The sequence below is a fragment of the Equus quagga genome, chromosome 6 (assembly GCF_021613505.1).
Source record: "Equus quagga isolate Etosha38 chromosome 6, UCLA_HA_Equagga_1.0, whole genome shotgun sequence".
Classification (NCBI taxonomy): Eukaryota; Metazoa; Chordata; class Mammalia; order Perissodactyla; family Equidae; genus Equus; species Equus quagga.
This window is the reverse complement of record NC_060272.1, coordinates 36,477,432-36,621,610: the sequence shown is the minus strand read 5'-3', so window position 1 is coordinate 36,621,610 and position 144,179 is coordinate 36,477,432.

The window sequence follows — 144,179 nt, the reverse complement described above, 5'->3', positions numbered from 1 at the left end:
TCCACAGAGGATGCAGTGCAACAACTTATTTTTCCAATTTAAAAAAATAATTTTTCAGCTTGTTCAGATGTCACATAAGGAGACTGATGATTGAGATGCTCTGACTGAGAGTGACCCGAGGACCCAAGGTGGATGTCAGCAAGAAGCCTGGAGAGAGTGGCTAGTTTCCATCATTCCCATTTTGAGGTTGTTTGCATTACTTCTTCTCTAACCTTAGGCTCGAAGCAACAATCATGGTCGATTGCCTCATTCTGTTCCATTAAGAGCTGAAGCATGTAATAAATCAAATTCCATAGTGACATATCTTGTTTTGGTGGCATGATAAGTTGCTTCTTGGCTGGAATTCAGATGAAGAATATCTGGATTTTGTAAATATACTTCCTCATATTCTCTTGAAACTTAAAATTTAAGTATTACATGGTGCTTGGAAAAATGAATGAAAAGAGAGAAGAGAGAGAGAATGCAGCAGTCAGAAATACCAAGAGATCTCAGTGGGCAAATACCATAGTGTGAATTTTGAATAATTTTTCCTATGTATGTAGTTCTGCCCATGAGGAGAGAAATAGTATAAATATATTAAGCCTTGCTCTTAAAAACCCTACATATTAAATGTAAATGTCCAACACCATTACATAATAACATATCACACAAAATGCATACTCTCTCATGTAGAAAAATTTAATTTTACAAAGACAGGGTCACTCAAAAAAAATTATCCTAGTTTTGTTTTATTAAACCCGGGGGGAAATCTATGCTAACAAATATAATCTATTAGAGAACTTGTAACTAAATGTTAAAATTTCTAGCTACAGAAAGGAATCTAGTCACAAGCTAATGAGATTCCCATTTTGAAAGGTATTGTATTAAAATATTTAGTCATTAAAGAGATATTTTTCAATATTTCCTACACATGATTGCCATTTTGATGCATTGAGGGGTGCAACAAAATGCAGAATTTCATTTCTGCTCCTAGGGTTTCAGTCTCCCATGGGCAGGATAAAGACACGTGTGCATGCAGCTAGAATACAAGGCAGGCTAAGAGGAGTGCATTATGAGATGAATAAAACATGCTTTAGTAATTCAGAGCATAACATTTAGTTTTAATAATCTTACAAATTTCACAATAGATAAAGCATCTGACCCTGGCCTTGAAAAGGAGTGGTAATTCGATGTGCAGAAACTTGGAGATGTGTCAGGTAGTAATAGCAGGAACAAAGTCACAGGGACAGCAGTAATAAGAGTAATCTCTGCTATTTAATGAGCACTTACTGTTTTCGACGATCCACTCTATACATTAAGAGTTTTTATGTTTTTGTATTTTTGTGTGTGAAGAAGATTGACCCTGAGCTAACATCTATGAAAATATTCCTCTATTTTATGTGGGATGCCTCCACAGCGTAGCTTGACAAGTAATGGCTTGACAAGGTTCATGCTTGGGATCCACACCTGCAAACTCCGGGCTGCAGAAGCAGAGTGTACAAACTTAACCACTATGCCACTGGGCCAACCCCATACATGTTTTAACTCATTTCGTTCTCACAAAAGCCCTAAAAGGTGGGTACTATTTTTGTCATCCCCATTCAGCAGATGAGGAACTTAGACACAGAGCATGTAAGACACTTGCCTAAGCAACTGGTACTCAAACTCAGTCTAGTTCACACCCATGCTATTTTCAGCAAGGTTGAGTGGACCAGTTGGATTTTGAGAGTATGCTGGGCTAAAACTGAACATGTATTGTGGAGGATTTTGGACAATGAGGAGCCACTGATTGTTTTGAGTGGAGAAATGACTAAAGTACTTTAGAGAGACATCTGATATCAGCATATATATTAGATTTGGGAGATAAGGCTTATAATCAAAGGGACTGGTTAGGAAGCTATTGCAGTAATCTAAGATATTGGAGGAATGAGAAAATGCAATTGTGAAGAAAAATGGGTAAGTGTTAGTATGCGATCCAATCTTCCTCTCTCAATTAAAGAAGATATTTACCTCCCACCCCACCACTGGGTTATCTAAACTTGACAGGTTGACAAGATAATCCATCAAACAGTGCACTTCATCTTACTTTCTTAGTGAGTTAAGTTGCTTCCTTAGGGTAAATTATATACCTATGGAGATTATTACTTAATTGCACAAAGGCAATAATAACTACAGCTGTGCATGTCTAGTGACCTGAAAGAATTAACACACCTTTGAAGAATTAAATAATATGTATGCAAAAAAATCAAAACTTATCATTAACACACAAACAAGCTGGGTAAATATTTTCCAATGTCTTGAGAAATACCCACATTTAAAAAGTTTACATTTACAGGGACAACTTGTTACTGATACCCAGTAAATACCACATTTTAATAGCAATAGATATTTTACATCTTTTCTTCATTTTTTAAAACTAAAGTCTCAATGAACTTTGTGAAATTCTTACTTAAGCATTATATTTAAAAAGAGTTCTTCTCTAACTTCAGAGTTTTTACATAAATTTTCATTTGACTTTTTTCCTGCACTTCAAAAAAAAGCAGGATTTCACTGGTTTGTTTTCAGTGCCATCTGTGTTATTAGCAAAGAAAAGCTAGCATAAGCTTAAAACAATGCAGGAAAAAGCTATGTAAAATTAAGCTAAAACTGTCACAATGGAACTGCTAAATTTCGCAGAGATCAAATTCCAGGACACTGAAAATGTTTCTTGGGGCTGCCTAGAATTTCTCACCTCATTAGGTGTGAAAAACATAAATTGAGCACTGATTTTTTTTCAAAATTTCATCCATGATGCGAACAGTTGGGGAAACAAAGCTCTCCAGAGCCCCTCGAGCTGGTATTTGGAAAAGTGAAGGAAGTGATGGAAGGCTGTACCTTTTATAGATTCTGGGCACTTGCTCAGTGATTGTTTTTGAATCTTCCAGTTGCTTATGAAATAATTAATTCATCCCCACATTTCCATTTCTTTCAAGAACACAAAATTAGCACTCTATAAAAAAAAATGACAAGAGATGGAGAGTCAAAATATCTACTCAAATATAATATTCCAAGACCAGTTTCCAGGTTCAGAACTCATATTTTCTGAGTCAAACTATTCAACTCTAGATACTGAACTTCTTGAACAGTCCCCATCTTTAAATTTCAGTAATACTTCTCTGCTTGCCAGACATCTAGGTGAGATTTAGCTCAACGTGCATATTAATACATCCAATTTATAAAGGTTGAAAACTCTGACTCATTGCCCATCAAGTTAAAGCACAAATTCAAGATTTTTAAGTACTTAATCTGTACCATGTAATGAGATTTATATTACAAGTTGAAAAAAGAAGCACACATAGGATACAGTCCAAAATAAAACTACCTAACATAAGTGTGAATGTGTGCTTCCAAACGGTTTCTTTATTTTCCACACATTTTTTTCCCCAATGTCTATAAATGGAACATCTTTTATTCCCCTAATGCTGTACCACAAAATCCTGCTGTCCTGCAGGGAGTATCGAATGCAACATCATACCACCCAAAACTGCGCATTCTTTGTATAATAACGTTTAAGGGCATTTTGCATTTTCTATACTCAAACATTTCTCCTTAAAAGAATGATAGAGACCACTGAGTGTACACCCACATTTGATACGTATAACCATCATACATTTCCATGACAACTTGTACTTTTTGCTGCAAAGCGAAATATGGTTCAAAAGTGAGTAATACAAAAGGTCATTTCATCTTCCAAAACCCAAAATATTTCTACAGTGCACCTCCCACACACTCCCACCCTCAAAAGCAAAGGCCTTTGAAGATTGAAATAATAAAGGGTAATTAGAATGTGGTTTAATGAAGTTGGGAACTAAGGTATTTTGTATTAGTGAGTGTGTTATAATTAACTCTGGTAAATGATACCAAAATGAGTATTTTAGCTTTCACTATTCCAGGCAAAAACCTGAAGGGAGAAATCAGTGTAATCATGCTTTCTTCCATAAAATAAAGAGGAAGAATAAATCTCTGTTGTTTCTCTAAAGTACAGTTTCTAATATATTTTGTTAAACAACAACAAAAAAAATCCTGCCAAAGAAGAGCTATGTCAACGACAGTATTTGTAGAGAAATGGTAGCTTCCAGCCAATGAGGTTAATGTTGATAGATAATGTCCTATGGATATTTCAGGAGACACAGTATTGATCCATTGTCTGCTTACTTAACTAGAAGATAATAGTTTGGCTTCACAGGGAGGATGTAACGCTTAGAATTTGTAACTTTTCTCTAAATAAAAGCAATCTACTTTTATCAACTGGAGAACAATACAAGAGGAAAAGGGGGAGGGCGACACACATTTATGGCCAACAGGGTAACAAACAATGAGAACTGAAAATGTATTACATAATCAATAACACGCTAGAATCTGTGAGAGAGCACAAAAGGAATTATTGTTCTCAGTGAGCTTGTACGATATGGAAGCAAGCACAAACCCAAGTCTATGAACACTTACAGTGTATCCTATCAGCATGAGTAGGGGCCTTTTCCCAACCACAGTTAAGCAAGCGCTCCTGCCTCAGTCAGGATTCTTAGGTGAAAGGGTATTCACTAAGACTGGGATCCTGGTGAAAGGGCAAGTTAGGCACTACAACAATTTATTTTCATTTCAAATATCTACTAGTAGAATGTAACATTGAGGCCAGAAATCTAAATAGAAACACACCATGTCATATTTTTGCTGCTCTAAAGTTATGCATATATAATGGACAATATGTCCTTCATCAGAAACGTGTCTTCTTCTTGCTATTTAAATATAACTGAATCCCCATGGTTTGGGGCAGAAGCAAGGCATAGAGCCATTTGTTCAAACTCTCAAATCTCCGAAATCTCAGGTACATTCTATTCAAGCAATAGCTCTCATTTTGGAGTTCTTCCTCCCCTCAGGTCTTTTTGTATAGGGGAAACGGTCACTGAAACATGGAATGTAGAACTTTTCTCTTTAGGCACACAGATAGAATTCAAGGACATTTCTCCAATGCATCTCAGCAAATGTTGACTGACAGAGTACCTCCCAAAGTAAGGAGACCTTGCCTCAATCCTTTTGGTTTGACCAATACAGTATACAAACCCTGTTAAAATGTATTCAATTTCCATACTTGTCACCTAATTTATAGCTTGCTAGGCCTCTCCACTCAATTCTCTCTGCAGTTTAAGAAGAAAACGTCCCTGTGTTTTGAGAAGGACAGAGTGAATAAGCCACAGTTGGTCCTGTAGCAACAGACATAGGACTCCTCTCTTGGGTATATAACATATGTATCTGAGTTTGAATGATCAACCACTTATGAAGGCCCCTCTGATAATCCAGTCACCATCTTCCCATTTTACCCACAACAGTTTCGTGACAAATTGTCAAATATACTCTGTAACACTTGCTTCATCTCCCCATCCAGCAACACTATTTGAAAGGAAATGGAATTAGCATGGTTTTTGAATCCATGCTGACTTCAAATGTCACTTTTTCTGTTCACTAGTTATTCTAGAATGCTAGTAGGGAAAAATAGTAGGATTACCAGTTAAACATTTAAAAGTATATTTTTTTTCTAAAATTAGGTCAATTTCCTACGTATAATCTTCTAGCTTCTTATTTTCTTAAAAACTATGGACAGTAACATTGAGAACACTCCTACAAATTCTTTAGATCTCAGAGAATAATGGTGCTTATCTGCCACCAGAGCAGATGAGACATGATGCAGAAATGCAGAAGCCTTTCATGCCAAAAGTGGTGTCACTGGAAGCCCTGCCAGACATATTGTATGGCAAGGCTTTCCCTCAAGCCCATCTAAAAGTTTACGACTTAAAACCTACTCCAGGAAATACACGTCCTCATTGCTCTCCCGAGCTCACCTTTCTGCCAGCTTCTCCCCTTTCTCTCTCCTCACTCTATCTGTAGAGAGGTGGTCAGAATGGGATATGTTAGGACACCCTGCAGGAGGCATGTCTCGTCACTCTAAGATTAATTTTCAGATACAGAGACAGAATTGCTCCCAGGTGTGTGAGCTTAGATGATACCTGGTTGAGTATGTTAACACGTCTTAAGAAAAAAAATATAATACTCAAAAGTGGAAGTAAGTTGGTCAGCCTCAGATGTCGAGAAAAGGGAGAGTGACAGGGATGGGTGTCAGCATCTCCCTTGTTGGAACTGCCCAGGACATAGAAAACTTTCACCACTTGGACTTAATCTCCTTGGTTTCTTTGGTATTATCACCATTACAGGCCTCTCGGCTAAGAAAATTCAAGACCAATTCAACCTTTTTTTTTTACATGCTCATCAAAAAAACTTCTGATGATTTTGCTTCCCAAATTGTTTCTCTACTGAGAGAAGTGCATTCTGGTAAATATGTATATGTATATATATATTCCAGGATGAGCCACTTCACCAAATCAAGTTCTCAACTTATACCATGGTTCTAAGTGCTAAGTATGGATTTGTGTAGTTTTCACAACAGTCTTATGAAGTAGTTATAGCTACAACTCTTCTTCTCATCTTGTTAATCTTTGAAAAATCACACATCATTCTTTTAAGCAGGAAGTTCAGTCTCTTTTTGTGGCTTCCTTGGTCTCTGACTGTCCAATCACCCTGATCCACAACTGGGGCTAATGCAGGCCAATCCACTTTCTAAACTCTTCAACAAGAATCAGCTGGAGGATCTGTTCAGTTCACTCCTGCTGCTGTCTCTCGCACACATCATTGTCAAGAACTGATCGTTTAACAGATACTTTTCCATTATTGCTGTGGGCCTCAGGCTGTGCTGAGTTTACGTTCATATTTGCAGTCCTTTTTTCGGAAGTGCAATACAGTGCCAGGAGTTCTCAGTCCTAAGGGGCCCTAACCTCAGCCACACATGGTGCCAGGTCTGCCTTCTCTCTTAACACTTATGTCCTTGGATTACAGCCAGGTCACTGGATTCAAGTTCCCTTTTGGTGCCATTAATGTCTTCTCCTCCCTGCAGCTTGGATCTTAGCCACACTGGTCCACTCCAATGGGTTTCCCTAACTGTTACCCTCAAAGATTGGGAATTTTAGATCTCATTTTCATTCCCAGACTGTTCCTGGACTCCACTCGCAAATTGGTTTATTCTTTCCCATATTTGCATATCAAGTAGTATCATGTAGGACTTACCTTTGTCAGGATACAGAAGATTCTATTACACTTTTCTCCAAGTATAATGGGTGAAATAGGACATTTGCTTAACCAGAAGGCCACAAATTTCACTTCTATGAAAAAGATAGATGATTTGCTAAGTCCTTCTTGACCAAAAATGTTAAGAGTTATTTCTTTTGGGGCCAGCCCCATGGCCAAGTGGTCAAGTCATATGATCCACTTTGGTGGCCTGGGATTTCACAGGTTTGGATCCTGGGTGCAGAGCTAGCACTGCTCATCAGGCCATGCTGAGGCAGCATCTCACATAACACAACTGGAAGGACTTACAACTAGAATATACAGCTATGCACTGGAGGGCTTTGGGGAGAAGAAGAAGAAAAAAGATTGGCAACAGATGTTAGCTCAGGGTCAATCTTCCTCACAAAGAAAAAAATGATAGCAATCAGATTCCCCCAAGTGACCCCAGTTGTGTCTACCCCATATAAAACCATCTCATCTTCCTCAAAACCAGTTATCTCTCCACACTTCCCTATCAAGAGACACAATATTATTCCTGTCATGGGATCAAAACCTTCTAATCACCTTTGGCATATGACTCCCCTTCATCTCCTATTCCAGTTACTTAAAAAGTCTGATTCTTTCTTTATAATGTCTTTTGGGTTCTACCTTACTCCATTCTGATTATGCCATTATGCCCTTTCGATCTAATGTACGAATTATTGCAATCATCTCTGAAATGGTCACCCAGGTTTCAGACTCAACCAACATTCCAAATGATCCTAAACATCACTGCTAGACTCATTTTCCTCAAATGCCACTTTCATTATGTCACTCACTTGTTTACTAAATCAGGAAAAAAATGTCCATATCTTTTTTAAGGCCTTCATAATTGCACCTAGGCTAACCCTCCAAATTATTTTCCATTTACCTCCTCTGCTCTAGTCAAAGAAAATTGCTCACTGTCTCAACAGAGTATCCAGTCTCACTTCTTCCCCATATTGTAATACAGGGTAAAATACTACGTATTTACCCTATATTGTAATATGTATAACGGTTACCCCGTATTGAAATATGTACAATGTATGATACATCATCCAAGGCTAAGCTCAAGTACCAGTGCCTACATGAAGACATCTATCACTAAATCATGTGAATCTCTTGGTTATCTCAACATCTCTATCAAAAAAATCATTTTCTTGGGGCTGGCCCAGTGTCATAGTGGTTAAGTTCACACACTCCGCTTCGGTGGCCCGGGGTTCATGAGTTTGGATCCTGTGCAGAGCTATATACTGCTCATCAAGCCATGCTGTGGTGGTGTCCCACATACAAAATAGAAGAAGATAGGCACAGATGTTAGCTCAGTGACAACACTCCTCAGCAAAAACAGGAAGACTGTCAACATATGTTAGCTCAGGGCCAATCTTCCTCCAAAAAAAAAATAATAATAATTTTCTGCAGCAATTTTTCTGAATTTCATTATAGATTGTTGTCTATGCTATTCTGATTATTACATGCAATGTAGTCATTGCTTCTTGATATCAGTGAGCATCTTTAATCCTTAGTGTGATTGTGTTCCACAGATTCTTGGAACTGTGTTCGTTAATTAAGTATTCTTTGAGTAATCACTATATAACAGGCACTGAGAATACAGCAGAAAAGAAAATGGAGCTTATGTTCTGATGGTGGATATTGGAAACACAGAAGGAAACAAATAAAAAACATTTCAGGGATTGGTAAGTGTGTGGATTGCATATTAATAATATATTTACATTAAATCACACTGCCTCGCAAGTACAAATAGAAATCTCTTGGACTCATGTGTTGTACTTGACAGTTTTTTCCTCCTCTTACCACTACCCCAAAACCAGCCTCTACTTTCACTGCTTTTTAGGCGTGGATTCATTCCTTATTTGTGCAAATAAACTTTGGTGAGACTTAACGTCTTCAAACCAGAATGCAACTGCAATATTGTTTTTGAGAATTAATTATAATTGAACATATGCCAAAAGTACATAAAGAAAAAAAACTCTGGCATGCTACTCTGCCAGAATAGAAATAGATTTTGGACCCAGTTCAGTTTCTAGTAAATTAATGTCCAAAAGCACACAAGAGCAAATGTGCACATGTTTGTAATCTTGGCAAAGAGGCCGGGGTGCACATGGACCCTAGAACTTCATCTTTCCATCTCCTCCAGGTTATCTCCTCTGTGGTCTCTATATAATGTTTACCAGTCATGATCTCTCTGATGCTTCCTAAATTCAGTTCTTTTCAATAACTCTGCGTACCTGAATTAGGAGTGAATAGTTTTGTTGTTTTTCCTGATAAGGGACATATTTTACCCCTTTCTACACAGTGAAAGAGAGGCACAATGTGTTCCACTGGTTTGCGTCCATAAGGACCTGCAGTGTGATATTCACTGAAGTATTGGCATCTATCAGAAGAATCGCAGTTGCATATATATATACGTATATTTATCATGTATTATCAGGTCACGACTATGTGCCAGGCATTGTGCTCAGCTCTAAGGATGCTGACATTAAATGTCACAATTCTTGCTCAGGAGGGGTTCACAGTCTAGTGAGGATGACAAAACCCACAAATAATTGACTATGGTCTTGGCTCATATGTGTTGTCCTAGAAATATAATTGCTTCACTTTCAAGGAATTTTAGAGCTGAAAGAAATCTCAATGTCACTAACTCCAATCCAATTGAGAGAAAGGATGTCCACATATCCTGTTTGTTCCTAAAGGACAACTGGAACCCCGGTCTCCTGGGACCAGGAAGATAGATGCTCACTCTGCTCCTGCTTTCTCATTCAGCCATTTGCAGAATGGTAGATTTGTTTTCTAAGACCGAGAGGTGAGCACAATCAACAAATTAGTGTACATATATAAAATGAGCTTTAAAGTGTATTAAAATAGTAACACAAATTATTTTTAGTAGATATCTCCCAAAGCTTGATGATAAATATTGTTGCTTGATATGTGAGATGCATTATACTATCTCTTATTCCTGTCTAATTTCCTGGTTCCTTCCACTGTTGTGGATTACGCAATTTATTAAATTAACTTCAAGGTTTTGTTCATACTGAACCACTGCCAAATTCTGTGACAGAGGGAAAGCTATAGGTGTGGCCGTATATAAAATTACTCTTTGTTAAAACAAATGATTCTTCCTTGAACATAAAAAAAAAATACACACTCTTCTGGTGAATGGTCTCATCCAAATATACAAGATTTTTATCATATGAGTTTTATGTTCTCAACCTATTTCTGAATATATATTGAATATGTTTGTTTTTTTTCTTTTATAATTGCCTGAATTACCCAAAACCTTGTTTGTATACAAGTAGCTCTGATATAAGTGCACACGCACATTGTATGTGTTTTCAAGATCCAACTTTACAAGCTCTACAGGACTTTGTGTTATGTTTTATGAGAAAGCCAAGACTAAATTGGACCATTTTTTATAAGATAACTATTGTAATGTTGCCTTAGATTTATTAAAGCAATTTTGCTAATGCTTCTTTTCAGAAAATATTGATGTTTTCTGATACCTTCTATGCTTACCTTTTAATGAAGAATAGTTTAAGCTAATTGTTCCAGATTTTAGCCACTTAGCCTCTTATGCATTTTTAGGGTATATATAACACTTCCAAAACAGCCATACAGAAATCAATGTACGTGTAGCAGCAATCATCAGAAAGAACAGAAAGCCATTTTAAAGCAAAGGAGGAATGTCACTTGTTCAGGAAATATGAAATATTTCTTAACCAATGGTGGAGATTTTTGTATTTACAAAGAAATGGCACTTTAAAAAATAATTATGCATTCCAAAAACTGTTTATAAGAACATAAACTAGAACTACAGAAATTAGTTTGATATTGTATTAATTCAAATCAAGTGTCTTTTCTTCTTACAAAATATCCAGATAACTAGGGTAATTTAAAGGAACTTTTTTAATTACCTGGGAAATTGCCTCAATCTTCCACCTCAATCTTCTCTGGCACTTTGCAGATTAAATAGTCTTTAAAAAAAAAAATAGAACTATTTTCTCCTATCACTCCTTTTGGGTCACTGTCAGTTCCCTGTGGAGTTGTAAGATTAAAGGTGTCTAGGATGTACAAGGAGATCCCAATTTTTAAATAAATCTGATTTCCAGATGATTTCCTGTTTTAATCAGGTAATTACCATATAAAACCTTCTTGAATTCGGTTTCCCCAAGCCATGGGAAAAAAGAGTCCAGAATAGTTTCCATGGTAACTTCTACAAGTCATCTTTATATTGTTTCAGTAAACTAAGTTTCCCCTTAAACACTATCAGCAAGAGTATTGGTAAAATATATATTTTAGCTCTTATCAATTCTAGGTTAAAATGCTTTAATTTATAAAACCCTTAAAACACTTGCTCCCAACATTTACTTTCTGTTCACTGGGACAGAATAGCAGTCATTTCGAAGCCACAGGCACATCTGTAACTATATAAGCCATATGATTGTATCTATTCTTCAGAAAGTAATATTTGAAGAGTAACAAAAATCATAGTTTATCTGACCTGCATATAAAACCATTCAAGTATACTACATTTATGATATTAAAAATGCATCATTAAAATTTAAAAGCAGGTGCAGTTGCTCAATAAGCTAATGGTATAGTCTGAAGACTCCAGTCAAGATTGTATTGTTGAATTCCCAGTTGGATAAAGGAGAAAGACAAAGAGGGAGGGAATTTGAATGACCTTGTGCCAAGGTGGTAGGGCCCTAAGTTACTGTGCTGTCAGCTGTGGTTGAGCTCCACTCGGAGGATCTTTACTGCACTGCATTCTGAGGGCAGAGAAGGAATGCATTCCTCTTAACAGATGAGCTTGAAATCATTTCGCCTCAGAGCCGAAACCTCTGTGAGTCTCCACAGGCGTGTGAGTGTGAGCGTGTATTTGTATTTATGGGGTGAATTTATGGGCTGTTTGCCTGTGTGCACCAATGACTCGATGCTTGTCAGACAACATGTTGTAGAAAATGGCATAAAGAAATTTAACAAGAAAAAACCTAGTGGAAGAAAATTTAACCTTCATAAGAGTCATGTCAATCTATAAACTATTAAATGATCACCTTTATTACTGGTTGGTTTATTCACCTCACATCATCTTGGGAAGAGCTAGACAAGATTCCTGAAATCTATTAATTAGTTTCCTCTAGCAAATATTAACTTAGCAAAATCCTATTCTTTCATCAAATATTTTAGAATTTTAAGTTGAAATATATAAATCTTCATACTTGTTCCCTGATTAGATAGCTCTAACTTGTAAAATCTCTTTTTAAAAAATATAGTTTAATGGCAAACTTACTTGATTGTTTTCTACAATTCTTTTTAAGTAAATTGTGTGCATCTAAACTTACTAGAGTTAACATTAGTAACAAGAACAACACAACATGATAATAAACATAATTTTCACCTAAAATCTTTTACAGGCGAGATGGCCACAGAGTAGAAATTAAAAAGAGAAAGATAAAAGAAAAACAGTCAGCAAATGCCTTCTCTCTCCTTGGGACATTCTTTTCACAGCAGTGGCTGTGATATAAAATAGCCAATATATCTTTTGGAGTCTTTTGGGATGACACTTTCCTTGACAGAAATATTTTAAATATTTTATGAAAAAATGCTTCCTTTTCCCATCCCTAACATAAATACCATGGTATATAATTCCAATCTGTGAACTAGAAAGAAAAAGATCTACTTACATATTTTTGCATATAGGAGAACCCCTTTGGCTCTTAAAGGCTATCCTCAATTGTTAAAAATAAAGAAACCATATCAAGATATTTGTTAAATTATTATGTTAACCATACTGTCAGAAATGTTATTTCACACTTTTGGGTATATCGGCGTGTGTTTAGGATCCAGAATACTACCATAGTCTTTCAGGAGCAAAAGCCTTAGAAATCTAAGGTCTTTTAACATTATTTAAAGTAAGCCTTCAACTTTTCCAGGTAGCCTAACACTGTTTCCTTGATTTGCTGTTTTAGTTGTTAGTGGTTTAGGAACTCTACCTCTCCCTTCTCATCTGTCATATCTTCTTAATCTTTTTCACATTCTTCTCTTACTTTCTCTCTGTAAGTATTCATTTGCCTTTATAAGCTGATCAATAACCTACTGTGAGATAATTTGCAAGTCTTGTGAAATATCTATCCATGTGTATACTTTTTAATGTAATAGATTTAAGAGATACGCAGCTTGAAAGATAATCTTCAGTAAATGAATTTTATATGAAACATCAGCATTGCTTGCTTTCTTACGCTGGATACCCCAACATCGACCATAACACCATTTTCTCTTCCCCTAACTTTGTATCCACCTGTACATGCATCACAAATAGCAAGATCTTCTCCCATTTATGCTCTCAAAAAAATCATGTAGGTTTCATAAAGTTTGCAATATTTTTGAAAAGACAAATGTACAACTGAATGTGGAAAGTTAGAAAGAGATTGATTGTCTGTTCCAATGACATATTCTTACTGGTTATTGTACTTTGTTAGGAGGGATTAAGTTCTCAAAGACTCATAATAATTGGTGACTACTAATCTCACCCACATAGGCAGATTATTTAACCAAGATAAAATAAGATTTTCACAAAAGGAGGATGGGCTGAAGGAACTAAGCATCCATCCATTCACCTAACTTTATTTGTTTAATAAACTCTCATTTCGCATTTCCTACGTGCTTGGTACTACAAGGTACTTATTGTCACATGTAATCCCAGCAGGTAACAGAACCTGGAAATTCTCAGCTGGGATTTTGAAGTAAATTTTTAAAAGGGACTATTTACAGAGGTGTTGGCCAAGGTAAGAGAAACCAAGAATGGATTTTTAAGGTCTCCGAGATTGGAAACAGTGGGAATTCAGAAAACCATTAATCTCACCATTAGGCTTGGAAGAACAAGAGGAAAAAAATAGTATAACCGGGGTCTGGTTAGAACTGTAGCCATGAGCGCATGAGGAAGGAGTACCTCCACCCTGCTGTTGTGGCCTACAGCCCCAGCAGCAAGGAAGCTGGGAAGCACTGCAACTTCCTCTTCCTGGAAACCGTCCTCTTCCTGGAAGCACCTCTGCTTCCCATCAGCTGGACTCAAGGGGAGCCGAAGAGAAGGGAGCCCAGGTGATACAGTCCAGAGCGGTCAGCCTTTAGGGGCAAAAAGGCAGAGAATGGAGGGAGGAAGTTGGCAACTAAGACTAGCCAGCATGGTGCTGAAGATAGGACATGAATAATAAAAGGGCCTCACAGATTAACCAGGTAGGTGGGTATGTAAATAAATATAAGCAAATAATTTCAACACTATGTGAAAGTGCTCTACTGGAAGAAATTTCTTCATAGTGATGCAAAGCAGGCAGGAATTCATTTCCATTGGTTGAGTCCATGTAAGCTTTACAGTGAATCAGAGCAATGAGAACTTGGGGCACACTGATCTGAGTTCTTTTAACAGGCACAGCAGGTGAATGAGCTGCAGTGTTCTATCATGAGGGTGAAATCACAAATAGCCAAATTGAACGATGAAAAAATAATGTAGACCAATATAAAAGCCGACACTCTAAACCCTTGAAAAGTGCATCTTTATTCCTTCATTCAAAAGTATTTAAACATTTCTATATGCCAGGAACTGTGCTACATTTTTACAATGCTTAAAATCTAGTTAAAGATATCAGGAGATTGAAGATGTGAAAGATGCTTTGGGAGCATATAGTAGTGACACTGCATCTATTATTCAGGTATCAGAGATGCCATCTGTCAAGAAGTGATGATAAGTTGAGACACAAAGGATAACTAGAAATTATTCGGTTAGAGAAGGAGGGAAGGATTTCCAGGGAGAAGCATCTGAGAAGATACAGAGGTGAGAGAGATCACCGTGTGTTCAGAAAACTGAAAGGAGTTCAGTTTGAAGGAACATTGGGCATCCCTAACAAGTGGGCACATTTTTTGAGCACTTAATATGTGCCAGGTACTTCTCCTGATTTGTCTATTGCTTTTTAAAACAATGCCCTGAGGGGGTCCTACTCTTGTTTGCATTTTGCAGTGGAGGAAACTGAAGAACCGAGAGGTTGAACCACACCTATAGTAAGACTCCTGGAAGTAACATGATCAATTTTGAATCTTAGAAAAATTCCCCTAACAGCAAGAGAGGGAGTGGATCACAGGAGTGTAAGACTGGATGCTGGGAGGCAAATTAGAAGATAATTGGATTAGAGCAGACAATATTTGGCGAGGACTTAAGCTAAGGCAGTGTGGCTTATGCAATGTAGAGAAAAGCGATGTGAGACATATCACAAAGATAGAGAACCACAGGATATAGTCGTGTAAGAAGAAGAGGACGCGGAAAACTAGAACTCAGGGGACAGCCTGAGTCTCTGGCTTGGTTAACAGAGAGCAAAACAATATCATTAACAGTACATAAAATAAAGAAGGAACAAGTTTGTAAGGAAAGAAAATTGGGTCCCTTTAGAACTTGACAGGGGGCACTTGTGGGAGATGAAGTTTAAAATGTCCAGGAACAGGGGGATAAATGTAAGAATAAGCAGCAGGAAAGCGAGGCTGAAGCTCCAGATGAGGAAGTTACGGGCAGAGGGGAAGCTCTTGTTTGAGGAGAGACGATGAGATCCCTGAAGGAGAGTGTATCACATCACAAGTCAAGAGAATCGAGGATAGAAGCCTGGAGAACACCAGCATTCAACAAGTAGACAGAGGAAGCAAGACAAAAAGCAAGACAGAAAAGTGATGATCAGAGACAGGAGGAGAGGCAGGAGGAATTATTCTTACTGATGCTAGGCAAGAACAGAGTTTCAAATAAGGATGAAGAGACATCATCAAGTATCATAGATGGGTTCCGAAAAGAATCTTTAAGTTATGAGGATTTGGAAGTCGTTGATAAACTTTAGTTTCCCATATAGGGCCATATTCCACCAATGTAGGGGTAAATCCCTGCTCCTTACCTGTAAAAACAAGTTCCAAAGTCATGGACAAGCTTCAGGGGTCTCCTGAATCTGGTTCTACACCACAGATCAGCAAGAGACACCTAGGCTGAAGGAAATTTATGAAATCATGAGCCAGTAGAGTGTGATCAAGGCAAGGCGATGAAGGGGGGAAGCGGCAATGAGCTTTGCAACTGCTGATCACATTTAACTGAAGATTAATAATCAACCTGCAAACATCGTAGGCCACACAGAGCTGTGCATACCCAGGTTAGAGCGCAAAGCAGATTTGGGGAAAAAGAATTCAGACATTGGTCCTCAGTTGAAGCTGCGGCTCAAATCAAGTTGTAACCCTTTACTCAAAATTCTGCAAAAGCCCAGGTTTAAAAGAGGTTTTCTCACGCAAAGATGAGTACCACCATAGAAGTACGAGCATGGAATTATGCAAAAATAATTCACTTAAAAAAAAAGGAAATTTTTATTACAAATAAAAGTCACAGGGAGATTACATACCAACCAAGACAATGAGCCAGGGAGCAAAAGGACATTTTAAACAACTCTTCTTCTTCATGAGTTGAAAAAGTTAAATAGGCAATGAGTGAGAGTGTTTAACACCTAGATTTTCATCCAGACTCTGTGGGGTCAGCCCTGGTGGTGCAGTTTATATCAGCTGATAAGCTGATTGCTTATCATTTATGTGTTTCAATTTCTTTGTTGGCACAATGAAGAAGACAATAATATCACCTACCACCCCCCCGCCCCCCCCAGGTTGAAAAGAAGGAAATGATTTGATAGAAGTTCACAGGATAGTACTGGGTAAATACTAAGTACAATGTTAAGTGGAAGCACTATTGTTCTTATATGCTTTGAAATGACAAATAAAAATAAAAGTAAAGACTAAAAGATCATATGACAACAAAAAAATGAAAATAAGGTAACAGAATTTAGAAAAGAAATAGTGAAAAAAAGCAAACAAATCATTTCAGAAATTATAAGCTGGCATGGCAAACACATACGTGTTGGAAATACGTAAAATTCTTTTTAGCACTAGAAATTATTTAAAAAAATCAAATAGATGTTTTGAATTTATTCAATGTAAAATGCATTTAAGGTTTGTTCTCATATTATGTATGTGCAGTTATGGAAAAATCATGTGCATCAGATCTTTGTACATTTGTGCGAAGCATTACTTTAAATGCACACTTTGAAGCTTTTCTTTTCGATGTTAATAAGCTCTTTTCCTGAACGTCCGTCAGTAAAATGAAGGAAGAGGAGAGCCAAGTCGTAATCAATCAGTAAAGACACTAAATCATCATATTTTTAGGGCAAAGCTTTCTCCTTTCCATCAATGGCACCTTATTAATATATTTAATTCTAACTTTATCTTTTCAATATAGATTTAGGAAATAAATGAAATTTGTAGTTCTCATCTTAACACAATGTTTCTGGTTACTAAAAGGCATTTCTAAGCTGAAGAAAGCACCTTCTGTCTGGAGGGACATGACTCCCTTGAATGAAATTTGTTTATTATTTTTAAAACATCTTATGTGATATCATGTTTTATTGATAATATCTTATTTTGAGTTTTACTTGAAAGGATTATCTGTTAATTAGTAAAGTGGGATAATAAAAATAGGAAAAATTGTTATTTTTTTGTCTAGTCTATCTCATTCTTTTACATCTGCTTTTTAACATGCATATTTTAATTTTTAGAGCATTGCTTTATTTGTACTTTTTATGACACTGCATAGTCAATCTTAGATTCTTATCTGAGTTTAACTAAGAATTTTAAAAGTCTGTTAAGCTAGTTTCAATTTATTATAAAAATGTGATGCTCCATTTTTTAAGCATTCTTAAAATGTGAATAATAGAGGAGCTGGCCCAGTGGTGCAGCGGTTCAGTGCGCACGTTCCACTTCAGAGGCCCGGAGTTTGCCAGTTCGGATCCCAGGTACGGATGTGGCACTGCTTGGCAAGCCATGCTGTGGTAGGCATCCCACATATAAAGTAGAGGAGGAAGGGCATGGATGTTAGCTCAGGGCCAGTCTTCCTCAGCAAAAAGAGGAGGATTGGCAGCAGATGTTAGCTCAGGGCTAACCTTCCTCAAAAAAAACCAAAATGTGAATAATAGAAAACCATATATAACAAAAATATGCCAATTTTGCAAATAGACCATAACTGTTCTTTTTCAATAACGTGACATACTCTGCTTCTTAATGTGTGCGCACGTGCACTTGAAATTTTAAAAGAACTGAAACACTGACATGACATTTGTCAAAAATATCTTTGAAAAACTTTGGAGATTTTTTTAGCACCCAGGAGAGAATTCATTGCTTTCCTATAAATCATACTAAGTACCACATAAATTAAGTTAAATGTTACCTGATTTTCAATATAATTAAGAAAAAATAAGGATACTAAACACATAAAACTCCTGAACATCAAGTGAATAGTAAACAGCATTGAGTGTAAATAATGTTTATGGAGTCAATATACTTCGGCTGCAAATGAAGAGAAGTTATATATTTAAACAGGGTCAACCATCAGTGAAGACTTTCTAGAAGAGACGGGTTTGCTGGAGATGTAAATAAAAGACAAGGAAGACATTCCTGGATTCTTTTTTCTTTCTAAGTAGTATTTGAATCAATGTGAGGAGGTGGGACCACCCAGGCAGAGTGTGAATTGAGGGCAAATTGGGAAGTGTCAATGGGGAGGCAAAAGGGGCCATGAAACAATCAGGAGAGAGACATGTTTTAGAAAGGGACATCGGAGACACCAAAGAAACTAAGGAGGAGTAACTAGTGAAACGGGGCAAAATTTAAGAGAAAGCAGTATCTTGGAAGAAAAATACTGGGACACAAAAGCATTGGAGTAAAGGAAAAACAGATATTTGAAAAGGAGCAAGTGTTTAACCTATCAATGCTCCAGAAAGGTCAAGGCTAGAAATGTGCCTACTGTTGAATAATGTGGAGGACACTGTTGATCTTTCCCAGAAGAAACAGCAGTTGGTGGTATTAGAAGCCATATTTCAGGGTGATCAGCATTGATTTATTGGTGAGTAAAGTGGGGAAATAGAGACAGCTATTATAGACTACTCTCCCTAGAAATTTGGCTCTGAATGGAAGGGGATAATTAGGTTTGGGAATAGGTCATGTAATCTTGGAATAAACACAGGGTCACAATAATGGTAATAACATCAAAGTCTTTTCAACATTTTAAGAAGTCCCTGAGAATGCGTCATTTGCAATCAAAACCCTAGCCCCTCTCTCGCTTCATGCGTGTGTTAGCACAGTTCTCTGAGCTTTGGTGGCACCTGTTTTCTCTCCTACTTTGGCTGCTTTTGCTATTGCTGCTGTGTGACATCACTAGTTTCTTTTCTTTTAAATGGATTACATAACTTAGGTCACTGAGTCCTCTCCCTCCTCCCTTCTGATATCTGTCATCGTCTTCCATGTCTTTAATATCTGCTTTAACAGCATCTCTCCTAAGTGGGAAACCATCTTTTACCCTGTATTTTTCTGTCTCTATTGCACGCACAGAGTAGCTAGGATTTTTTCCTGACAGTGTTATATTGTTTTTAACATCTTCTCTTCTCAGACTTTGAGCACAAGATGTTGGAGTAAATAATAGAGACACAAAACTGTCTGAGCAGCACATGCTCAATCTGTATGGAGCAGAGACATTTGGGTAAACAAATTAGAAGTAATCCCATGGCCTTCTCCTTCGGAGAAGAGGATGAGAAGCAGATTGGAAATGGCTGGGGTAGATGGATTGGGAACACCTAGGCATTTCTTGGATTTTGTTTTAAAAAGTACATGCTGAGGGGCTGGCCCCGTGGCCGAGTGGTTAAGTTCGTGCGCTCCGCTGAAGGCGGCCCAGTGTTTCGACGGTTCGAATCCTGGGCGCGGACATGGCACTGCTCGTCAGACCACGCTGAGGCAGCGTCCCACATGCCACAACTAGAGGAATCCACAACGAAGAATACACAACTATGTACCGGGGGGCTTTGGGGAGAAAAAGGAAAAAATAAAATCTTTAAAAAAAAAAAAAAGTACATGCTGAGTGTCTATTGCTTTGGGAGGTGAATTGGGAAGATTTTCTCAATAAATCCTTGCATCACCTAACACACTGTAGTGAGTAGGAGCTCAACAAATGTTTGGACACTAATTTACCCTAAAAGACCCAAATGTTATATTGACTAGATGAGTAAATTAAAGTACAATATTTAAATATCCAGCCAATAAAATTACACCAAGTAAACCAAAGTTTACAAGTCCCAAACACTTCAGAAGAATTTCAGGATCACTGTTTGATAGGCAAAGACAATCTTAGTTCATTCTCATTAAAATCCCAAAATCAAATCTTGTTAGTTTTTTTAATCAACATGAAATTAAATGTTTACTTTTCAAAATTTGTTGTCATTATTCACTAAGGAAAATTAACTGTTCATCATTTATCATTAGTGGCCCATTTATGTAATGTGACTTGTTGACATGTTTTGTTTCTCATCTTTGAAAAATTAACAATGAATAAGATTTCTCTCAAGCACCAGACTTTTATATTTATATGTGAAATAGTCCACAGAATCTATTTTATGCTAAATCTTAAATGAACATTACTTAGCACTTTCTTCCTAAAACCTTTTTATACTGTTATAAAATTATTATCCAGATGATTTATTCTTTGCTGATTAAAAATGAAGACGGCCATAAGTTTATTAATTGTTAGATTTATATCTGCAACCTGAAAGTGAGTGAATCAAATGTAAATTCCATGTCATATATAAATGTACAATAGATTTATATAATCTAAAAAATTTACCAGGAAAATTTAATGGTATGCACTAAAAATTATTTTGTGGCACACATAGTATAAAATTTGCATTGTAAACCAAGGTACTGTCTGCAACTCACATATGCACAGGAAAATGCTTGCAGGCTCCAAGCCACTCTGATCACATAAAGAACTCTACAGTATGGAGAAGGCATTTCCTCAGATGGAAACTGTTCATTTTAAACCACAAAACCAAACCAAATCCCATCACACACAAGACCTAAAAATCTAGAATCCCTAATGTTCACCAACGTTAGCATCTTGTGCTGAATTCAAATCCTACAAGGATACATACTACTCTGGATTAGACAACGTGGTGGTCAGTCTAATATCATTATTAGATATCACATGAGGTCCACTGTTCTCAAAATTTTACTTGTAATTTTCACACTTCCCCTGTCCTTGCATTAGTTTTGGTCATGTTTACTTTAGGAGTAGACAGCAGTGATAATTACTTATTTCAGATGATACCTAGCTTTTTTAATGAAAATTAAAATATTGTGATTATAAGACTTTCAGTCAAAATCAAGATCTATCTGCTAAGAGACACTGAAATGTTGCTGTATAACTTCGCAGTCATCCAGCCAAAGGGCAGTTTGGTTTCATAGATAACGATGCTAAAGATCGTTTTTAATTTTCCTATTATTAGTATAACTTTATATTTAGAAGAGTTAGTGAATAAAATAATTATCCATCTTGAGTGCAGAGCTTGTCTTCCTAACTGTCCTACATAAAATCTCTATACAGAAAAAAAAATTGAAGCTTTGTAGAACAAATGAATTAATTGTGAAACTAATTGGGCCATGTTTCTACTTTTAAAATTCAAGTTACATTTTAGTGAGTCTATGAAAACTTTTACCAAAGCAATCCATAATCAGGCTAAAATACTACTAAAATTGGCTCACTAGGTTTTTGGGGAAATATTTTCTATATCTTACCAAGGATGATTAACATATATTATAAAGAGAAATCAAGATAAATTATTAATAAAATACTGGTGAAATTTTTATATGATTTTATATAGATTAGAAATATCACCACTTTGCTAATGATGCAAATGCTTTTTATATTAACTTTTATATTGGAAGGCTCAATTTCCAGAGATTTCACATTAAGAAATTATTTCACTTCCTACAGATACTAAATCCATAACAAAAGCATAAGAAAGTACGCTTTGTGTCCAAATGGGATGATATTCAATTCATCACTTTTTTGGCTGGTTTTTTAATCCTGCTTTACGATTCGCATCACAGCACTGGAGGAGTTAAGTGAGCCACTGTAAAGGAATTTTGCGACACTGTAAACTAGTTTTACAAGTTCGTTTCTTAAGAATGAATCAAAGTGTTATTCTTGTGCCCTTTAATTAAGTAAATACAGCACAGTTGTTTTGTAGTGAACTTCATAATACTGAGAATTAGAATGCTTACCCTAGGTATAAAGATCAAGGTTATGGCATACAAAGAACCAGAGCTTTTACGAAGAAATGAAGGAAGAGAAAGAGGAAAGATGGGAAGAAGAACTTACTTCTTGCCAAAATATCTTTTTTCTTATATGGCTACATATGGTATTTTAATTTTCCTCCCTCAGATTTTTTCTCTCACGCGATTTTTATAGGACATATCCTCAAAACAGCACCTTCCTAACAATTTCCTCCATTATCACGTGCCTTAAAAATGTGATGTCTGGAATACTGTAACGCTCCCAGATACACAAATACAGGAAATAAATAACTCACTATATTCACATAGTTAGAGTGCAATAATTCATAAATATTTATTGGGAGGGTAAATAAAGCTATGAAATGAGAGTGTGGCTTTGACATTGAACTCAATGGAAGTTGGGTCTGGCATCAGTATTTAATTGCTGGGTGGCTGCTACCAACTTCATGGTTCTCACTACTGCTGTATGGCAGCATCTCTACCGTCTTGATTTAATTCCTGTTTTAAGTACAGTATAAAGTCTGACTCTAAGTAATCATGTGCTGAATATATTAATGTATAAATATACCCCAAAATTATAATCTAAGTAAGAAAACAATAGGTGCCACAACAGATACAACTAAAATTGTATGATCGATGTTTCCAAATAGAAGAATCAGAGATTTCCAAGAGGTAATGGCATTTCACAGTTGATAGGACTGGATCATGAGGACACTGAATAGGAGTCCAGCTGCTTTCTTAGGCAAATTAATGCCACTTATTAGAATGCTGTGTTCCTTTCTACTTTCCTGTTACTTTATGAAGTGTGCAAACTCAAGGAACAGGAATACTGGACAAGTGAAATGAGGCAGGAGAGGAGAGAGGTCCAATATGAAGATGAACTTCTGGTCAGCTTAAACTGAAGAATTGCTCAATCTTGCAGGAACTTCCTCTGAGAACTAAATAGACTACAAATCAGGCCAGTTGTGTCTAAAGGAAGAAATAGGAAAAAGTAATCAACTTTTTCCCATGAGTCGAAGATATGTCCAAGGCTCATTAGTTCTCTTGAACATCCAAGTTTGGTTTGCAATCCTGAGCAGGACAAGCAATATCCTTCACCCCTACATAAACTGGGAAGCCCCAGAGCACCACATGAGGGATGTGCTTCCCCTACTTTGGAAATCATGCATGAGGTGTTGTGTTGAGATGGTGTAGCCATGAGGTTGATGCAGCCAGAATTGTTGCGTGGAGTGAGAGAGTCACCCTGGCTCTCATCTGAACTTTTCATGAGACGGATATTAAATTTGGGACATTCTGCTGCTGAGATTTAGGGGTTGTTTGCTATTGCAGCATAGCCTGACTTATCCTGACTAATGTAGAAATTGCACATGGAGCAGAGTGTTCCATTAACAAAAGAATTAAAATATGTGGCATTGCCCTAGCAATGAGGCCAGGGCAGTAAGGGAACAGATATTGGAATTTGGAAAGATGGTAATCCATATTTTGCAGAAACAAAATATTTGATAAAACCATTGTGTGCTCTGATCTGTGAAGTAGCACATGCATTTAATGAATTTGTAGCAACAGGGGAAGAGTTGGAGACCAGACTATTAGAAGTGTGCTTTTTATGCAAATGGCTGCCTTTGGAGTAATACGTATTAGAAGAAGGGTTCTTTCAGGAAAGAAACATCTATCAAAGCAGAAATGAAGGATAATCAAGAGATTCCAAAAATTGAGAAACTTATAATTTTAGAATTGGTGATTTATTTGAGAACAAAAATAGAAGGTTTTGCACAAAAAAACCTAATTAAAATCTGATTTGCGACAAAGATCAGACTAAGAAAATGGCTTTCACACCTACTACTATAACCCTTGACAGTTTAAATTGGCTCAAGGACAAGATCAGGTTAAGGTGTAAATTTCACTCAGAAGCTGGACTACTTCAGAGGAGCCTCTTTCAAATTGAGAGAGAAGTACAGAAGTGAGAGCAGAGAAATAAAACATGTCTGTGAACTACTTAAAGGAGAAATATCTGTGCATGTGGATATTGGCATATGGAACTAATTAGAATCAATTTTTTGAGAGAGTTATACTGCCAAAGAAACTCGGAGCCTGCACTAAAAATTCCTGTGGCTGTTAGAGATTTAGATGACTCCCGAACCTCCAACTTTTCTTGAACAGGAAGATGCCTGAGAAATCTGTTGAGCTATCAGGTAGAGCATGTTCCTCAATACCATTTCTGATGTGGTCCAAGAGGATAATAGAAAAGGAAGAACCTCCCACAAGGTGGAGCCAGGAGCCACAGAAAATTGGACAAGGCAGGTCGTCCCAAGAGAGTAGAATTGTGTCTCAATCTGCCCAAAGGTTTTTCGTATTCGCTGTAGACCAGAGACTGCTGTTTGTCTCCCATTCTTTACTTGTCCAAGCTGAAGGGTTTGCTACAGTTTTCCAGCCCCGTTTCATTGGATATTGTGTAAATGTGAGGGGGAGGCAGGCAAATAGTCATGTTGGTCCCCTCAGAAATATGTCACCCAGAGATCCCAGACTTCAATCTTGACAGCGTGACTAGATGGAGTTTGCAGGATGGAATGCTAAGTGAGAATTTAAACACGACAGATCAGCTCAAGAGCAGCTCCATAGCAGCACAGCCCTGGCCACTCCATGTCTGAAGCTTTCTAAGGTCACCAATGCCCTTCTACTTCCTAAATCTGATAAACTGTCTCTATGGCATCGTTCCAAAAAAATGTGTTCATTTCCTCTGGTGAGCTAAGTTCCCTTCTAGACAGTGTAGATGGCAAAAATAAAATAAAAATAGCCAAAGTCTCCAGTTTGCTGGAAGTAACATCCTTACGGGGGAGAGAGAACCTAAGGAATTTTTTAAATTTGTATAATAATAAAATTTGTAAAAATAATACACCTAAACATACACATGTATGGATGGATGAATGCAAGTATATAGAAGAATCATTAAGTACTGTGAAGACAAATTAAGTAGGACAGGAGGACAGGAGCAATAAGGGGGTCAGGGAAAGACTGTTTGAGGCTACGGTTTATCACCTTTAACACGTCATTGACATTTGAAGTTTATGACATTACACTTTCCTGTTGCTTTTACTTTTTTATGGAGATTCTTCTCGAGGGTCTCCACCTCTTCCTTTTTCCTTAGCACTGTCTGCCTCTGAAATATTGGTGAGCATTGGTGTTCTTGGCTTGTCTCCTTTTCTCTCTCCACCTGCCCTCTCTGAGCAATTGCATCATTCCTTCACTCATTCATTCATTTCACATATATTTTTGAACTGCTACCATATGCCAGGCACTGTACTAGTGTCTGGGAAAGCAACATTTGCTCTTATGATGTCTACAACAGAGTAGGAGATGTAGTTATTAAATAAATGATTATGCAAATGATTATTTAATTACAGTTGTCATAAATGGAGAAAAGGAAAAGTTCCGGCTGCTCTGAGAGTGTGCTAAGGACATCTGAAGAAGACAAGGTAGTGGGAGAGCTTTATAGACAGAGGGGAAAGTCTGTGCAAAGACCCTGTGGCAGAGAGGAGCCACTTCTGCACCAACCCTTTGAAGGTAAGGATGCCTCTAATTCCTGTTAATATCTCCAGCACTGGTACAGCATTTGGAGCACAGCAAACACCCAACAAATTTTTCTTAAGCAAATATCTTAAATAATTAGTGATAAGGAAAAATAAAGCCAGTGAGAAAACAATTGAAATAATTGAGAAATTACCAAGGATTATAAACAGTAAAATTTACATAACATAACTTGCTAATGAGATTCTATTAATTCTTTTTTCAGGGGCAAAATATATTTAAAGATGAGTGTTAACTTTATGAGTAACCCATGTGTTATATAGAACTAAACTAATTCTCAAATTCAAATTCAATTCTCATGGCTTATAAAAGAAATTATTTTTTCTTGCTATCTGAAGTGAATGTATGTTAAAAAAGAAATATGAGGTGGGTTTACTTATGTAGTACTTCTATTATAAAGTTGGGATTTACAGCCTACATTAATTACAGAAGCTATAAAACAATGGTTCTGTGCTCTGGTTTTAAAATTCACTTTCACTCCATAGAGCACAATGGTTTTTCATTCCTATTTTTTGAGAAAGCCACAGGAAGAAAGAATGAATTTGAGAGTTCTTTATTTTCCCAATCTGAGACCTGATTATCATTTTACACTGTTCGATAAAATTTAATTTCAAAATCCTTCTTCCTGTGTTACCTCAGTGAACCCTAACCTGGGAGGAGAATAGTATGTATACATCTTGTTTTATAGCTGAGTGTTTTATAGATTCACATGGGGTTACATGGTTGCCAAAGTCAGTTGATATTATAATTCTATGTTGTAAATATTTCCTCCAATTCTCTACCTCCAGCCATTCTCTCCCCATCCTTACAGATAACTGTCTTCTAGCTCCTACCTCTAGAAAAAGGTCCAAACTCCTTTTCCTGCAACTAATTTTGTTGCTTCAGAAGCTAGAGTGATTATTTTTTGCTACATACCTAAGAATGCTATTCCTCCTCTTAGAAATGTTCAATGGAAGCTGGGAACAATTCAGTCTGTACTGTATTGTAGAGAGACAGGAAGAGGAGTCTGATTGCAGTGAGTTAGGAATGAATGTAAAGAAAACAGAGGCAATGAGATTGAATTTTCTGTAAATTCGGCCAGGAAGGAAAGGAGGGAAAATGGGAAATTGAGGAAAAAAGGGAGCCAAAAGAAAGATGTGCTAATTATTAGAAGGTCTTCGAGGGTCTGAAGGAATGGGAGAGAAGGCATAAATGACGATGTTAGTCTCAGAGAAGAATGGATGGACAGATTGAATATTTATCTATCTCTCATTGAGGAGAGAAAGAAGAGAAGTGGAAGATATTGCAGAAATATTAGAAAATTGAAAAAGGTCAAAATGGGGAAGACTATTTTGGATGACCTTCATCATTCCATTTAACTAGGAGGCAAGATTATCTACAGAAAAAAATTCATGAAACTTATAAACAATCCCTAATATCACATGACCCCTAAAATCAAGCAGGTGTTAAAATTCCGCTGCTTTTATTTTATAAACTGGACAAAATGCTTTGTTATTTTGCTGAGACCAATACCTAACAACTTCTTCAGACATCTTTCCCAGTAAACCTAAGTGATAATGAGCGCAAACTATAAATATAATACAATTAGAGATGAATCACATACCCATGCCATTTCCATAGAAAAATAATCATTGCAGAAGCCAAGATTATGGTTAAAGAGAGTTGAATCTAAGTTGAAACTCTGCCCAGATCAAATGTGGGACACTCATAAAGTCATTTAAAATAATTTTTAATGATAATACTAATAGTTAACATGTTTTTAAATCTCATGTTAGAATAACGTACTTCCTTTGAAAAAGTAAAATTATTAACATTTATGTAATGCAAAAAAAACTTAACAACAAAGTCTGAATGGTAATGATGATAGGTGGTAATAATATCATTTAAATTAGCATAAATCATTGGGAAAATCTGATTATAAAAAGGCGAAGCAGTTTAGCACATGGTCATATTTCACATCATAAATGTGAAATATTATAATTCTATTGTCTATTCCTTTTATGAAAAGTTAGCTCCTTCAGGAATGTCTTAATGAATAATAAAACTGACTTGATTTTTCCCACTGCAGTCAACTTTTCTGTCATGTTATTAATGATTAATAATGACTGTATGCTCAATCGTTTTTTCTTCCCCAGATAAAAGCAGTATTCTAACACAAGATTTTTACTTTTTTAGTTGTGTAAGGGGTAAAAAGATACTCTGAACATCCAGAACAGCTGAAAAAGAAAGAAAAAATGTCAATCAATATCTCCATTCTACTCAAAATAGTTATAATACCTAGGCTTCAGTAAGTTATTTTATCACATTCTAGAAAAGATGGCATATTTTTTGCATGTATTACATTTTCATTGGTATTTTTACATTAGAATACAATGGATTTGAACTTAGAGCTAGACTTTTTTAAATAAGAAAGTACAGTACCAATTCAAGAATATCTTAGCTGAATAAAAAATGACAATCCATATTTTTTTAAACTGTAGGAGTTCATGCTTGTATAAATGTTTCTCTACATTTACGAAAACAGCATCCTTTGACAAAGGTCTAAAAATGCCTGTGAAAGCCAAACATAATAACATTGTTATTCTGCTACTTATTAACAGAGCAACGCATCCTATAACAATTAGACATGAATATTGCAAACTGAATTTAGTATTAAGCTGTCTTTGAAATGCCACTTTGTAGCAGGTTTTCAAATGCTTAAAGCACAGCAGGAGATTAACTCCGTCTTCAAATATTAAATCAAAACCTTTTTTTAACCTGATAAATCTTACTGAAAGCAAGGGCTCCTTTTCAAGAGAAAATTATTCAACTATAGAAGAGAAAACTAAACCTCCCAACTATTGTTGGCACAAGGTCTGTTTCCACAATGAAATACAAAGATAGAAAAATTAGATAGATAGATAAATAGATAGACAGATAGACAGATAGACAGACACAGATAGATAGATGGATAGATGCAACAATGACCACACTTCTGAATTGGCTTCAATGAACATGTGTTTGCATGCACTCTTTTATGATCACAGCACAATTTTTAAGTGTGATAATGATAAGTAAATGATAAGTAGTACTTTACATATAACCTCCCAGCTACATAAGCTCATTGAAGGTCTTGTATTTCTTTGTATTCATCAAGGTTGCCCAACATTTACTGGTTTGATAGTTCTTCATAAGATGTTACAAATATATCTATGCTCAATATAAAGATACCTACAAAGTAATTTTCTAACTACTTACCTACTTACTTATCTCCTGTCTATCCATCCATGTAGTTAACTAATTACTGCCTACCTACCTATCACAAATCTTCCCTTCTTTGCAAAGTGGAATTTCAGTCATGGTGACAGTATCCAATTCTCAAATTCATCACGTGAACTCTAAGGGTCAGCCGTCAATCATATTGCACATTGTCCTATTAATGCTGACTGGCAGCCTACTGTGGGTAGCGCCAGTGTTCCACGTTAGTTAACTCCCTGTGGAACTGGAATTCTCTTCCTGAACTGCTTCCACAGAACCAACCACCAGGAAGCTTGGAATAACTATTTCCCTTGCATAAAAGAAAAATGCAATAAAAATCCAGAATAAACACAGTGCCAAATATTGCTACATGGCTCACATCAAGAGTCATACCTAAGTCATTTGAGTTTAGGGAGAATTGCTGGTATAATGTTGCTCACCATCTAAATGACATTGTTTTTCTTTTCACTGGTTTTGCTAATCCTTACCTTTAATTTTTCTAGCAGAGAAACGCCAAGTGTGGGCCAACTAAAGAATTTATTTTTAAGTAGATGTTTATTTCTAAGAATTTATAATGAGATGATCAGTTTTATTTCTTAAAGCCAAACAGCTCAGTGATAGATAGTAACAACTCACCTCTAACTTATCAAATATAGAGGGCAGATTCACTCTCCACACACGGTTATTTGCTTTCTCTATTTTATGAGCATTGCCACTCTCTTTAAAATTGAGTCTATAAATAATATATAAGTGGAAATCTATCAGATGTTGCTTGTTTACTTGTATAATACTAATAATTCAGGATTTATATCTTGTATTTTAGCTGAGAGAATCTGATTAAATCATAGACCTACTGAATATAATTTTTCAATTCAATAAATTTGGCTAAAAAATTAAAGTTATGGAGACTGAACAGATTTACTGGTTGAAATAAAATGTCATAGTGGAAATGTGGAAGTGGTTTCAGAGAATGATAAACATGATTCCCAATCCTAGCAAAACCCATTAATGACCGTATGAGTCAGTTCCTTCACCTTCAAGAGACCCCAGTTTCCTTATCTCTAAAACTAGGGTACCAGTCAAACTTGATAATATGTTAACAGAATATGGAGTGGGATTTTTCACTTGTCCTGGATTTGGCCATTCCTGCCGAAAGCTCAGATGGGTAAGGCATTCAAAAGTCTACTTTCTTGACAAATCCACTAATGCTAACTAAGGAAGAGGCAGGACAGTTTCTGCCACAACCAGCAGCCTTCCAACCCCCCTTCTCTGCCTATATAAGAGCAGACTGGGGAGGAGGAGTTAGTCATATTTTGCATTGTAAAAAGTACAGTATTTGAGGTCAGAAGCTTTTATTCACCTTCTGGGGGAGAAGGGTGGGATGACCTCATTCTCCACCAAGTCACATGGGGGAGGACTTCAAGGAAATGGCTCACAGAGACCAGAGCTTTCTACAATAATGGGAGCTCTTTGTCCGATGTCACTAAGCTGACAAATCTGCTGATGCACTCCGGGGCTGCAATCGCTACAGACCTGGGGAGAGCTTGATGATGTCCCTCCAAATTTGGAGGGTATAACAATCACAGAAACTGGTGTCTGCTTAGTATCTGGATGTAAAAAAAAAATCAGGCCATGAAGTGAAAGGCACTGTAATGTAGCATGTGTGGGAAGAAAACCAGGCCCACTTCTACCCCATCTCAGTACTCTCAGAAAGCATAAAAAGAGAATTCCTTCGTTTCTCTTTCTCTACCTAAAAGGGCATGGAGAGCAGAAGAGGAGGGCAGGGTTATAAGGCTGCTCAGGAGGCTCCTAGTCCAGGTACAGCGACTGCCTACTCGTGTGGGGTGGGGTTCAGTCTTCTGAGGGCAAAAGGATAGACCTTCACGTGGGAGTGGGGAGGCTCAGCTGAACGCCACCCAAGAAAACAATGGGCTGTATCAGCAGAAGCTACCAGAAGAAATGAGAGGTATTCATATAAATAAAACCATAGGATTTAACAAAAACCATTCAAAACCTTCACTTGATTAGCAGTAATACATTGCATAATGTTAAGTGATAAGGACAGGAAATTGAGAGGAAAGAATAGTGTAGGGGGACCACCACTGAGGTTAGTCTAGGAACTTCCTGGTGGACACTCTTACTCCAACCTATATGACATCCATATGCCAGGCAAATCTATCTTAAATGTGCACGTGTTATGTGCATGTAATTTGACTATTCAGAGAACTAGATATCACTAGTGCCTCAATTCCACAAAAAAATTGTATGCTATTATTACTATTACTATTATTACTATTTGATGCTTACTATAAACCTAGCATTTTGCTAACTTTTTTTTTTCACTTACATTACTCATTCCATTTTTTTTTTTTTACCATCCCTATTTTTAAAGATAAGAAAAGTAACACTTGGGGAAGATAAGAAAGTTGTCCAAGATTACAGAGTCACTAAGTGTAGACCCAGGAACCAAACTCAATTTGACTCAAAAAATTCATGCCCTTAACCAATGTGTGTCCTGCCTCCCAATTTCTTTTCCTTAATCTCCAAAATAAATCCTCCTCAGAATCAGGCCAGCTTTGTCACGTGATGATCATCTCATTTTCGTTCATGCTGTTCCTTCTACTTAAAATGTCATTTCCTCTTCTCCTATACTGCACAAATCTTAGCCATTACTCAAAGGTCATCTTAAGACCCATTGGTCTTTTAAGAGGGTACAGGCAGTGCTCCTCATCTGGGAGTTTTGCACCCGTGGATTTAACCAATCATGGATCATATGGTTGGTTGAATTCACGGACGTGGAACCCAGGGAGGCAAAGGGCCAGCGGTACATAAAGCACAAAAATTATTTGTAGAGAATGAGGTGATGTATATTCACACACATAAATATATTTGGAGAATATATTTGATTCTATAAAAATAAAACATTTTTAATGTTTACTTTCACGTTATTACATTTTTCCATCATCCTAAGTCCTTTTCCTATTTCACCATTTTGTTCTGTGTATTTTCGAAATTTCTGATGTTTGCTAACAGGTTTCTGATTAACTGGCTTTATGGATGTATTCTTCTGTTTGGAGGAAGTTTCTTTTATAGGTTCTCCATTATTCAGAAAATTTTATAGACAAGGTTATAATTTATGGAACAGAGGATCATTCTGGAACAAGAGACCAAATAGATTTTTAACTACTTAATTAAAACAATCCATAAATAAAACAAAATACAATGCCAAGATAACCTTTGTAGTTAAGTTTCTAACAATTACTTTTCTCCCTGTAGTGGCAGTGATGTAATGTAAAGGAAATACTCCCCTTGTTTCTCTTTTTTGGAATTCTTTCCTCATGAATATGACTTATTATCCAAAGTTCCCAAATATGATTAAGTATATGTGTCATTGACTTTATTTCTTTTTTTTTTTAAAGATTTTACTTTTCCTTTTTCTCCCCAAAGGTCCCTGGTACATAGTTGTACATTTTTAGTTGTGGGTCCTTCTAGTTGTGGCATGTGGGATACCATCTCAGCATGGCTTGATGAGCAGTGCCATTTCTGCACCCAGGATCCAAACTGGTGAAACCCTGGGCCGCCACAGCAGAGCCCGCGAACTTAACCACTCGGCCATGGGGCCAGCCCCTGACTTTATTTTTATTTTATTTTTATTTTTTTCCTTTTTCTCCCCAAAGCCCCCTGGTACATAGCTGTATATTCTTCGTTGTGGGTCCTTGTAGTTGTGGTATGTGGGATGCTGCCTCAGCGTGGTTTGATGAGCAGTGAGATTCAAACCAACGAAACACTGGGCCGCCTGCAGCAGAGCACACGAACTTAACCACTCGGTCACGGGGCCAGCCCCCTCCTGACTTTATTTTTTAATATGTGTTTATTTTTCCTCTATTCTTAAAACAGACACAGCAATCAATGGTGGTAAACTCAGGAGTTAAAACAACTGTATTCAAAGTCCTGCCACATCCCTGTTGAACATTACGCACCGTGATCTCTAGCCAATTTCTCTTGTTTTTCTCATCTTAAAAACAGAGTTAATCTGGACTCAGCCCCATGGCCAAGTGGTTGAAGTTCTGCATGCTCTGCTTTGGTGGCCCAGGTTCACGAGTTCGGATCCCAGCCACAGACCTACTCCACTCACCAACCATGCTGTGGCAGTGTCCAATATACAAAAAAAATAGAGGAAGATTGGCACAGATGTCATCTCAGGGTTAATCCTCCTCAAGCAAAAAAAGAGGAAGCTTGGCAATGGATGTTAGCTCAGGGTGAATCTTCCTCAGCAAAAACAAAAGAAAAGAAAGTAATCTTACTTTACTTAACTCGTTTAAATTGTTGGGAGGTTTACTGAAGCAACATGAAGTGTCTAATAAATTGTTTAGTTTATGAGTAAGAGCTTACTGTTTATGGAATCCAAAATACTCTAATTTTCAGATATTTTCATCAATTTGCTCATTAAATATATACTTGCATTCATTAATCACCAGTCACTTTATCCTTCAATTCTTAAGCCTTAGATCATTTGAGTCACAACACAGACACGTAGCTCAGCTAACACTTTCTCAGGAGTGCCAATGTGCTAAGCATTGTACAAACACTTCTTATGGACAATCTCATTTAATCATCACAATAATCCTATGAAGCAAAAAATGGCAGAGACTGCTGATAAACACAAAAATCCATCTCCTCTTCTTTCCAAAATGTCTGCTCAAAAAGCTTTATTTTTCAGACTCCCTTGCAGTTAGATATAACCATGTGGTAAAGTTCTTGCAAAGGGACTCTGAGCAGAAGTGATGTATGCAATCTCGGACTTGGGCCTCCGGTTATAGAGCTTTCCTCCTTCACAATATCTTTTACTTTCATTCCCACAGGAACTCAGACATGGTAACTATTTAGCTTCCTCCATACATATGACAGCACCACTCTAGGGACTGGCAGAGTAACCTAATGGAAGAAGTCTAGGTCCCTGAATGGCCACATGGAGTATAGTTACCTTGATGCCTTAGATAATTCACCTCAGAACTGTGTAATAAACTGTATCTTTAAGCCATTGCATTTTGGTATCTTTTTTATTATAATAAGTTACCTTTTCCCTAATAATACAAATAGTATTTTCTCCATTTTGCAGATATAGAAACTGATGCTCATGAATTTATGTAAATTGCCTAAGGTTACAAAGCAGTAAGTGGTTGGCTTAAGACTTGAAATTCAGCTGACTTCTACGCTATTTTCCCTTAGTAGTCATAGTCACTGAGAACGACTACTCAATATTTGATTGTGTCAAGTCCTACACATTTGGGAGTGGTGGTCTTCTTGGTTTTTCTAAATTTTGTGCTTTAGCATTATCTTTGAAGTTTAGACATTTGGAAGAGGTAGGAGAAAAATCTCCAAATAGGGCACATAAAGTGAAAATTTAAAGCAGAATATATTTATTATGATATGAACATTAAAATTTACTTTTAGATAGAGTGCCACTACTGTCAGACAGAAGTTAAAGTGGTGAAGGCAAATTTTATTCAGGAACTATTGCAATAGGCGAAGAGAGCCTCAGTATAGAACTGGGCTCTGTTCCAAACACAACAAGGTAAGTGGAGGTTTATATCCAAGGAGCAGAGTGGGGTCAGTGGGTGGAAAACTACCAAGAGAAAACATCAGAGGTAGTGGGATTCTGGCTAAATGGACTTTGATAGGGTTCTTGCTGAAGGCAGGCTAAAATGATACGATTATCAAGGCATTTGATCCCATATCGAGGGTGGTAAATACCAAGGGTAGAAGGTGAGGAATTTGATTAGATATCGAGGAGAGGGAGGAATTTTTGCTAAACTGACCCAGCAAAATTCTTGCTAGAACTCTACTAAATGGGCCAAGGACAGAAACCGAAGATGAGACCTGGTTAAAAAGTATTCAGAGAAGCCTGACTAAAGTTTGGTTAGGGAGAGGGTATCACTACAAATCAAGTGCTTTACCCATATATTATTAATATCCCCAGTTTATAATAGAAAAAATAAGGCACAAAGAGATTATACATACTGTCATACTTACAGCAAGAGACTGAGAAGACTTTCCAATCAGGTCAATTTGATTCCAAAGCCTATGACTTTTCTACCATGAAAATGTGTCTCTCAAGAACCAAGAAGAAGTAGGCATTTGTATGTGTGTGTGTGTGCGTGTGTGTGCGCTACTAGTATGGATGTTACAAGAAGAGGAATATACTTCCAGTATAGATCCAAAGTTACCTTCATTCACCTTTATTTTCTCTTTTATCTTAGGAAGTCCTCTCAGTCCATGGGCTGGCTTGCATTATAACATGAAGGCAGAAATTATAGGAGAGATCTAAGCCTATAATTATGTATTCTATTCATGAAGTTATATATGTTAACTCTTGTGGCTAGTTGTATAATAAAAAAATTAGAAGATTGAAAATAAACATGGAAATGCATTTTTGCCACTTCTTGAGTAGCAAAATGAATAGATTATAGAGAAAGAGTAGAAGAAATAAAACAAACATCACAAGGTAGAGTTCTAGATAAATATGTGCAGCAATATGAGCTATTTTGTATGACTAGTACATAAATACGTATGTTTCTTTTTCCATAGTTCACGAAACATCTATGGAGCCTCCTTTTCTGGACTCTGTGGGGAATAAAAAGCAAATATAATATATACACCTGAATGGATTGTGTTTACACTACAGTTTAATGAAAGATGATGAAACTCAGGCATGAAACTAACAGGCAACATCCATAAGAGCAAAATAAAATCAGTGCAGCTCTTGATTAGCTGTACATGGAAGTCTTCCTTTTAAGTGCATGTTATTGAAGACAATTTCGTGTGTGTGTATGTGAGGAAGATTGGCCTTGAGCTAATATCCATGCCAATCTTCCTATTTTTTGTGGGATGCTGTGACAGTGTGGCTTGACGAGTGGTGCTAGGGTCACACCCAGGATCTGAACCTGCAAACACCGAGCCACCAAAGCAGAATACGCAAACTTAACCACTACACCACCAAGCCAGCCCCTGTTGAAGGCAATTTTACTAAGAGATTAAGAAAATAAGTCTAGAATCACCCTTTCTGACTTTGAATTCTGGTTCTGGCTCTCCAGAAGACCTTGGCAAGTTATTTAACCTTTCTTAATTTTTTTATTTGTAAAATGAAATCATTCTGAGAATCTAATAAGATAGTATTGATAAAGGACCTAGAACAGTGCCTGGTGCATATTGAACATAATAAATACTACTGGTTGCTGTTATTTATAGCATCACCTACTGTGCTCCATAAAAATCTTTCCTCATATATGGTCTCTCTATACCTTCTAATTCAACTTGGGTGGATATAAAGTCTTATTAACTAAAAACAATCCTATCTCTGGATTTTCTTTTATTATTTAAATTCCTCCCTTTTAAGCAAAGTAATGAGCTCTTGTAAACAATAAGCTTTTCCTCCCTTGAGGTATTATTTTCCATTTTTCTGAAAGGAGATGCTTTCTGTTCTAGTCATTTATGGTATCAGAAAAGACTTCGGAATAAAAAGTTGAAAAATTTCCTGGGCTGTGGTACATACTCTGATTAAATTTACTTTATGATTAGATTTTAAGTGATATGGACTGTTCATTTATAACAACAGGGAAAAATAAAATGCATTCTGTGGATATCACAAAAAGAGAGGCAGTTGGATAGCCTCCTGAACCTGTTAAGCCCTCCAGATCTAATTATCAGTGTACAAGAAGGACAGAGGACAGAGGAACACATCAAATGACACCATAGAGATGCAACTTGCAAAATCCAGAGAGAGGAGACTACAGGATGCATGACCTGATTTCTTCAAAACATAAATTACAAGACAAAAGAAAGACATGGGAGGAGATGTACAGATTAAAATGTACTTAAAACACATGTCAATCATTCATAATGTGTAGACTTTATTTGTATTCTGGTTAAAATAAACATGATACAAAAAAATGACATTTATGAGACAAATAGAAATTGAATAATACCTGGATATTTGATGATAGTAAGGTGTTATTAGATTTTTAAAGGTATGAAAATAGTGTTTATATTAAAGAATTCTTTTATCTTGGAGATATATACTGAAATATATATGGATAGATTTATATGAATGTGGCATTTGCTTAAACAGAGCATGTAGTAAGAGGAAAAATAACTGAGGAATAGATGAAACAAGATTGGCCACGGGTTAATAATTGTGGAAGCTTAGTGAGGAATACATAAGGGTTCATTATAATATTTTGTTTACTTTTGCATGTATTTGAAATTTTTCATAGTAAAAAGATTTTTTTAAAAAAAGAAATAACTTCTGATCTTATAACAACACAATCTAGTAAATATGCAAAAATTAGTGTTTTAAATTTACAAGATTCTCTAGTTTCCTCAATTATAGTTTCAAAACATGTTGGAGACTGAACAATCTAAAACATTTTATGCTGAATTTTTTGTAGGCTACAATTCTAATGTGTCATATTTTTCTGATTTTCTTCCAATATTTCTGGGTGGCGGTCATGGAATGGTGAGGGAAACACCATTTTTCTATGGCTCCCAGGAAGTTATTGATTCATATTTATCAATGGAAACCGTCAATGTACAGTAGAGTTGGGTGCATAACAACGTACATTTAGTGTGTTATTTTTCTACTTTATTGCAACTATATACTCAGCACAGTTGTTGAAAATGCATTCTAAAACCAAAAATAAATCATATGATAATTATTGATAATTTTGAATTATCTTCAAACACTAAAATTTTTGATGGAGAAACAGACTAGAGGTGAGATTTAATAGAACTAATCAAAAAATGTTTTCTGTAAAGGATGGATCTTGCAGCAGACTATGAAAAAACTGTTGTATAAATTAATGGAAAAGAAAAATTGAAGAATGCTGTATCTTGTTTAATTAGACAATAGCATCTGCTACACTTGCTGAATCTGCCTTGGTCTCTGAGCTGCTGATTCTGTGTAATCCCATGATGAGGGTGGCACTTGGATCAGGGGTATTTTAAGCAAAACACAAAGTTTTCTATAAAGTTAACATTAATCATTGTAATTTATGGAATATGTTAACTTTGTTTCTAATCAGTTAAAATTTGAGAGAATTCAGAAGTTTCCTTATTATTCAGACATCTAAATTTTATTTAAAAAACAGATGGAATTAGTTTCTTATTGCTACTCTAACAAATTACCACAAACAGTGGATTAAAACAACACATATGGATTATTTTGTAGTTCGGGAGGTCACATGTCCCAAATGGGTCTCACTGGGCTAAAATTAAGGTGTCAACAAGGCTGTGTTCCTTTCTAGAGCTCTAAGGGAGAATCTGCTTTCTTGCCTTTTCCAGCTTCCAGTGGCTGCCTGTTTTCTTTGGCTCATGGCTCCCTTACATTTTCAAAGCCAGCAATGGCCGATTGAGTCTTGTTCACATAGCATAACTCTTACACTAACTTTTCTGCTTCCCTCTTGCATATTTAAGGACTCTTGTAATTACGTTAGGCCCACCTGGATAATATAGGATAATCTTCCTATCTTAAGGTCACAGCTGATTAGAAGCCTTCATTCCATTGGCGACTTAATTCTTCTTTACCATATCATCCAACATATTCAGAGGTTCCAGCAATAAGGACATGGATGTGGACATCTTCAGGGAGCCATTATTCTGCAACCACGTAGCCCAAGCAAACGCCGTGATTTTTAAGGCTTTTTTCACAGATCCTTCTTTTCCACAAATGATTTACATTGCTGTTTTACTGGTAGGAAAATATGGCAGCTCAAAATTAGTAGTGATGCTGAGTTCTTTCAAGTGACTTAAGTAAAAAGATCTTTAAAAGCCATGTTGAATTCATATCCAAATCCTGAAGAAATGTTTACTGCTGTATTCAAGTGCCACCTCTATAGTTTCAAAACCCTGAACAAAGTACAGTGGACTGAGGAATACCCTTACCTCAGCAACATTTGTTTATGACTTAGGCATAATGTATGATGCAGTTTCTGTGTGATTTATCCAAACATCTAAAAGAAAGACATAATGTTGCCAGAAGCCTATTCTAGAGTGTCAAAGCAGATTCGGGTCTTTGCATCAATGGCTGACAATCCTGGATCTTTTGCTGAAGAGGCTGTCAGAGCTTTTCAGAACTTGCTCTTTTAACAAAATTCACTACGCACAATAAAATGTCTTAAAAGAACTGATGGAGAAATTCCCATTAGTCTTCAAGATAAAAAGACCGAAATTCTACACAACAGCATTCTTTAAAAATATTTTTTTTTCTAAGATAGCTGTATGCAAAATTATCAACTATGCCTTGGATTAACCTATCTTTCGAAAACTATTTTGATACTTGACCTAAGAAGGGTACACCTAGACTCCTGGCCAGTTTCTTGCTTAGACAGTTACAGTTTTCTATAACTCTTTCATGTTTAGATTCAGTAGTCATAATAACGGCTTTCTAAAATGTATTCCTTATGTAGGGGAGGAGGACATTTCCTCTCCCCAAATGGGGGTTCGTCTGGCCGGAGAACGAATTAAATTCACATGAGACAGAATAGCAAGAGAAAATTAAACAAAGCTTTATGAGGAACTATGGCCCGGGGCTTTTCTTCCCGAAGGAAGAAAAGGCACCGAAGAAGTGGGGTGCACAGAGTGGTTATATAACCCCCAAATGGGGTGTTTCACATGTGATTGAAAAGTCCCTTTTACAATAGTCACGAGGCTGCTCTGTCAGCACAGCGCTTGATGGAAACGACAGATAGGTCTGCTGTCCCAGTGAACACCGCAAGGTGGCAGGTGTGTTGCCTCAGGCTGGGAGGGGAGGGGGGTCACAGATGAGCGCCGCAATCGGTTCCCAGCCTAAAGAAAGATGCTTAATCTTTAAGGAGACGCCAATGTTGGGAGGGGGAGGGAAGTCAGTTACAGGAGGTTACCAGAGAAGCACAATAAAATGCAGATTTAAGTCCTTGCCTTTGGTATTGATTAAGAGTTTTTAGAGAGAAGGTCATCGCCTTTCTTCTTCCTGGTACAGAGGGGGAGGCACCTTTACAGATAGAGATTTACCTTACAAATGTAAATGTGTCCTAACGAAGGGCAAGTTCCATTCCTCCTTCCCTGTCCCAGTTTATCAAAAGCAATCAGCCTCAAATAATCCTGATGCCACAGAGACATATCTTGGGGTGGCCATTTCCAGGTCCCCACACTCACATGGGTCTAATGATCCGCTCCTGAAGTACTTGCATTTCCATGGTAAATCCTACAGGTCATTTGATGAAGTACAATATAGAAACACATTATGTGTTTAGCTAAACCTACATTAAACATTCAGGATATGAGTAAGATACAAAGTAGCCTAATGGACATTACTCTAAAATTAGAAGCCTGATTTAACAACAGAAGTCCTCTCCACCATTTAGTCTTGTCAACTGTTTCAGTGCTCCAGTGTCCATGCTGTTTATTTTTCCGGTTTTATTCCAAAGAAATCTATCAGATTCATATTCCAAATATAGTGTTTAATTGTGCATAGTTGTGCTAGTTATTGAATAAAGATAAATTAAGAAAACTATCATTTAATGTAATACATATATTTGAACTAGCTCAAACTTTTGCCTCAATAGTTCTTTCATTAGCACCACAATTCTGTCAGTTCTAGGGTGCAAGACATCATCCATCACCCATCTTCCCATCTCATATTCCCCATATAAAACAGTAATAAAAAATGAGAGTGATCACTGCCATGGATATTCTATATACAAAAGTTGCATATTCTCTCTACTGCTTACAGTATTATTCCCATAGAGGAGGAAAATGAGGACCAAGCAGGTTAAGTGACTTGCTGAAGGCAATATAACTAGTATGTATTGGACTTAAGATTCAAACCTACCAGGTCTATTTTGTTCAAAGTATAAGCCAGTTCCATTGAATCTAATCAGCCAAGTCATGTCAATTGTCTTTCTAAAATTGTCTGTATTGGTTCCTTCCTCTCCAGTCTGATTGCTTTGTTCCCTTGTCCAGACCTTTATCACCTCTTGTTTAGACTCTTGAGATAGCTTCTCAACCAGTTTTCACATTTCCAGTATTTCAACCCTTGAAAGTCAGATTAAACAACTTTGATCATGTCCATCCCCTGCTCAAAAACTTCCAGCGGTGCCACATTGCCTGGAGGTTGGTTTTCCAACAGGCTGATCACAGACCTTTGCCAGATGGATCATAAAACCACATTACCACATTCTTTGCTGGCTTCCTCCTTTCCAATGTTGTGACTCACACATTTGAAATGCACAGGGAGGGCTGCCACACCAGTCACCTACTTGCATTTCAAATGCCCCAGATTAAAGAGAATCTGAATGATTAGAAGCTTTCAGCATGTCCCTCTTCACTGCCACAGCCAGTTCATTTGGGGGAGTTGGCTAGAAACCACACAGACTGAAATACCAAAGACTGCCTGCAAACTTCTAATTCTTCCCTTGATCCTTGTGGTATTCTGACAGAATTTTCCTTTTATCAAAATGTCTGATACTTTCTCAGTTTTTTTCCTGAACAAATACTTAAAATAACAGACTGCCCAATTCAGAAACACATGCTCACAAAATTTCAGAGATGTCAGTCTATAGGGTGCAGTGGCCCCATCTCCCTCTTAGCACATTTCCACTGCTTTCCAACATTCACCTTGACTCTAGCGATCCCTGGTTACTCTCTCACCATCATCCACATGCGTTTATTCTACTACACGTTTGTTTGAAGTATCTCTGCTGTCTAATTTGTCATCTGCATTATTCAGTATTTACCCAAATGTTAAAGAATTTTCTCTGCTTAACTAAAGCTGTAAAATAGAGAACTAACTCCTCCAGTGAGGTGCTGGCCCAAATAACCTCTGTAGTTGAATTCTGGCAACACGAGTTTCTAAGTATGCCCTACTGCAGAGAGATTTCTAGATGATCGTTGTCCAGAATGATCACTCTCTACTGAGAAGAGCTACAGCTCTTCTTGTTCACACTCTCAGCGACTTGGTTCGAGGATTATAGAGTACGAAAAATTTTAGAGATAATCTCATCCAATCCTCTCACTTAACTGACTCATATATTATAGTTCTTTGAGTTGATAGTGCTAGTGTATATGTATGTGTGTGTTTGTGGGTGTGTGTGTTTTATGTCTTAAACTAGATTCCTCCGTTAAGGGAGGAAATGTGTCTTATACATCTTTGTATTTCCTAATGGCAGATATTTAATTATTTAATATATGATATATTGACTGAATGGCAAATTCAAGATAATAAACATTACCAGAATTTACGTAAAGTGTTAAATAAAATTTAAGAAGGAATTGTGGCCACAATGTGGAAATGGCCAAGGACGAAAACTGTGCAGAGAAGTAAATCTCTCATTTCCTCCAAAAAAATCTGGACACAAGAAATGTACAAAAGAAAGCATGTAAAGAAAGAGCTGGAAAACTAAAATTTTTCCATTAGGTTATTTTTTTCTGAGATATAACTTTAAGTAAAATCACAGAATAACATCAAAATAAAACCTCAGCAACAGAGTTTTAGAAAAATTCCAAGTATAGCACAGAACCTGAAAAAACAAAGTTTAAAAACTGAAGTTTCTTTATAAAGGTTGAAATTTTAACAAAGCCACACACTAAAAGTTCTAGAAACCATTATCTATAATTTTCACTAAACTGCTTATTTTAAACAAATAGTTGCTATTCTAAGGTGAATTAATTAGGAACTATATTTGTTTTCTTTGGATGTACAACTGCAATCAAGTCATGCGTGAAGTTTATTAAAGCTTGGTAATCTTTTTTCAACCGTGGTTCAGACTCTATGTTCAATCCAAATACACATCTACCAAAAATATCCTCTTCTACTTTAAGTTTGAAGTCTGTAAACAGGGTGTAATTGTACTTTAATTACTCAAGGGTTTGTTAAAACACTAAAAGTTTGATTTCCAAATTTATTATCTTAGAAAGAAAAAGAAACTGATATTTTAAAGACAGAGAGTTCTTAATATTGAAGGTTAATCAACATGTAACTATGCACCTTCCATCACTGAATCCTAAGTATGGGAAATAGGATAGGAATTTTTCTTCCTCTCAACTATACTATGAGAAACTCAGGAAAGTGCCTATTTGTTGCTTGGGAAGAAGAGCAAAGGAGAGACCAGGCCACCTCCCCTGAGACCAGATGGGCCATTGCTACGGGAGTCACCAGGAAAACAGGATGTGACTATTTGCTGGGCAGTCTTACAAGTTGAATTTCCATTTCCTCCATCTTGTTGACATAAATAATCCACAGTCAATCTATAAATCAAAATTGGGATGAGTTTATTATGATCCAAGTTTGAAGGCTATAGCCCCAGGGCTTTCCTTTCCCAAGGAAAGAAGGGCACTGAAGATGTGGCGTGTACAGAGTGGTTATATACTGTCTTGGCACAAAAAGCATATGTCGCATATGACAGGAATATCTCTTTTACTACTGTTAAGAGATGCTTAGTTAGCACAGCAGGTCAGTGGTCAGCAGGTCAGTGGTGACAAGGTGAGCACAGGGGGTCGGTAATTAATCGTTAGTTTCCAAGAACAGATGCTTATCCTTAAAGAAATACCGATATGGGGGAAGTTACATCCCTATCTTTAAGGGTATTGTTCTTGTCTTTGGGACATAGCAAATGTTTAAAACAGATGTACAATTCATGCTCAACAGGCCATGCCAGGCCCTTTTGGAAAAACAAGGTCAGGCCAAATTAGTTTTACACCAATGGCTTCCTCATATACTCCAATATATCCTATTGCTTTTCATTTATTTATCAGTCTGTACAATGGTTAGACTCTGATGATCAGCGTTCTTTTTGTTCAAACATTCCTGATTTCACAGAACAAGGTCAGGTACAGTGCTATTGCCTGACCTGAGAAGTTTTAATAGAGTGAGTCTAGGCATCCACATAAATATTCCGAGGACGCTTTCAACGGTTCTTTTTAAAGGTCAAATGTGATCATTAGTATGGCAAAAAGGAGATTAGTTGGTTTGTTTTTTAGCAGAGTGCCATATTTGAAAATTCCAATTCCTTTGCCTATATTTGTCATGCCTGGTATTGTGCTAGTGAGTACAGATGAAGTCATGTGCCACATAATGACAAGTCAGCCAATGACAGATCACGTATATGATGGTGGTCTCATAATATCAATACCCTATAGCCTAGGTGTGTAGTAGACTATACCATCCAGGTTTATGTGAGTACTGTAGAGGAGGAAGAAATTTTCCTCTACCACTCTAGGTTCTTCTGGCTGGTCTAAAAATTAAATTGAAATGAGACAGATTAACAGAATAAAAACAAACAAAAGTTTAATAACGTGTATACATGGAAGAAACCTAAAAACTGAGTTAACTCACCAAAATGGCCAAAGCCCTCATCTTAAATATCATCCTCAGCTAAAGACAAAAGAAGATGCTGGGTGTGGGGAGAGTCAGGTACTTCAAAGGGAAGGAAGGCTATTCACAGGTAGGTGAAAAGGAGCAAATGAGTGTTTGGCCACACAGAAACAGAAGAACACAGAGGGGAGCCCAAAAAACAGGCTTTTCTAGCTTCCTCCCTGTCTATCATCTAGTTCATGTTATGCTAAAGTGATAGCTTGCTTCCTGAGATAGGTTTTTTTGATCTGAATTCTTTTAGGCATTTCAGGAGGAGGTAACAAGAAAGACTTTCTGAATCTTTTGTTTCTTAAAAACAATCAGCCTCAAATAATCCTCATGTTAAAGAGACATTTTTAGGGGTGGCAAATTTTGTTCCCCTTCAGTGTACTCTATGATGTTCACACAATGACAAAATTGCCTAATGACACATTTCTCAGAACATATCACTACCGTTTAAACAACTCATGACTGTATATTAATGAATAAGGCATGGTTTCTTTAGATTTATAGTCTAATAGGAGAAAACAGATAAGAACAATAGAACGTGATACTAGAGGAACACTCAGGGTTCTGTGGGAACTCAGATTAGGCATGCATAATTGGACTTTGAGAAGACTTGCACGAGGCAAAGGATCTTTTGAATCAAATCTCAAGAGATGAACACAAAAAAAAGAGGTGGGAATAATGGGAAGGAAGGACATCTAAGAAACAGGCATCAATATGTGAAAAGTATTGGAAACATGATAGCATATGTTGCAACATGTGGGAATTTGCTCACCATAACTACCATACATGCATAAAAAATGTGACTCTTTGGATTTTCTTTAAGGAATTTCTTCCTGAAAAAATGTGACTCTTTGGATTTTCTTTAAGGAATTTCTTCCTGCTCTGGACACCCCTCCTCTCTCCTACTGCTTTCACTGATTAGTAGAAATAGTACTGAAACAGAATTACTCGAGGTTTTATACAAACCCCCCTGCCCTCTGATAAACTAGGTCTCTTGTGAGAAACTTGTTATATTTCAAAGTTTCTTCACTCTTCCCCTTCTTTGCTTCTCCTCTGGTGGCACAGGGAAAGCTCATGTTATCTCAATGTGGAAGGGAAGGGGTGTCTTATCTCTGTGTGGTCCTTCTCTGCAGGCTCTTACTGATCTCCACTTGAGATGTCATTTTCTTGACTGCTCTGTGGATGTCATCCAGCAGCTATAACTTGGGGGAACTCCCTCTGTAAGGACTAATGTGAGTGAATATGGCTTCTGGAGAACTCAGCTGTTCCCGTGTATTGAGACCCCTAAAACTCAACTCAGTCTTCATTTGGCCAGTGATTTTGGAGGGTACAACTCAGAGCATTTGCTGTAGGATTCACTCACCCTACATGATGACTTCTTCTTGGCTGATGTACTCTGATAGTCTCTGAGACTCCCACAGCATCCCATGACAACCATTGAATCTCTCCCATGACACTTGGAGGCCATGGGAAATAAAGGATGCTCTATGTTAGGCTCTCTCACGCTCTACCTCACCCTGCCACCATTTCTGCTCTGATTCAGCTTTACATATTGGTACAGGGCCTCTCAAATGACCTTGGAACTTTTTCATTCTATAGGAACTAGCCCTGAAATTATTCCAAACCATTCTTGTTGTTTGACAGACTTCACCTAAGTAGGTGAAGGGGCCCGAGACAAGGCTGATTGATTGATCGCCTCACTTTCCCACTCTCTCCCGCCTAGCTAACGAGAAGGGCCTCGATGCCCTTCCTGACAAGGAAGGATTTTCTTTGGACTATTTTTATTATTTCCTTTATTTTCTCCCACCTTTACCTTAAAGGGAGAAAACACTGCAGGAAAAGGTGTTAGATTTCTGAGAAGGGAAAATATATTAGGAAATATTTCAAAACTATTGCCTTCTTTAAATGTATTTGGGGAATTACAAGTAGTTTGTTGTAGTGGCCAATTAATTTCTAAAGCCACAGACACCTGAATCAGGAAATAATGTGCCTGGGCTATTTCAATTGATACTACAATCAGGAAAACAGCTTTGTAGTGACACATTTTCTTGATTTAGGGAGGTGGTTTAGTGGTTAAGAACAAGAACTCTGAAGTCATATTATCTGGGCTCATATTCTATCTCCACCACCTACCTACTGTGCACCCTTGGGAAATTGACATCACCACTTTTTATGCTTTAGTTTCCTCATCTATAAAAAAGCAAAAGTATCAGTATCTACTTTGGATTGGTTGTTATGATGAATTCATTGATTGTGCATAAAAAATTAAAAGAGTGGCTGACATGCAGAAAAAACTCAAAAAAGGTTAGATTTATTAACTTCGATATACTGAAAATAAGACCTGTTATATTCTTATCTGGTGAGAAAATCCATCATGACCCATAGAGAATGTGTGGTGTAATGAATCCTTGACAACTAAAGTTATCCCTTGAAATTTTAGCCATTTTTCTTTTAGCAGAATAAGAACAAATAAGCACTATGCTAAATCTCATTGATATTTGATCATGCAAACTGAAATGACAAGCCTTAGTCAAATCAATGTTAGATTTTAGATAATCAACATATGTGTTTATCTCCCTAAAAGCAGTAAGCACAATGCTTTCATTTTCTCTGTCTTTCATTTGGAAATAAGTTCTTCCCTCTGATGTGTGTTCACAACTTCCATTAGAGTTCATGGAAATCTTGAGGTCAAGCCAGAAGGCAAAATTTGGCCCCAAGGGACATTAATCAAGCTGCCATGACAATGGTTCACCCTTAATCACGTAGAATAACTTTAGCAAGTATTATTATCGAATACTTTGTTGCTTAGATGCTACCATAACTGGTGAGGCATCTTGAAGTTATCCTGCAAATTAGGTTTTAATGAAGACCTGAGTTAGACTTGACTTGTCCATGATTATACTTTAATTTCTCTTTACCACTCCATTTTCTACATGGATGTGACTTTGAAATTAGCCAATTTTTTGCACCAGCAAACTGCAAGAAATTGTTTGTGACAATTTTTTCAAGTATGTTGATCTCTGAAAAATCTAGAAACATTTAATGAAATGTCTATATGAAAGGAAATGAAAAAACTTAATGACCATTCAAAAGTGAACATGGGAAAAAGTGATAATAAACCCCTATTATGCTCATGGTTTTAAAGGAAGACAACCAAGTGACATAATTTACTTTAAATTATTTAATATAATAGTGATTAGAAAATTAAATGCCAGTGCAAAATGTTAAAAATAAATATTACGTACCAAAGATATTTTGAAGTTAGAAAAATAGACAAGTAAGATACCTTATTATCTGTAACAAAATTCAGCAAACTAGAGTAATCCAAATATAAACAGTGAAAGGCATTAAGATATGTGAAGCCAAACTTTAAACTTGTAATTGCTGTAAAAACCTACACTATATCTAGAGAATGGATGATTTGCTGAATAAAAGATTCGCTTGCAAGAAATAGCCTCATACACACTTAAAGATGTTTTAGCGTGATAAAGTCCTTTTATTCTCTCAGAGAGTAAGGAAATTCTTAGATCTGACACAGCAGGTTTAGAGTGGGCTGTGCCCAAAGTGAATTTCTTGTCTCTAAGTCAGTGTTTTCTTTCTTATCATATTTTGTAAGTGCCACTATAAGCCTTGAGGAAAGCTTTGTTTTCACATATATGAACACTGGAAATTGTTGCATATAAATGACATAAAGATAATTGCTTCAGTCCTTGAGCAGTAGATCAGACTCTTCCTCATTAACAAAATTGGTAATATATTGGAAGCTACAATATAGCTCTATGCTTAGTAGAAATAATCACATGGGAAGTGTTTTTGAATGACTGAATGAATGAGGAAAAATAATTATAGAGTTGTAAAATTTAATACCAAAATGCAGAAGTATCAAAATTAAAAGCCATATATTTACAAAATCTATAAGTAACCTTAAAACATTGGGACTCCAGGGACCTGCCCTGTGGCCTAGTGGTTAAGTTTGGAGCACTCCACTTCAGCAGCCCAGGTTCAGTTCCCAGGCATGAACCTACACCACTTATCACTGGCCACATTGTGGTGGTGACCCACATACAAAATAGAGGACGATTGGCACAAATGTTAGTTCACAGCAAATCTTCCTCAAGCACAAAGAGGAAGATTGGCAACAGATGTTAGCTCAGGGAAAATCTTCCTCAGGAAAAATAAAATTGGAAACTCTAGAAATCAGAAATATTTTTTGAATACTTACCGTTTCACCATTGAAACGTTACACACTAACCTACTTAATGAAACAGAATGGAACAATTGGGCACCTTGTTTTTATAATGACTTAAGACAAAATTTTGATTAGTTTCTCAGTGTCTAATAGACTGAGAATGTGCCTACAGCCTCGAAGTGGTCTGGGCACTCATCAAAATGTAAGACCATCAGAATTTACTAAACTAAAAACATCTACTTTTTTCTGCAGCTACTGTCCCACCATTTTCCTATTCCTACTCCCAAAAAAGTAACAAAAATGCATTACATAAAATTAATACTCAAATCAGACATTTTGTATAAGCTACAGTTTTTACTTCCAACTGTCCTTGTATTTACCTTGTTTGCTCTTCTGTAAATTTACATACTGTTTTCGAACCCCAACACATTGCGATTTATACGTCAGTCACATACTTTCTTCTAAAAGCACCCACTCTTGTACATCGTCTTTCTCATGTATCAACACCAGTTTCCAAAGAGAGTTAGGACAGGTGAAGATATAGCTATAAAAAGGGTCATACATCTAAATATGATGATGCCGATTAACATCACTTTAAAAGAAGTTTAGGAGCTGGAAAACATAGAAACCAAGACTTTTCTCAAAATCATTTCTCTTAATAACGTTCTTTTTAAGTAGAAATTATATAGAAATACTTTATAATCTGATACAATATCACACAAGATTTCAAATTTCCAACATGATATAATAATAGCAAATCTCATAGAGCAAAAAGTATTTACTACCAGTACAACTTTTCAAAAACAAGCTAATGGGCAGATGCAGATAAAGGTGTAGACAAAACAATGACATCATTTTGTTAGGCCATGTTTACCTCCATTCAAATCAGAAAAGCAGTAATTAAAAGAGTAATGAAATGTGAAGGAAAACACATTTCTAACAGAAACTACTTTTCTAGCATTTCTTTTAATCTGAAATAATTTCTCTACACTGTGTTCAATGTATATGGAAAAATCACTATATATTTTCTATGCACAAATATACTTGCCTGTTATCCTAAGGTTACCATTTTTTAAGCACGTAAAAATTAAGATTTTTAAAATGTTTTCTAATTTCATTTGATCAAAATGGTCAAAAGCACTCAGAATTATTTCATTGGCCAATCACTCTAACCTTACCCTATATATTATAGCTTGGACTAACCAATCAAAATGCAAAATATTAGCAAGGTCATAGTAGTATAACAAAACATACTACTATATTTCACAGATTACAAAAGACATTAAAATTCTGATACCCCATTCATAAGGAAAAGATTGTAATGAGAATAGAAAATGGCACAACATTAATTCATTGTGTGACAAAGAATATAATGAGAATGGGAAATAGTACAAACATAACTCATTCTTGTTACAGTTTTAAGATTGTAATGTCATGGTTCGTATCACATACTTAGCAAGAAGGTAGTAGTCAATGTGTTGCAATATTCAATGGCTAGTCTGAATTTAGTATGAGCATTAATTTAAACAGATAGATGCATATATACACATACAATATTTTAAAATTTTCATTTTCAGGAATGTATATGTTTAAAAATTAAACAATGTTGCCAAAAATTTGTATTTGAAATAGCATGTGTATGATCAAAATATGAAAAGAACTATCATAAATCCCCTAGACAAGTGAAAATATGAAACTAAAATGTGCTATTGGATACATTCAAGTTAATATTTTAAAATGGAATAAGATGTATTGGTAAGCTATTGCTTTAAATCATTTTATAAAGCAATGCATGATTTTATAAAACATTCAACTATCACATTGCAAAGTTAGGAATGTTTGCAGCGTGGTTGCAAGTCTTCGCCCGATGATCAGTTCTGCTCTCCGACTTTTCTGAGGAGAACAAATACGCTCTCTATCAGTACTGCAGGCAATATTCTAGTAATTGTGGAACAGTAGGAAAGCAAAGCTGACATTTTGCAATAAAAATAGAATCCTTAAAAGCAATATAAAAAGTCTAATGAGCACTTGTGGCCAGGAAGATGTTTCCAAAAATGTCCAAAAAGTTACTTTAAAATAATTATAAAGATAAAAAATGACAGCTCCTTTTCATCAGTTTTAAATTACCCACCCTGGTAGGAGGGCATATTGTGTATCATCACAAACTTTTTTCGTGTGTGTGTGTTTGTGTACTTGAAAACGCACTCCTATATTCCCCCTAGTTGATCCTACTTTTAAATTACATAAGCAGTGGTTAATATTTAGACTTAAACTTATTTGCATTTCTTAAATAAGTATCCAATAACACGCTGGGATGTGGGGTCAAATTTAATTAACCCAGGATTTAAAAATTGACATGAATTATCCCCAAAATAGATAACCCACACATTTTTAATTGAGTAGTTGGCATGGGAATATTCCACTTTTAAGCATCTTTAGTTTGTGGGGAAAGTTGAATGTAAAAAGAATTTTTGTAAAATGAATAATTACCTTTATTAAAAATGTGCTCAATGGGAAAAAAGTGCTATTTCCATTATTAAATCAAAATTCACACCTATGAACATGCTTAAAATCACGTTACTATTTTTGCAAAATATAGTTAATCTTTTCTAAAAAATATTTCATGAAATGTAAAGTTACGATAACTTTCAAGATTTCACTGATTATTTACTATGTTGAAATAATATTTAAAATAATCTCTTCATTCTATAAATTAGGTTTCCGTATGATATCTTAAAATGACATGGAAATATAGACAGAGATAGTTTTATTGGCTGTAAGTGTGGATATTACTCATTAGTTAGATAGGTTGTAAAACTGTGATTTGGTGAAATTAACAGTACTGGTCTAAGGGGAATAGAGCCTTAATAGATTTTTAAGGAGACTTTAGAAGTTAGGGATTATATTCTCCAAAACTAATTGTACATCTAATGGATGGTCAGAATCTCTTTCTTAACAAGTCACTCTATGGCACGGAAAATTCATATCTACATTGGTTGCCCCCAAATGATTCAGTTTTAGAGAAAATGAAGAAAACCTGTGGATTCTATGTTATAGGATCTTGTCATAATGATTTCAAAGTCCAAACAGATTCCAAAAAGTGAAATGATTCCAACATTTAATATATCCCTTGGAAAATAAATTATTCAGTCCAAATATTTTAGAGAAGAAAAATATATATATTGAGGTTAATTGTGACGTATTTAACCAACTATGACCAAGTCAGGGAATTCAAAGGACAATTTTGATGTATAATTACAATGCTTAAAAACAAAAATTTTTTTTATTACTAAGTATGTGTGTTTTGAACTCGCTATAGACAATTGCTCTGTATTGCAATATACACCTAAGATTTTTATTTTAGTTTTCTTCATTTTTCCAGATACCTGTTTCAATATAAGTTAATTTAATGCAGAAAATAATGTGATGCTTCCTTAACCATGGAATATTGTGCTATAGTTTATGCACATAAGCAGCTTTATGTATCTAACAAGACTTTGGCTCTTTAACTTTTAATGCACCAATTAAAATGTTCAAACCTCAGATTTAAATAGCTGTCTATGACTGCTGATGGTTGATTTATTTCCTGATAATCACTGGAGCTGCTAAGTGAAAAACCAGAGAAAGCATCTCTTTAAGAACACTGCTCTTCTGCGTAACACTTGCTGGGCTAGTGTGACATTTTAAAATTCTGAACACATTGCTCTCTTTCTTGAAGAATTGCTTTTCATTGTCTAACAAACATTTTGACCATTATTAATATACTAACCATTGCATAGCATTTGGAATTCAATACTCAACTTATGATAGTGAGACTGGAGATACACTATTAGTTTTTAAAATTTCAGATAGGGGATGAAGGTGGTAGTGTTGGCAAATCAACTTTTCACGTGTTAGCAAAACGTATTCATCCCTTGTGGTAGGCAGAATAATGACCCTTCGAAGATGTCTACATCCTGATCCCCAGAACCTATGACTATGTTACTTTACATGGCAAAAGAGACGTTACAGATGTGATTCAGGTAAAGATCCTGAGATGGGGAGATGATCCAGGCGGGCCCAATGTAATCACAAGGGAGGCACAAGAGTCTGAAGGGATTTGAAGATACTGCTGGCTTTGAAGATGGAAGAAGCGGCCAGGAGCCAAGGAATGCAGGCAGCCTCTAGAAGCTGGACAAGGGAAGGGAATAGATTCTCCTCTAGAGCTCCAGAAGGAACACAGCCTTGCTGATACCTTGACTTTAACCAAGTGAGACCCATTTTGGACTTTTGACCTCCGTAAGTCTAAGTTTGTCTTACTTTAAGCCACTAAGTTTGTGGTTATTTGTTATAGCAGAAATACAAACTAATGCTACTTCCAGTGCTTCTTAAAGAAGACCAAGTGTTTTTTAAAAGCCAGTTTCAACATGTGTCTTTTTAAAACCATGTACAGATAAAATTATTTTTTAACTACAATTGCACAATAGCTCTATTAAAACCTACCACAGCAAAAGATGTTTTGTGTTTTAGAGTCGAAAAACTCTTACTTCTTAGAGTTCAAAGAGCGATTTCAAATTAAGTGTATATTTAAATGTCTCTCTGCTGAAAACGGAATTGCAATTTTGCAATTCTTTCCATTTCTTCTTCAGCATAGTTAATGAAAGATAACAGATTAACAAAACAAACCAACTAAGAAACAGGAGTTATTTTTAATTCCTCTGTAGTTGGCAGGACCAAGTCTTGCTATCTTACTTGTTCGTTTGCTGCAATAATCCTTGGTGAATACATCTCATTGCCTGATTGTACCCTTGGTAAATTTCCTTATTTTGCAGTCTTTATAGAGGAAAGATACCCATCATCATAAATCTTAAATATCTTTGCCAGTGCAAGTGAAAATACAAGCCCATATATGTTAACAGCTGTACAACTGCCTCTTGGGATAAATGTATTATAGATGTAGAACAGTCATAATAGCACTGACAATCTCATTTTTCCCATTTCATAGGTTTTATACCTGTGCCATCTGGGCAATACACCTGGATGTACAAAAGGAGACTTACAAGGCATGGCTTTCTAAATGGCCTTTCCTGGCCTCTGATTTTTGTGGATTTCTTTTAATTTTTTGATTCACACTAAATCTAAGAGCCTTATATATATTGTGATGCATATAAATGTTAATATTACAGAGAAGCACATTTTATCATGATTTAAAAAAAAATATGAGATTTAGTTTATGAGACAAGGCATGAGATCAAGAATTTTTGTTCCTTCTTTTCATTAACCAGGAGACGTTGGCCAAGTTGTTTACCTAATCGGTGCTCATTTCCTCACCTTTCTGAAAACTGGAGAAACAGTTGAGGTTATTTTTAGGATTAAATGAGATAAATGCCCGGAAGATATTTTTTGAAGTGATGTTTACGTAATTTCTCGTATTATTTTATTGATGCTATTTCTTCAAATTAAATAAAACGTAGTTGAATAGGAAAAATACTTTTATTTCCTTTACCCGTTTCCAATTTTCCCTTTGTTCTTACTCCTCATTCATTGTATTTTTTTCCTTACCCTACAACTGTATCACTACTATGTCAGTTTTCTACATATTTTTGGTATAAAAATTAAAGTAGTTGAAATACAGGCTGAGACCCAAGTCAATATAAATCCACCATAAAACAGTTCTTTGTCGTCTATTCTTGCTTACCTCTTTTGAGAGAGGCGACTTTGGAAGCTTCAAAGGTAATCTGGTCTCAAGAAATCTGTAGCACATCTCAAGATGCTGTCATAATAGCAGCATCATTTCAATGACACTGTTCCTGGTAATGACAAAGTCATTCATTTTAATAAAATTTGTCTATAGTGTTCTTCTTTCTCTTATGTGTGTATTCCTACTCTTTTGTACAGTCTTTATATCTTCTGGTGCCAATGTCCTCCACTGTCCTCAAAGTCCAGGCCTACCATTTGACTGTCCACCCAAGGAACCTTCCTGGAAGCATTCTATTTTTACTCTTTTCCACAGAACAGCTCATTTACAAATTCTGTTGGAGGAGGTTGGTTCTTCAAAATGCTAATTGATTAACATGAAGCATGGCACGTGAGTTATGTCCAATCTCATTTCAAATCTTGGACTTGGCATGACCTAGTTTTTCCCTACTGGGAATGATTTTAATAAAAATGAATGTCCTTTAATTTCTAGAGACAAGAAATAATAATAAATGGTGAAAAGTAATGTTATTCTTTAAATAAATGATGTTATATTAAATAAATATTATGTGGTGGGGGGGTGAGCCAATGAAAAACTGAATCACCATCACTGTTTTATTGAAAAAATATTTATAGGTGTATATTTTAATCCAGCTTTTAGAAAAAGGTATTCACAGAAACACCATTATATAGCATTAAAAATGTTTATCTTCAGGGTATGATGCTTAGATGAGAGTCGTTCCCAACACTATGGTTCAATCTTTGTGCCCCGCTGGTTGAATGTGCTGTTGCTGGTCATCCTCTCAGCCATTTGGGCAATATAATGCTGCAAAAAACCCAGACAACTTTTCTCCTCATTACGTGCAGTTAAGTTCCTGTTTGCAAGTGTTATTTATAAGAAAGGCAGCAGGGCTGGGAAACAAACCAAAGAAAATAACGTTAGCATAAATGCTTCGAAGGAGACATGTGTCGCTAATGGCTTTTCAGAAACCATAGGGAGTGAGGGAGTAACACTTCCACTCCATTGAGCTGGCTTAATTTTTTAAGCCATGTGAACTCTTTGAAGAGCTTTATAGAATCTCACTTCTGAATCAGGACTTTGTTGCTTTAAAAGTGGCTGTTAACTATTCTAATAGTCAGCATGAATGGCAATAAGAAAATACAAAGAAAAAAAGAATTCAAGATGTAACTTCTGGAAATGCATCTGCCATTTTCATGGTGGTCAGGCACACATCCAGGGCAGCAAGCATTCTTCCATGGTGATAAATATAAAAGACGACTTTGAGGAAAACTATGCATGTAGATGAGGATCACACTAGGACAAAGTCATAATTTTACATATAGCTTAGGATGAAGGTAGTAGTTCAAACTTTCCTCGACACCTCTTTTTAAATGGATACACACCATCCAAATCAGTCCTACAAATCATATCTGGGGTGGGGGGGAAATTGTTTTCTTCAATCGTTAATATTATTATAGTTAACATATTTAACTTAGGTGAGGTCAGTTAATGAAACAGTAAATTTGAATCTTTTGTGTGTGGCACTTATACTTTTCATATATTACCTGACACTTCCCTGTCTATCAGCAAGGATGCTTGCACACATTTTATAAAATATTTACAAAAAGGCATGTGTGGTGGAACTGGCCTGGTGGCACAGCAGTTAAGTTTGCACATTCCGATTCAGCAGCCCAGGGTTCACCAGTTCGGATCCTGGGTGCGGACATGGCACTGCTTGGCATGCCATGCTGTGGCAGGCGTCCCACATATAAAGTAGAGGAAGATGGGTACAATATTAGCTCAGGGCCAGTCTTCCTCAGCAAAAAGAGAAGGATTGGCGGCAGATGTTAGCTCAGGGCTAATCTTCCTCAAAACAAAAAAGGCATATGTGGTGAAATGAAGGAGTCGGGAGACTTGGGTCCTAAAGAATTGCTGATTGACTGTGTGTGCCTCGAACCAGTGACGAGACTCTGAGCGAGTCATTTGATTCTCCTGTTCTGAGTATTTTCATCTGTGAGATAAACATTTTTAATTCAGTTATCTATAACCTCTCTTCTACCTCTGGAATTCTATAGCTTTTATGATAAAGTTACCATTTCAAATTAGTATAGAAGTTGAATTCAGGGCTTCAGAGAATAAGTTTAGGGAAAAAAAATTTCAAGCCCATCAGTAAGAGCAAAGAGGCTACAAATCTTTCCTTGGGTTGTTTGGTTGCTCCCAACTCTCTTCCGGTTCCCTGGCCTAGGAATCTGCATTAACACCTCACTCTGCCATCTCTGCTCTGCCATCACTGTCTGTGCTGTACACAACTCATCAGGTAGTTTTAAATAACAATTATTGTTGTTACTATCATTTTTGTTCCTGTGACTTCCCAGCACAAACTTTGAGACATACATTACTTCAGCAAAAGTTCCAATTTATTTCTAACACAGACAGTTAATTTTAGGAATTCTGAGCTGCTTGCCAGATTCCCCCCTCCCGCCCCAAACAACTTTACTTACAAAAAGGAAAAAGAAAAGAAGGAGAATTATGGAAAAGTCAGGTTACATTGTTTGTAAGTAACCACTGTCTTCTCACATTCATATGTAGTCAAAGTTTACAAATCCTCAATTCGTTTGAAAGCAAAAAATTGAGCTGAAAGCAATTTTACCTTTCAGAGGTGCAGATACATGGTGTATTAAGAGAATTGATACCAAGAAAGATCCGCAGCCCAAAAGTACAGATTTTTATCTCATCAGTTCCTGAAGAAATGCTTGTAACTTTGAAGTGGGTGATTGTTTGAATAATCGGATCACTAACTAGTAAGGCTCTTCTGAATATCCATTTTGACTTCCAGGTCATTAATTCTCAGCATTCTGTTCTCAGAAATAAAGTCAAATCTGGTAATGGTTATTTAAAAAAAAAAAAAAGTGGTCTATCTGAAGTTCAAGTGAATATGGACTTTCATGCTTTTATGGAGTGTCTGGAATTTCCTTTTAGTGCTATGCAATGACAATAATGGCATTCTGGGTTCTGTTAAATGGAAGATAACTGAAGAAATTAGAAGAGTATTTATCCTCTCTGGGTTGTGAAGGCTCGCCTTTCTAATGTGAGAAATGCTTTGATAGTTGGTGGAACACTGAGAGCACGATTTTATGATTTTAATTGAGCTTCCCAGGTCATGCCTACTGAATTTTCAATCTTCCCCCAGCCATTCATCTTTTGATCTTACGGCTTATATTGTTTCCAGAAACTTTCAAAAAAGTCAACACTGAATTGTTCACTTGGATAAGCTTATTCTTTCCTTTTAATAAAACAAAGGCATTTCCCTCAAATCAAATAGTTTAAAAATGTTGTGAACAATCAAAAAGTGAATTTAGTTTAAAAACTCACATATATGTTAGTGATTAACAAAAATTAAACACAAAATTGAATTATTTATTTTAGGAGTAAATATTCTTGGTTTTAAATTCTATATAAATGGGAAATTTAGAGATGAAATTCTATTTTAAAGCAGATACTATATGACAGTTATTGTTAAGTGGGAAGAGATGGAGAAAAGCGCATGCTTCCCAGAGAAGCAGACTGAAGGAGAGAGGCACTTTTCAGGTTTCACACACTCTCCCTTTTCCTGCGTAAGATTTTAACACGTCTTTCCTTGAGCACGTCCTCAGAACACTACTCTTGTCACTAGTGAGAGTCTGTGCTGACCTCAAGTGTGATGATGAAGCAGGAAAGTTGAGAAGCACTGCACTCTATAGTCCTTGCACGCTTGATCCCTGTGAGAACTAAACACATAATATAAATGAAGGATTTGGAGGTGGGAAAGAAAATTTTTTTTCTTGAAATGTGATTTTGTTTTCCTAATTTTGAGAGACCAATATTTCCATTTCCACTTAACTCTACTAATAGAAAAACAATAGTGAAGGAGTGAGGAAAAATGAGAATTACCCCTTGGTCTCAGCCTGTGGACTCAGTGGGTCCAAAGCGAACTGGAGGACCAAGGTCCTGTCTGAGGAGGGGCAGCTGCTGCTCATTTGCTACTCATGGTTACCATGAGGAAACATGGGCTCAGGATTGCCAGGTCTAGTTGTTTTTCAAAAGATGCTATTGATATGTATTTTTACATGAAATCTCACACATTTTAAATGTTGACTACTAATTTAGAAAATATTTTAATAGTTTGAGCCAGAGAAAGCTCAATCTCAGATTACCCATTGGAACTTCTGATCTGTAATCTTATTTTTGTCTTATTTTATCTTGTTATATTTTGTACAGATATATATGTAAGTTATAAATCCTCAAAATCAGGGATCAAGGACCAAAGAAGTATGGTGTAAGAGAGGAACAAAGTCAGAGATAAAAAAAAATGATCTGGGTTATGGGTTATCTTAGACAAGTAATTTTCTGTGCCTTGGTTTCTTCTCCTGTAAATGAAAGAATTGAATTAAGTGACTTTTAAGCTACTTTGCACCCACAAAGTTCTATAATTTTAACATCCCTAGGGCGTTCCTCACAATAGTTTAGAAATGCATAAATGTCTGGGTGAGTGTAAGTACAATAGGTCAGGATTTACAAGCATAGTTATAGTTAAAGATGTAATTAATAACAGCTAATGGCCCAAATTACTCTATTTTTTTTCTTTTGTAGTAGCCAACATTCTAAGTCATTTAGGCCCACGCTCATAACTACTACGTTTTATTGCATTGCCTGCTCAAGCATCTGTAGAAAGAATATAGAACTACTTTACAAAATACATCATTCCAGAAAACCAACAAACTTATTTCAGAAAAATTTTGCTCTTAGTTCTACATTCTACATTAAATAATTGCAATATTTAAAAAGTTATTTTGTGTATCACCATTTTCATTTATGATGTTTGTATGTTGTTTTAGAACAACTGCCCAGCAGTTCCACTGAAATCACTCTTGCAGCTAACATGGCTCTATTTCCTCTTTCAGAGCAAATTCTTCAGCAGAAAACCAGAGAAGTAGAATTATTATACCTCCAGAGAGCCATAAGAGATTAAAAGTGGATTACAGTTGTTTTGTTAAAAAATAGGGGCCAGCCTGGCAGCATAGTGATTGAATAAGCATGCTCCACTTTGGCAGCCTGGGCTCCGTGGGTTCAAATGCCAGATGCAGACCTACACATTGTTCATCAAGCTGTGCTGTGGTGGCTTCCCACATCCAAAACAGAGGAAGATTGGCACAGATGTTAGTTCAAAGACACTCTTCCTCAAGCAAAAAGAGGAAGATTGGTGAAAGATGTTATCTCAGGGCCAATTTTCCTTACCAAAAATAAATAAATAAATATGCATAATTAGTAATAGGTATATTTAGGTATCACTGTTTTGTCTAATCTAATGGCTCCCAAAGCTAAATGTACGTGTGAATCATCAGGGTGCTGTTAAAAATACAAATTCTTGGGCCTCATCCCTGGAGATTCCAATTTCTGGTTCAAGATAGGCGAACTTCTATTCTAATCTAATACCTTTACTTACAGATGAGGAATTGGTTATGCAGATACGTTCAATGGTTTGAAGATAAGAAACGATCATTGAACTTTTGACTTGAGCAGGTTGTAACTGTACAAACTGAAGGCAACATTTTTGGACCTGGCGAACTTCAAATTCAAATTTGATCTAGACCTCTTTCCAGTTGCTTTCTCTTTTAAATCCAAAAAAATTAATTCTTTCCCAATGCATAATTTTTAAATGTTAAATATAATCTGATAGTACTCAAAGGCTTACAGCCAATATTTAGTGACATACGAATTGACTAATAAATATAAAATGTATAAAGTATTTGTTATGGGCTGAAATGTGTCCTTCCAAAATTCATGTGTTGAGGCACTACCTAGGAATGTGACTGTATTTGAAGACAGGGCCTTTAAATAGGTGATGAAGTTAAAATGAGGCCTCTAGGGTAGATTCTAATCCAGTCTGATGGGTGTCCTTATAAGAAGAGGAAATTATAACACACAAAGAGACAGCAGGAATGCACACGCGCAGAGAAAGGACTATGTGAAGACACAGGGAGAAGGCTTTATCCCCAAGCCAAGGAGAGAGGACTCAGAAGAAACCAAACCCGCTGACACCTTGGTCTTGGACTTCCAGCCTCCAAACCCGTGAGAAATAAATTGCTGCTGTTTGAGCCATCCTGGCTGTGGCATTTTGTTACGGCAGCCCTAGCAAATTAATATAGCATTCCTAGATGAAATCAACAATAGACACATAGATAAATTGTCTTCCATAGTTATCACAATTTTCCTGGACCTCTGAAAGCATATTTTCCAAAGAAACAACGTTAAAATGAAAGTTGTATACTTAACAAAGGATTCAATATCAATTGAAATGTGAAACAGTATAACACAAAGGGATGATTATAAACACGGCTGAGACAGGGTAGGTGGGTGATGTGAACAAAATTCCTGCGCTAGAGATCCAGATGCCGCCAGGACTAACTCATGTGAAGATTTGTAGCCAATTTGTTTTTCCTGAGGGGTGTGATTTTTTTCCCCAACATGTATTCTCTGAATCTCTGAAATTAACTTTTATACTAATTTGAAATAATAACTTTATGACAAAGCCATAGAATCTGGAGGTGGACGAGAGGCTATGGGGAAAGGAATTAAAAATGTTTATCTCATATAAGAAAATATCCAGGACAAGAGAAATAAATGACTTAGAGTAACATCATTGGTTCACAGCAGATGCATTCATTCAGCAATTCTTGAGGACCCAAGTCTCCTAATTCCTCATTTAAATGTTCTCTTCATTTCACCACATATGCTTTCCTTATAAATATTTTGTAAAATGGATCCAAACACCCTTGCTGATAAACAGGGAACTTCTATGTCATTTACATGAAATGTAAGCACCCCACACAAAAAGTTCAGACTTTCTGTCCCATTAACTGACTTCCCCTAAGTTAAAGATACTAACTATAATAACATTAAAGACTGAATATGGATACAGAGAACAAACTGGTCGTTACCAGAGGAGAAGGGGTAGAGGGAGGGCAAAGCAGGGAAAGGGCACATGTGTACGGTGATGGATGGCAACTAAACTTTTGGTGGGGGACACGATGCAGTCTATATAGAAGTCAAAATATAATGATATATGTCTGAAATTTATATAATGTTATAAACCAATGTGACTTCAATAAAAAATAATTAAATTTTAAAAATAAATAATAAAAAAAGACTAAATAAAAATGATTTTCTTCCCCCCATAGAAATAGGAATAAGTTCCAGCCCACCTGAGATCACCTTGCTGAGAAGCAACCTGGATGAAAGACATCCTTGAATGTCCCCTGGGCCAGTCGGCCTGCTGATGGCTTCATCTTGATGAGCACAGGCATGATCAGCAAGAGAACCACCCAATCAGAGCATAGAATGGTGAGAAATAATGAATTGTTGTTGTTTCAAGCCTCTAAGTTTTGAGTTAGTTTATTACACAGCAAAGACTAGATGAAGCAAGACTTCTAAAAAATCGTATACTTAATACCCACATAGATAGAGTAGAAGATATTTTGACTATTAAATAATAAAAATGTGCTATAAAAAGGATGATCAGAAAATCATAAAAAGTTCTTAGAAATTATAAAATAACCAAAGTGAAATAATCAATGGAAATCTTGGAAGACAAAATTGTGAACTCATGGAACAGAAAAACAAACTTACAGAAAAGTAGAGAGAAAATGTAATAAATAAGAGAATTAATCTGGGAGGTCCTACAATTGATTTTTTTTAAAAAAGTGTTTCAGAAAGAGAAGTCAGGAAAGAAGCTACCAAAGAGAACAGAAAAATTCTCTCATATGGAAGGACCCACTTCTCCAGATTGAAAATGGCCACACAATGAATTTAAAAAAAAGAAAAAGACCTATGCCAAAGGTTATCACCACAACATCTCATAAAGCCTCCAGAGAGAAGAAAAACAGATCATATATGCAGGATTATTGATCATAATGGCTTCAGATTTCTCAATAGCTACTCCGGAAGCTGAAGACTTTGGAGCAATATGTTTAAAATTTGGCGGGTAAATTATTTTCAACATAAAATACTATATACATCAAAACTTTCAGTCAAATGTGAGAGTAGGATAAACACAGGTTTAGTAAGCATTGGCTAGAAAATACCCCTGTGTGCCCTTTGTTAAGCAGCTTTTGAAAAAGAGCATTTTTTAGCAAAAGAAATGAAAAACCCACCAAGGAGGACACCATGGGGTTCAGGAAACAGGAGCTTGGGTATGAGAGAGCCGCAAGGGAAGTCCCCAGCCCCCAGCATAAAGCTTGGAGCTAGACAGCAAAGAGGTGTGGGAGGGAGATGTCCAAGGGGAAAGGTGAAATGGTAGAAATCATTTGACTTGTCTGAGCATATGGAAAAAGTACCAAGACATCTTTAACAGATTTGTTGGAGCATTTAGAAAAAAATAGCAAAAGGTCTAGAGAAACCTAATCAAATTTTTAAAATGGTAATCTGCAAGAGAAAAAAATAATAAAAAGTGAAAAGAAAATTACTCATGGCTGTAGTTCTGCAAAGATTTTCCCAGGGGCCAGCCCCTTGGCCAAGTGGTTAAGTTTATGTGCTCCACCTCTGTGGCTCAGGGTTTCACTGGTTCAGATCCTGGGCGTGGACCAAGCACTGCTCATCAAGTCATGCTGAGGCAGCATCCCACATAGCAGAACTAAAAGAACCTACAACTAGAATATACAACTATGCACTGGGGGGCTTTGGGGGAAGGAAGAATAAAAAAAAAAAAAGAAAGATTGGCAACAGATGTTAGCTCAGGGCCAATCTTTGAAAAAAAAAATTTTTCCCAGTGTGAGCTTGAAATAATTATAGAGTAACAATTTGACTTTTCCTGCATCTTTGGGGAATAAGTGACTTTGGAGAGAATATACATTCCATGAGGACAAGATTCTTCTTTTTTACAGGTGCATCCACAATGCTTGGAACTGGCACTTAATGGTGCTCAATAAACATTCTGTGAACGGATGAATATCTGGGTTTCCAAATACAGAAGGCTACCTCTGCTGACCAGCAAACTTTTTCTAAATGCTTTCAAAATGAATTACACGGTTCTCTGCCTTATTTAACAGAGCTCCCCTGGGGCTCAGGAGAATCTGTGCAGCATGGATGACAGTACTCTCTATCTACAAGACCCGGAAGAGTGTGTTGTTAGGCAGATCCAGTTCGCTGTGCCTGTTGAGTACTTTGTCTGCCTTTTATACTTTACTTGCTTAGCAGTATTTACTGCATACTCACTGTATGTCAGGTACTATGCAAAGTCCTGGTATATAATATGGGGAACAAATATCCAAAAGATACTTTTCCTATCATCATGAAGTCAGCATTGATACTGAGACAGGCAGACATTAAACAAATACATGAAACTAGGATAAGTGTTATGAAAGGAACTACAGGATACAGTGACAGAATATAACAGGGGGCATCATGGTGATGAGTGGGTGCAGAGAAGATTTTAATCTGATAGTATATAGCAGTATAATAGCATTGTCCTTTAACATTATCCAGTGCTTACTATGGAGTCTTCTAAGTGTTTTACATGCAATCATTATAACAACTCTATGAGGAAGGTACTATCATAATCCCATTTTACAGATGAGGAAAAAGAAGCCTAGATGGTGCTTGCAAGTTTACACATCAGTAAGTAGCTGTGATACGAACCCAGTTAATCTGTCTCCAGAATCCACATTCAACTACTCTACTATATCACATTTCTAGAATAATCTGAATGAAGATAGTTAACATTTACAGTGTGTTTATTGCATTCAGGCATTATATGAAGTGCTTTATAGAGATATCTTATTTAATTCTCACAAAACCCTGTGAAAGAGACAGTATTGTCATAGGTTGAAACACATGGACACATTATTTTGCAGCTCCTCTCATCAAAATACGGAGTCAGTTTCACCACCCCTTAATCTGCGGCCATCTTATACCCTCCAGTCTGAGCCAATCCACCAGCTACCTGAGTGAGCCCAGGAAAAACCAGCAGAAGAATCACCCAACCAATCCACAGAATGGTAAGAAATAGTAAGTTATTTAAACTACTAAATTCTGAAGCAGGTTGTTACACAGCAATAGAGAGCGGTTACAATTATTGGTATCCCCAGTTAGAGAGCTTGAGTATCTTGTCAGAGTCACACAGCTAGTAGTTGATGTAGAATTCAAACCCACATTGCACTGCCAGAGTCCAAGTGTTCGATGCCTACACTGAACCACATTTAGGGTGAATGGGAGTTAACCAGGCTGGGAGATAGAGAAGTGGGGAAAGGAGAGATTGTGAAGACAGTTATAGCAAAGACAATATCACATGCAAATTCCCAAATATGAGAACTGAAAGAAGCAAGTGTGGCTGCAACTTAACAAAGGAAAACAACTGCGAGGCCAGCAGGGGTCAGACCACAGTCCTTGAGTCTTGCCTAGGGTGCTACAGTCAGGCACTTGCCTCCTCATTCTGACTATGGTGATTTTAAAATGTGTCTGCAAATTTTTTAACACATCCCTTCCTCCATCCCCTCCAAAAAAAGTAGAGTCTAATTCTTCTCCCCTTGAATATGGGCTGGTCTTAGAGACTTGCTTGTAATGAACAGGATATGACAAAAATGAATGTTACAGACTGAATATCTGTGTCCCCCCAAATTCATATGTTGAAGCCCTAGCCCCCAATGTTACGATATTAGGAGGTGGACCTTGGGAGGCAATTAAGTGTAGATGAGATCATGAGGATGAAGCGCCCATGATGGGCTAAGTGCCCTTATCAGAAGAGGAAGAGAGACCAGAGTTTCCTGTCTGCCATACGAGGATACATGTGAGCCAGCAAGAGGGCTGTCACAGAACCTGACCGTGCTGGCACCCTGATCTCAGACTTCCCAGCCTCCAGAACTGTGAGAAATAAACGTCTGTGTTTAAGCCTCTTGGGCCATGGTATTTTGTTATAGCAGTCAAAGCTGACTAAGAAAGTGAAGCCGTGGGACTTCAAAGGCTAGGTCAAAAATGCCATTCAGCTTCCTCCTGTCTCCCTGTGTCTCTCTCAGACGCATGCGATGGGATCCTGAAGCTAACGTGTAAGAAGTCTGGCTACCCTGAAGCCACCATGGTGGAGAGACCTTGTGGAGAGATACATTAAGGCAGAGAACAGGGCCTCAGAAGCTCCTGCTGTTTTTGCCCCAGCTGTTTGAGTCTCCCCAGCCCAAGCGCTGGACATGCAAGCGAGGCTTCAGGTGGTTCCAATCCCAGCCTTCAAGCCTCTTCTGATACCAAGTAGGGCAGAGATGACCCATCCCCACTGAGGTCTACGCAAATTTCAGACACATTAACAAAATAAATGTGGTTGATATTTTAAGCCACAAGTATTGGGGTGGTTTGTTACCCAGCAATAGGTAACTGGTACATGTGCATTTCATCTCAGCAGCTGTCCTCTTCCTGCTAATTTGCTATTTTTAATATGGTTTAGGAAGCAGATAAGAAGGCCTGTTGAAATTTTGCATAAAACAAGGATAAAAATACACTAATAATAGACCCAGAATGTTCTTCTACGAATAAAGTGTGTGACTTTTGTGTCTGAATTTTTCAGTATTGATTTAGATTTTCTGGAACCCTTTTGTGCTTGTATGCTAGGTTTTAGTTTGTTTTGCTTTTTCAGAGGCCTATAGCTGATTTCTAGACAATAAGATGGTACTATTTTGTAGCATTGCCTTTCCACAATACTCTATTTTTCACAGACTGTGCTTATGATGTTAACTAAAGAGGGGGAATAATTGTTAATACCAAGTCTTCTCTTTATTATGTAAAATCAATCTGATGATAGGAATAATTCCTTGGACTGTACAGCCCACGCAGATGATAATTCTAGCCACCTTTGATTTTTGGAGCAAAGATTCCACAATGAGGCTACAAATGCTGAGAGCACTGAGGTCCTCGCTTTTATTCAATTAAGCAGCTTTAAGGACCCAGTTAAAACATGAAAACAGACTAAGAAAAAATAACTTTCCTGTGGGACTCAGGCTCTCCACAGCAGAGTCATTCACTTTTTACGATCGTTATAATTATTACTAGTGATGGTGATAACAATATATCATTTATATAGCACTTTAGAATTGCACAGAGCTTTCCTACCATCATTTATTAGCTCATCTTCAGAACACTCTTCAGTAATAAGTCAATATTTCTGCCTCCATTTAACAGGTAGGAAATTGAGGCACAACGGGCTCGAGCCACTTGTAGTCAAAAGTCAGTTCGTGGCCTGAGTTGAACACTCAGTAATGCTACTAAATGCACCATCCTCCCAGACCAGCCTGGATCTCACTCAACAACTCCCACTTACTGTTTCTAACACAGGTGACTACAAGCTTGATCTTTAAAACAAATTCTCTGATATTTTAGGATGCAATCTTAAGAAGACTCCCCCAAAGTGAAAACTCTTCTCAACTGAAAAGATCATTTGAAGACAAAAATAAATGTGTAAGTTACACCACTATCTGCATAAGGTACATTACTTAATAAGTAAGCCTGTTCAAGGTTACTGCCAGAACTCTTTTGAAAATAGTGGGAGAGTTGAATTATGTACCTGAAATATATCAAGTATAACTTGGAGAGGTCATGGGATTATCCTCCTTGGTTAATTTTAGGAATGGCCTACCCTTCAAGGTCTTACCGGTGCATTGGGTTCTTGTTGTTCCCCAGGATAGAAATCAAGAGAGACAACAAACTGGAGTAGAAAAGTAAAAGTTTATTAGCTTGTGCACAGAAGAGGCACAAAGGAACTGGTGCGGAAAGGACAGGGGCAGGTGACCAGCTCATTAGAGAGCGGGATTTTGGGGCTTTTATTAGGCAAAGACTGGGGAGGAGTGCTTTATCATGGCATGTAAAGGTGGGGCTGTGCTTGCGCCTGCACTGTCATGCAACATGCTACTACATGCAACACGTGTATCATTAGCATGCTAGCTCTCCACCCCTGGGTGTGATTTTTAATATGGTAATGGGGCTAGGGTCACCTTCAGTGGACTCTTGAGTGCTAGGACTCGTGTGTAAGCCCAGGAAAGTCCTGAGGCTGTGGAATGTGGATCTTAGTGGTCTCTATCTGATTCTCCTAGCTTGTGGATTCATTAGGGATCTTATCTTGGTAGGCCTGGGGCCTTGCAGATGGCTCTGTCTTGTTAAGCTGGTTCCCGTCTCAAACAGGGATCTCATGTACAGCTAAAGAATACATAACATTGAATAACTGGAATAAATAGGAAATGTCAAATTCAGTAGGAAATGTTACTACAACTTTTCAGGTCCATAGCAAAGGCAAATTTTAAAATCTCTGTAGTTGCAGATACTGACGATGCTTAAATTTTGCTAATATGGTGCCGTGGCTCTCAGCCTAATTTTTCATTTCTCTATAGATCATGTCGGCATTGTGTATACTATCTTGGTATATATTTGTTTATAGAGAAGACACTACTCCTTTCTCTTCCTCTCTTCATGTCTTATCCCTGTACCCAATTAATGCAACACAATCAGTATCTAGCGAGAGTGGACCACCCAGGTTTTCCCCAATGCAAACTGCCATTTTGTTCTCAAACAGTAGAAAAAATAGGATATCTTAATATGCTCTTGCAAAACTCATTGAAACTTGGCATTTGTGCTTTTAGCACAAATATGACAAGTCAAGGACCCATTCTCCTGGCCTCCCCTTAGAGATGCCTATCACCCAGCATCCATTTCATGTCAGGTCCCACCAATTGTGCCCTGTGGCTGACACACTAGCCCACACACACACAACTGGGGTACAGTCTCTATGGAATCAGAAGACTTCTTTTCTTTTACTGGCTTCCTCATCCTCCAAGCAAGAATTTAAATGTCAATCACTTCTAGTTAGATTTCATGGAGCAGCATCATAAAAATGGTAACCAATCCAATTGCAAATCACTTGATGAATCTTCTTTGAAGAGTTGCCAATAATGCTAATCGTCAAATGGTTGAATCCAGCTTTGTAAAGATGCGTTTGTGAAGAACAGCAATCTCTGTGACTTTGACAAAGGAACTGCTGACTTGCATCACTGTTTGTCTTTTGATGTGAAAGAGCAAATCGATTTATAGAGCTTTTGCTTGCAGATGTAGGATATGATTAGTATGCAGAAAGACCTTTCCACAGTGTCATTTGTTTATTTAGCTGCCTCTGCACTCGGCTCTGATTGTGTATACCTAATTAATGTATACAACGCTAAAAGAAATAAAACCATGGAGCCACAATCACAGATACTGGATAGCGTGCCATTTTTCAGCATTGGGTGGGGGAAAACTCCAATTTTACTAGCTGCACACCAAATAAAGCATGTAGATTCATAAAATATAACAATAAAAATGCAAGAATTTTTCTCAGCAAAGTTCTTGTTAGCTATTTATAAACTCAGATAGGTGCAAATCAACCTGCTTAAATATTTAAATATGAAAAGGACGTACTTGTCTTTTCTGTCTTGGTATTTGAATTTTTATTCAAAGCAGTTGTTGGGTCTTTATGAAAAGTACTTGTGATTTCTTTCAGAGGTCAAAGTACTTTGTAAAACATCCTGTGAGACCTGAATCATCTAGTTCTTCAAGGCCCCACTGTTCAGATGCTTGGAAATTTTAGCTGAGAAAGAGTTTAAAGTGAAAAAGCAAAGACGCTAGAGACCTTCATGTCAATAATGAATGATCAATAGAAGTCACACACTCGAAAATTGACATTCAGTCAGCAGTTCCCTGTTATTCATGCACATTTCACATTGTTTATTCAGGTTGTGCAAGAGGCATCGGTAGCAAAATGGCAAAGCTGCTGAAATCTTTAGACTACCAAATAATGAAATCCAGAGTGACATCTAGTGACATCCTACATTAGAAGCACTTGCTTTGCATCTTATAAACCCAGCCACAACTAGTTAGACTTTCCAGAACAGGGACAGGACTTTTCTATCTAGTCATTAACTAAACTCTTCAATAATTTTCTTGAATACTAGTTGCTTCCAATGTTTATCTCGGCCTGATACAAACATCTCTTATTTTTAATCACCAAACTGTGAAAACGTCAATCTTTGACTTCAAGTTTAAAGAACTCTTTGAATTTCTCCACAGCTATTCGCCCCATGGCAAGTGAGCTTTTCAGTAGTCCCCACACTGCTCTCGTCTCTGCTTTAGTGTGAACGGCATGCCAGAATCACCGCCTTAAATCATGCCAGGGAACTGCCAGAATAGTTCAAACCTCTCCAAGAGAGAAGCCAAGGGAGCTGTTATCTTATTGCTGAAACTCAGAACATGCTATCCCATCTAAATCACTGGTGTCATGGTCTCATTTGCAATGAAATTTCTTTGATCTTTTTTTCTAGTGTATTGGGGTTTTTTTTCTGGTGGGGGGAGTGGGGTTATTCTGAATAATGTGGCCACTTTAGAAACCAAGAAAAGAAAATTTAAATAGAAGAGATGAAACTGACATAGGGTTAAAAATAAAAGATTCAACATATATGCTTTTCATGGACTTTAGGCATTTTACAATGACTCTTTAACCTGGTGTGAACCTCAATTGGAATGTAACAAAGGCATGTTCAATAAACTTCTCAATACAATGAACAGGTCTTTTTTTTTTTTTTTTTTTGCTGAAGAAGATTCACCCTGAGCTAACATCGGTGCCAATCTTCCTCTTTTTGTATGTGAGCTGCTGCGACAGGAGGCCAATGACAGACCAGTGGTGTAGATCTCCATCCCAGAACCCAACCCTGGCTACTGAAGTGGAGCACGCCGAACTTCACCATTAGGCCACCAAGGCTGGCCTGTCTTTTATGTTTTTTAAGTAAGTATTTTTTAACTAGAACTATTCTCTTTTCCCTAGACTCCTCTTCAAATGGGATATGAAGAGTGTATCACACATAAAATGAATAAACTCTCAAGTGGAAAGTGCAATGGTCTTTGGGCAAGAGATGTGTTTTCTGCCAGAGCCAAAATTAAGAACAGAATGATGTAAATCCATCCTGTGATTCCATAACAAAAAAAAGAATGAAGCAACACTCTCTCCTAAATCTTATAAAAATTGTTGGGTACAGAAGACAGTGATGGTGTTAAAAACAAAATTTCTCTAGGTTTTCAAGGATGAGATTCATGCACTGATTCATAGTGACATGCCATGTGGTAGGTGTCGAGGGTAAACGTTGGAATAAGACAGTCAAGTTCCTTGAAATCCTGTGTTTAAGCTTACCCCCAAACATACCAATTCCTGCCAGGACTCACACAAAGAAGGAACATCTGGGTTGATTAATGAGCCTCGATTATCTTTTTGTGAGCTCCTTATTTCTAATTTGAACATCCCAAGACTGCACTTTACTTCCATCATCCTAGTATTTTCCTTCAAGTTCATTTCATTCAACCGCTTTGTTTTGCAGATGAAGAAACAGAAACCTGAGAATTTAAACTCTTTCCCCCCAAGGTCACAGTTTTAGCATGTTGCAGATCTGGGTGAGAATTTTGGCTGCCTGATTTGCTATCAATCTTTTCCCCACTATGTCATTCGGTTTCATGTTGTCACCCTTTATGACTAGACAAAAAAACTTTATAATTATCGTCAGTAATATAATAATTTCACAATACTGTTAATCTGTTCATTTTTGGCTCTTCTTTGGATTTTTTTGGAATTAATTTGCAGATACATATTTGATGCAATTTATAGCTGCTCTAATTTGATGGAGGCAGTGTTTTATGAGGGAAAATACAACATGAGAGAAAAAGATATTTGGGTTTTTAATTCTTATCTATTTTAGTATATATTTGGGAGATTCTGAATATCTTTTTTAACAGTTAAAAAAAAAAGGAAATCCATGCCATGATCTCTGAAGTTTCTACTAGCTCTAAAAATTTTACTCAAGGTATAAACATTTACCATTTGTACCTAAACTATGTATTTTGGAATATAATTCTGTCATAAAATCATACAAGATTAATTTCTCATATAATTAGACAATAGATCTAAGTTCTATATATTTTTAAATATAGCAGCACAAATTTTTTTGGTGAATTTTCTCTCATATTTAAATAGAAACTGTTCATCAATTATTGGAAATCTTCCTATATTCAAAAACCGAGCAGCAATCCCATTTTTGCTAAACATAAATTCCAGGAACATGTCTTAGGCAGAAAGGATGTTTCTCCCTCATCTTGTATCTTGCCAGTTTATTCTACCTCCTTATTGGCAAAATAATCCACACAGATTCTTTTCTAATTTTCAGACATTTGTTTAGTATTTAGATATTTTATGCCATTCTCATTTTTCAATATCTTTTAAGATAAACTTATGGACTACTAGTATCACTAAACTCTCCTTTCATCTCTACATTTCCACAATTTATAAGAGTGTTGCTCTAATACATGGCAGATATTCAATAATGTGCTGTAATGATAAATGCACGAACAAAAATTCAAGCTAAAAGGAACCTTAGAGGTTACTAATCCAGCTGCCTCATTTTAAGGCCATAGAGTCACTAAGTCCCACAGATATTCCAATGTTACCTAATCAGTCAATAGAAGAACCTAGAGGCCTTCTGACTGATAATTCTGTGTTCTTTCTAATATTCCTTTCTCTTTTCAAAGATATCTTGGAAACATTCTTCTAACACATTTACTCTGTAAATGATGTTTGGTTAACTTTCCTCACAATCAGTTCCCACATGTATATCTCCCATATAAGCAACCCCAAATCATATGCTTTCCAATGTATGATTAACAGGCTCATCCATGTTACTTGATCAAGCTGGGAACATGGCACATGTGGTAGGCTGAATAATGGCCCCCAAAGATACCCAGGTGCTAATTTCCAGAACCTGTGAATGCTCATTTATGGCAAAAGAGACTTTGCAGATGTGACTAGCTATCTTGAGATGGGGAGATTATCCTGGATTATTTGGGTGAGTCCTAAATGTAATCAGAAGTGTCCTCATAAGAGTGAGGTAGAGGGAGATTTAACTACAGAGAAGAAGGCGATGTGAGGACTGAAGAAAGATGCTACACTGCTGGTTTTGAGGATGGAAGCAGGGGCCAGGATTTTTTTTAAGATGATATGGGACCAAAGCTAATTTTCTTTCTAAGTCCTCAATAAAGAGAAAGCAGTTTCCCATAAAATACATACATATATACTCTGAATGAAATGGTCTTGTGATATTGTGATTTATAAGAAGAAAATATTTATTTGGTCTGCATCCTGTATCTGGCAGAGAGCTCTTAAAACTCTTGGAATTTCCTAAGGGATGAGAACAATAAAGGTGATTTGTGTTATGTTAATGAGGTGACTTTTAGACCACACCTAAAGATGGAGCCAATGATGTGATCTGAGGGTTGAGACTCTCAATCTCAGCCCCTAACCTCCAGGGAGTGGAGAGGGATTGAGACTGAGTTCAATCACCAAGGGCCAATGACTTGATTTAATCCATCATGCCTATGTAATGAAGCCTCCATAATAATCCAAAAGAACTGGTTTTGGAGAGCTTCTGAGTTGGAGAACATGTGGAGATTCAGGGAGAGTGGCATGCCCAGAGAGAGAGCATGGAAGCTCCACACCCTACCCTCACAGCTTGCCCTATGCATCTCTTTACCTGTCTTCATACCTTTAGTACCCTTTGTAATAAACTGATAATCTAATGAGTAAACAGGTTTCCTGAGTTCTGTGAGCCACTCCAGTGAATTAATGGAACCCAAGGAGATGATCATGGGAACCTCTGATTTATAGCCGGTGGTCAGAAATACAAGTAATAACCTGGACTCGTGATTAGTAGTCCAGTCCATTAGAAGTGGAGGGCAGTCTTGTGGGTCTGAGCCCTTATCCTGTGGAATCTGATGCTGTCTCTGGGTAGATAGTGTCAGAATTGGGTTGAATTGTAGGGCACCCAGCGAGTATCAGAGAATTGGTGGTGGTGTGGGAAAAATTCTGCTCTCCCCCACACACACAGGTTGGAATGGGGTCCAGGACACTTTTTAGGTCCTAAAGAAAAGTGCTGGGAGAGAAAAAGATCTGCACTGGGAAGATGTCCATTTTGTCCAGAGAGGATATGAATATAAGGAATGCAGCTCCAGAAGCTAGAAAATGTAAGGAGATAGATTTTCCTAGAGCCTCTGGAAGAAGCACAACCCTATGGACACATTGATTTGGGCTCAGTGAAGCTAATTTTGAACTTCTGATCTCCAGAACTGTAAGGGAATAAATGTGTGCATTTTTAAATCACTGTTCATGGTAATTCGTTACAGCAGCAAAAAGAAACTAATACAGTAGACAGAGTGTAGGTCAGACAGTCAACAGTCCTGGCTTGAACTCCACTGACTCATTCCATCTCTAGATGTTACGTCTGCAAATGCTTCTCTGTGTCTCCCAGGAATGTCATGAAATTTCTCAGTACTGTATTTTCATTTAAGCTCAGTGAACCACCTCAAGACCAGACAACACTGCTCTGCTGGATCCCAGATGGAGTCATAGGTACAGCTGATGTTACTTTATAGGAATTTTGGTGTAAAATTTCCTCTGGGAAGATAAATTAGAAAATAATGAAGCCTTCAGAGGAAGAATAAAGCCCCTTCCTCCTTAGACAGCACAGAGCTGGAGCAGAGCCCAAGCCTAGACGAGTGGAACATCAACCAGATTCTACCACCACTTGATGCCTGAGCCTGTGTGCAGTGCACTCGCCTTGCTACCCTTCTCAGTGCCCTCATCCTAGGAGAGCAAAGAAGCTGAGCTCAACTCAGCTTCGTGTGGAAAGATACAACCTCTCCATCCCTCTACCTCTTCCACTAGGGACAGATACTCTTGAGAAGAGTTGTCAGTTTCTTGACACCAAATCACCAGAGGCCTTGAAGGCATAAAAACAATGTGCATCAGGGCAATGCCAATTACACCATGTATTCAAAGTCATTTTTTTACATAATTATTGGTTAAATCTAAATATGCTAGATTTTTACCAAGTTGTTTGCTCCCATATTTAAAGACCACAATTATAAAAACTCTAAGCTAGTTAAAAGAGACCATTTAAATTTTAAAATAAAGAAAAATGCTACAACAGTTAAGATAGAAATCTTATCCCAGACTTCTCACTGTTGTACTTAAGCTATCATACCAGTTAAACTCCTTTTTGTAGCAACTTTTTGAATGCTGGTTTTTTTCCTTAGGACTTGATAAGAAAGTTTTCTAAATTGCCTTCAACAAGAAATTAATATTGACAAGAAATTACTGTAGTCACCAAAATACTAATCACTGTATAATTGTACACATGGAGTAATCCTTGCCCCATAGTTAACGCTATTGTAAAAACCAGGGGGGTTATTTTAAAGTGATACCTCTTCATTGTAGAAAATCTATATCTACAAGTAAAGAATAAAACTAAGATAATCTGAAATCCTACAACCAAAGATCTCTGATAACAATTTTAAAATTTTTCCATAATGAAATATAGTATAGTCACATAATGTACATAAAGCTTATATGGATAGTTTAACAAATAGATACAAAGAGAATACTCATGTAACCATGTTAAGAAATCATACATCATTTTCACTCCAGAAAATATCTCTCCTTTATGTCTCTTTCTTGTCATAATCCTGTCCCATTTCCTCTAAGGTAACCACTATCTTGAGTTGTGTCACACTTATTCCTGGCTTTCCTTTAGTTTTACCATCCTTATATGTGTCCCCGAATGCTATGGTTTAGTTTTGCCTGCTTCTGAGGTGTGAATGAATGTATGTATTCTTGTGTTTCTTGATTGTCTTATTCAATATTGTTTTTATAAGATTTTTTCATGTTGTTCTGCGTAGCTACAGTTCATTTATTTTTATTGTATTATTATATTCCATTGTGGAATATACCAGAATTTATTTGTCCATTCTATTGATAACAAACACCTGTATATACCCCTCCAGTCTTATTTTATAAAAAGAACATTGCTCCATACATACTGTTTTGCAACTTTTTTTTTCCATTAAGATTATCATAAATATCATTTCATTTCTTTAAGCATCCTTCTACTCGATAAACTTGAATGGCTACTCAGGCCATTTGGACCACATTTTTAAATCAATCTTTAATTATACATATGGTTGCTTCCAATGCTATATAATTATCAACAATATTTTAATTGCCTTCCTTGTACATACACCATTGTGTATATCCATAATTATTTTCTTAGAATACTTTTTTATAGTTGGAATATTTTCCTTAGGATAAATTCCTAGAGTCAAAAAACATAAACATTTTAAAGAATTTTGATTTGTACTGCCAAATTTCCATCTAGAAAATTTATCTCTTTACTTTCTCAAAAGCAGAATACAAAGTATCTATTTTTTTCAACATTCTTGCCAGCAATTGATATTCTATATTTATATAAGCTTCACAAAATTAATAAAGGAAACTGGCATGTATTATTTGAATTTACATCCCATTGATTCTTGAAAGATTAACTATTTCTTCAACTTTAATAGCTGTTTGTTATCAAACATGGTCTTTTAATCTATGATGGGTCATCCTTTTACAAGACAATCATTTATACACTAATTAATGAATACCAGTTCTCAAAAGTTGTATTTTCCAGCAAATATTTATCATTTATATAATTTCAGGCCCTGATAAATCTTTCTATATTACACTATACTAAATACTGTAAAAGGGAGGCAGTCATCTTTAAAAGATTTACTGCTGACAAATCTGTTGTTCTCTGACAAGCCTGTTGTTCTCTGACAAGCTGGAAAGAAAACCTTCCCACTTGACCAATATGATGTCATACCAGTCATTTTTGTCATGAGCTTGTTGGATCAGACCCTGTGACCCTGTAGTGGTAGCAAACCCCTATGTCCTATTTAGTTCAAAGCAAAGTCCAGCTCTCATATTTAAGAAAAAGTGCAAACAGTATTTACACACAGAACACTACTCACGTTATACTTCATTTGAGAGTGTCACCTCGTTCTGTGGGAATGGAAGAAATTGATGTTGTGTTGAGCACTTCAGTGGTGATTCAGCAGGACTAAACTCTCCTCCATTACTGACATGTTGAATTAGGAGAAACCTGACAAACCTCAATGGCCAGTCTCAACCACATATTTGTTTTAGAACATCCCTCTACTATGGAATGTTATTTCAGAGTGATCTTTTTGAGATAATCAGATAAATTGGGGACAACCGTATGAAATCAATGTCTACAAATTCCATAAATGAAATTAAAGCAAGTAGAGACAATACCAGAAACAATAGGATATTATAAATAATAGACACAAAGCTGCAATTTGAAGACTTTTGGCATAGAACTAAGAATATGCCAAAAAATTTTAAGTAATAATTCTTCATTATCAAAAAAGTTTTCTTTAAAAAAATTTACATGACGTTTTGGGCAAGACTTCTTGGCTACAGTTCTTGGAAAAATTGATCCCTTTGACAGTGTAGGCTACATGATCTGCAATACACTGTTCTGGTGTATATTCGTTTCTCTATTACAACCAATTTTAGACCAACAGGTAATCCTTCTAAGAAAACAATTACTATGTGATGAGCACATTCTGAAATAAAAATATCTTTTTCTCCATAAAAAACATCACTAATTGACTGTTTATTCATTTCAATATTGTCAATACCATGGAGGAATTATTTTTAATTCACATTGAATAGCACATTAATATGGTTTCAATTCCTCTGACAATTTACAGGCACCCGCTCCACACCTAATTTAAGAAACAAAATCTCTTGCAGTTTTATATTCAGTTATCATTTAATTTTTGCAGTCTAAAGTAGTAGCTAAGGGAGTCTTCTAAAATCAAAATTTATGGAAGAGATGAAAAATATTTTCTGATTACCAGAGATCATTCCTACTGGGGGGGGGGGGGGGGGGGGGGGAAGAAGGTGCATATAATTTGTCATCCAAAGTCTCATGGAACCAAAGTCTAAAATTTTAACATTAGAAATTGCTACGATACATACACCATTTAAAAAGCAGCAATGTAGCTGAATGCTCTCACCCTCATTTCTTCTCACTGCCGTGTTCTGTTTTTGAGCTTGCTTTGGAAAAGAGAAGCATATAACTGAGACAAATGTGTGTAAAAATCAGAAATTTGAGCCTTTGTGTTGTGTATACTGATGGGTTTTTCTGTTCTGAATGCTCTCCTAGTTTTTATTTCCCACCACTGTCAGAGTCTGTATGCTGGTCCATATTCGGCTCAATTATCCCTATGTTAATGAAACGCCCTGCAAGATTTCAAATAATGACTTAATATCTAAAATATTGTACGAAACATAAAGTACTCATTAGTGATATTTTTAAATAAACCCCGTGAATAGATTAAAATATCACTGTGAAAATAAAAGCTGTGTAAAGGGGAGGCATTTAAATTGGTTGCTATCATTACTGAAAACTGTATCGTAGATAGCAGTAGAAATATTTAATTTGCGGGATAAGGTCAAAATTAAATTCTACCTGATCAGGCATTTTGGGGAAAACACTTTACAGAATGCACTAACTTTAATAAAAATTGGAGAAAAGTAGAATTAAGGAACACTTGTTAGTATGTGATGCACTGAGAACTCATCACCTTTTCTGGTCACGGCTCACGCTTCAGGAGCTAAGAAAAGACAAGGTGAGAGAAAGTGCGTGGAAAAACTGGGACGATGTCTTAACTTCGGTGTATTTTATCCTTCTTTATTGTCCTCTGCTTGCACCTTCATCTGTCTTCTCTTTTTCATGTACTTTTCAGAAAGGTGACAAGACAGAGCCTTAAGACAGGCCCCAGTAAAATTTAATATGATCCTGAAAAGTGGTGAAATTAAAGCAGGATGGCTGCACTCCTTGACTTATGTAAAGTTTATTCAAACCTGCCTTGCTCTCCTTTTGAACCTGATGGTGCATGGATTTCTTAATGATGTGCAAATTAAAGGGACTTTATCGAAGACCCAGTAAGTCTGTGGTTGACACAGAAAGGACTGAAAGAAATTCTATAATAATTTCAAGGAAATATAATATACTACATCATATGTATCTAGAACAAATATTCAAACAAACAAAAAATCCCAGGTGAATAAAGTGATAGCATTTCTCCTATATAATGACCCTGGAGGAATATCAAAATTAGATATTCCCAATTAATCTCCTCACTATTTAAACTCTATTCCTTAGATTAATAATTGGAATAAAGATCTTTAATCTCTACAGCATTAGATACCAAAATAGTTGCGTTTTCGGGAATATGCTAGTGGATAGCTCTCATTGTGGTTCTAGGTAATCATATAATTGAATTAGGCTTATTTGAATTATGATATTAAAAGAATGATTCCTAATTTCAATTATATTCCATAAAAATGTTCTGAGGGAGATTGACAGCATGGGAGAGGAACTGGGTACATTGATTTCAGAGACATTCGGGGTCATCAGCCATGTAGGTAAGGTTTCACCCAGAAACGTAGGTAGGCAAGAATCAAAATTAAGGTAGAGTACTCTGGGGACAACATCCTGAGGAAAGTAGCAAAGAGGATATAGAAAAGAACACAAAGAAAAATTGATCAGATATTTAGAGAACCTGAAAGTGCCGTTTCTTAGAAGCCAGGTGAGGTCGACACGTGTCCTTTTCTTTTTCACTGTGTTTTACCTGTTAGAATGTGAACCATCTCCCGCTCACTGTTGGGGAATGTGTCACTGTGTGGGTCCTGGTAGTTGGCAGGGTCCATTCTCAACATAGAAAATGGAAGAGCATATTTATTTCCTCTCTCAACCCTGGCAGCTAGGCCAGAAATGATGACTTATGCTTGGCAAACCAGAGATTCCCAACCAGGAGTTTGAATTGGGAGGGAGTGGCACAAAGAAGCAGATACAATTTAGACTCCTTCTCTGATGGCAGGAGCACCCTGTGTTGAGCAGTGGGGACAGCAGCACTGTCTAACTACCCTTTTCCAGTGGCAGGATCTGGACTGGGCTTCAAAGTGCCCAGTAGTTCCTAGCATTTTCCAAGATTGTTCCTTGAGGCTTGCCATTGACCACTGGCCACTAATATCCTTCCAAAAAATTCCTCCTCTGCTTAAGTTTGCATTGCAGAATGCTGACAGGTACAGAGCCCAATGCAAAATAAAAGTGCAAGACCTCCTGTTAAAAAATTTCTTAAAATTTTAAGACAGCTGAGCGTTAAAACAAGCATGAGGCCCTTCAAAGTGTGGGGTGCTGTGAAGTAGCACAGGTTGCACACCCTTGAAGGTGACCCTGCCTGTACATTACAGAAGGAAAAGCACTCGTCAATAATAGTAGGTCAAGAAAAAAATCCCTGGGAAAGTGAATCTTCAGTGCTTTTTTTTCTGCGCAGTTGGTAGCCAAAGAATGTTACAGTCAGAATCAAGCTACCAGTTAGAGCTCATTCAAACCTAACTGAATTGCAGGGTACTAGTAGGGTTTGGCGGTATCTGCTGTGTCTTCTGTGTACATATTTCATTTGAAAGTTCTTGGATGTTATTTATGAACTTTGAGATGGAAAAATGAAAAGTGAGTCAAAGGTGTTTTAAAAGGTCCAACTCTGACCCCACCAATAAGAAAGCCACAAGCAGTGGTGCCATTTATTCTGCCACTGAAAGACGGCCACGCATCCAGGGTATGCTCACACGGCCGCTGTTGACACACTGTTCATGGGGCCTCTCTAGGGATTCTGAGTCCCTTAGTGGCCAACACATTCAGCCAGGGCACAAGCCAGGTTCAACCACGGATTTGCTTTTTTAGGGAAAGCCACCTGTTTTGATCCCTATCCTAGTAAAACTGCCCAGCTTTGATAAGCACCCATAAATTTTGTGTCTGAGGTTAAAATTCCATGAGACTTTGTATTTAGTCAAAGAAAAATCTCACAAAATGGACAACTAAGTGAGAATATCCTGGTAACGATGCCCTGAGTCATCTGGTGGCAGCTGGTCGGTCGTGCCCTGGTGCTACGCTTTCACTTGGTATCTAGCATCATCTGACCTGGGCAGTCCTGGGAAATGGACGAATGTCTAACAGCACGCCAGTGGTCAAACTAGCTACAGTTATACATTCTATTGTCAAACAAAAGCCTTCTGTTTAGCCCCCAGATATTTTTAGACCAGGTCTCACAATTTTTATGTTAATGGAAAGGACAGTGAGAGGAAATCTGCAGGGATGTCAGTGGCATGTCACAGGCAGTGGCAGGTTAAACACGCTTGTAGTGACACGAAAAAACCTTTCCGCTACACACACAGTCTTTCAACACAGTAACATGGCTATAGCAGACACATCTGAAGAAACAAGCACTGCTCTGCAACCAGAATCATGGAAAGAATTACCACTCCTTGGCCCACTGACAGAGCTACAGAGATTTTCAACCCAGAATAGAAAGGCTCCTTATGCACTTACCTGGCCTTCCCTCTGTCTCATAGAACCTCCATGAGTTGATGTTAGTTTATTCAAATTAGTCTATAATTGAAAGCAGCTGCTATTTCATAGGTGACTGGAAGCCTTAATATTCTTTGGGAAACATGCAAAATTAACTGAGTTCACATAATTCAATATCCATTTTTTCACATTCATCTTTCTTAAATTGATTTTTGCTACATAAGTAACCATCCTTATGGAGCGTCTACTACAGGCTAGGCAGCACAGTATCAAATACCCAATCCTTTTTCTGTATTCATTATGTCCTCTCAAAATTTTATGAGCTAAATATCATGACATTCAAAACTGTGGAAACTTGAATATGGAGAATGTAACTCATCTAGTCACACTAATGGCTGGAAGTAGTAGGGTGCTCCTGGTGATCTTAAAGCTATTTTATGCCACCTCCAACATTTTTGGAGTATCTCTTATACATAAAATATATATAAAATCGTGTATTCAATGGGGAAAAGATAGTCTTCTCAACAAGCGTTTCTGGAACAATTGGACATTCACTTGCATAAATTTTTAAAACATGAACCTCAACCCATATTTAGAAACATACAGAAATTAACTCAAAATAGATCTTAGATCTAAATGTAAAACCTAAAAGTATAAAATTTCTAGAAGAAAAGGTAGGAAAAAAACCTTTGTAGCTTATGTTAGACAAAGATTACTTGACTACAACACCAAAAGCCCAATCCATAAAAGAAACAATTGATAAATTATACTTCATCAAAATTAAAAACTTCAGCTCTTCAAAGATAGTGTTAAGGAAATGAAAAGATAAGCCACAGATTGAAAGAAAATGCTTGCAAACTGCATATCTGACCAAGGGCTTGTATCCCAAATATGTTTATGAATATGTAAATTAAATAACAAGAAAAAAACAATAAAAATACATGGACACAATATTTGATGGGCACTTCACACAAAAAAAGATATATGGATGTGAACTAAGTATAAGAAACGATCATTAATCATCAGAAAATTCAAAGTAAAGCCACAATGCTATATCACTACACATCTTTTAAAATGGCTTTTTTTTTTTTTTTTTACTAATAACAATACTAAAGTGCTGGAAAACAGTTTGACATTTTCTTATGAAGCTAAAGATATCCTTACCATTGGACTCAACAATCCCACTGCTAGGTGATTACCTGAGAGAAATGAAAACATTTACACAAACACCTGTATATAAATGCTTGTAACAGATTTATTCATAATCTCCAAAAACTGGCAAGAAAAAGAACGTTAATGTCCATCAACTGGTAAATGGCTAAATAAATTTTGATACATCCACAGAATGTAATACTACTTATCAATAAAATTTACAAACCACAGATACTTGCAATAACTACCTAAATCTCAAGAGTATGTTAAGGATAAGAAGCTAGATTTTTAAAACTTGCATGCTGCATGATTCCATTTATATGACATTCTAGAAAATGAAAAACAATAGAGACAGAAAACAAGTGAGTAGTTTCCAGGGGTTGAGGGTGGGGAAATGTATTCACCTCAAAGGGACCGAAGGAACACTTTGGGGTAATGGAAACATTCTCCATCTCAATTGTGGTGGTGGTTCCATGAATGCTTACATTTGTCTGTCAAAATTCATAGAACTAACTGTATACCAAAAAAGGGTGAATTTTGCTGTATGTTAATTATATTTCAACAAACCCAACCCTAAATAGTGAGTATGTCTGAAACTGAGGCTGTTCTCTTTCTCCTTGAGGCTTGCTCCTTCTCCAGCTCAGAGAAGAGCAGCATTCCAGAACCACCCAGTCTTCAGTGGATGGCTCCTCCATCTCCCACTCCCAGCACGAGGTCAGCTTTGACGCCCAGGAAGTCCCATCCATTTATATTTCTCAGGAACATTTCTTCCTCTTCACTTCTGTTGTGCCTGTGGTGTTTATTCTTTCAACCTTTCTAGCCTGATTCCTGTCTTGGCCTCATGACAGGTTTCCCTCCCTCGAGTCCCATCCTGCTTCAGTCAGTCCCCCGCTACGCTCTGGCCTGAATGATCTTTATACAACATAATCCTCAGCGGGGATATCCTGTCCTCAAAATCTTGAAAAGTTTCCTGTAGGATAAAATCCAAGCTCCTTCAAACTGCATGGAAGCCCTCTCCGGTGTATCCTGTGCAGCTCCTACTTGCACATTTTATATCCAAGCAGAGCTGGAACACACCTCCCGGTTTCTTAATGTGCCATATTGTTTTTTAGTACCCTGTATCTTTGCAAATTCTACTCTTTTCCCTAAAATGCCTTTTTATAAATCTTGTCTCTAGTGACACTTACTCACCTTCAAGACTCTCTTGACTTATTCACTCAATGGAAATTTCTCTCCTACTGCCCCCATCAGGCCAAGATTTCGCTGCCCCAGCCCAATGCTCCAATAGCACATGCTCTCATCTTAATGAGGGCGCTCACCTCCCTGTCCTGCAACTGTGCATCGATCTGGCAGTCTAGTAAATTATGTGCTGCTTAAATAGTGGCTGTGTGTCTTATAGCCTTCAATCCTCAGCCACTAGAGTCGTTTGGTACGCATTTTTAAGATGATTGAGCAAATGCACATCTGAATATATTACATATGCAGCATCAGAAAAAAATAGCTTGAACATTTGACCCTCCTGACCCAGATCTCTTGACGGTTTGTCTCTGAGTAGACTGCTTTCTGCGAAAAGATCACCTAACACATACAGCAGCAATGGCACAACGGGGTCTAAACAAATCTCTGGGGTCATAAAAGAGCAAATGTGCTAAGGCAGACATAGTTATATAAAGCAGACCAGTTGTGAGAAAATTACAAGAAGGGTTACTAAGGCCACTGTCCTACATTTAAAGTCCTCAATAAAGGTTTTCATAGGATGCTCATTTTATTCATAGGTCATTTCTACTCGTAAGTGAGACCAAACTAGTTCCTGAGCTTGCTATTAGTGGAACCGGTGGAGTCAGTGGAGAGAGGTTCTTGTGGCATGCATGCATCTTTAGTCGTTACGCCTTATAAGCACGGGGACTTGCTTTTTTTTGGCCGGAGAGTGGAAGGTGCTTTTTTTGATATGTACTTATGTGGCTGTGCCTTGAAAAAGGGAGCAGTGATGAGGCGAACTGGGGCATGGCATGCCATCTGAAACTCTGCTCAGCTTGCGCACTGATTTCCCCCTAATGGTGAAAGGATTTATGGGTAGACACTGAATAAAGTGTAGTCAATAAAATTGTAGTGTTCCTGTGCACAAACACAGGCCTATTTCAAAGCCGGGGAGGCAACAATTACCATGGAGAGAGGAGAGGAGAGGCTGCTGGCTCCCCCAATTCTACTGCAGACCACAGGGATCACACAGAAATGATATGTACAAAAACCATTTAACTGAAAGTAACACAAATATTCCACACTTACGGGTTGTTGTTTTTTTTGTTTTCTTTTCTTCTTCTTTTTTTGGGTGAACATGGAAGTAGGACTAATTAGGAGATTTTAATGCACAATAGAGTGGCCACACTTTTATTCATCTTAATCATTTTCTTCTCTTTTTTCCAGAATTGGGGGAGTGTCTTCTCCATCTTTTGTGTTGTGATTTCTAATGCATTTTCAGTCAATCTGCTCTCACCGTTTATTCACTGGAAATGAATTAGAAATTACAAAAACTATAGATTATTCATTTTCAACCAAATCATTGTTTGAAACGAATTGTTGTGCTGAGCAACTTGCTGAATTTTAATCAAATTATATTTCTTCAAGTCAGAGTGAGTGAAATTGCATTGCATAAATAGTTTGGGTGCAAATCTATTAAGGACAAATTACTGGGAGCCCTCAGAGTGGCCCCTGGCGAATCACTGTGGGGCCCAGCAGAAACATCAGCCAAGCAGCAATACCACAAATGGCACTGGCAGCAGAGCCATGATGAGAGGCCCTTACAGAGGGCAAATCAAAGCTAGGAAGTGAGAGAGAACTTGTTCCTTTCTACTTGCAGCAAACCCCCAGGGGAATCCCAAGAATATCTGATGGAGTCTACATTGAAGAAGGTGATATTCTTATTTCCTTTCCTTCTTGCATTATATGGCATGCACCCTGGGCAAGGCTGGTTATATCATCTACACAGCCCCGTGCAAAATAGAAACGCAAGGCTCTTTTTCAAAAAGAAGGACTGTTAAAGGGACTAAGTCTAAGGTTTTTTCCTCTTCTTCTGTGGTCTCTCAATTTTTCATGGTGTTTTTTATTTGCTATTTAAAGTCATTCTAAGTAAAGAAAAATTAAAATTTTGCATTATTGGCATGGATTTTACCATTCATCCTTATATTGTGCAATGCCAGTTTTAAATGCAAATGTAAGAATTTATAGTGGAATCACTAAAATGGCACAATTTGTATTTTGTTGCTTGTACATATATATGTGTTTGTTCTTACCAGATCAGGGGAAAAGCTATACCAAACCATTTCAACTGTTTTTATCTTGCTTCTTGATAAATGCACATTCTGCTAAGACTCTCTACTTTCAACTTATTGATGAGTAAGAAAGGACAGAGAGGAAAAGGAATTATTGGTTGTCCTATGATTATTATGGGTTGTCATCCTTTTCATCATAAATGGTTGGCTAATATAGGAAAGTAGCACATGTTAAAAAAAAAATCTATGATAGGGTTGCTTAGTTGTTTGCATTTGTTAGAATATCATTACCTTCTTTTGACAGTTGAAGCAAGTTCAGTTTCAAAGAGAAAGCATGGCATACCCCAGCTTACTCCATCTTATAGGTAAGGACAGACAAAGGATCAAAAGAACAGATTAGAAAGACTCCAGAAATAGAGCCAAAAACTGGAACAATCTGTCTTTCAACAAAAGAATAGAGAAACTGTGGTTACTCATGCAGTGGAATATTACTGAGCAATAAAAAGGAGCTAACTACTGATATGTACATCAACAGGGTGAATCTCAAACACATTATGTAGAGGAAATGAAGTCAGACACAAAAGAGCAGATACTGTATGATTCCATCCTTATGAGAGTCTAGAACAGGCAAACAATCTATGAAAATAACAGGATACTGGTTCCTCTGGAGGGGGTGAGGGATGACTGGAAAATGTCCTGAGGAAACTTTCTGGGGTGCTGGAAGTGTTGTATATCTTGACTGGGATGTGGGCTACATGTGTATATCCTTTTATCAACACTCATCCAACTGTACATTTAGAATCTCTGAATTCCACTCTATAAAAATAATACCTCACAGGGCCAGCCGCCTGGCCGAGTGGATAAGATCTCGCGCTCTGCTGCAGGCGTCCCAGTGTTTCATCAGTTCGAATCCTGGGCATGGACATGGCACCACTCATCAAGCCACGCTGAGGCGGTGTCCCACATGCCACAACTAGAAGGACCCACAACTAAGAATATACAACTACGTACTTGGGGGGATCCTTTGTATTTCTCTTTCCAAAATACTGGCTTATTTTTGTGGTTTTGCTCTTCTAAGCAAATTTTTTTTTATGCTTTTTGGTGAGGAAGATTGCCCCTGAGCTAACAACTATTGCCAATTTTCCTCTTTTTTTTTCCTCCCCAAAGCCCCAGCACGTAATTGTATATCCCAACTGTAAGTCATTCTAGTTCTTCCATGTGGGATGCTGCATGGCTTGATCAGTGGTGTATAGGTCCCCACCCAGGATCTGAACCGGCAAACCCTGGGCCACAGAAGCGGAGCACACAAACTTAATTACTTGGCCACAGGTCTGGTCCCTAAGCAAATTTTGAGATAAGAATATCAATGCCACCAGGATTATGTTGGGATTGGGATTGGAAAAGCATTTACTTTGTGCACTTAATTAGGGGAATAGGCATTCTTACTATATTGTCATCCCAATCATTATATTTCTTGCCAGTAAGGTTTTTCTAACATTAATTTCATTAAACTTATCTCTTCAGAGAAATTCACATTATTGTCAGGTTTATTTGCAGGCTATTACAGGTTGACTTATTTTAATGTCTAAATTAATTCCCTCCATTTGATTTTCTTATTGATTATTATTGGCAAATATAGAAATTAATGATTTTTTTAAATCTGATCACCCTATTGAATTCTAGTTCTAGTTCTAATAATTTTTGGTTGACTCTTTGTGTTTTCTACATAATCCCAATTTTAATTGATATCTATAAACAATAACAATTTTTCTAATATTATATATTATTATTTCCTTTTTTATTTTACTGTATTGACTAGAATGACTACAACATTAAATAGTAGTGATAGAAGATGGCATCCTTGTCTTATGTATGAAAATATTTTTATTATTTCACTATTAAGATATTTGATCTGAAAGTGTAACAGGCATATATTAGGTTTAAGAAATTTCCTTCTATTTCTGGGAAGATTATTTTTTGGTTTTCTTATTAGTTTAATTAAAATGAGAGACAAATCTTACCAAATTGCTTTGGTCACTATAAGGACTCTCATATTTTTTGTCCCTTAAAATGTTAGTGTAGTCATCTATATTAATAAATATATTAACACTTGAACAATTTTTAATTGCTAAAATAATCTCTATATGTTGGTAATATACTAGTCTTGTAACATGTGGGTGGCTTTCATTTGTTAATATTTTATTTAGGAATTTTCCATTGATTTGAATAGTTAGGTTGCTATTTGATTTCTAGTTTTCCTCTCAACCACCGTCTGGCTTTGATATCAGGGCTATGCATGCCCTCTGTTGACTTTGGGAAGCTGCCAATTTTTCTCTATTTTTGAACAAGTTGAAATAGAGAAGATTTGGCACAATTTATCTATAAAATTATCTAGGCATTGTACTTTTGTTAGAAGTTATCTCTTTTTTTAATTTCCTCCACAATTATTGGCCTATATCGGTATTTTTACTCTTCTTAATCTATATATTTCTAGGAAATCTTTCATTTCATCTAGATTTTTCAAACCCATTAGAATATAGTTGTAAGAATGATTACACCTTTTTCTCATTTACGATGTTATTATTTTTTACCTTTTTTTGTAGGAAGTCTTGCCAAAGGTTAGTCTAATGTTTGTCTTTCTGTGGAACAACTTTTTAGTTTTATGGTCAAGTCCACATTTATTTTTTCGTACCTCATAAAATCCTTTTACCTATATTAATGTTTCCTTCTACTTTTCTCTTTTGTTTTTATTTTTTACTTATTGAACTGAAAGTGTCGGTCATAAATTTTCAGTCTATTTTATTCTAGGCAATGCATTTTAAGATTACAAATTTCCATCTCGATTACTGCTTTGGCTACATCCCATGGGTTTTTAAAAGGATTATTCTTTTCTTTATAATTGATATTTGATTTCTTCTTAATCTCAAGAGTTTTTAGAAGATTATTTTTAAAATTTTAAATGATTGGACACAGCAGTTTTATTATTTTATTATTAATATATATTTGCATTACAGTGTGGTTACAGAATGGGAATTTTATGATTCAGAGCTGCAGAATTTATTTAGATTGTCTGTGATGTTGTGTACGTGGTGAGTTTTTGCAACTGGCTCATCCTGTTTGAAAGGATGTATAGTATCCATTTTTGAAAATATATTTCCAATATAAATTAAAGTATTTAAGTACTTTATATTTTATATAACTTCCTTTTTTGTTTTCTTGATCTGTAAATTAGGAGGTGTGTGCTAAAATCTCTCCCAATGATTTTGAATTTATGAAATCCTCCTCAGGTTTCTAGTAATTTTGACTTTTTATGTTTCAAAGCTATACCGTGAAGTTAATAAATGCTTATGGCTATTCATATATTATTGGTTGGTTAAGTTTTATCGATACAAAGTATAATTTTCATTTGAATTTTTTCTGATTTTCCATTTTTATCCCTGCTTTCTTTGTTTTATATTTGCCTAACATCTTTTTGCAGCTGTGTTCAAACATTACATATTGTATTATAGAAGTATTTCTTGAAATTATCACATAGTTGTATTTATTCTTTTTATTCTATAAAGTTTGATATTCTTTGAACTTAACAGAAAATCTTACCCTTTAATGTTTATCGTATTTTTAAATATTTTATACATTTTTAAATTTTTAAAATCAAAATTGTATATGTTTAAGGCATAGAACATGATGATCTGATATACATATATGTAGTGAAATGATTACTACAGTCAAGGTAACTAACATATCCATCTCATCACATAGTTACCATGTATGTGTATGTGTGTTGAGAGCCCCTGAAATGTACTCTCTTAGCAAATTTCTAGTATAATAGTTGAGTATTATTAACTGTAGACGTGATGCTGTGCATGAGATCTCTAGACTTATTCATCCTATGTAACTGCAACTTTGTTCCCTATCATGTTTTTGACTATTTCTGATTTCTTACGTTATTTCATTCTTTAGAAATTTGTTTCTTTTCTTCTGCAGTTTCTCACTGGAATAGGTTTTCTTTGTTCCTTTTTTTTAAGTGATTTATAGATTTTGTTGATAGACAATTCTCCATGGATCTTGCACATTTCTGCACATCTTGTGAGCAAGGCCATAACTGCTCTTTGTTCCAAGCTATCTTTTCCGGGATGTGTATACGGTGAACAGCCTTAGAAGATAGAGGTAATATCTCCCCCCAGAGCAAAGAGCAAGTTTGATTACCACCTCAAAAGGTAGAGATGGTGTTTCCCTTTGGGGCAAAGGACAGGCATGTTTACTCTCCATTACACAAGATTCAGCTTCCCTAAGACTTCCCTAAGCCCATGGTTCCTCTGCTGTAATGCAATCCATTGCATGGCCCTCTGCAATGTGTCATCAGATCCTCTTCATGTTACCCTTTAGGAATTGGAGCTCAGGCAATTGTGGCAAATATGTAGATATTTATCCTACCTGCTGTGAGTAATAACGTCTTTTGTCTCTGACCAATGAATATTGTGTCTTCTTTCAGCATCCATGACACTGGGGCAAGCTAATTTGTTAGCTTGCAAATCAGGTAACATCTTGACCCTTCACAGTTCTTGACAGCCTGTACATGCAATTTCTAGTCTTCTATTGCAATGCTTCTCAACATCAGGCCTGTGAACCATGGGAGCACTTTTGTGACTAAATGAGGACATTTTGAGTGTGGTCTTTTGAGATGGAATGCCCATTAGCATCCCATTGGATCCTCTTGGGTTAGTTTCAGACGGACTGGGGATAATGGCAACAAGAGCATCAGGGAATTTGAAAGTGTGAATTGTCAGGAATGGGACAGTTCAAAAACCCCAAAAGGGAGACAGCCCTGGAATGGGAGAAGGGAGCAGGGGTAATTCTATAGGAGAAGCTGCATAAATCATCAGAACAACAGTGGGTATTGTGACTCACTAAGAGCCCTGGAGCCTGGACATCTCAGGGTCTCTACATCCTCCAAGATAACCAGGAATCAGAGGGCTCTGGACAAGTATAGAGTCTCAAGTCCAGCCCAGGTAAGGGTTTTAATCTTAGGCTCAGGCATAATAGCTGATTTGGATCTGAATGTCAACCTCTGCTGTAATCCGAGACTCCTTTGTGAAAGTCCTTGTGGCTTGAAAAGCCTGTTGTTTATAGTTATATTTACAATCTAATAGTTGCTAATTTAATTATTGTAAAAAGAGCAATCCATTTGAGAGGGGCATCCGGGGTCCTTTCTTAATGTAGAAGATGAGGCAGATAGTAGCTGCAGAACAGAAATACAAGCTTGGTCTGAGTAACGGAAAAGGCAAGGTCCTACATTATTGTGAAGGGTCAGCCCCACAATTGTCCACATGGCACAGACCAAAGGTTCCTGATAGGAAATTGCTGGGACCTGCAAATCCCAGACTCACTTCCTTTCCCCAGAGGTAGGTAGCCTATAGTGGTGCTAACTGTAGTGCCAAACCTGTGGATGCACACCAGAGCCAAAATATTAAGGGGAGATGCTGGGCCCCAGCTCCTGCTGATGCTGAGGGAAGCCACCATTGCTTGGAGCTCCTGAAAAAGCAATGCTGAACAAGCATGGCTTCCCAGGTTAGAGTGCTAGCAGTGAACGGGCTGACCTTTCGACCTCTCAGAGTTTCCATAATGATGGGCCTTGAGGCTCTGAAACACACATCCTTCCAAGTGTGAGGCTCTCCATGTGGTGTCCTTTATGTTCCCTGTGCTTATACTAGTACCTGTGCAGGTACCAGACATCCCTGCATGTTTCTACACCTACTAGATCATGGGCAAAAAAAACCCTGAAGGACAAGGATGGTAGCAATTGAACAGATCACTGGCTCACATTATTAGGAACGAAATGGAGCTCTCTCTTGCTGTCCCTGGAAGCAAAGGTCTGAAACTCTCCTCACTGTAATTGCTGTTTGCTCTGAGATGTATGAACACAAGGATCTGAAATCTTTGACTTTGGAATAGTTGACCAAAACTAGGTTCTGACCACTTTGGGCTAAAGAATAGGGGTCAGGAAATCATGCTGAATGGCTGACAGTGATTGTTGGAAATGGCAGGCGTGGAAATGAAGGAGTAGATTGAGATAGTACAAAAGCAGTAATTGCCACTTCTGTTATTCATCACGGTAGCCATCATGTTGGATCTGTGGGGCTGGACCTCACTGCCCACCTGAGGATATGGTGGGCTCTGGACAGGATGCAAAATCTCCTCCAAATTTCGAAGTTACCTTTCCTCCAGGATGGTTCAAAAAGATCGTCTCTCATTTCAGTCTTGCCACAATAAAGATGGAAGCAGAAATGATGCAATGGAAATAATGATTGATCCAAACTATTGGGGGCCAGGGGAAGGTACAAGTAATATAAACCTTATTAATGCTATGTCAGGGTCTCCCTACAGTGTTCAAAATGACCAATATTTGCATTTGTGTATCTATAAGCATTTTTAACTTGGATTTATTTCATCACGTAAAGAAGACATTTGTAAAAAGGAGCTTGTAAGCATGACCAGAAATGAGCAGAAAAAGAATTATAAAGAAATTAATCACAAATCAAGAGTACAAACTTCCTCATTTTTTTCTAGTCATGTTTAATTGTTTGAGTTTGATTTGCAGGAGGATAGGATTGCCTCTGCTTCAAATGGAGTTATTTTCCATATTTTTCTCATTTGATATGATCCTGGGAAAAAACACAGATATCCCTTAAGAGAAAAAAACAATTCACATCATGAAAATGGGCTGCATAAAACTGTAATAAATACATATTCAAGGGCATAAATATGCAGTAACACATTGCAGCTAAAAATCAAGTATGTGGGAGGGTTTCCCCTAGGGAGAGAAATAGGCTGCATCAAAAGCAATTTACCCTTTCCCTGAGGGCCTTGAGTGTCCCACATTCTCAATTCACACAGCCTGCCTTCTGGACCACTTTTGACATTAAGAATTGGTAATATTTTCATGTATTCTTGTTTTCAAACCTTGGTGTCACTTCTAGGCAGGGAGGCTACAAATTTGTATCCCTTAGAGTAACAGCTATTGCCTCACTTTCTCTAAATGCCCAAGACAGTAATTTACATCTTTCTTCTCAGGATGTACAGAATAGATTTTCATCTCCCACTCCAAATCAAGTTTTATCTTTCTATCTGCAGTGACAATTGGAGGAAAGCTAAGATCACTTTGCTTTTCATGTTTTGCTCAAACATAAATCTTGTCGATACCTTTTAAATTACAACTCATATAACAAAACCATTCTTTTGCCATAACTCCATGATACAAGCTCCAATCTCTCTGTCAGACACCAGTTTCTAAGAAATTGCAGTTAGTTGAGGGCTGGGTGAAGAAACTGAGATGCAGGAAGGGCCAAGACCTTTTTACAAAAAGGGCAGAGAACTTTGGTCCCCATCCCAGTAGGATCATGTGAAGGTTCATCCTTTCTGTTGCATCTGCATCATTTCCTCTGATACTCTGGCTTCTGCCCTAATCCCTGCTTCCCAGACTCCAGCTAAATGAGATGGTTACGTGTTTCCCTTTCCCAGCCACCAGTGAAGTCCAAGTGAATGCCTGGTTCAGAAGCTCCACCTCCCTTTCTAGGATATAAAGTGTTCTAATGATGGAATGTGTCATTTATGTTAGACTCTTAACATAGGGGTTAGCCTCTGTCATCATCACCATTATTGCTATCGTTATTACTCCATAGCTTTGTTGAGTCATTATAGTGTTTATTTTTTAGCTCCTTCTTTTTTCATTCTATTGCATCTTAATCTTAAAATAATCAACCTAACTTTCCTTTTCTTTCAGATTTCCGAAGGGGAGAAAGGACACTTTAAAAAGATAACCTAATCTCCTGTTTCATCGGGTCCAACAAAATCCTGCCCTAATTTCAGTTTTTCAATATCTCGTCATTCCACAAGAAATCAGTCTTATCTCTTCACTTGGGAAATATTCATCAATGTGTTCAAATAATGACAGATGGATGGATGCTACAAACAGCTTTAATTTGATCTTAAACATTTTCTCAAAGAAATGAAGCAGAGAAAAAGTAGCAAAAGTAATCAGTAAGTGTAACAATTATGCCCCCAAATTTTCTGTTGCATAAGTGACAAAGAACCCTAATCCCATAATTTGTTGAGAACTAGTTGTTGAAGGAATAGTTTAACAAGCTGAAGGGAGAGTGAACTAGAAGCCAGAGAAAACTTCACCTCTTAAAGATAGAATGCATTATACTTTTACATTTTCGAAGAAACTAATACCGATGGAGTGAACTGGAGTGTAGTCTGCTCAGTCTTTGTCTTATTTAACTGTTATTTAACATAGAATCATGGTGGTTGGGCACCAGTCTCATGTTCTGGTTAATTGCATCATCTTTCAACCCAAACAGGCATAACTTCTACTAGTTTTACTATTGTCTTCATCATTTACTAGCTAATCTTATACAAGCTATGTAACCTCTCTGAGTCTCAGTCTCCTTTTCTGTAACATAAAGATAATAATAAAATTTACCTTATAAGGCTGATTTAAGAAGAAAATGGAATGTGTGTGAATCATTGAGGGAGATATCTGTTCTATTATAAAGAGTAAATATCATCTATTATTATCCTAAGGCTCTTTTTCCATTTTATGAAAATAATCAGGCTAAAATTTTCTCAAATCTACAAAATAGTGAGGTACATAAACAGAACTACATAAAGTTGTTTTAAAAAGAGTTGATCACAGGGGCTGGCCCCATGGCCAAGTGGTTAAGTTCGCGCGCTCCGCTGCAGGCGGCCCAGTGTTTCGTCAGTTCGAATCCTGGGCCCGGACATGGCACTGCTTGTCAGACCACGCTGAGGCAGCGTCCCACATGCCACAACTAGAGGAACCCACAACGAAGAATACACAACTATGTACCGGGGGGCTTTGGGGAGAAAAAGGAAAAAATAAAATCTTTAAAAAAAGAAAAAAAAAAAGAGTTGATCACAAAGATTTGAACTTAGACTTCCCCTTCATTTTTTCTCCTTTATTTGGATATCAGGATTGGTGTTGATTTAGTCATTCTCTTCAGATCATGGCCCATTAAAACCTTACGCGATCCCTGTCTTATCTCATTTTATCTTTGATTTTCCCTCTTTGTTCTCCATCCCACTCTCCTTCCTTCCCTGGCTAGCCAATACAAACAAACACAGCTGCCTACTCTGTTTGTATGCATTGCTCTTGAAAAGAAATACTCAGTTATTTTGTATATATATCATTCTTAATTTACACAAATGATATTATACTACAGATCTGAGTCGGTCATATATACTTTACCCAACACCATGTTTATGAAAGCCACTTGTGCTTCTGTGTATACTTCTAGTTCATCGTCTCTGACTGCTGCATAGTGTTCCACACATCCGGAGCATTTTACACATGCCCTCGCCCAGAGATAGTCACCTAAGTAGTTTTCAGTTCCTGCTACTATCAATTCAGCTACAATAAACAGATTGTTCATGCTCTCTTATGGGGCTGTAAATGAGTGCTTTCTGGAAGTGGGATTCCTGGGTAAGGAAAGACCATAACTGATTACACTAATATGGCTACTTTGCTTTTTAGAGTGATTGTACTATTCCTCACATCCTCCCCAACCACGCCATTACTCAAACATTTCTCAATTTTGCCAATCTAAGTGTAAAGAGCTTTCACATTGCTGTTTTATTCCACTTTCTTCTGACCACCAGTGAACTTGAGTTTCTGTTTACATACTTATCTGCCGTTGCTATAGAGTCTTTCTTCCCATTCTTTGCCTATTTTTCAATAGAATTCTTTCCTCATCTCTTATGGATTTACAAGCTTTGCTTGTATACTTGAAATACTAGTTTAGATTTTGTAAATATCTTGTCTTCATCTGTTATCTGTATGTTGACAATATTTATGTTGTTTCCCATTGAGCAGAAGATTTTATTTTTATGTCTCCAATCTATTATTTTCTCTTATGGTTTATGTTGTTGAGTTACTGTTTAAGAAGTACTCTCCCCACCCACAGCCAAAGTCACAAAAATATTTTTCTACATCTTTTTCCGTTAGCTTGTCCAAGGTGAACAAAGCTGGACGCTAGTTAAAGTGATGAGGACAAGTTTTGTCAGTAATACTATTGTAACGGGGAATGGAACTCCACTTCACTGAAACAGAATGCTGTGGACTGTTTAAAGCCTGGGGTGTTCGAAGGAAAGACACTGAGGAACGTGAAGGGGCGTTAGTCCATGTGACTGGGCCACCTGGATTTGTTAATTGGCACTTATCCAGAGGAGAAACAAACTTCTCCTATCTTTATGACAGGAGGCAGTGGTGCCAACTGAAGCAAGAAGCCCTCGGAAGTTAGGCCCTTAACTTCCCACAAGGAGTGGGAGAGAGCCGATTAGCTCCCTGAATGTTTGCAGTCTAAAGAGATGGCTCACAGGTGCTTGAAGAAACAGTTTGGGGTGGTAGTTTTACATAGACAGATATAGGTACATAGATAGATGGATAGATAGAGAGACAGATACATAGATAGATGTTATAAGGAATTAGCTCACTTGATTGTGGAGGTCGAGAAGCCCAAAGATCTACGATGGGTGAGCTGGAGACCCAGGAAAGCCAGTGTGCCATTCCAGTCCAAGAATGAAGGCCTGAGAACTGTGGGCACTGATGATGCAAGTTCCAGTCTGAAAGCTGACACGCTCAAGACCTAAGAAGAGTCGATGCTTCAGTCTGAGTCTGAAGGCTAGGAAAAAGAACGTCCTTGCTCAACCAATCAGGTAAGAGAAGTTCCCTCTTATTGGAGGGAAAGTCAACTTTTTTGTTTTATTCAGGCCTTCAACGGATTGGATGAGGCCCACCCACATTAGGGAGGGCAATCTGTTTTACTCAGTCTACTGATTCCAACGTTAATCTCATCTAAACAACACTCTCACAGATACACCGAGAATAATGTTTGACCAAACATCCAGCACCCTATGGTAAAAAATATATATAAAGTCGACACGCAAAATTAACCATCACAGGATCCTATCTGCCTATCACCAGGTTTGGGCTGGAACACACAGTAAATTCTCCTGGCAATGTTGGGCTTTCTCAGCTATGCATTTTAATGGGGCACTGGGGTCATCTTAAGGACACAGCCTTAGGATGCTAGAAGCCATGGTAAAGTTCGGTCACCTCTTGGTGCAGAGGCTTGGATGGAGTCATGATGTATGTGTCAAAAGTTCTGCAGTTCTCAAGATTTAGAATTGACCTTTCAGATTAATCCACCTGGAATTAATTTTTGTATATTTTAGAATGTAATAACACAATTATTTTTCTCCATAGAGTAGTCCACTTTTCCTAACATCATCTAATCAATGTTCTCTCCTTTCCTCTATTTTAATGCCATCTCCATCATATACATCTCTCTGTTTCTGAATCTCTCTTCTGACTCTTTTTCTGCTGTATTTACCTGTTGCTACACTAGTGCCATGTTTTGTTGTTACATTGGCTTTTTAACATAACTCTGTGGCTATAGGGCAACTATCTTTGTTCTATTTAAAAATTATCTAGTTATTTGTAGACTTTGTTCTGTGTATGGCTTAAAATCAGTGTGTCAAATGTCTGAAAAAAATCTATTGTGAAAGTAGGCACTAGAATGATATTGAATGTACAGAGTAATGAGAAAACCTGATAATTTTACAACCTAAAATTATGCCATCCATGAAAATGACATAACTCTATATTTTTTCAGGTCTTCTCTTGCTTTTTAATAAATCATCTCTGCAAGAGTCTTGTGAATTCCTTGTTAGTTCAATTCCTAAATACAACATAATTTTTGTTGCTCATATAATTAGTATCTTATTTTTATTATTTTTTAGGTAACTTACATTGCCATTAGAGAAAGTTGAGGATTTTTAACTTTGTCTTGTATCAGTAACTGCAGAACTTTGGTATTAATTCTGAGAATTTGTTCTTCAGTTGTGTTTTATATAGTAATACTCTCATTTCTAATTAATGACATTTTACCCTTACATCCCAAATCCTATGACTACTCCCTTTATCTGCTCTTTTATGTTTCTGCTGGTCAAGATTTTCAGTGGTATCTTGACTGGAGCAGTGGTGGGAGATGTGCTTGCCTTGTTCCCAACTTTGAGAGACTGCACGTAAAATCCAACTATTAAGAATGACATTTGATTTAGTTTAGGGTGGGTTTTTTTGTTAGATTAAAAAAGTATCTGGGTGACGGCCCAGTGGCATGATGGTTAAGTTTGCACGCTCCACTTCAGCAGCCCAGTGTTCGCAGGTTTGGATCCTGGGCGTGGACCTATGCTCCACTTATCAAACCATACTGTGGCAGGCGTTCCACATATAAAGTGGAGGAAGATGGGCACAGGTGTTAGCTCAGGGCCAGTCTTCCTCAGCAAAAAAAGGATTGGTGGCAGATGTCAGTGTATGGCTAATCTTCCTCCAAAAAAAAAAATTAGCCAAACTTAGTGCTTTTTCTTCTTCTATTTTTGATATGCCCCCTATTTGATCATGATGTATTATTAAATAATATTTTCTTTATGATTTCACATTTACATGAATAAGTGAAATGAGCCATTTTCTTTCCTTTACTGCCATTATTCTGTTTTGGTATAGTAAAGTTTATTGTAGCCTCATAAGATAATTATAATGTTATTCCCTTTTTTTCACAAACAACTTGTATAAATAAGAGATTTATTAAGTGTGCTTCAAAATTTTGTATAAAACCTCATGGATCTGGAGTTTTGGTGTATGTTGGAGGGTTTTGAAATTTCGATTACCAACTCAGTTTTCTATTCCTCAAAATTTTGGCATTTCATGTATTTTTACGAAATGTATTTATGTCATTCATGTTTTCACATTTAGTAGAATATAGCTGTCAATAATACTCTTGTCTTTACATTATGGCTGTTATAAATTATATCTTTTTACTCTATGTTGTTTATTTGAACTTTGAAATTTTTTTCACTGTTCTTGAATTGCCTTCCCAAATCCTTCCTGTCTTATTAAATTTTTTAAAGAACCAGCTTTGTGACTTAAAAATATTCTCTACCTGTTCATTTCTGTTTCATTAATTTTTGCCCTTTATGTTTCATTCATCTTGATTCTTAACGTAAATACTCGATGCAGTTGTCTTCAGTCTCTTTTGTTTTTTGAATGAATGTGTTTCAAGCTGCAGCTTTTTCTATTATTACTTCTTTGCAGGTCCCACAAATTTAACACATTACACTTAAATAACACATAATTGTTATTTAATTCCAAGGATTTGCTGCTTCCTTGGTAAGTACTTCTATAGCTCAAGAATTATTAATTCGCTCTTAAAAACTACTCACAATATGTGGGAGTTTTTAAAGTTATATATTTGTTATTAGCTGTTAATTTTATTTATTCTTTGAACATACGGAGGTTTCTTTTTTTTCCAACAAAGTGTTCTCTGTTTGTTAGATATAAAGTTTCATATGTATCCACTGACACACACAGGGAGGAAGGAAAGGAGGGGGGAAGAAGAGGGTGGGAGAAAGGGAGAGAGGGAGGGAGAAAGGAAGGAGAGAGAGGAAGAGAAAAAGAGGAGGGAGAGAAAGAGGCAGTCTCCTTTTCTCCTACTTCAGTTTAGTTAAATGCCACCAGTCCCTCAAGAACACAGTTCAGTTACCATGGTATATTAACTATGAGAACTTGCATAAAGTACAAACCTCAAGGCTAGCTTCTCAATCCATAAATCACTACGTAAATAACAGACACGCAGATCAGTGACCAATCACGTCGCTTCTTTCAAAGCCTGTCGGCGATTGGTCACTGCTTCTCCGTTAGCTCACTCCCAGACAGCAAAGAGTGTGGTTTTGTTGTTTTCTTGTCTCCAAGTGATAAATCTATGTAATAATTTACAAAAATGGATAATCAGAAGAGAGAATTGGGCAACAAAGATAAAAGCACAGCAAAAAAAATGCAAAGAGACGATGCTGGAAGCGAAGTTCAAATGGAACATAAATGGATTATAGTAGAAGTAGCTCCCCATGAGAATGTTGACACTGCCACTGTTTGAGAGACTCTAGATATGATGTCAAAGGAACTTAGTGAAGGCGAACGTTTGGGCGTGAAGAGGAAAGGATGACAAAAAGGATGCGGTTGTCCCAGAGGAAGTGATGCCAGAAAGACAACATTAAAGGAACATTGAAAGTGCCAAAGGTAAACTATTGAAACTTCATTCAAACTTAGAAAAGAGGATGGCAATTCTCTAAAGCATGAAAAAGATGCTTCATCATATCATCAGCTTATACTTTGAGAGGAAGGCAAGCATTGCTCAAATTCTCAAAGGTTACAGAGGAATCATGATTTTTCCCATTAGTAGAGCACTTCGCATGGTTTCAGTTTGCATGATCATTTTCACAGTCCCACACTACTGTGAAAAGCAAAGACTGGCTGTGTGTTTGTGTGTGCGTGCTCATAATATACATCTACAATGTATGTACACATTCTTTCAGCTTATAAATCACATTATTTAAATCTTTGTTGATATTTTTGTCTGCTTGATCTGTCAATTTCTGAGAGGCATATTAAAATTTTGAATTGAAATTTTTGTTTTGTCTTTTTCTCCCTGTTATTCTATCAGCTACGATTCTATATTCTCTACGACTATATTATTGGTGCCTATCGGGTGGTGATTGTTTTATATTCTTGATCTACTTTTTTTCTTTTTAGCAACATAAAATAGACTTTTTTCTCTTATTTTGCTTTACGCCTTATATTCTAGTTTTTATAATATTACATTGCTACCCTATTTATTTCTCTCTTTCAAGTATTTTCACCAAGAGAATTTTCAAACAGGGTCTTCAATTTATTTAAAGTTTTTTTAAAGAATTGGTTAAAGGAATTTAGACATCATGAAATGATAGTTTTGCTAGATATAAAATTATAAGTTCAATATATTTTACAGCAATTTGGAAACGTAATCAGCAAATAGTGTTGGTTGGAAATTTAATGCCTCTTCCTTTAGTTGATTAACTCTTCTGGAAATTTTTAGGATTATCTCTATCTATTCTGTACTTAAATTTGATTATAATTTTTCTATATGTGTCTATCCTGTTGGACATTTTGTGACTCCTTTAAATCTGAGATCTTCCTTTTAAAGCTCCAAAATTAATTCTTTTTTTTCTTCTTCTGTGACAAATGTTTTAATACAGGTTTTATTCATCTTGTTTACTCCAAATCTCTTATTTTTTTTCTTTTACATTTTCTCTTTGTCCCTTCCTGGTGCCTTCTTTGAGATTCCTTCCACCTGATTTTTTAGCTCACTGATTTTTGGTTGTGCCATACTGTTATTTAATCCTTCCATTGATTGTTTATTTCAATTAATATATACTCATATACCCCATATGTCCAATTGGCTTCTCTCTATAATTGTTTATTCCTGTTTCATATTTCCAATATCTTCCTTCATATTTTTGATAGTATTTATTAAGCTAGTTTCAAATTCTCATTCTGTCTTGTCCTTTTATTCTAATTCAGCTGGTTTGGTAATTCCACTTGTTTTCTCTCTTTTGTAATTCTTGTGAGCATCAAATGTCTATTTTCCCTGGGAAAGTAGTATAGGGATATTGGCTTTTTAAGGCCTTGGGGGGGGATGCTTGGGCCTTTCCTGGTGAGGGAAGGGGTAGGGTACAACGATCTAGATGTCTGTCCCCCATTGCCACTAGGTGAATCTGCATCTCAGACCTCAGTGAATTCTCTGTACCCACACTGCTCCTTTCTAAGAGCTGCCTTCCTAAATGTAATTTTTTGCCCACAGCCTGAAGTTTGAAGGGCAATGTGGAGGAAAGAGGTTCAGGGTTAGGACTTTTTCACTGGACCTGTGCTCATCCACATTCCTCCTTGTCCAGGCTCCATCATCACCCCAGTGTTACACCATGTCAACACCTCTGACTGGCTCTCGTATGTTTCTGTGGTTTTTCGACATGACATTAGGGGCACAGCACAGCATACTCAACCCAGGGGAATGTTAATATCTCCAACCAATTTCCAAAAATTTCCATTAATTTCCTGGGTGCATCAATGATGTGGAGGAGAGAGGCTTTCTGTTGTGTTTGTTTTTTCAATCTCCATAATAAATAGGATGGCCAATTTTCTATTTTTTTCAGGCTAACTTTAATAATTTATGAAAACCTTTTCTCAAATATCAGTATGAAGAAATGAAAAAAAAAAAAAAAAGAAGACAATTTGCACCAGAATTATATTCAGAGCAAGTACAGGGTAATTATAATATAAGATGAACACTACAATAAGGAAAGGCAATTTCCTTTCACATCTCTGGGTATTCTTTTATTTCGGATGGTTTCTTCTTCTTTTCTCCATATTTAAATGTCAACTTTCACTCTTCTTACTCTATATTCTCTCCTGAGTTGGATTCAGTCATTACTCATCTTCACTTACTTTCTATAATCTTTTGATAGATTCTTCAGCCCAGTCTATTCTTTCTTCAGCCCAGAATATTATCTAAATTCGAGTTCATATATACAACTGCCTACTTAGTTAACATCTTTGCAGAAGATCTCAACCAAGACCAGCTTCTTGGACATGCGACCTATGCAGTCACGGGGGCCCTGTGCTTGATTGAATGTTCTGCTGTCTTCTTGAAATTTAAACAAGGGCCCCACAAGTGATCTAGCCAGTCTTGGTACTGTAAAATGTAACATGCCACATCAACTTTCTTCCCCAAACTTCTCCTTCTCTAGTGGCCCCTGGCTTAGTAAAGGGCAGCTTTTCACCCAGTTCCCCTTGCCAGAGACCCAGGGCTAACCCTTCATGACCCCTGCCTATCTCTCACACCACAGACCACCAATCCTCAAGGATTCTGAACTTTAGTTCTTAAGTATCTCTAGACATCTCCTTTCTAATCTGTTTGCTACCAGCTACATCAAATAACCATCTTCTCTTGTCTGCTTTCCTGCAATAACTCCATCTTCCCAGCTACACTTCTTGTGCCCTCTCTCTCTCCCATATATTGTCTTCCCCAGAGGTGCAATGATCACTGGTCTTCTGGCACCAAGAGGCTTACACTCTATGGAGAATGTAGAAGCAAAAGTAACTGTAAAATAAGATATACTGACATACATGCTAAATAGACAATTAAATAATATGCTGTAGGACCTGAAAGAAAGACATCTCTAATGGGATTGATGGGAGAGGGGTTCAGGCAGGAGAGGATTTTCATTTTAATATTATAAGATTGGGATATATTGATTTTAAAAATGTTTCAAATATTTGATTTAGGCATTATTTTCTCCTAAAGACAAAAAAAAATGTCTAATCCAGATTTCCTATTAGTAATGAATTTTGCAGACCCAATACAATTAGTAATGTATCTCCTTCCTCCGGTCTTTCTCCCTATAATTCATCCTTACATTGTTGCACACTTTTTCTTTCTAAAATATAGATGATGCCACTCTCCTGCTTAAATGATCCCCAGTGAGTACATGATGAAGTCCATCCTCTTTAAAGTAGCATGTATGTCTTTTCACCAACTGATTCCAGCCTCCTTTCTAGCTTTATTCCCAACTTCCTGTCTGTCCCTCCATGCACACTCTCCATCAACCACTGCCTATGATCGAAGAACGCCTTGCCCATTTCTATGCATTCACTCTCCTTGGTCTATTCTTCAGCCAGGGGCAGCCCTCATACCTTTGTCCACTTGGCTAGCACCTATGGTATTGTAATTTCTTACTCTTGTGACATATAGTCTACTTGCCTTTCTCTTAGCCACCCCTCAGCTCTGCAACCTCCCACCCTAGGAAATAAATTGTTATATTAATGATATCCGTGGTACTATTATAGTACAATCATACCTCAGAGATATTGTGGGTTTGGTTCCAGACCACCACAATAAAGTGAATGTCTCAATAAAGCAAGTCACGCAAATTTTTTATTTTCCCAGTGCATCTAAAAGTTATGTTTACACTATACTGTAGTCTATTTAGTGTGCAATATCATTATGTCTAAAAAAGTGATGTACGCATCTTAATTAAAAAATACTTTATTGCTAAAAAATGCTAATCATCAACTCACCGTTCAGTAAGTTGTAACCTTTTGCTGGTGAAGGGTCTTGCCTCCATATTGATGTCTGCCGACTGATCAGGATGGTGGTTGCTGAAGGCTGTGACAATTTCTTAAAATAAGACAACAATGAAGTTTGCCTCATCAATCAACTGCCTTTCATGAACAATTTTTCTATAGCATGTGATGCTGTTTGACAGCATTTTACCTAGAGTACAACTTTGAAAATTGGAGTCAGTCCTATCAAACCCTGATACTGCTTTGTCTACTAAGTGTATGTAATATTCTAAATCTTCATTGCAGTAGATTCTATCTCAAGAAACCACTTTCTTTGCTCATTCATAAGAAGCAACTGCTTGTCTCATAATGTTTTATCATGAGATTGCGGCAATTCAGTCACATCTTCAGCCTCCACTTCTAATTCTAGTTTTCTTGCTATTTCCACCACATCTGCAATTATTTCCTCTACTGAAGTCTTGAACCCCTCAAAGTCATCCATGAAAGTTGGAATCAGCTTCTTCCAAACTCCTGTTAATGTTGATATTTTGACATCTTCCTATGAACCATGAATGTTTCTAATGGCATCTAAAATGGTAAATCCTTTCCAGAATGTTTTCAATTGACTTTGCCCAAATCCATCAGAGGAATTACTATTTATGGCAGCTATAGCCTTACAAAATGTATTTCTTAAATAATAAGACTTGATCCATGGGCTACAGAATGGATACTGGGTTAGTAGGCAGGAAAACAATATTAATCTTGCCATGCATCTCTATCAGAGCTCTTGGGTGACCAGATCATTGTAAATGAGCATTGATATTTTGAAAGGAATTTTTTTTTTCTGAACAGTAGTTCTTAACAGTGGGCTTAAAATATTCAGTAAACCATGTTGTAAACAGATCTGTTGTCATACAGGCTTTTGTTGTTTCCCTTATAGAGAACAGGTAGAGGAGATTTAACATAATTCTTAAGGGCTCTAGAATTTTCAGAATGGTAAATGAGCATTGGCTTCAACTCAAAATCATCAGCTGTATTGGCCCGTAATAAGAGAGTCAGCCTGTCCTTTGAAGCTTTGAATACAGGCATCAACTTCTCCTCTCTAAGTATGAAAGTCCTAGATAATATTTTCTTCCAATATAATAATGTTTCATCTACATTGAAAATTTGTTGTCTGTGTGGTCACTTTCATTAATTATGTTAGCTGGATCTAATGCATAACTTGCTGCAGCTTCTACATCAGCACTTGCTGTTTCACCTTGCACTTTTATGTTATGGAGAGAGCTTCTTTTCTTTATTTCTTTTTTTTTTTTTTTGTGAGGAAGGCTTGGCCCTGACCTAACATCCATTGCCAATCTTCCTCTTTTTTCTTGAGGAAGATTGTTGCTGAGCTAACATCTGTGCCAATCTCCCTCTATTTTGTATGTGGGATGACACCACAGCATGGCTTGACAAGTAGTGTGTAGGTCCACACCTGGTATCTGAACCTACAAACCCCAGGCAGCCAAAGCAGAGTATGTGAACTTAACCACTACACCACTAGGCCAGCCCTGAGAGTTTCTTTTCTTAAACCTTATGAACCAACCTCTACTAGCTTCAAACTTTTCTTATGCAGCGCCCTCACCTCTTTTAGCCTTCATAGAATGGAAGAGAGTTAGGGCCTTGCTCTGGATTAGGCTTTGGCTTAAGGGAATGTTGTGGTTGGTTTAATCTGTATAGACTATGGAAGCTTTCTCCATATCAGCAATAAGGCTGTTTTGCTTTCTTATCACTTGTGTATTCACTGGTGTAGCATTTTTAATTTTCTTCAAGAACTTTCCCTTTGCAGAGCCAGCCCCGTGATCAAGTGGTTAAATTCACGTGCTCCCCTTTGGTTCCCTGGGGTCTCACCGGTTTGGATCCTGGTGCAGACCTAGCACTGCTCATCAAGGCATGCCGAGGCGGCGTCCCACATGGTAGAGCTAGAGGGACCTACAACTAGAATATACAACTATGTACTAGTGGGTTTTAGGGAGAAGAAGAAAAAAGAAAGATTGGCAACAGATGTTAGCTCAGGGCTAATCTTTAAAAAAAAAAAAAAAGGAACTTTCCCTTTGCATTCATAACTTGGCTAACTGTTTGGCCCAAGAGGCCTAGCTTTCAGCCTATCTCAGCTTTTGACATGCCGTTCTCACTAAGCATAATCAGCTCTAGCTTTGGGTTTAAAGTGAGAGACGTGTGACTCTTCCTTTCGCTCAAATACTTGGAAGCCATTGTAGGGTTATTAACTGGCCTGATTTCAATATTGTTGTGTCTCAGGGAATAAGGAAGCCCAAGAAGAGAGAGAGAGAGACAGGGGAACGGCTGGTTCGTGGAGCAATAAGAACACACACAATGATGAAGTTTGTCATCTTATATAGGTGTAGTTTGCAGTGCCCCAAAACAATTACAATAGCAACATCAAAGATCACTGATCACAGATGACCATAACAAATATAATAATAATGAAAAAGCTTGAAATGTTGTGAGAATTACCAAACTGTGACATAGAGACATGAAGGGAGCAAATGCTGTTGCAAAAATGGTGTGATAGAATTGCTTGACACAGGGTTGCCACAAATCTTCAATTTGTAAAAAGAAGGATATCTGCAAAGTGCAATAAAATGAAGCACAATAAAATGAGATATGACTAAACTGTGTATTGTCGATTTTAAGGTGCACATTTTTGGTACATTGTAACATCTCTGAAATCAGAATGTGTCTTATAACAGCCAAAATGTTATTATTTGGCATAATTTATTTCTTAGTGTCATATACTATAATGGTGCATTTTACAATTGATGGCATTTTAGATTAGATGAAATATGGTAGTTCTTTATTATGAGTCTGTCTCTCCTAGACTGTGAATGCCTTATGTACTGTAATACTCTAATTCACATAATGCATAATACATATGTATTCCATAAATAAAAATTGTCTAATTGAATGGGTGGTACATGCACTAGTGCACAGAGGATAGAAGAAATATTAGAAGACAATATAATTTTGACTGGTGAATTCTGAATACGTCTGTGGATTGTACCAATGTCAATTTCCTAGCTTTGATACTGCACTATAATTATGTAAGATGTCATCATTGGAGAAATACAATTAAGGGTATGTGGGCTCTATCTGTACTATATTTTGCAAATTCCTGTGAATCCAGAATTATTTATACTCTAAAGCCTTTTTTTAGGATTAAATCCACAGAAACCCATTAAAAAGACAAGCTGGTTTTGATACCATTGTGGACTGAAATCAGAATGACACATAAATGCTCAATAACCAGTTGCTATTACAATTTTACTTATTATTGACTTTCCCTTGACCTATCAAAATTACCTTGTTTATGTAACTTGCTAACAGAATTCATGGGGTGCCTATTCAAAGCCTCTTCTTGTTAACAGACATTCACTGGGGCTTGAGCCTATGATTTCTCTGTATCATTCAAAAAATAAAAAATCTTAACCTCACTTTTAATCAAAAAAGTGATCTCGTCTCATTAGTCAAGGTGCACAGTCTGTGTAATAGTTAAAACCCCAAATCTCACTTAATATTAAAGCTTCCCTCACTGGTTGGTTCTGCTGGGGCAGACAAAGAGGGCTGGTGACTTCTTTTCTGTTTACTAAGCTTCTACTCACATCTCTTGCCCTCTTTTCTCAAGACACTTCTGGATTTTCCAGGCTGGCAGGAGAGGCATAGGAGGTAATAGGTAGAAACAAAGTCTTTACTTCACTGGTGCCACAGCAAATGGATGATGGAATCGTCTGGGATTGGAGAGTTTTTAGAGCCAACACTCTCCAGATTTTGCAAATGGGCAAACCTGACTCTCTTCCTTATAAGCACCTTTGTGTGTGTTTCCCATGTATGGGAGCTTCCTACTAGTTCTCTCGGCAAGGGTAACATCTTCTGCTAAATGCTACATGCAGACAGCCTTCACCACAGGTCGGGTTCTCTCTCTGTTCTACTGCTTCTTGCCTGTGAGCCCTCAGCAGGGTCAACACCAGCCCCAAACATCAGGATCCTCATCAGTCTCCTCAAATAATCTTCTTAAAGTTCTGCCTCCCGCGAGACTCTTGTCGCGTGTTGGGGGTCAGGAAAATGGAAAATATCACACCACTCCAAGATTTTCCAAAGTTAGTAGCCTCTCTACTTTCCAACTTCAACACTTTCATAAATCTGAGGTGACTATTGGCTGAGGCTTACAAAGTTGGTGGTCCGCTAGCTCCTTTGCAAGTCCTGCACTGTCCCACTTCAGCTGCCGTCCATGGTATGAAGGCCTCAGCCAAGATGGAGGTAGAAACACTGCCATGTTTACAACTACCTCACCAATTTATTCTATGAAAAAAAGAACACGAAACCTTGGATATCAAGAAACTCTATTGCCATTACCAATGTCTTTTCCAGACGGGTGATTCTTTAAATAATCAGGAACTTAAAAAGATCAAAATCTTTAAGTTTGTTTCCAAATCATGTCATGTATCTGAGACACTTAATCGTTTTAATATGTATTCAAGAACATCTATATTTCTGTCAAACAGAACATGAGGAGTCAGGAAATTTCAACTATAAATTAAATAAAGTTACATCAAATAGCATTAATAAATATGTATATATGTCTGATAACACAGGTTATTTCTGTAGCTTAGCTGGCATTATACTTTAAGCTCTTTTATTAAAGAGACTATATCTTCAACAGTTGTGCTTTTTCAGTATTTTAAGATGTAAATACTAAACATATATTAAAAACGTGTAAAATAAAATCTATGTGCATTTGAGGATGAGTTTCACATCTAATTCTGCAAAGATAGCAAGGATTGTGTGTGTGTATATATACACATGTATACATATATATATACAGACATATATGTAGCTATATACAATATGAGCAGACCTTGCTCTAATGTATATTGAATTTTTAAGATATCGTTTTGAAGTGGCTTTGTGTAATTTTGATGATCTTGTTTAATAAGGCATTTAAAAACAAAACAACAAATCTGAATAAAATATCCCCTTTAAAGTCTCAGTCAAAGGCTGTACACATGGAAGACTGAAAAATAACCAGCTTTTAAATTCTGTCCTTTCAACAATACAACCGCACTTTCAAATGTGCTTTGTTGTTTTCTTTTAATTCACTAAAATTAATCTTATAGATGTAGATGCCAGATTTGCATTAATTAAAACTCTACTGTAGAAGCCAGGCTTAATTGCAATCAAATTTGCTTAATTATGCATGGCGAGAGATTCCCAAACGAGAAAGGTTTTAGTAAGGATTTTGGTTTTTTGCATTGACAAAATAAATTGAAATTGTCATTTTTTGTGTTTTATGTAACACTTGTAAATAATTTGTGGAGCACCTTAAGTCTTCTATGTAAAGCAATGTTATTGCTTAAGTAATTATAACAATCTGCATTTTTCATTGTTAATTGTGGGTGTCAGACTCATTAATTTTAATTTACAGACTGTAATGAAATTAAGAAAATTTTATGCTGATCTGCTGAAACTTGTCTTACAGGAAGTTGTTTAACACAACTAAAGTTTTGAAAAAGTCAAGGCTCATTTTTGTAATTTGCATTTCAACTAATACAAGCATTCCACAACAGTTTTTCAGTAAAATCTTGCTTCAATACAAAAGCAGATCAACTTTATGAACAATTTGGTTTTTAAACATTTTAAAATGTTTCAAGTACAGCACTAATTAAACGTAAATTTAAATTTAACTTAGAATTAAACCTTTCTTTAAAGAAAATCTGCAAACATTAAAATATAGTTTCAATTCTATTTCATCTGTTTTCTGTAGAAGATAATGTTATGGGGGAGGTGGGAAGACAGACAAAACCAAAAATCAATTTAATCATCCTTAAATCAGTGGATCATCAGTGCACTGACTCACATTTCAATGTGGATCATGCATAGTGTTTTAATCTCAGATATCTGTCATATATCCATAGCTTTAAAAACTGCATCTACAATCTCACTTGATTTTTAAATGTGAATTTAAAACAAAGTAATTCATTTGAATATTAGCAAAGCATACACTTAAATAAGGAAAGTTAATGATAAGGAAAAATGACAAATCTTTTTGATTTTCCTGTTAAGGTGTTCCACTTTGCTCTTGAAGCCTGTTTAAACTTTAAGTGGTATAATTATTAATATAAAAATATAATGGAAATAGAAAGTATCTTTCATGCTTCTTTAGTAGCAAGTCAACTCTTAGGGAAATTAGCTAAAGAGCTTTCCCCTCAATTATTATTCATCCAATTAAAAATTCCAAAACAATTACTATAATTCTGCTTAAAACCAAGCATGAAAGTTTGGTAGTCAAATGCGCTTAAAATTGTTGAATGTCTCAAGAAGAAAATGACAAAGCAAAGATCATTCCATAGTTAAGGCTAAACTTTAATTACAGCTCTTTTTAAGTCAAGTTATTCTGAAGAGGTGGAATAAATCATCAAAAGGGTCTTCTTGTCAGTGCGTCACGGCATGTGGTACTCTACAACAAGGTATTGGTGGTGGGTCAAAATCTTTTCCCTTTATTAACTCAACAGGAGACATAATAGAGATAAGGAATGCCTAGGGAAGATACCAAATACACAAATAAATAAGTAGCAAGTGCCTAACAGAATCTTCCGGTAACTCATAAACAATGAGAAGAAGACAATGTGGTTCAATGTTTAACAAACTGACAGTGAAAATTCAGAAGAGCACTTCTTCATCCAAGGCTTTAGTTAGAGGACCACTTTTGCATTTTATTTACCTTGATTAAAGCCTCAAAATCTGTTCATTTTGTATTTCTTCACAAAAACATTTAATCGTTATTCCACTTTTTCCATTCTTAATTCTAACCAATTTTCACCAGCCCCTGGGAAACCAAAAGACTCCACCACCCCAAACAAATTGTTTTATGATTTTCTGTGCCTGTCTTTAGGATATCATAAAGAACTTCTTTATTAGAGATGCATTTATATTACCCTGCGAAAAGTAAGATTTGTATATTCTATCATTTTTTTAAAGCCTAGGTACAGTTATACACCAATGCACTAACACAATTTGTTTTCCACTGCTCTTTGCTCTTTAGAATCATTTTCTCTCTTAATTATATTTTTATCTCTGTTCGTGCTTAAATCTTAATTTTTAGTTTACTCTCTTGTTAGAAAGTGATTTCTTCACTCTCTTGTCTCCCTTATCACTCTGTTCCTAATTCCTAAGCACTTTCTCCAGCCGTATTTTCACCCCTTTCTGTTACTCTTTGTTACCATATCCTCTATTCCATTCTGTGTCCCATTTCATCCTGTCCTCTCTGCCCCTGGTTTCACCCAGAGATGCTATTATGGTGATTGATTTACACAGTGCACAACATTCCATAGGTATCATATTGCTATACAACATACACATCCCATACAACAATAAATCTAAAAATAACTAGCAAAAGGAGACATTTAAGTTGAGAGTTAAAAGTGCTAACAGGGTCAACTGGTACAGTCATTGTGTGGATGGTGGTTTCACTACCTTGGAGACAAATGGGCAAAAGCCAATGGAGCTGGACACTCATGATGAAACCAGTAATAAATCAGACACAGAGTATAAGCATGAATCAAATTACTATACTCAAATAAGAGCTAGGCACAGACTTGAAAGGAAAATATGTCATTTTCTTCCCTTTCCCACCATCTCACTTCCATCCATCTTTTGTGTCTCTTACTTGATGCCTGCCTTTCTCATTCCCGCTCTTATTTTAAGGTTTCCCTTATTCTATAATTTTCTAAAGGAGCAAGATTCATACCCTAATCCTGAAGTGCTTATGCTTCTTATTAAATGTAATTCGATGTGTTAAGATTTCAGTGCTCTAAAGAGTCAGGTGTGTAATGATGAATAACATCTGTATACCTTAAGAAGGGAAAGCCTGTTCACAATTCAGAAATGGGCAGACATAACAGCTAAAGATAATTTGTAATCTTCACATGGACTCTAATAAGAACACTCTGTCATTTATAGGAAGATGTTGCTTTTTTGTTCCCTTCTCTTCTGTTCCTAGACTCACATGATGTCAATTGTTCTTTCAATCATTCAGTAACCACCCTCCACTCGGGTGTAGCCACAAGTGCCTCTGTGTTAAACCACCTGTGAGACATATTAAGTACAACCTCAAACAATGCAGCAGAAATATTGATTCGCGGGAAACAATAGCACCAGACAGAATGAACTAGCTGTTCTCTTAAATGGGCCACTCATTTAAGGCCAGGACTCAGGTTGGGTTCAGAGGAGAGGCAAAACAACAAGTAGACTTCGCAAACTTCTGAGCTTTTCTTTAAGCACTTGAAATTTGTCTTTTTATTATGGAAAAATTCAAACATGAAAAAATAGAGACTAGTACAAGGAATGCCATGTACCTATCATGCAGCTTTACCAATTGTGTTTCCTCCCTCTCCCAGAGTCTCCCGTCGCTATGTCTCAGACATATCATATACTCCATAAACGCCAGTTCACCTTTAACCAAGTGGTAGCTTCTCTTTGGTTTAAAAAAGAGCTTTTTTATCTTTCAAATATCAGTAAAAATTTACTATAATGTTGTGTCATTTCAATTAATAAAAAATATTTGTCAGCTGTGTGCAAAACCTATGCTGGCCACGTTAGTGAGGATCTGGAGAATTTCAATGCTCTTTGAAGACTTTTAACCAACACGCTTTTTCAATGCCATCCGTGTCCCCCACCTTCAGAAGTATCTGGTGTCTCTCATTTTGAGTCTATTCAGGGTTCTTTAGCAGAAATTAATGTACATTTGTTGTTTTTTCCCTCTGGTTTAAAAACACAATTATTGTTAATCTGGTATTCTCCAGTCTTCAAAATGCAGTTGGCATCTCTCCTACTGATATATCATTTACATTTTCTTTCTTTTTATAGGATTTTACCTCTTTCATTCTCTCAGTTTAATTTTAGTTAATTTCTGGAATAAATAGGTATGTTCATAATCTAAGCTTGTATGTCCCCACTTTAATGTTTAAGACATTTTTACTTGAGTGTTGATACTTAAAGTTGGTACCACATTCTGTGTGATAATTGTGGGATTCTGATTGGTAAAGAGGAGAGGACAGAAAAATCAGATTAAAGAACAGGCAGTTAAGAAAAATACTGTTTATATCTATATTAGTTTATTCTACATTTGATTTTTTCTTTATATTATACTTTCCTTATATGGATAGTCATTATATACACTATCTCTATATTTTGATTAATAATGCATTTGCAATTGATGGAGAGATAAGGCAGAGAGGAATGGTAACTTTCACATGTCCCCAGTGTAGTTTCATTCTTTTCTGGAAAAATGTCATCTACAAAACATACTGCCTTTTTACACTATTTATAATGAGCCTTTTTCTGCAACATCTGTCTCAGGAAGATGTAAAGTAGGAATCGTGTATGGGTGATATGAAACCATCAGCTGAAAAATGTCGGAAGAAAAACAGATCCTGAGAGAGCAAGCCGTAGTGACCTGTGACTGTATTCAAAACAGTTGAGACTGTGGAGAGAAGATTATCTTCTCTCATGTTTTGATCTAGTTGCATTCTAATTGATTTGTTTACAAGTCATAGAAATTAATACTAAGTATGTGAAGGTCCTCAGGAGGGGAATTTAATGGAGGAATACTGGGCAGCTCACAGAAAGAAGATAAGGCTGGAGAACTAGGCTCAGAAACTGGGCAGGAGCAGGGGATCCTCTGGGAGACTGGGATGCAGGGTCTGCTCACCTTCTCTTCTGGCCAGCATCTCGGGAACAATGGAACTCCAGCCATGTCTCTGCATCACCCTGCACGAGTTTCCCAGTCCTAAGGGTCCTCTTGGCTACATCCTTGTCTGGTGCCTGCTCTTACCTGCTTCAGCCTGGAAAAGAAGAACTTCTAGGAAGCCCCTCATTTGATGTTACTTGTTTGCCGTATGGGAGGGCATAGTACCCTGATTACGATGCCACAAAGACTCCATACCAGGGAACAGGGTAATTCCCAAAAGGAAACCTGAGCATTGTAAATAAGAGAGAATGGCTGCTGGAAAGGCAAAATAACAAAAGATTACTCCACACAATTATCATTCTTTTTCTATATAAATCTATTAGTAATCACTGCAAAGACGAGAAAACAGCAGACTTTTATGAATAGAATAGGCAATCAGTTGGATTATTATCTCTCTGTTTTCTTTAAACCTCTTCTGCCTTGAACGGCTCCATTCTTAACATTTTGCTAAAATATTACTGTCTTGCTCTCCACAAGAGTGAACCCTCCACTGTGTAGTCTTTCCCAACTCCGCTTGACCTTCTTCAGTACTCCCTGAAGTACCCTGCACCCCAGACAGTGTATTCATTATATTTGCCATTGAAAATATGTGACCATGAACAAGTGATGCTGCAGAAGTAGTCTATACAACATTACGTCACTCTTCTCTGCATTTATTTTTGTAGCAAGAAAGTACAATATTCAAAATTTAAAAGAAAAAATCCAGGCTAGGAATATGTCCCCCAAACGAGGCATTTCCAAGTGTGAATTGCGATTCCTAATAATATCTCATATTTTTAAGTAGATGTAACCTTTTATTTGATTATCAGAACAATCATGTGAGCTTGGCATTATCTTCTAGAATAAACAAATGAAGAAAAAGAGGTAGATAAATTAAGTAATATGCCCAAGAATGTACCAAGAGTAAACAAAAGAACAGGATTCAACTTTAGTTTTCTGAAAGTGGGTTTGATATTTTTTCACCACAGGAGGAGGAGGAGATGGATGGGAGTGGAAGAAGTTGAACGGGGTCAGTGGTTTGTACCAGAATTATCACTTGAGGTATTTATTCCAAACTGCCTATTATATTCATTCATTCAACCCGTATTTATTGAGCCCCTGTGTGGGCCAGGCACTCTTCTAAGTACTGGTGTGTATCTCAGTAAACAACGGTAAACAAATCCCTTCCCTGTGGGAGAAGATGAATGAATAAGTAAATAAAAGATGTGTTATGGTCGAAGGTGATGAGTGCTATAAAAACAAAAATAACAGAGAGGAGACTAGGGAATGTTCAGTTGGTGGCTAGTGTGAGGGTAGCAATTTTAAATAAAGCAGTCCAAGAAGGCCCCACTGAGAAAGTAGCATTTTCATAATGTCCTCAGAAAGGTGACATGATGATCTGCACCTTTGTCTGGGGAAAAGTGTTCTACGCAGTGGGAATAGAAGGTACAAAGTCCCTGAGCAGGTGTGTGGTGACGTGTTTGAGCAACAGCAAAGAGGCTGGTGTGGCAGAATCAAAGTGAGGAAGTAGAGTGTATGAGATGAGGTCAGAAACATAATTAGGGACTAGATCATGTAAGGCCCTAAAACACAATTAAAACCACTTTGGCTTTATCCTTGAAGGTAAGAACCTGAAACCAGAAAACTCCTAGAAAAAAATATAGGCAGTACACTCTTTAACATCAGTCTTGGAAGCATCTTTTCAATTACCATGTCTACTGGGACAAAAGAAACAAAAGAAAAAATAAACAAATAGGACTTCGTCAAAGAGCTTCTGCAAGGCAAAGGAAACGAAGAACAAAACAAAAAGACAACCCACCAACTGGGAGAGAACGTTTACACATCATATATCTGACAAGGGGCTAATCTCCAAAATATCTAAAGAACTAACGCAACTCAACAAGAAAAAAACAAACAACCCAATCAAAAAATGGGCAGAGGATATGAACAGGCATTTTTCCAAAGAAGATATACAGATGGCCGATAGGCTCATGAAAAGATGTTCAACATCACTAATCAACAGGGAAATGCAAATCAAAACTACGCTAAGATATTACCTCACACCTGTTAGAATGGCTACAATCTCCAAGGCAAAAAATAACAAATGTTGGAGAGGATGTGGAGAAAAATGGAACCCTCATTCACTGCTGGTGAGAATGCAAACTGTTGCAGCCACTATGGAAAAGAGTATGGAGATTTCTCAAAAAATTAAAAATAGAAATACCATACGATCCAGCTATCCCACTACTGAGTATTTATCCAAAGAACTTGAAATCAACAATTCAAAGAGACTTATGCACCCCGATGTTCACTGCAGCATCATTCACAATAGCCAAGATGTGGAAGCAACCCAAGTGTCCACTGACTGATGACTGGATAAAGAAGATATGGTATATATATATATATATACACACACACAATCGAATAATACTGAGCCATAAAAAAGATAAAATCGTCCCATTCATAACAACATGGATAGACCTTGAAGGGCAAAATAAGCCAGACAGAGAAAGACAAACACCATATGATTTCACTCATATGTGGAAGATGGACAAAGAGAACAGTTTAGGGGTTACCAGAGGGGAAGGGGATTGAGGATTGGGCAAAAAGGGTGAAGGAGCACATTTATATGGTGACTGACAAATAAGGATGTACAAGAAATTTCACAATGTCATAAACTGTTATGACCTCAATAAAAAAAAAAAAAACATTTTGGCTTTGTCTCTGAGAGAAATGGGAAGTCTTGGAGGGACTTCTCCAACAGTGATATGATTTGACTTTCCTTAAAGGACTATTCTGGTTGCTACAGTGAGGCAAAGGAGGACTCAGTGAGAAATTTAGGAGGCTACTGTAGTCATCCAGAAAAAAGAAGATGGTGACTCAGATGAGGACAGGAGCGCAAAACGTGATGAGAAGTGGTCAGATCCTAACTATATTTTGAAGGCAGTGCCACAGGCTTTGCTGTTATATCGAATGTAGGGTGTGAGAGAAAAGGGGAAGTGGAGCATGACTTCATTGAGATGTCAGTGGAGCAGGTTGCAGGGGTAAATCAAGAGTTTCATTTGGAAAAAGTTAAGTTTGAGAAACTTATTAGATGTCTGAATCTAGATGTTGCAAAGGCAGTTGGACAGTGGAGAAATTAGGTTAAAAAATATATTCAGAAGTTGTTTGCATATCGATGGCATTTAAAGTTATGTGCTTGAATGAAATATCAAGGGGAAAAACAGATAAAGAAAAGATGGAGTCCAAAGTCTAGCCCCTGGGCAATCCCAGAGCTAAGAGCCCAGGGCCCGGGATGATAGAAGAAACCAGGGGCATGTAGAGTTCTGGAAGTCAAGTGAGTAAGTATGTCAATGAAGAGAAGCAAAGGTCTTTGTTAAATGCCGTTGATAAGCTACATAAGAGGATAACTAAAACATTGACAATTCAGATTGAGCAGCATTGGTGACCACAAGAAAAGTAGAGTTGGTGCATGTGTGTTTGGGATGAAGGGTGAGGAGGCTGATTGGAAGAGTTCAAGAAAAAATGAGAAAAGTTAAGTTGGAGACAGAATAGAGTCTACACTTTTACAGAGTTTTGTAGTAAAGGGCGTTAGAGATATAGGAAGTATCGTAAAAAGGAAATTGGGAGCAAGAGAAGATATTTTAGCATGGGAGAAATTACAGCACTTTGCTATGCTGAAGGAAGAGGTCCCAGAGAAAAGGAAAAGCACTTGCTACAGAAGAGAGAGGGAGAGTTGGTGCATCAATGTCTTTGGGTAGAAGAGTGCAAACAGAGAAGTGGAGCACGAATCAGGAAAGTAAACAGAGCAAACGGACATAGATACGGAGATGGAGATGGCAGTGGGCTTCAGAAGTTCTACTTGGACTGATTCTATTAACGCAGTGGAATAGGAAGCAGTGTCGTCAGTGGAAATATAGGACGGCTTCTCAGAGAGTGGTTTGTTTAACAAGAGATTACTAGGCTGTTGCTATTACTGTAATGTTGTTATTATTCTAAGAGTCTGAGATATTTGGGAAGTGACTAAGGGAGGGTAGAGAGGAAGATCAGGAGGAGAGTCACCGAACTGAGAGCGAAGCTTTGCCTCCTCCTGCCTTCATTGCCAACTCTCCCTGGGTGATTTGTCCCCCACCCCAAAGCACTCCCACATCTATACCTCAAGAAGGACCACACGATGCTGGAGCACCTCTTCACTTTAAAGGGATCTTGGCAATTATTTTCAGGCTTGATCCCTTCTCACAAGATTTAAACCTGTTTCTCCTGCCTGGAGCACTATTCTCCCAGATCTTGGCATGGATTTCTCATCACTCGGATTTCAGTTCACATCTTTTTTTCTCAGAGACCACCTCAGACCATCTGCTATGGTCTGAATGTTTGTGTCCCCTCAAAATTCATATGTTGAAATTCTAACTCCCAAAGGTGATGATGTTCATATGTGGGGCTTTTGGGAGGTGCTTAGGTCACGAGGGTGGAGCCCTCTTAAGTGGGATTAGTGCCTTTATAAAAGAAGCTCCAGAGAAGTTTCTAGCCCCTTCCACCGTGTGAGCACACAGCAAGAAGGTGCTGGCTATAAACCAAGAAGAGGCCCTCACCTAACCATGCTGTCACCTTGATCTTGGACTTTCAAGACTCCAGAACTGTGAGAAATAAATTTTTGTTGTTTATGAGCTACACGGTCTGTGCTATTTGGTTATAGCCGACCAAATGGACTAAGATATCATTCTAGCAAAAGCAGTTCATCCCCCTTAATCCCTTTCCACTCCCTAACATTATCATCTTTTTTCTTCATAAAGCTTACCAGAAATTATTATGTGTGTTTTCTTGGTTCAGGTGTTTCCTGTCTATCTCCTTCTACTACAATATAAGCTCCATCTGCGTGGGAACTGAGCCTCTCTTCTTTCCTGCTGTACACCCAGCACCTAAAACAGTTCCTGGCCAAGAGTGGGTAGTCAATAAATACTTGCCGAATAAACTAATGTACAATAACAAGTCTTTTCTGCAATATGTTTGACAGAAGATAATGTCCACAAATGGACATTTATCGGGTGATCACAACTTTATAAGTTATTTTTCTTAATTTTAATATGTCTTATTTAACCTAATACATCCAAAGTATTAGCATTTCAACATGTAATCAATAAAAAATTTTTGTTTTTTATTTTTTTCAGGTGTACCTCATTATATTTCAATTTCTGTGTCATGTTCACCTCCCAAAGACTAACTACCATCCATCACCACACACATATGCCATGTCAACTCTTTTGCCCTCCTCCCTCCCTCCTTCCCCTCTGGTAACCACTAATCTAATTTCTGTATCTATGTGTTTGTTCATTGTTGTTGCTTTTATCGTCTACTTATGAGTGGCACCGTATTTGGCTTTCTCTGTCTGACTTATTTCACTTAGCATAATGCCGTCAAGGTCCACCCTCATACTCCATTTTCAAACAGATATAATTGTCAGAAAATGCCTGATTGTGTTAAACCTAGGTATTCTCCCCCATGACAGCTGCTCATTGATCCGGGATCTACCCTTTGAAGGCCTGAAGAAGACATTTAATTTCTTGCCCACGTACTTCATCGATGTCCCAGGTCAGGTTCCTTGGGAAGCAGACTCTGAGGTGGAGATGAGGATGCAGGAAGTTTGTGGAGGAGAGCTCTTGGGAATTAACACATGCAGATAAGTGAAGAAAGCAGGAGGAGGGACAGGCAGAAAAGATGGTCACAACAAAGGCCCAGGTGGTCTCATGGGTTGCCCTGAACCTGGGATGGATCTTCAGATTGTCCCATCTTGAAGCAAGAGGAGCAGGCCTTTGTACCTCGACAGAGATGCAGAAAAGGCGCAGTTGTCAACACTCAGCAGCTGGGGAATGAATACCTCAGTCCTGAAGGAGAGGATGTGGTAGCTCACAACAGCAGCCCCTACAACATATCTGGAGAGAGGTTTTACGTCTTTCCTGAGTAGATGAGTGCCTACACACACGCGCGTGCACACACACACACGCCCCAGCTTTACTTTTGCAGTTTTGATACCCTTGAGGATTGGGAGTTGGGAAAATTATATTCCAGCACTGACTCTGAGGCTAAGCTGTTCAATTGGGAACAAGTCTCAGAATATCTCTAGGTCTCTACGTCTCAGGTTTCTTTTTACATGAAAAATTGGGAGATGGGAGATTTTTAATGAGGTAATTACTAATCTGTATTCCTGTTCTCAAACTTTAGGATGGTTAACAATGTTACGAATTCAGTTTATAAATTATATGACTTATGAGTCATATGTTTTATGCCAAAGTCTTTCTGGTTGCTCTCCTTTGGACACTCCTTGTTGATACTGAGCATTGGTACCTGGTCCCCTGTCCTGACTTAATCTTAGTGCTTGTATTAGTTTCCTGTAGCAACCTGTACTTGTCAAAATAAACTAGGTTATGCTGTGGCAACAATAACAAAGTCACCTGAAATTTCAGTAGCTTCACATATGAGAGCTTATCTCCCACTTACGTGCGAGTCCAGTGTAGAGGTGAAGATTCTGCTCCACTTCACCCTTCAAGGACTCAGGCACCTTCCATCTTGGGGTTCCACTCTCCATCTGATTCATGATACCCTTTCCATTCAGTTGGCAGATGGGGAAAAGAGAGAGGATCATTCATGCTTGTGAGGTTGTGAGGTGAACACCAGCAGCCTCTGCCATAGCATCTTTTGGCACTTTTTCCATTCTTCCTGTAGAATACTGTATTATTGTTCAAAATATTCATTGTCCCACCCTGGGATGCCCCACCCTTTGGCCTCCCTCCTTGGAGGATGATTGTATGTCTTCACTCTGTAGAATTTAAGCATGGCCATAAACTTGATTTAGCCAATGCAAGGTAAGCAGAAGTGACAAGAGTAGTCAAAAACTTTGGCCTTGACCAGAACTCAGTCATGTCTCCACTCCTATGTTTAAGGTAGGCCAAACAATGTCTAGCTATAAGATCAGGAAAAAGAGGAGAACACAAATGTTGGTGAACCCTAGCATTCTCTGCGCAAAATTAGTCATCTTTTTGATACTTCTGCCCTTCTCCATGTGGGAAATTATAATGTCTTCAAAATATCTGCTGTCCCTCCCTGCAGCTCCCTCCCTTTGGCATCTCTCCTTCAAGGAGGATTATATGTCTTCATCTGGTTGAACTCAGGCATGGCTGTGTAGATTGCTTCGGTCAATGAAATATGAGCAGATGTTACAAGAGTCATTTTAGGAACTAGCACATGGTTCAGCCATTTCTCTTTTCCTTCTGCCATGAGACAAGCAATGTCCCAGATAAAGGCTGCTCCATCTGCCTAGGTCATGGAATATAGAGATCATAGAGCAGAGAAACCTGCAATCAACCATAAGAACATGTTGAATGAGTTAGAATTTAACCTTTGAAGCTGTAAGCCATTCAAATTTTGGAATCTTTTGTTAATACAACATAAGCTGATAAATTCATTTCATCATTTCTCAGAGTTTATCAATGATAACTCCATGAACTACAGATGATCTAAACTCAAAGAAAATAGCTAGAGCTTTTCTTACAATATTCTCATCTCACTCACCCATCTTAGATTCCTGAATGTGCCTTTACCTTTCCAGAAGACTTCCATTTTTCTTTCTTTAAATTTTTGTTTCTTTCTTAGTTTTCTTTATCTCTTTCTTCTCTTTCTTTATCCAAGTCACTAAAAGTTTTCTCTGAGCATTTAAGCAAAACAAGAAACTCAAATTTACAAGTTTGTCATTTCTGTATCTAGAATCATTTAATTATGTTAATGCTCTAATTCAATGGTGTGCTAACGCTGGCTCATATTAGCTCACAGAATCTATTGTTAATTTTTCAGGAACTTCATGAATGTTTGTTAAACACAGCCAATAGGAAAAATTAATTTATGTCTATTCTCAGTTAGATAAACTATATTTAAAACAAAGGTAATAAATAATCAAAACTCATCATTTCCTAATAATTTCACTAGATTTTACTATTATCAATTCTCTAGAGGTTGTCTTTTAGACCTGTATGGAGGAAATAGTATACAATGATGTGCTACCTCACATCTCTTTCAAACTCTGCATTTAGTAATTTCACTTTGGTGGCTTAAAATCAGGTAAGATTGGAGTATTTGCATCATGAAAATCAGTCTACTTTAGAAATCAGAGCTTTTCTTTTTTAACTTGTACCAGCACTCCAATGTACATACTGCTTCTAAAATCACCATAAAAAACTATATAAATTTTAAGTCTAAAACTAAGCAAGGCTTGAGGGGCTGTTTTCATTCTTTCATTTTTAAATTTTTATTTATTTATTTATTTTGAGGAAGACTGGCCCTGAGCTAACATCCGTGCCCATCTTCCTCTACTTTATATGTGGGACACCTGCCACAGCATGGCTTGATAAGTGATGCATAGGTCCACCCCCAGGATCTGAACCAGCAAACCCTGGGCCACCAAGGCAGAGCACACGAATTCAACCGCTATGTCTACTAGGCCAGCCGCACCCCCCCCCCCCCCAGTTTTTATTTTATGTTTTATTTTCAAAGAGTTTTCTTCTTTTTATTTTTATTTTTCAATTTTTTGCTGAGGAAGACTTGCCCTGAGCTAACAGCTGTGTCAATCTTCCTCTATTTTGTATTTGGGTAGTGGCCACAACATGGCTGACAAGTGATGTAGGTTCATGCCTGGGATCCAAACCCCAAGCAGCCAAAGTGGAGCACGCTGAACTTAACCACTATGCCACGGGGCCGGCCCCTTGAGGGGCTGCTTTTAGAGAAATACATCCTCTTTGCTTTCAGGAGATATTTTCTACATCTTTGTAAAGATATTTGTGGAATACCCATTTTCTCCTTTAAAAACATGTCTGAGTTTGTGGGAACACTCTGATATAAGAACTAAACAAGGTGAGTTAGATGTAAGTCTGTTAGAATTAATTCACTGCTCAAGAAAAAAGATCAGCAGAAAATAAAAGGAGATAAAATTTGGTAGGCTAATAAGATGATTGAATTTTCTGACAGGATTAATTCATTTGTAATAACGAAGAGGATCTGGACTACTGAAGGGGCAAGAAGTTTCTGCTCTATAAGAAACTGTTTACATTACCTACACCTATTGCTGTGATTTTAATCTTTGCTTGAAAAAAACTAAAGCTTTCATAGGCTAATCATCTTCCTTATCTTTTTACTCTAGCTAATTAGTAATTATAAATCGCCTATTTTAAAAGAGGATCTAGGACAAAATGAGAATTTTTAAAAAGTTAAATCAAGCTGGGCTCAATGCCCGGAAAAATTAAAAATTTAGTTTAACACTCCTGGGATTTCTATGTATGTCTATGTGTCTGTGATTGGTTTATTAGACATAACTAATTGAAAAGAAAAGATAAAATAACTGGAAATTAAACCTCAAATAATGTTAGTCAGAGATAAGAAGGTATTTTTTTAATCAAAGTTCAATGGACAGAAAAAAGTCTATCAAGTAACTTAATTCAATGTTTTTTTTGAGGATATTTAAGGTGTTCAATTTGCCTGCATTTAGCAAATACTAAGAAATACACTTATTAATGGAGTCAGGCATAGAAAAGTTTGGAAGGGAGAGAAAATAGGAGCTAAATAATAAAAGCAAAGAGACAAGCAGAGTATCTAGCAGATGGAGACAGACATAGAGCAGAAAGAGAAAAAGAAAGTGGGGAACATACAGTATTTAAAGGATATTCCAAGGAATACTCTTAGGCTATGAGCATCACAGTAGGTTGTCCTCCTGCCCTTGAGTAATTTGACTAGCCACTATTCTCAGCTGTTTAAGTGTATAATCTTCTTAAAGGCTATCTTTGTTTTTTTTTTTTTTTTTTTACAGTACCTAGTATAGTGCTCTGTTGTCAGTGACACTTCATAATTTATCACCTAGTTAGTTAATATTTATCCTGGAAACTTCACAGGCTCTACTTTGTTTGGATCAAACCAGAAGAGCCAAACCAATGAGAATGCATACCCTAGAACTGATTATCTATGACCACAAAAGTATATCCATATTAGATGCTTGCCAAAAGAAATTCCACCCAAAAGAGAATCAGCCAGAAGGCAGGGCAGTCCTCCACTTGGCCTGGGGTCAAAAGGGTTATAGAAGTATAAGAGAACAGTACTGTATAGTATGGTAGTTGTAATATTGTTTTGTTTTTACTTTTCATGCTGTCAATGTAATTTTTTTTGTTTTGTTTTTGGTGAGGAAGATTGGCCCTGAGCTAACATCTGTGCTGATACTACTCTATTTTGTATGTGGGACACTGCTGCAGCATAGCTTGATGAGTGATGTGTAGGTCCAGGCCCGGGATCCAAACCTGTGAACCCCAGGCCAGTGAAGCAGAGTGTGCAAACTTAACCACCACACCTCCAAGATGGCCTCCTGTCTGGAGCCAATTTTGAGGTCCTGGCTGGAGGCCTGACAGTTTTCTCCCTTGAGGAGCTTAGTCCACACCCCAACCACTTCCCACATAGGACTCTCACACCCCAGGGCTGCTAATCACCTAAATCTCCCCAGAGCCAAGTACCAAACAACTAGGGAGAGCACCTATGCTCTGGAGCTGGTGAAATTATTCAAATTAGCCAATCCACAGGGAACCTGAAAACCTAGATCACTCCACCCCACTTGCCACACATAAGCTGCTCCCTACAGCCCCAGTTTGCTGTTACCCTGTCCCTGGATGCAAGCCACTGTATGGCCCTGCTTGGAAACTTCCTCTCATTTGGAGCTATAAGCAACAAAAAGTTCTGCCTTTCATCTAACTAAGTGTCATAGTGTTGTATGCTGCCATCGAAAAAAATCGTTAAATCTTATAAAATAGTTGTCACATTTAGATAGAAAAAGATTAAGATAGGGGGCCGGCTCCATGCGGAGTGGTTAAGTTTGCATGCTCCACTGAGGCAGCCCAGGGTTCCGATCCTGGGCGTGGACATGGCACCGCTTGCCAGGCCACGTTGAGGCGGCATCCCACATCCCACAACTGGAAGGACCTGCAACTAGGATATACAACTATGTGCAGGGGGTTGGGGAGATAAAGCAGAAAAAAAGAAAAAAAAAAGATTGGCAAAAGTTGTTAGCTCAGGTACCAATCTTTAAAAAAAAAATTTTTTTAATCTAAAAAAATAAAAAAAAAGAAGATTGGCAACAGTTGTTAGTGACCGTTCTTAAAAATAAGAAAAGAAAAGAAAAGAAAAAGATTAAGATAAAGGAATAACCAACCAATGACAATGACTACATAAGATAATTTTTATCAATATTTTTACCAATATATTTTTATCAATATATTTACCAACATAAAAAAACTTAAGCCTTGACAATCAAAGTAGTTAAGAAAACGCTCAGCACGCCACATCCATTGACGTTACTTCTCAGTTCTCTTCTCTTCCCGGAGCCACCAGTCAGAAGAGAAGAATTCCAGAAGGAAGCTATAAAATTGCCCAGATCTCTCATGCTGATCTCTTCACCCTATCTTTAATCTCCCAAAAACCCATCTTAATCTTTTAAGATTTTGAGGGTCAAAGAAGCATTTTGGTCTATTCTGGAAGCTAGAGGTAGGTAACCATTAGCAATGGGGAAGTAAACCCACCATTATAAAAAAAATCCCTTAATCTCCCTGAGCATAAGTTCCTCATCTGCAAAACCTGAATAATGGTCTCTAGGTCATGAGATTAATTGAGATGACAGATGTACAGCAGTTAGTCTAGTTCTTGAAACAATAACCTCTAATTCATGGTAGCTGTATGTCAAAATAAAAATTCTGCTACTAAACGCTGCTTAATCCTTCAAGTTATCTTCCATATCTATTTCTACCATTTTAGGCACATGACTCTTATCCTACCAAATCCTTTTTTCCTGATCAAGTAGTATATAATTCACTCCAATGTCTCTTTCCTTCCGATTATTCTACAGACGACTTCCAGGGATGCTGTTAAAGGAAATACTGATACCCTAGTGCTTCAAGTTCAGACTCTTCTTTCCTCATTTTCAAAGTTTCAGTTTCCTAGGTCCTTTCACCCTGCATTTCCTCAGCTTCACATCTAGCCAATTGTTCCCAGTCACTGAAACATGCTTCTATTAACTAGAACAACCTAGCTCCCTACCGTGCCCTCAATGTGACATTCTTAGTCTCACCACTACGCTTTTTCCTGTTCTGCAACACCCTCCTGGGAGCCCCTTTAAAACAAAAGTTTTACTCAGTTTTCAAGCCAGTTCAGTTACATGTGTTCCATAAGACTTTCTTTATCTTTTCAAGGTTATCTCCACTTATCTTTACTTTTCCCTGCCTTCTCTGCACTTGAGTCAGGTTTTATTGATACCATGGAATCTGGAAACTTATTTTATACCCCAAAGAAAATTATAAATATTATTAAGGCAAAAACTATATCATTCAGGGGCTGGCCCCGTGGCTGAGTGGTTAAGTTCGCGTGCTCCGCTGCAGGCGGCTCAGTGTTTCGTTGGTTCGAATCCTGGGCGCGGACATGGCACTGCTCATCAAACCACGCTGAGGCAGCATCCCACATGCCACAACTAGAAGGACCCACAATGAAGAATATACAACTATGTACTGGGGGGCTTTTGGGAGAGAAAGGGAAAATAAAAAATCTTAATAAAAAAAAACTATATCATTCATTTCATTTGGTGGCTTAGCACTTGGCACTAAATGTATTCATTAAAAATTTGATTAACTGAAAATAACATGCCTAAAACAAAAACTGGCATTTAGGGAAGATTTACTTTGCATCCAGCACATACACTTTACACGTAATCATTGCCCAAAAGAGCTGTTGTGATGATTATGGATTATTGCCCCTTACAGATGAGGAATCTGTGACTCAGCAATGTTAAGTCACGTGTCCAGGGCTCCAAATATTTCCTGAGAGGCTGCCTCTCTCGCTTGAGTCCTCTTCCAAATACACAACAGTTGACTAGACACATTGGTCTTTCTTCTTTCCTTTGAAGAGTCCAAGTTCATTCTTGTCTCAGAGTCCCTACACTCCTGGTTCCTTTTCCTTCCTCCATATCTTCACATCATTGCCTCCTTCTCATGACTAAGGTTTCCATGCAATCTTCTCTCCTCCGATAGACCTTTCCAGACCACCCGAGCCATAGTGGTCCCCAATTAACCCACCATATCATCCTATTTAATCTTCTTTATAACACTAAGGAAGGCTCCAAATTATCCGTTATTGCTTACTAGGTATAAATAAAATAAAACTCCTGCCATCACAGAAGTCTCTACACTACACTTAGACTACCCAAGCCAAGGTTGGCACTCTGTGTTTAAGGTGTGCTTCTGAAAATTGTGAACCGAAGTCATGGAAGTAGTTAATGTCATGTATTTTTAATCGAAAAAGTCCATTAACTCGTTTTTGTTCTATTTGCCTTTTAGCAGTAATATTCCTATTTGCAGTCAAAATAAACGATAAAATCCTTTAGATTATAAAAATTATTATGAGTCATATGAAATTGCTGCCTTTCTTGGTAGAAAATCTTGTAATATTGGCGATTACAAACGGTTCAGCCAAACTGCCTAGCTTTAGCGACTGGTAATCTTTATACCCCAGTTATAGTTTCCTATACCCCAGATTGCTTTCCCCTGAGTTATCACACTTGGGGAAAAAAATTACCTTCTATAATAGTTTACTTTTCTGAACAGGCTAAAGGTGCTTTCTTCACCATGCCAAACAAGTCATGTGCTAAAGAGAATGCTGGTATTCCTTTGCTACATTTTGTGGAAGTATATGTTGTGAAATAGTTAAACATTAGCTTGATTGTGTAGATAAAAAAGGGAAAACACTTTGAAATAGGCATGGTTAATGACTCCTTTTTAAAAGCAAAATCTAACTATAGGCACATACACACTGAGACACAGTGCATCCATCAACCTTAGAAAAAGGTTTCTGGTCTGAGTATTGACATGCAAGATAGTGGCAGAGCTCAAGATAATGGAGCAGCTTTATTCCTAGAGTGATGTTCTTAACCAGGACTTCATTGATGTGTGTGAGGTTTCCTGAGAGAAAAGAACAAATCAAAAATGATTGGATTTCTGGGGGTCACAGGAGACTTATTTTTTCCCAGATAAATTATGTGGAATTTTCCTACAGGTCACTAGAATCTCACTGATTCTAACTTCAAATCACTCTAAATTATTCGTGTGTGTCATCCAATTTGTGGATTATTTGTAGCATTCTTTTTCATTCTTGCCTAGTATTTACCCACCAACTGACCCACTTGAACCAACCCCTTTTCCTGGTTACCCATCAACATGGACTCAGAGAATAGCGGCTTAAGTAAATCCAAATTAAGAAGGCAAATCTTCCCAATTTAAAAGTCGGATAACACACTCCAAAATATTTTGAAATCTTATATCATGTTAGATTATTTGTGACTCTTCATACCTTTCCTGGGGTGTGACTTGCCATCTTTATTTGGATGTTTGATTCAACATTCCAAACGTTTATCACCTTCAAAGAATTCCATGTGAACTTGAGATACATTTCAGAGAGGTATCACAGCATAAGTTTAATATTACCAGGTTTAAATTATAGTTATGGTTTGCTGAAACAGAACAGTAAGCTTCTCCACCCATCAGTTTTATATAAATCAGACCTAATATTTTTAATAAAAGCAGCTGAACATGAATAATATTGCCAAGAACTACATTTAAGAAGTAAAAACACCTAAAAAAGAAAAAAGAAACTAGCACTGATTAAATCACAGTTCATTGAATGTTAGACTTCTCCTTATAACAAGCAAGAAGCATTCTTTCCAATTCACGGAATACTTTCAGCTTTAGGTACTTCTGGAGCTTTTCCTCCATCTAGGTTTTCATATCTTTGAATTTAGAAAGCCTGGCACTGGCCCGGTTTTTCTTGCTCAGCTAGCAGCTAATACGAACATCTTCCTGAGGAGGAATCTTTATAGGTTGAATGTTTTGAAAGCCCCCTCGGGGACCTGGCCTGGGAAAGGGAGAAATGTGTGGTACTGCTTGTAGGGAACAAGAAGAGAAATGCATTTGTAGTGGAGCTTGGTGTTTCATCAGGAAGACTATTGGCAAGGCTAGGAAGATCTGGGGGAAATATACAAGTTTTGTGAAGCCATGTGCTGTGTTCTGTGTTGCCATGAGCTAAATAGTGCCCCTCCCTCCAAAACTCATGTGTTGAAGTCCTAAGCCCCAGCACATAAGAATGTGACCTCAATTAGAGATAGGCTTTTTAAAGGAGTAATCAAGTTAAAATGAGGTCATTACAGTGGGACTAATCCAACATGACTGGTTTCCTTTTAAAAAGGAAAAATTTGGACACAGAGATACATACAGGGAGAATGCCATGTGTACTTGAAGATGGCCATCTACAGATCCTTCCCTCACAACCTTCAGAAGGAACCAAGGCTGCTGACACCTTAAATGTCAGCTCTGCCCCTTGTAAGTTACTTAAAGTTCTGAGCCACAGTTTTATGATGTGTAAAATAGAGATAGAACTTGCTGAAAAAGTCTCTGTTATTAAATAAGAGGAGTAGAAAAACAAGCCAAACAACACTACAATGAAGCAACCAGCCAAATCCAAAATGTGAGATCCCATATAGGGTAAATGGCCCAGTTTCCTTAACAAATAAATGGCATAGAAAAGGTCAGAGTGACACTTAAAGATAAAAACAAACAAACAAAAACAAAACAAAACTCAAAATATATACCAATCAGATGCTCTGTGTGCAACTTCTTTAGATTCTGATTTAAGCAAGCCAACTGTAAAAAGATTTTTTAGATAATTGGGGAAATTTGAACAAAACTGGATATTAGGTAGGTCTTATTAACAACCTAGCAGATTTGGGGGGTGTGGTGGTTGTGTGTAATTGCTATGGTCTGAATGTGTCCCCTCCAAATTCACATGTTACAATTCTAATGGCTAAGGTGATGGTATTAGGAGGTGGGGCCTTTGGGAAGTGATTAGGGCATGAGGGTGGAGCCCTTATGAAGGAGATTAGTGTCCTTATAAAAGAAGCTCCAGAGAGATCCCTCACCCTACTTCCACTGTGTGAGTATGCATGGAGAAGTTTACAACCTGGAGGACGGCTCTCACCAGAACCAGACCATCCTGGCACTCTGATCTCAGACTGCCAGCCTCCAAAACTCTGAGAAGTAAATTTCTGTTGTTTATAAGCTCCCCAGTCTGTGGTATTTTGTTAGAGCAGCCTGTATGGATTAAAACAGTAATAATGGCGTATGGCTACTTTTCCTAAATGTACTTATATGTTATAAACATTCCGTAGCATTTGTATGAAATATCAGGGATTTGTTTTAATATATTCCAGGAAAAAAATATGAAAATGTAGTTGTCACTGAATCAGCAAAGTGCTGATACTTATTGAAGTTGAGTGATGAATATATGGAGAATCATTATATTGTTTTCTCTCCCTTTGTGTATATTCAAAATTTTCCATAATAAAAGGTCTTAAATATCATTTTACAGATATTTACTAGAAATTTGTTAAATTCAAGTTTTCTTCTCTTCTGATAAGTTTGTTTTTGGATCAGAAGATAATTTTTCATTTCTATTAAATAAAAGAGGAGAATCTTCCCTAGCAAATCAAGTTTTTGCTTAACACCCTATAGAATGGCCCACTGAGTAACCACCATGGTTGCCCATCAAAGTTTTTCAAATGCCTTAACAAGAAAGTTTCTCAAAACAAATTCATATGGGCAAATATGACCCCAAAATGAGAAAGGTTTTCATCCACACAGTAGAAATTTCAAACATGTTCTGCTCTGGATAATGTAAAAGGGAAGGCCTAGGACATGCACACATGAAGGGGTTCTAGCTTACTTTCTTATGAAAGAGAAATGTACCCAGGAAATAAGTGGAGGGGACTCTGACAAAGGTCCGTGAGCTCCCTGACACCCTCGGGGAATAAAGGCAGGCCACACAGAAACAGCAACAAAACCAGATAACTTTCTAACCTCTGACCTTACAAAGAATATACTGTGTTAGGAAAGAGGTAAAAAAAGTCTTGTGACCGTGCATTGGGTACATGACTTTCAAAATTAACCGTACATTCTATAACTAAAGAAGTAATATATTCTGAGTATAGAAAATTTGGAAAGGTATACATGGTTATAAAAAAAGAAGTAAAAGTCACTATAATTTTGTATCCTAGAAATAACCACAAGTGACATTTTATGGATATTACTTTCAGGCTTTCTCTTTATATATATGTATAGAGATAAAATATATAAAACTCCTTTTCAATAAAATTCAGATTGTACTGCAGAGGAAATTTATATATTGCAGTTAAAACCAATTTTTAATGACTGCATAGTATTCCTTTGTTAAAATAATGTAGAATAGAGAGCAGAGAAAGATGTGAGTTGAGCACATGTATAATTGACTCCACAATCACCAACTACCACACCCCCTTTCTAAAAGAAATGAATTTTTATAACCAAAAGGAGAGGAGAAACTGTATCAACACTAGGAACTAGAAAATAGAGTTATGAAAATGTCAGAAACTTCACGAAATTTCTTCTAGACATAATGTAGGCATTAGCAGATTAAGGAAGACCAAGCAAAGATGACTCATCACAGAAAGTTAGGGCTGGGGATCCGGGGCCTCCTAAACACTCCTGGCCTGAGAGGGGCAGAGCCAGGCTCTGAGCAAGACAAAAAAATTTCCAGATGAAAGTCCTATGGATAAACAAAACTCCAGGGGAGATTCCAGGGCAGTGGTGGCAGTGGGATAAAGATCAGAAATAATGTGACAATTGTGGCTGGGGCATCCCCAGAGGACATTTCCCATGCCACGACTGTGCTCAGCAGATGAACACCTAGCTCTCTTCTGCTCTTGTTAAGTAGTTGATTGTGAATTAGCCTTAGGATCTCATGCTTGAGATCTTAGGTAGATGTCCATCTGCATCTAAACAGAAATGAGGAAATCCAACAACAATTTTCCCACTGTTGCCAGAGAAAACTCCATGCTTGGTCACAACCCTCACCATTTAAGGAGTAAGTATGACATAGATATAGATCACAAGGCCTATAAAATAAATCTGTAACAGAAGTGGAGTAGACCAGATCAGAGGCAGACAATATTTTTATAATATCTAATGCAAAAAAATTACAGATAGAAGCTGAAAAAGACATTGCCTCTATAAAATAAAGATGCAAATTGAGATGAAAAGCCAAAGGACAGAGATAAAAGGAACCAGTTAACTGATTAGCAGAAGTCAAAGGAAGGCATGAGAGATCAGGAACCACTTGACAGGAGACCAGTAATTATGGAATGTCAATACTTAATTCACTAAAATTTGTAGTGTTTCATAACTTGTAAAGAACAAAACTAACTGTGCTAAAAATCAAATGTGGAATTTAGCCTTGAAAAAATCTCCCAGAATACAGTGGGAAGGAAAGACCAAGGACGATGATTAGGGAGATTGAACTGACAATGAAGACCCCAGATGCTGGTAATTTGTGATCTTGAAGTGGAAACCAGTACAAATGGAAAATATTCCACATCTAAGGACATAGTGGACAAAAACACATCCAAGTTGAAGAAAATTCTGAATCACAAATGGAAGAACTTGTAGTGAATCAAAAAAATAATCATCAGAAAGGAGCCAATACTTATAAATGGCCTGGTGAAATTATTAAACTTAAAAGGAAACTGAGCTTATAATCCTTAAGGTAGAAAACAGCACTTAGAGAGAATGACCTATCACACCAACCACAAACATCTTTGCAACAGTATGTGCACGTAGATGAGAACTGAGTATTGAGAAGAAGCTGAGATCCAAGATTTAGATATTTATGCAAGCTCATTCACATGCAAAAGAACAGCAAGACAGTCTCAGATATCAACAATTCAGGGCATGTCCTACCTGAGTTCTCTCCCTATAAGAAGTAGCTAGAGCATTTCTCCAGAAAACTGAGAAACAACTCAAAAATAGTGACCCTAATAAAAAAGTCACTTTGGAAGGACCAGTGGTGAGCAATGGATCTTTAGAAACGCTCCTTGAAATGCCCTCCTTGCTCAGCCTCGCAACATCACCACTTTTTGGGTTTCTTCACACTCTCTGTTGATGGCTCTACCTCCACCTGACCTTTCAATATTGGAGCTGTTTGTATGTAATTCTCAGTCCTCATCTGTTTACCCTCCACACTCCTGTCTTATATGGTTATACCCATTCCTGTAATTTTAAAGACCTTGTGTATACTTTGACTGCCAGGCTATATCTCCAGTGAACTCTAGACTCATCAATCCAACTGCTAGTCAACATCATCTCAGCTCAGATAACTCACATGCATCTCAAACTTAACATGTTTCAAGGAAATTTTCCTTCTATGCTATTCCACTTCTAGACTTCTCTAACTCAGTGAAAACTACCACTAAGATGCTAAACCAGAAACCTGGGAGACGTCCTTTATTCCTCCCTTTATTTCTTTCGAAACTCCCCCATCACAGCCCATATTCAATCCATTAACCAATCTTTTCCACTCTATATCCAACAGTGCATCCTGAAACTGTCCACTCCTCTCCATCTCAAGGGCCACTGCTTTTATTCAAGCTGCCATCACCTGTCACTTTGACTACTCCAACAGCTTCCCAGCTAGTCTCCCTATTTCTACCTAAAAATCTGTTAATATATTCTCGCAAAAGTAATATATTTTAAACTCAAATTGGATAATTTCATTTACCTGGTTAAAATTCTTCAATGGCTTTCATTGCCTTATGTATAATAGTCAAATCCATAAGAAAGGCCCACAGGGCCCTATATGATCTGCTGCAATCTCTACCTCCACCTCAGCTAATGCCTCTCTATATCACTGCTCACCGGGCTCCAGTCTCTGTGGCTCTGACCACTCCCAGAACATGTCAGGTCCTGTTCCTGCTTTAGAACAGAGATTGAACACGTTTTATTGGGCCCAGTGTGCTCTGTCCCAAAGCTGGGCACAGTTGCTTCCTTATACAACACGGGCACTTACCCCACTGCCATTTCCTATCCCAATACCCTACTCTTTCTCTTAGTGGCCCTTCCACCAATTGGAATTATTTTGATTATTCATGTTTTATTTGTTTTCCACCAGCCTCCACCAGGAAAATAAAAGCTTCCTGAGGACAGGACCTATAGGCCTGTCTTTTTCATCACTTCATCCCCAGGGGCTGAGCACATTGGAGTGGTCAATGTATATGTGTTAAAATAACAAATTGAATGAACGAGTGTTGAAAATGTAATTGCAAAACCGAATGTGTAGATGTATAGTAAGACGGCTGGAGTCCTAATCATGGCTTCGCCACATACTAGTTGGTGTCCTTTAGAAAGTTAATGTAACTCACTGTACCTCAGTTTTCTCATCTATAAAATAAGGGAAATAATAACACTTTCCTTCTAAGATTGTGAAGATTAAATGAAAGCGTGTGGGTAATGGGCTTAGTATACAGTAAGGTGCTCAATAAATTTTAGCCATTTTCAATTATTAAGATGGTATTAAATTAACAGCAACCATTAGAAAACAAAAAGCTTACTCTAAAATCTGAGATCAAGACTGACAAAAAAGACTAGGCGTGATATAAGGGAGTATGATATAACTCATGGTTTCAATAGAATTTGGTTTTATCTTGAAGAAGACAAACTGAAAAATATTTTTGAATATATACTTTAATTAAAGTAAATGATATAATTATGAACAGTATAGAGGGAGCAGACAATTAATGCTACTTTCTCTGATCACAATGCAATACCACAAAAATATTAAAATCAAAAATAACTTGAAATAATTCAACTACATGGGAATTAAGAAACAATCTTCTAAAGAATACTCGGAGAAAAAAATTGAAATAATTAGAAATTAATTACAATAATAATACTATATACATAAGCATTTTACAATGCTAGTATTACCCAATGAAGAAAATCTCAGGGAAAGAAAACTGTAGACAAAACTCATTTAGGAATATGAATGTAAGACATCCTTAAAAAAATTGAAAAGTTGATTCCAGCAATATTTTAAAAAGGCAATACACTGTGACCAAGTAAGGATTATTTCCAAACTGCAAAGATGGTTTGATCTTAGGAAGTCTAGTAATAGAATTCATCATATTAATATGCCAATGGATAAAAATGATATTTTTTGAATAGATACACAAAAGGAATTTAATAAATTTTTACAAAATTCGGAATAAAAAAGTCTTAGCAAAATAAGAACAGGATACACTTTCTTACCATGATTTGAAAATGTGTCACAAACCAACATCCAGGATCCTGTTGAATGATAGAAAGCAGAGTCATCTCTGTGAGAACCAAAACAATACAAGTATACGTGATAACATCATTCTGGAAGTACAAGCAGTGAAATCATCAGGCAGGGGAAAAACTGATCAATATTAGAGATGAGGCAGTAAATCTATCATTATGATAGTCTATTTGGATAATGCAAGAAGAAACAAAATTTGACTACAGCTATTAGAGAAGTTCAAAAATATAACCAGTTACAGAATTAACAAACACAGCACAATTCTTTTCCTAGATAATAATGACCCTTGAAAATCTGGAAATGGAAAATGATTCCATTCACAAACCAACCAAAATATAAAATGCTCAGGGGAAAATATTTGACATATGGCATCTTTATGAAGAAAACTACAAAATTTTACTGATGAACACAAAAGAAGATGTGAATAAATTGAGACATTATGTATCTGGATATGAAACCCCAATATTGAAGAGACTTCAGGTCTCTCAAAATTAATGTGTAAATATAACAAAATAGTGTGCAATTTAGCATAATAGTTAAATGCACAGGCTTTGGAGACATTGAGTTAGAATCCCATTTCTACCTCTTACTAGCTGTGAGATCTTGGACAAGTTACGTAACCTCTCTGAGCTTATTTACTTAGCTTGAAAATACTCAGAAAGAAATACCCAGCTTGTAGAATTGTGTGGAGATTAAATAAGACAATGCACATAAAATCTTTAGCACTGCGTCTGCACTCTATTTGGAGATTAACAGTGTTGATTATTTTTAATTATTATTATTTCACTCTGAGCCAGAGATCTTAAACATTTTCTGCAAAGGGCTAGGTAGTAAATATTGGAGGTTTTGAGGCCATGAAATCCATTTCATATGTTTTTCTTTGTTGTTTGTTTGTTTATTTACAACCCTTTAAAAATGTAAAAGATCGTGGGGCTGGCCCTGTGGCATAGCAGTTAAGTCTGGTGTGTTCCATTTCAGTGGTCCAAGAGCTGCAGGTTCAGATCCTGGGTGTGGACCTACACCACTAGTCAAGCCTTGCTGTGGTGGCAACCCACATATAAAAAGTGGAGTAAGATTGACACAGATGCACAGATGTTAGCTCTGAGCGAATCTTCTTCACCCCCCAAAAAAGTAAAAAATCATTTCTAACAAGGATCTATACAAAAATCTGGTCATGAGCCAGATTTGGCTTGTGGGCTATTGTTTGTGGACCTATGTTCTAAACAAGTAAAACAAATATAATCTCACTAATAATCACAGAAATGCAAATCAAATGCAAGCTATCAAGCGGGTAAAGATTTTTTTAAAAAAAATACCCGCTATTTATGAAGATATGAGGAACTGGGCACTCACATACACTGCTGGTGAATTTATGACTGGTGGCAAATTTGGGGCATCAAAAGTCTTAAAAATACGCATATTCCTTCACCAAGAAATTCTGTTTCAACGAATATTTCCTAAAGAAATAATTGGAGACATTCTCATATGTTTGAACAAGGATGCTTATCACAGGGATAGTTATAATGTTGAAAAAGCAGTAACTACTTAAACGTCTAACCATAAAGGATTGGTTAAAAAGGTACAGTGTCTCTATGGAATAGAATAATATGCAGTATTAAAAATAAGCATGGTTTGTATACTGTCTTTTTCAATTGAAAAACAGGAGACTAAAATTGTGTCATCATCAATGACTCATACAAGGGAGCTGGTGGAAAAGCTAGGTAAATAATTCTGCATCTGGAAAACGCCACCCTGGGATGACTCTATGTCTCTTAGTAAAAGGCTGGGCATCACCTTCAGTGGACACAACAGAAGAAATAAACAACCACAAAGTAGAATGATGACAGTCTACCAGGAACAAATTCCTTCATTTTTAGGCATGTGATTTTTCAAAGTCTTTTTTAAATTTTGAGATCCAATGTAATTTTTTTTTTTCAAATTCCCTTGTTATCTTTAAAGACTTAACAGTCCATTTCAGGCTAGTGAAAAACAAATGGAATTTACAGAATAGCATTATCCTTTTCTAGGAAGGTCCTTCAGTTGTCTAATTCCTTTATGCACAATGTATGCTCTGAACCTTGGGTTTGGGTGAGATTTCTTCAAGACTGGAAAAACTATGAAGTAAGAAAAAATTTATCGCCGCTTATTCTAATGACCTCATTGCTTTTTGGCATGATTTTCTTGGCCTACACTCATTTTCTACCCAAAAAAGGCCCTCAAGTCTTTATTCTGCAGTCTGTACCCAGCTGCTCAGAGGTCCTCACTTGAGAACTAGCCTATATATTTTATTGTCGAATGAATCCATGCCACTGCAGACAAGTAGCATGTTACTTCTTCAAGGTAACTGGTAAGATTTTTAACTGTTGGCCTCCAGGGACAAAGGACTCACGTAAAGCAATGTCCTTGTTCAATAGTTGGATTGGAGGCACCTTGGCAGGCCGGTAGAATAGAATCTCTAAAGAGCCTTTAATGCGGGATGCCTATATGGAAAGCTTCATTGTAGAGAAATCCACATTCAGGTATTATTAGTGAAATTAATAGCATTCAAAGATCTTATAACAATGTATATCTTAATAGGCATCTCTGCAACCTATACCTTGCCCTGAATAACCAGGTAAAGTTGTAGCTGAAATTTCACGTTCAGATTGCCTGTGAAATTTTATAACTACTCCATCATTTCCTTCTTTAAAGTTCTAGTATTTGCTGGGTTTGTTCTCAGTTTTCTTTTCTGAGAGATCCCCACATTCTTCTTCGCCTTCCCCGTCCCCCTTCCCCCCACCTCCCGGAGCTCAGCCCAATGTAACCAAGGAGAAAACAGAGACACCAGGCACCTAGGAATTTTTTTTTAAATCCATCTATCTTATGATTCAAAAGAATAAGAATTCCAGATTAATGCAAGGGGGGGTCGTGGAGGCAGGGTGACAGTAGGAAAAAAGGAAAGGAAAAAAAGAATGCAAAATGAGCAAACAGAAGTGGTAAAGCTGCAAGCCCTTTGGTATAATTCTTTGATGAGCAATTGTATGCGTGACCTTCACAGGAAACTTACCTATTTCATGATTTGTTGACAGGCTGGTGTGTGACATTTTGACTACAGGACCTAGTTACGTTGTGAAAAGAGGAAGGTACCCTTTAGGTGAGGAATATAAACAAATGTCTTCCACTCAGACATTTTTGAAAGAGCTCAAGAGACTCCTGCTAAAGTGCATGAGGATGACATCCTGTAGCAGCTTTTGAAAAGAAAGGTATTTTAGAACCTATGAGCTTGCTGCTAAATCATTTTTTCAGATTTAAGTAGAAAAAATAGTGGATACAATTTGATCAGTTAGTATGAGAATTAGAGAAATGCAACTACTCTAAATGAAGAGACTTTGGAAAGCAAAAAGGCAAAAGGAGTATGAACGAAATTTTTAAATTTCAACCTGTTTTTCAAATACATAGAAATACCCTTGAAATTTCTAATGCAGAATAAAGATAACAAAGGGAGATTGATGTTTCTACTCATCTTTACCATAAAGGACACTTGGAATGCTCCCACTTCAAACATACTGTTTAAGAAAAACCACAATATTTGACAGAGATTGAAATCTCTAAGGAGAAAGTTATGAAACATCTTGAGAAAATTCAGGCTCACTTGAACAGCAGGAGTAGATGACATTTAGCAATTAACTCTGAGGAAATAAAGAAATGTGCAATAGCAAAAATGCTGATAGGTTTTGCATAAAACAGAGTAATCTATTTTGGCCTTGAACAGCTGTTAAAAGTTCCTTCAAAGTCACTAACTAGCAAAAAGCCAAAAATTCCTTTCTATTATCTATGTGCTTCTTATGGAAAAAAAAGAAAGAAGAAGAAAGGGTGAACTTCACACTTTACAGCAATTTGTTAAAGGAGAAAAAAAGAGATATTTTTCTTAGAGAGTCAAATTTTAACAAAAGATCCTAGAGAAGACTTTGTGGGCATGGCTTTGGGTCTTTCTTCTCCAGAAGTAAAGGCACTTGATGGATAATTCTCTCCAGCACATAAACCTTTCCTTGAATGATCAAGTCCTGGAAAATGAACATCCTGGACATTTATGAATGAGATGCTCTAATGGGCATCTCAAATTTTCCTGCTAAATATTTTATCTTATATAAAAGGAAATTCATTAAAAGTATGTTAGGCATTCTTTTATTAGAATAATGTTGGATAGTTGATAACAAAGTGCTATACTTTAAACGATTTAAATTCTTTTATTGCTCTTTACAAGCCAAAAGTCATTATCAATGGGCTGAGGGTTCCATTTAATCACAAGTAAATATAGTACAGCAATTACAAGCATCAGAGAAACGTTAAGATTCAGACAGAGGCCCACAAAAAGTTTCCGATTCTGAAAAGTTAGTATGTACTCTAAAGATTTTTAAAGTATTTTGGTAAAAACCATTTCATTGTGGAATTTAAAAAATTTTCTGAATGTGTCTTTGTAAATATTGCTGACAGGGTTAGTTATGGATTTTAACAATCAAAGGTGTGGTTTTTGCCTGTAAATATGAATAAAAGTATAGCTTTACATTTATAATCAATGTAAATTAACCGTTATTTCCTTCTATGGTTAGACTACCAACCGTGTGGAGCTAAACCAGGATTGATCCAAGAAGGGCAAATCGCGAGCTTTGTTAGGTATGAATAAAATTTAAAAGATTATTTTAATAAAGCATCTATATCAGATTACTCCATTCCATGCTGGGCTTACCTATTCAAAATGCCAACTCTCTACTCTCCACCTAGCTACCCTTCAAAACTATCTCAAGTTCACCCTTCAATTCACAATGATCTCTCCTTTCTCTGAAGCCAGGGCACTTAAAATTTATAGCACTCATTTGGTAATTAATCATGTAATGACCAGTGATATTTCTTTAATTGATATTATTTAATATCTCTCTCATTCTCTCTCTCTCCTTTCCACCTTCCCCCACCCCTGTCTTTTTCTCTCTCTCCAACTTTCTCTCTTTTCCTTGTCTTTTAAACCATGTTTTAAGCTTTTATGGGAGTAAGCATGTGGTAAACTGCCACATTATGACACATTAATTCATGGCACACAACACTGTGTCCTGCATCCAGTAAGTGCTCAATAAAAGTTTGTTGACTTAAAAAGTGAATTTTAAAACTAAACCTTATATTGGAGGCCTGGCAGGTATCTGCAAATAATTAATTAAATTGACAAGCTGTGATTGAAGAATGGGAGGTGGTAGGTAGCTAGACAGTAGGGTGTAGCAAGGCTTGGCAATCTTTCAGATATGCTGTGCCAAATCTTCATTCATCCACTCCTTCCCAAGGTCAGACACATAGCAACTCCTTTGGGAGAAGGAAGCATGGCAGATTCTCACAGATCATTCACGCACCTCCCTGAACAGAGGTCACTGCAGCATGACACAGTGTCTCAGCAGAGGAACGCCAAGAACATGAAGGACAAAAACTTCACATGCCTTACACTCCTGAAATCACTATGGAGGGAGAAGAGGAAGTTAGCTTTCTTCCTATATCTCTGTGTTCCTTTTAACATCTGAGCACTGGAAAAGCCAGAATCTTAATTATCAGCTAAGCAAGGGCAGGAGTTTTCATTTACAACCAAGTGAGAGGAAGACAAGGCACTTGGAGGAATGAAGAGGGTGTTCGAGAAAAGTCTGGTATCCGATAGACTTACTTCTTTTTTCACTTTTTACTCGTAACAGCAAAACAATCTTAGACATAAAAAACAAAAGATTTAGGAAAGTTTGAGAGTTTTATACCAGATATATCAAATAGAATAAAGAGAAACAGGACGGACTGGCAGTGGAAAAGTAAAACCTTCCCAAAACCTTTAGTGCTCCTAGCTCAGCCATGGGATATATTTCTGCTTTGCAAGATGTTAAAAGTTAGAGAAATGGAAAACCTCATTGAAAGATTCACTGGTAATTTAGTCACAAACGGTGGTCAAATTTAAGAACATGGCGGAATATCAGACTCTCCATATTCACCTTCCAGAATGCTATGTAGATTTCGATAGAAGATCTTCAGTCAAATGCTTGTGATTTTTAATATAAGTTGGAAACCATTGGAAATCACTCTAGTTTTCTGAGGAAGAGAGAAAGGAGCCAAAACTATAATTTTGGAACAATGATTATTGAATGTAGGACTCTGTAGCATTATATAATTATATAACTTTGTTCATGACTTCTTTGAAAACAAAAAAGGCACTTACCAAAATATTTAACATAGAATTTCAAAGGATTTAAAAATGCACATGTGTGAAATCCATAGCAGTCAATAAACATCAGACTAAAAATTCGTTTTGCAGATAGAAAGACCAGCTTCATGGAAGCTGGTGGAAAGCCATTGAAGTTCACCGGACATGGTATCTTTTCTCTATCAAAGATACGGCCATGATGCTGTAGTTATTAGAAATGCTGTAGATGCAGTAAGCTTACTTTGACTGAATATGGGTATAGTTGGCAGAATAATGGCCTCCCAAAGACGTTTACATCCTAATTCCCAGAACCTGTGTATATGTTATTTTACCTGGCAAAGGAGAATTAAGGTTGCAGATGGAATTAAGTTTGCTAATCAGCTGACCTTCAGATGGGGAGATTATCCTGGATTGTTTAGGTGGGCCCAACGTTAACACAAGGGTCTTCATAAGTGAAAGACAAAGAGGAGGCAAGAGAATCAGTGTCAGAGTGATGCAGTGTGAGAAAACCTCGACTGGCCATTGCTCTCTTTGAGATGGAAGGAGGACACAAGACGAGGAGTGCAGGTGGCTGCTAGAATCTGCAGGAGGTAAGGAAATATTAGCCTAGAGAGACCCATTTCAGACTTCTGCCCTCCAGAACTATAAGATAATAAATTTGTGTTGTTTAAGCCAGTAAGTATGTGGTAAATTTTTATAGCAGCAATAGGGAAACTAATACAATACCTAAGAGGAAGAGAAGTAGAAAATTCTTATTTGACTGCTAGCCTGGGAAGCCAGAGAAATTAGTATATAAGTCTTTTCCTGGAAGAGTTCAAAGCAAGTAGAGCAGATCACCATTCCAGAACTCTAGGAGGATATGATCTGAAACCTGTTCATTAGAAAGAAAAAGTTGGGCCCACCCAGTGCTGTAGTGGTTATGTTCATACGCTCCACATTGGTGGCCAAGGGTTGGCAGGTTTGGATCCCAGGCACACACCTATACTCCACTCATCAAGCCATACTGTGGCAACATCCCACATACAAAATAGAGGAAGATCAGCACAGATTTTAGCTCAGCGAAAATCTTCCTCAAGCAAAAAGAGGAAGATTGGCAACGGTTGTTAGCTCAGGGCCAATCTTCCTCACCAAAAAAAAAGAAAGAAAGAAAGAAAGAAAGAAAAAGTTAAATATAAGTATGTAAATAAACAAATCCAGGATCAATCAATAGCGCACTTCAATAAATACTTATTAAACACCGTCAGCCTGTAATTCAGGGTAAAGTGCGTAAGACCAGTGTAGGAAGGAAAGTCCTCCCTGAGTTTCAGGAAGAGGCTTGGCCTGAAAGCTTCTTTCTGGTGGCAGAAAAGAAAAAGCAGGGAAAACAAGATGAAAAAGTGACTGGTTCCCATTTGTAGCTACTCTCTTCCGCAGGTCCACATATCAGCTGATTTTCCATCAAAGCTAAGATACTCTACTATAGATATGGCTGTAGTAAGAACCAGAGCAATTTCTCTTATGAAAGAATGTATTTCCCATAAACGTAGATAGAAATCCTGGAAGTAGTTTTCTATATTACTTGGTTCGTTTTTCCTCACACATCAGTCTTCTTCGTATCCTCCTTTATCTTTGCAGGACTAAACTTGACATTGGTAACTACATCAGGAGGTTCTAATAAGCAAGCAAAACATATTGCTTTCCCAAAAATCCATCAACAAACACTGAGCATCAAGGACAGATTTTTTTTCCCTATAAGTTTTGAGGACCACCTACAACAGCCATGACAGCTGCGCTAATCGAAAAAGCAAACGAGGCCACAAAGGGCCGTTCTTTGACCATGTAATCAATTTTCCACTCAATGCATTGTTCATTCTTGGAGACTTTAATGCCAGAATTGATTTTAACAGCCATTATAGAAATACTTAAGTCAAAGGGCTTGCAACCTTTTTTAGCATGACCAATGGAATTTTTTAAATAGATATGTGAATAAATCATTGAGTATGATTCATATGCTTTTTTAAAAAGGTTCTTCGAGTCACTGTCCAGACACATTCTTTACAAGTAGTCAAGTGAACTAAGTAAAACCCCATACCGAGAAATAGTGCATTAGCTCAGTTTATGCTTATAAAATTATATTTGAAGCATTTGTATACCATTTTCAGCAGCTCCCAGAAAAGCCAATAGGTACTCAGTTAGCCTATAATGGATGATCAGTGTTCAAAATGAAATCTGAGGAAGAAGTTGTGTAAGCAGTCCTGATGACAAAATGTGACCTTAATTTGTGTGCAAGGCAGACATTTAAAACTCCCAGAATGAGGAGAGATGATAAAGAAATAACTAATTGCTGCTCAAGGTCACCAAGTTGGGAGTTCTTCCATGTGAAATAAAATGTTGAGAGAATTATTTAAATGACTTCATGTATTTTTCAAACACGCGAAGAGCAAGATAAACTAACTAACATCCTTTGCTTATTCATATATCTTCTGATAAGAGTTACTTAGGGCATCCCACATCTGGAAATGGAAATGTACATAAAATGAAATCAAGCCATAATTAAGGTAAAGAACAAGCAATCTATTAGAAAAGGATGCAGACTGGCAGACACTTTACATGTGAAATCTTTTTATAACTGATAATAGAGCTTTTAATTTGTATTCTCACGGTAGACAAATTTCTGATAAATTAGTGTGTATTTAGTCGTAACAAAAAAAAGGTTACCCAATAAGAAATTATTTTGTCCAGAATTTTACAACTATGTTGAGTTCATCTTGGACTAAAATGACATAGAATTTAAACCACATGATTGGAATATTGATAGCTAAATCTTGTGATTAGGGTCCCTCTATCGTACTGTCTTACAGCCATTCACCAGCTTCTAAAAAACCTTTGATCCTCCATTCTGCTTATACCAAGGCTCAAATGTTGTCATCATAGGATGTATGCACAAAGTTTGTTCAGCAGGCAGTTCTTGTTCATGGAGTGAACAATGCTGTTAAGCACAAGCAGGCATCCATCAGCATTCTCAGTACCACACCTATTCTTAAGGAGATGTCTTTATGTGTGATAGGGTGCCCAAGTGACACAGGCATGAAATCTGCGTTAGCAATCAGCATTTATCTGGAGTTCTGCATGCACCATAAAGCAGAGCTTTAATTCCATTTTTGGTTTCAACTAGGGACAAAGAAGGTGGGCAAAGGATGATGTCTTTTCTCATCTTTGTTCAGTGTTAATGCTGAGCACCATTCATTCATCTTTCAGCTGAATATGCCGTCTTTCTAGGTTTCCTATTCAATAAAAACAAGGCAGAGAATATTTCCAGTATAAAATAATTTCAGTTTCATTCCAGGGAAATCTAGAGTTAAATCCCCTAAAAATATGCGTTCTTAACATCTGCATAATCCCATGGGGGGAAAAACAGTACATTTATTGATTTAATGATCAATAAAAACTCACAAGTTGAATGCACTATGAACTTGCATCTGATATTGTGAAAGTTACTGATATTAAAAGTGCATTAAAAGTCATTTATGGAAGATATTGAATGAAAATTCAAGGAAGAAAATAGTTCAAATTATTTTCTCTTTGAAGATCAAGAGAATAAGTCAGCTTGACGGATAATATTAGATGATTTAGAGTCATGAAAAAGATCTATTAGAGCATGCATTAAAAATGGCATTACCCCCCTCCATGGGGCCTGACTGACACAGGAAGCAATCTCAAGCTAGAAAATCTCAGGACTCTTCAGGGAGTTTATTTGGTAATT